Source organism: Rosa rugosa, chromosome 2, assembly GCF_958449725.1.
Source record: "Rosa rugosa chromosome 2, drRosRugo1.1, whole genome shotgun sequence".
Lineage (NCBI taxonomy): Eukaryota > Viridiplantae > Streptophyta > Magnoliopsida > Rosales > Rosaceae > Rosa > Rosa rugosa.
This window is the reverse complement of record NC_084821.1, coordinates 27,355,288-27,486,101: the sequence shown is the minus strand read 5'-3', so window position 1 is coordinate 27,486,101 and position 130,814 is coordinate 27,355,288. Positions and strand designations below refer to the sequence as shown.

Below are 130,814 nucleotides of genomic sequence, written 5' to 3'. Positions count from 1 at the left end.
AATTGTGAAAAGTCAAATCTGCCCCTCCTTTTGGGCCAATGGGCTTGGGCTGCTACTATTTCATTTTCCTTTTAATTTTCTCAAGCCCACTCCGAAAATTACCTCTTCAAACACCCTTATTTCTCCTATACTTCATCGAATCCTTTCGGGAAAAATTTTCCGAGCTTATCCTAAGCCTTGATACTTTAAAAATACTTTTCTAGACCCAAATTGGATTTTCTCTAAATTTCTTAATCCTTTTTAATGGCCTCAAAGTCTTAACCTAAGCGCGAATACTTGTGTACCATACGAATACGTAGTTTCAAACATTATACGACAAATTAAAATAAACAAGAAAAAGTACGGGGGTCTACAATTCCTCCAACTGAAAACCTTTCAATTGGTTTTTCTACTATGCTTTCTCGCACAGCTGTTCTCCATGGTTTAGGGAGTTTCCTGTGCAACAGGTTGACTAGATCAGTGCTTTCTAGTTCCCCAATTGTACAGTAATATTCTTGAAATTCATTCAAGTATTCTTCAAAATATCTCATGTCGCAAATTTTGAGAGCATAGATATTTGATTTGGCCGTTTCTCTGGCCTTTTCACTCATATTTGCAGAATCTCCACAGAACTGATCGTACAGGGGTACTGCAAAATCATACGGAGATTTTGAAGCTTTGATGTCTTCAAGCCATTCTTTTCCTCTGGCCGTTTCTTTGAAAGAGAAATAATATTTCTTTGCTACTCCTGTGAGAGTAGTTTCAAAGTACATTTGAAGATCAGGAGCTTCAAATTTTCCAAAGGTGAGAGCAGATGCCATCATCAGGCTGTCTACCCATTGGTCAAGAGTTTTTCTCTTGTCTAGAGTTTTATCCAGATCTAACCAGATACCAAAATTGGTAATTGGTACTCTGGGTATCTTGTCCTCTGGGACAAATCTTTGAGAATTTCTTTCTCCATTTCTGCCCGTAGGGGCTTTCTGTATAGGGAGTTTTACCTTTCCCTTTTCTCTGGTGATGGAAGTTTTGGAGCTTTCTCCTTCTTCCATTTCAACATCTTGGTAGGGAAGGAGTTTTCTTTCCTTTCCTGGATTGAAATTTTTCATTTCTTCGATTAGTTTTTCTAATCTTTCTGGATTTTCACAGAATTCTGCTTCTTCATATAGATCATAGAGCTTTTGTGCTCCAAGCATTTTGACTGGTCTGTTTAGATCAGCTTCAAGGTCTTCTTCAGTAATTGGATCTTCAATAGTGGATTTTGCGCCACTAGTACTAGCTTCTCTAGTGCTGTAGCTTCTTCTGAGAAGATTTTTGTTTATCCTGATATTCTCAGGACAGACATCACTTTTTCTGTGATTGTCAAAATTTAGACTGATTTCTCCAGTCTTTCTGCTTTCATAAATTTTAGCTTTTGCACTTTCTGCTGGTAGCTTCGGACCAGATAATTTCCATTCAATAGGAAACGTTACTTCATCCCAAGTAACCTTATGGATCTGTTGTGAATGGTTCTTCTGACTGGTGAGGAATCCAGTAGTAAGACCAGGGATGTTTGATATCCTTGTCTTTGGCTCTACTGTAGTACTCATCAGTTTATAGTATATCCTGTATACTATTGCCAATTCTTGCATATCTTTTTTCATAGATATGCCGTCTGTCTTGACTCTCAGTCTGAGACAGTGAGCTGCATCTTTCAAGCTGGTAGAGAAGTTGGGGAAGCAGTTGAAGTATGCTACTTGGTTGCACAGAGATGCTTCAAGGGTTCCCAAGAGACTAGCTTGAAAATCTTCCAGTCTATTGTCTTGTAAGACACATAGAACTGAACAGTTTATGCCTTCACGAGCTAGAAGCTTTATGCCTACTTGGACTGCTCCAATATGCATAAATTGATATTTTTTTGTTCTGGCTCTGGCGACTTCATCTGGAGTGATCATCAGTAGATCTGTTTCTCCTGTTGTAGAGGGGGTTGTAAATTCCAGCAATTTGAAATGATGGCTGTCCATCAGGTCAAATGTTCCCCTTTTGTATATTTGTTTGAAATCTAGCTTTGGAATTGAGGCGTTTTTTACCTCATGCTCGATTTCATTGTATTCAAATTCTTCAGAATTTAGGAGTTGTACTCCTTTCTTTTTCCCGAAGATGCTCATCATATTGACATTTCGAGTTTCTTTCGGGTTTTCATACCGAATACTAGTAGAACTAGTTGAGGGATCCAGAAAAATCAAGTTTGGAACAGGATTCTCTGGTCTTTCTAATGGTTTGAATCCATTAGCTTTCTTTTTTACTATAGGCACTTTCTTGTCCTTCAGTATAGTTTTCATAGAATCCAGCGTTTTTTGCTGTTCAGTGATTTTTTTACTAACACTTGTTAGCTTTTCTTCTTCCGTTTTTGGAAGATCTTTGATATAATCCAGTTTGTTTTCCAGTTTTTCTAACTGGTGGATTATAACAGGAATTTTTTCTAGATGTTCTTGATATCTAGATATTTCTTGCTGCAGGATCTGATATTTTTCATCAGAAGATTTTAATAGAGAATTCAGTCTCTCTATTATTAAATCAGACATTGTCCCCATTGGGGATTCCCCTGCTGAGCTATTTTACAAGCTCTGATACCAGTGAATTGCGGATCTAACCAATGCTCAGGTAGTCAAGAGGTTTTTGTTCCTCTTCAAGTACATATAAAAGATTATCAATATCTTCTTCTAATTTATAGATCCTGGTTTGGAGTCTATAAATAATATCCCAATAGTTGGGAGTTTCTCTGTTAAGACGTTCTCTATAGTCTTTCAATTTTTCCAACTTTTCTCTTTCTTTTTTCAATTCTTTGCTAGTGCTTTTACAAATAGCATTTAATTCAAGTCTGTCAATGATCGAAATTATGAATAGTAAAACTAACTGTTTACCTTCGAGATCGAGGATGAAATTTAGCTGCAATTATAATTTAGACAAATAAATTCAAGATGGGCCCACCACGTTTCATCAAAGGAAAATAATAGTAAAAGCAATATTTGGAATAAGAGAGAGTGATACTTATGGGATAAACATTTAAGTGAAAGGAATAGTTGAGAGAAAAAGAGAAAACTTTTGTGTGAATGGGGTTTAAAATAAGTTAGTGGAGTGTATGGGGTGGTATTTGGTATTTTGTGGGTAAGTGGTCATTATCCCTAAAAGTTAATGGGTTGGAAGAGACAGAAAGTAATGGGATGAAAGCCATATGGCGGAAAAAGGAGAACCAAATATAGCTGGGTTTCATTTTTGTTTCAATTCCAGATTCTAGCTGCTCGATTCAATCACAGATAGCTTCAATTTTATCAATTCCTAATGCAACAGTAACACCAAAAAGCATGTTCTTCAATGACAGCTTCAATTGTACAGTAAGTCTTCTTCACAATTGAAGCTATATATGGATTTGTCACAATTGATCCTCCGAAGACCAAATGAAGAAGCTGAAATATGCTTTTTGAATCCCAGAAAATACCAAAACTAACCGCAACCAACAATTCGGAAAAAGAAATAACCTGATTGCAAATCCATAATCTCAAAATTAAAGAAACAAAACTGTTGATGATGAGGATTGAGAGCATAGACTAGACTCATATGTCTATCATCTGGTTTTTTTTTTTTTTTTTTTGAATTCAACCCATTCATTATCTTATACTCTAGCGGCATCAGAATTACCCAGATCATATAACTGATTCGATTTTAGAGTTGCATTTGGAATTGGGGACATAAATGACGACGTAATAGCTGCAGATTGAATCTGCCCATGAACACAAACCGTGGATGCAAAGATCCTAAAGAAGTACAGAAGAATTGACGAAGGGGAAAAGGGGACAAATTGCTGTCCTCTTAAATGAGGTTTTAAAGTTATTTTGCTGAGGTGTCATTGTATGACCCTTTGGATTTATAATCTATGGTTCATAATTAAAGTCAAGGACAAGTCTCAGTCAATGAGAGGATCTGGATCCAACAAACAAATCACACCACACTCTCACTCACACTAATCTCACACTAATAAAAGAAGCAAGCCTAGCAAGGGTGGGTGTTGTTCCATTTTGGTTACAAAAACAGTGGATTTGCATCTGCAACACTCAAATGCAGCACTACTTCATTTACGTGCATAGTAGCAAGTGCAAACCTGCAAGCAAAATCCATGACAACCCAATATCAAAAACAGCATACTCAATCTATTTGCTAACTGTGTAAGCAAAAAATGATTCAAAGCGTAAAATAACTCCAAATGTCATTTTGAGTAAGCATAGCATGGTTACAGTCAGTGAATTTGCCACCTGGTTAAAAGGTTTTGGTGTTTTGTTGGGTAGGTCTATGATTTTGAATCCAGAACCTGTGTTTCCTTTTACTGTCAAATTCTTACACAAACAGTTGGCAAATCTACCCAACAAAATCTTCACATACAAAACAATTTAAAGAATCAGGAAAAAAAAAATTGAAAAAAAAAAAAACCAAAACAACCAAATACCACACACTCTGCAAAATGTGCTAGAGAACCAAAAAGCAGCCTCAAATAAACTTCTGTTATTATCCTCAGTTTTCGGTATCCTAACAAATAAAAAATTTATTAGTACCTGAGCTGCATCAATTTCTATGGTTTGCTTTGATACGGCCTTGAGAGTTGCTCAAAAACAGAACCATCTTCAGAGAAGAAGAACTTGGTATCATTTTCTCTCTTGAAACCACCATACTGAATCAGTATCTTCTCAGCTGTAATGTACCTGAAAATATACACAATTTTAGTTCACTTCGCAAATGTCAAGTATCTAATGGAGTCAAAATCAGATCTTTGATGGCTAATAATGGAGGGAAAAGACTTACTTGAGAAGAGTCTCAGGGACCTTAGCAGGGGGAGAGCCACAACAAACTTGCTCTTGGTTCGTTTAGTCAAGAGTGGAGACAATAGTACCAAAATGGAACATTGATGAAAATCTACAATGAAAATGATACAAAACCCATCACTTTAGAACCAACATACAAAACACAGGCCTTCTTGCACTCCATCACCATTAGGGAATTGGTAAAGTTAGTGATCTGTGAAGTAAGAGTATTTTTCCACAAAATTCATGAATGCTACAATTTCAAAATGCCAGATTACTATATGAAGAATGCATATCAGTAAGTACTGACTGTACTGTCATTGTTTCAGAAAGGGGGGGAAAAAAACTTGTTTTCACAGCCTCTTTTCTATTATATTAGTATAATGGAATTTGAAAAATTCATTTAGACATAATTCAGCCTCTTGTATTAGAATTAGACATAACTCAGCCTCTTGTATTAGAAATAGACATAATGGAATTCAAAAAAGTTTATCATCACATTCCACTTAAACCAATATAAGGGCCGAGGCTGACAGAAACAGCCATACGCATTTCGTCAATCATTTTGCATCTTGAAAACTCAAAAAATTAAAAAAAAACAAACACCAGCTTCACAAATTACCTAAACAATGGTAAAATTTTCCTCATGAAGAATAATAAAAGGTAAAAGCCTTTGAAACAAACATCATGGTAAGTCGTAGCCAACACATTAGTAATAAGTAAAAAGAGCACCCAAAAGATTCCTGATTGAGAAAGACAATGAGGAATTAAGCATATCCAGAATCAGAAATGCATAAAGGGAAGGGAAAACACAAACCCAGAAAAAGGGGTCGTATGATAGAGAAATAATAGCTATAAAGCTGAAGCTCCAGAACTAACCTGTTCTGCTTGGCTCTTTCAGTTTGAACTTGAAGGTAGATATGAATTCAATTCAGCCACCAAAACAGGGAGAACACAACCCAACCCAGTTCAACTCACTGTCGTTCTATTCTTCAATAAGCAAAAGTATCAAAATTTCACACAACCCACGTTGGCTTTATCTTTTCTCCTATAAACCTCGAATTTCACGAATTCGACAATAATCTCACAACCCCAATCAAACAAATTGAACTCCCCTAATCACAATTCTCACTGCCCAATTAAAAATGTGCAGAACAAATTTCACTGAAACTGTAAGTAGGAATCTATTCCTTATATTTATAAGCAAACCCACCCAGAGTAGACTGGTGAAACATCAAATTAAAAACTCTGTATACAATCAGTCAACCCCCCAACATCGTTGATCGTTGATAAAGAAAAGAGCGAGAGAGCCATTCACCTTCGTGGGCTACCTCAATTTCCAAAGCCTGACATGATATTTCAAGTTTCTTTCTTCGTCTCCTCTCTTTTTCTCTATGTTGGCAGAATCCAGATCAAAGCTCTCGTTGATATCTCCGTCTCCCATCAGATCAAAACCACGCGAAAACCATCCGCAGAAGCCAGATGTCGTCTCCTTCCTTTCTATTTGCATGCGAACCACCTGTCTCCCTGTTTCTCTGTAAATCATGGGCACAAACAGGGACAAAATCGGAAGTTCGAAAGTTTCCCAAGATGAACAGTAAACAGCTGCTCGCTTTATTAGAGCAAGTTCACCCGTTGGTCACCAAGCCACCTACTATTCACTGCTTTTTATGTGTATTTTCATTCTCTGGGTCACGGGTACAGTATATTTCGTGCCCTGTGTCACTCTGGGTCACTTTCTAGGTCACCCTGGTGACCTGCATGCTGACCTGGTGATCCAGATCTTATTGGAAACTGTGCCCGTGACCCAGAGTGAATAAATACTAAAAAACAGTAAATAGTAGGTGACCCAACATGTAAACTTTCTCTTAATAGAGATATATTCTTACGACACAGCTATCAGACAAGCACTTAATGCATGCTTTGTCTCTTGACCAATACAATCTGCATATGAGAAAGCAGTAAATTTGCAATATGAAAAATCAAATCAAGTTTGCAACATGGCTAGCTACATGCATAGCCCACAATAGGTGGTAAAAAATGAAAAACGTGGTGGTCATCTATAGAAACCCACCAAACCAATAGTTTGCTCATTTATTTGATTTGCTATTTCAACAATAGACTCTCTCAATTTCGCTATTAGCATTACTCACATAACCTGCAAAAGTACAAATCACCAGTATTAAGTCAAAACAATGAAACAATTAATAATCCTTATTCTCAGCACCAATAAGGAGGTGCACTGCCTAAGTAAAGATACCAAATGCACAACGAAAGCTTCAAAAGTTCACTAAGCAGGAAGAGAACCTTCAAGCATTGCTATCCCACGCGGCACGTCTTCTGAATGCCTCGAATGAACAAGAGATCGGACGACCATGACAGTCGCTTGAGACATTCTTTGAAAAATTCATCAGATGAACCTTTCTGAGCCTCAGAAACTTCTCTTTCGATCACATCCCTATTTCATAGCATACATTCAGAAACATGCAATCACATGAAAACATGCATCTTATTAGTGCAGTATTTAGCATGACCTTGTACTTCCTAATATGAGGTATTAATGTATTATGCTAATTAAGAACCAGTCCGTACTCAAGAACTCCAGCCTCTGACCAACTGGAAGACTTAATATTAATCAGCCACGCATCAGAAGCCAGATTTTCTCGTCAGCCACCGATTTATGTTAGCATGGTGGTAGCCATCTACGTACAACTAGTTTCATTCATCTCCAAGTATTCAATGATCTAGACTATGCAGGCAATAAACTAGAACGGTAACACACAAATTGGGGGGAGATCCAGATTTCTGCGTTTCTGATAAGGTACATATATATCCCATTGCTGTGTTTCTAGTACATAGCAACACAATGTTTTCATGCAAAATATGAAAATATAAAAGCAATTCGAGGAGCTCATCAAGATGCAGTCTACTGACTTGAATCTAAATTGCTCATCTAGAGCAGTAAAAGACAACCATGTAGAGTTGATTCTTATTTCTCAGAGCCTGTAACTAATTGCTAGCAATGACATTCTAGTTGTTTTCGTATAACTGTATAAGTCGTTAACGACCTATTCTTAGTTGTTTGGCAACTGAATTGCTGAAAGTTCCTTCGAGAGTGGCAATTAACAAATTTATTATTGTTACAAAATCCAACTAATGATGACAAATTTATTATTGTTACATTATCAAGCATTTTATCTGTGTGTTCCCGAGGGATATTGGTCGCTGTTTCAGTTTCTTTTTGTTTTTGGTTGAGCAACAAAAAAGTTGGCAAAAGAGAATAACCAATTGTGGCTTCAAATCTTCTTTCATCATATTACCTTTGCTTGTATTGATGTCTGAATCTTTTTGGTTCATTTTTGACTGCTTTAGTTCTCATCTTCATTTGTATTGTTGCAACTAACTTGGTATCCTGTTCCAAGTGCTACTATTTTTTCTTCTTCTTGTTGTTGCTTATACAACAAGGGTGGTTGTTGCAAGTCTCCTCTGTAATTGATGTAGCGGACTAGTCTGTGTGGTCTGTTCCTGTTTTCATCTTTTTTCCTATTTACTAGACTGATAAGGGCTTCCTTCCATTTCCACAATGAGGACTTCCCATGTTACTGTCATTTCTTTCTCTTAACTCTAGTTTTTTTATTGGTTTGCAGGTCAGCCGGTCACTGAGGAAAAGAGCTGAAGCATAACGATATTCTGAGGACTTTCTTAGGTTATTTATTATAATATAATGAATATGTAGCTTGTTATAACAGGAGTAAGGAATTCTTATATTTCTATATGCAATCTAGTTAAGAACATTCTGTTCTGTACCTTAATTAATGGGGGGAATGAACTTGTCTTGATAAATATTAGAGCTTGGTGCAAGAGAAATCTTATTATTTAGTCCTTCTAGTTATTTTTTATTTTTTTAAGGAAGCAAAATAAAGGCTAACTTCTCGGCTTTATTCTGTTTAAGAATATGGTATGCAGAGAAAATAGTTGTATCTTTCATTGATAATACAAGCCTCTATATATAGAGGATACAAGTACGTAACCATTTTTTTTTTTTTTTGAAAGAAGAGAATTCATTGAATTAGCTATAGAAATCGCTCAAGAGGGCATCCCGCATGAGATTGGGAGCATACAAAAGCCAAATTCGGCTTGACCATAGAGCTAAATGAGAACAAACCAGAAGGTGTACTACACCAACAATTTGTCATTTTACAATAAAACATTGCTCTGAAGCACCAATAGAGAACTTAGCAAAAACTGAAGATAAAATCCCAGCCTCCTCAAGATAATTACCAACAATAGCACCATTGTCATGACCTTGAGATTTGTAGAGCAAATCATCAGTATTTGCAATTCGGGTATGCAAGGAATTGGTAAACCAATCAAAACTAAATTCATCCCAGTCTAAAACACACTGCTCACCAAGGCACTCAATTGTGGTACTCACAGCGTGATTGTACTGAGACTCTTCATAGAATGTAGCAATGATCAATTTACCCAAGAGTAAACGCAGCACACCCAAAATATTACAAGTAGTAAAACTTAACCAGCAATCAGGTATAAGGTCTCTTGGTCCTAAATCCAGACCTATGGGAAATGCAGGCCCAACTGCTGGGCTCAGATTTTGGCCCAAACCCATATTGAACTGGACACCCAAGAATAGGGCACCCCGATACAGATCCCCACTGTCTCCGTCAGCCTCTTCAATTCAGTCACCTGCAGCACGCTTAGGCTGATGAACCACCGAACCTTCGACCAGTCCAACGACACCGCCGGTGTTTGCAGAATCAGAGCGCCTGAAAATCCTAAACCCAGCATCACCACCGACACAATCAATTGCAGAGCTATCTCAACACCATCATCAAAGGTCAGCCAAGCCCGACGAGATGAAAGGTGCCTACCTACCCTGATCCAAACTTTCCACCCAGAAAACAAGATTGGCCAAGAAGCCTTCGCCTTCGTGGTCAAGGCCGGAAGCTGTGCAAACCTACCACCGCAACCAAGGCTGCCAAGCAACGCACAATCCATCATCCCTCACAACGAGAATGGAAGAGATCTGAATGGCACGTTCATCGAGAAAAGCAATGATGTGGAGGGGATTAAGACCTCCTTTAAAGCAGCCTAGAGAAGGCGGCGCTAGGGTTTTGAGAGACACCGCTTTTGGCTTGCATTTTTACAGTTTGCTTATTTTTACAAGTACGTAACCATTGAGTATAAGGAATTCTATTCTAATTAAGACTAGGAATCTAGAACAATCTTCTCCTATTACAACAACGGAAAGTAATCATAGTTTGGTAAGGCACACATAAATTGAACATCCTTCAACATTCCCTGTTGTGCCGTCCAAACATGAAGTCACCTTGACATCTTGGTGCTTCTAGCATTACCTCGTTAAAAACCTTGCCCGAGTAATAAAAAACCTGTGCGACAAAAACAACCTTGGGAAGGAGAAAAAGAGTACATGTACAACACGCCCTTCATAATTCGACATCAAACATGTAGACATCACCCCCCCCCCTTGATGTCGAGATCTCCCCCTAACTACAACAATCAGGGGAGTTCGGATAATTTACGCATTCCGATACTCTTCACATGTTTCTCAAAAGTAGACTTAGGCAATGACTTAGTAAATAAGTTAGCCATATTATCCTCAGATTCGATTTGATTCACTTCAATCTTAAGAAGTGCTTGTTGTTGCTGATTGTAGAAGAACTTAGGCGATATATGCTTGTTGTTGTCGCCCTTGATGAAACCTTGCTTCATTTGTTCAATGTAAGCTTCATTATCCTATTAAATGCACATAGATTCATATGTGGTTGACTTCAAACCACAAGTTCTTCGACTATGTGAAATTATGGATCTTAACCATATATATTCATGAACTGCTTCATGAAAAGCAATAATCTCTGCATGATTCCTAGAAGTAGCGACAAGGGTCTGTTTCGTAGACCTCCAAGATATCGTGGTGCTTCCCATAGTAAAGACATAACCAGTTTGGGAACGATCTTTGTGTGGGTCAGAGAGATATACCCGGCATCCATTAATTTGATGTCGGGTATGATAATTACCACTGTTGTTCCAACAATTAAGGATATGAACTTCTATGAAGAAGTTGAGAGAGGTATAATTTTGTAATCATTTGAATATTTGATTTATGTGTTTAATGACTTTGCACTTTTGTGATAATATGAATTTGTTCTTTTGTAGACCATGTGCTTCAAGACACAGCAGATAGTGCGCAAGTCAAAGCTGCCAAAGGGAAAGGAATCAAAGGATCAGCTCTAGCAACAAAAAAGCAAGAAGTTGTTGCAGTAATGAACAAGCAAGGAGCTTCGGCAACACCAAACAAGGCAGTGAAGGGACTAAAGGCTGCTGGAAGTTCAAAGAGGCCAAGAAAATATAGAATATTGAACATTTGAACAATCGTTTGAATATAGTTGCTGATCTTACCCTATTGCTTCTGCATATTATTTATTTGAGTTGGAATGTCCCTTTTTTTGCAGGGTGGAGATGGACTTGATGGTGTCATGAATCATGAAGTGAAGTTCCTGCTTTCTGCCCTTGTTGAGTTGTCGTTGAGGGTTCAAGACTTCAAGTTCAAGACATGGCTTTAAGTTTTAAACTTTTAATAAATGTTTTTGTTGATTGAAATAATGAACTGCATTCTAGTGATTTCCGAAAAAAGGGAAGGGGAAGGTGAGAGGTCAAAAGCGGTGCAATAGAAGATTCAAACCGCGGATCAAACCAAGTAGACGAAATAATAAGCCTTAATGACGAGAGATTCCCCGGTCCAAGCTTGAATGAAATCTTCTTGTGATGATAACCTATTGCTTGAGTTTATTGAAATAATGAACTGCATAGTGCCATTGTCCCTAATAATGGGGATTTGCAGATTTGCATAAATTATGCGTTTATGGCTTTAGTTTATTGTCAACTGCATTGTAGATTTGTAGTGATTGTTTATGGCTTTAGTTTATGGCAGATTTGTAGTGATTGATAAGTTACTTGAGTTTATCTGTTTATGGCTTTAGTTTCAGTGCAGATTTGGATGACTTAAATACTTAAGTTTGCATAGTTGGATTGGATGGCTTTACTGCTTTAGTTTGCTAGTTTGCAGTTTGCACTTTGTAGTCTTTGAATCTGCAATTCTGCAGTTTGCATAGTTTTGCAGATTTTCACTTATTTTGTGCAGTTCCAACATCTTTTATTTGTTCTGGGATCTGAATTAGTCATTTCTGTTTATGTACTGAGGTTGAAAATGCCATCATTGTCATGTGGAATTCTGAAAATTGGAAGCAGGTTACCTAAAGACTGAAATCTGGAAAAACAGTTTTCTTGGCCCGAAAAACCGAAAGACTGGATCGATTGTGTTCAGGTCGGTTTCTCATCAGTTTTAACATGCTTAAAAGACAGATCTGGACCAAACTGACAGTGTTGGTTTCAGACTCGATTTTGCAAGTTTTCAGACCGGACCAATCCAAACCCAGTCTATGCCCGGCACCATTTGGTCTAGTGGCATAAATCTCTCCTTTATAAGTGGGAGGTCATGAGTTCGACTCACAATAGACTAGTTATTGCATATGAGTTGTTTATTTGATCAAAAATAAAAATAAAAAACTGATGAGCACTCATTTTAAAAGTGGCTAGTCAAAATAAGATTTCAACTACTTTGGCTAAATTTTGACTAAAAATGGCTAGTATTGCTAAAGATGCTTTAAGGAGCCAAGATAGAGAGTCTGCTAAAGATACTTTAATAGCTAGGTGAAGTCGACTACATCAAACCTCACTTAACAGCTAGGTAACAAAGCATGAGGCCACTATTTCCCTTCGCACTTAATCTCATAATTGTATAAAGACATTCTTAAGCCATAGATGCTGTTATTCCCACTTATATCAGGAGTGCATTTAGCCAACCCATGTATTGAAACAAAATCCACAATTATCGCTAAACCGGTAGCGAAATTAGGTCGTTTGGAAGTACTATTCCCTGCAGCCACATTAGCCAAAAGGTCCTCAACCAAGATAGGAAACTTGCTACGATAATGAACCAAGTTGAACGGCTTTCCTGTACCACTGCACACATCAATATCTGACCCAAGATAATATTCCAAGGTATGGTATGAAGGGAGCTCTTCTAATGAGGACCACTAAAATGAGATTTAGATGTTTAGATATTTATGTGTAGATCATTCATGCAATTTTTCAACCAAATTGAAAATTGTTAAGGCATTCATAATCGTGATTTATCAGTTATGAACATGAACGGTTCATGTTTGACAGATTTGGTTCATCCATTAATTTGATCTAGTTTTGTACCTTAACGATTAGCAATTCAAAAGAAATTTTCAGAAGTGATCTACTTATGCATACATAAACATCTAATAGTTAATTTACTGTAATGTAATCGAAAAGTGCGTCTCCCAAACCATTGATTAGAAAGTACTCAACTAGTCCTCATTTTAGTGGTTCTCATTACAAGGGCTCCCATGGTATGAATATCAATATCTTAGCATACAGCCATTGTTGAATATAATAACTTCCCTGAAGTTGGTACAGGCTTGTGTGAGTTTGAGTTAACACAATCATAAATAGCAGATTTGTCGGATGACATCCCACGGACAGAGGGACAAGGCATAGGCGGTTTCGGTGCCATCTATTTCTGCGGTGGATTTGTGATGCCGTGAACCCAAGCTCAAAAAGGAAGAGATCGACATTGATCTGAATCACATTGTTTTGAGCTTCATCTCCAAGCAGGTAGTAGTGATACATATAATCACTCGGGACTTTAAAGAAAAGGTTTTTGTCCATTTACCCCATTTTTAGATATTTTTTTCCCACTTACCCCATTAAGTTTTTTTAATTTCCTCTTCCCAAAACACTCTAAGAAGGTCTTCCGTAATACCCCATTAATTTTTTTTTTTTTGTTTTTAATTTTTTTTTGAATACCATTTTACCCTCACCCCTTTGAAACTTAGAGAGAGAGAGAAAATGGAAGAGAGACAAACCATAGTAGACTTCGCCGGAGCCCGGTCACCGGCCGCTGGAATCCAGCCAACTTTCGCCGGATTCCGGTCACCGATCGCCGGAATCTTGTCATCGGCCGCCGCCCACAGGAATTTGCTGAAAATCTCACCGGAAATGTTTTTTTGCCCCCAATAGACATCTATTACCCCCCAATAGACCTCTATTGCCCTCTATTGCCCCGATAGTCTATTGCCCCCCAATAGACGACTATTGCCCCCTAATAGAAGTCTATTGCCTCCCAATAGACATCTTTTGCCCCCAAATAGAATTTTCGGTCGCCGGAATGGGAACTAATCTTCCTAAAATTAGACAAATAAAACTTTGATTAAAGAAAAAAACGAAGAGATTATATAAATTCAAAATATCTATTGCCCTCCAATAGATGTCTATTGACTCCCAATAGACATTCAAATTTTTTTTTTCTTTTCTGTCCCATTACTTAAAAAAAAAAAAAATTTGATTTGGGCACCCACCTTTCTTCGCCGATTGCTCCTTTTTTTTTTTTCTCCTGGAATGGCTTTGCCGGTTGCAGTTTTGGGGCAAAAACAAAGAAGGGACCGGAGAGTTTCTATTTTGGGGCAAGAAAGACGTACGTCGTCGGCGTAAGAGAGAGAGAGAGAGAGAGAGTCGACGGTGATGACGACGACGACCCGGTCTGGAGAGTCGAGTCTCCTCGATTCAGATCTTTGCGTAGGTGGCCTGTCGGAGCTGCTCGGTGACGCTGCCGAACTTGCGACGGTGATGTGGCCGGGAGGAACAGTGAGCATAGGCTGCTACTGGCGCGGCCTGTTGGATCCATTTTCGAAGTTGGGCTCGGAAGAGGAGGAGGAGGACAGAATATAAAGGGACCTCGCCGGAAAACAAGGGTAAACCTCACCAGAGACTTGACAGTGATGAGAGAGAAAGAGAGAGAGAGTCTGTGCAGAATCTGCAGATTGTGCAGAGACAAACTAGATCGGAAGGAGGAGAGAGATAGGGAGTGGTAGTCATTGTAATTCTTTAATTGTGTTGAGGGTAAAATGGTCATTTGGTGTTAAATTGTGTAAGTGGAAACAAAAATCTGTTGCTGGGGTAAGTGAGATAATTTTTGCTCAATTCTGTGCTTTTGGTCAATGACCCTTAAAGAAATGAAGCAAACTGCTTGGGGGAGCATGAGCCAACTCTTCAAGTATCGTCAAAGAAAATAGGAAAGTGATAGGTAAAATGGTCATGTAGTGCTGCGGGTAATAATGCGATAGTAGTGTTCATTGACCTCAACAAAAATACTCACATTCACCTAGTTTTGTTCAACTGATTTAATTTGGTGGAAGAAACTTATAAGTCGAACTAATAAAGATACAGGACGGCTGAGGGCCTCAGTATATGGTCTGCAAAAAAATTTCTATATCAACTTCGTTTCAACAAATTAGAACATTTTGTACCTGATCCAATGGTATGATTAAGTCTTGACTTAGAATTGAATTCCAAAACGTACAAAAACAATAATCTTAAGATTTCTTGATGGAGTACAAATAATCTTGAGATGCCTCCTAGCTAGGTATCCTAGCTGGCATGCAGTGGTATACTTATATTCCAAAATTATACATATATCTAAAGCTGAGTTCACTATTCCTAACTGTTCACTCGGGAGGAGAAATGACGGTTTTGCCCCTGACTTCTGATTGAAATTACAGCTGCTGTTGAAGATATCAACTACGACATGTATTTTTTTGTTGCTGTTTTGTCGACAATTTAGAATCATCGAGAGAGAGAGAGAGAGAGAGAGAGAGAGAGAGAGAGCTTCAGATTGAGAGTGCCAGAACGATCTAGAAAGATTTGATCCATTATCGTTGCAGGCAGAAAGAGAGAGGTGGTTTTTTGACACTGAGACCTGAGTGAAACCCAAACTTAAACCCAAATTACTTTCAGTTTTGATCCCCAATTTGGTAGGGTTTGGGAGTAATGCATGTACTGTAATGGGTTTTTGTTGCCCCTCTACAAGAGATTGTCGCTGAAGTCATTACTGAATGGTTCTTCTTCCTCTTCTCTGAGATTTTGAAACACGTAGGATCTCCCATAAAGTTAACAAGTTTGTAAAAGCACATTCTCATCATTCAAGGATAGAAGACCAACTTAAGAGGCAAACTTTTTTTTAAATGATTTTAACTTCCTCTGCTTGCTTTTGCATTATTGGACTTTTAAAAGCTCTTGCAAGTATGATTAACTTTTTTTTTTTTTTTTGAAATCTCTAGATCACAGGTCCAACTAAATAAGTTGGGAGATCAGCTTGGTTTAGATGCTTATGGAATTCATGCCAATGAAGAGGATTCAAGCATTAATATTGTCAGCGACAGGGAAACTCATTTTCCAATCCCCTTAAATAAGGAGCAGCTAAATGATGTTTCTCCGAGCAAGAAAAGGCTCGATGTAAATAGGAATTCTGCCAAGGAACCAAAACGAGGTGGTAAGTAATCCATTTGTATTAGTTTAATGGATTTTATGGAATAAAATTATAAGTAGAATGAACTTAGGTTCTCTAAAATAATGTTTTTGTTCCAGGTGTGGGATAATATTGAAGCTACTGTAAAGAGAATCTACAGTAAGGATCTTGAACTCAAGATAGAGGCCATTCAGAGAAATATTACGGAATGAAGTTCATCTCATATTGTGTTGCTTAGTGTTTTTTTATTTGAGCTTTTGTCCTCACAACAGGTTTATGTACCTGTGCAGCAATGTGATACTTACAATTTCCTTCTTTTTACTATTCGTAGGATGCTTGGTTCAATGATATGTCATCTTGGCAGATTTGTGCAGATAATCGGAGTACTGTGTGCCCAAATGAGTATGCCTCTGATTGCTCTCTTCTTTTACTTCTAACACGTTCCAAGTCAAAAAAGAAAATTTTTTAATGCCTTTGAAGATTTGATTTTATGTTATTGTATACATTCATATATGTGTATTTGTATTGATAGCAACATGCTTATTCCGTTTTGATTGATCACATATATTCGTAAATATGTTGGCCTCTTTGCATATCATTGTATAGATTAGTGTGGAAATTAACATGTAAATTGTAGTGCAAGGTTTCTAATTGGGTGTCATGTTGCCTCCTTTGCAGAAGGGCAAGCTGTGGCTATTGTGGCAGCAGTAACCTTACATGGAAGGTGCCTGCCTTTGCTTCAAACTTTGGAAGAACTGATGGTTGCTGAGGTCTATATAGTGAATCATTGTGTAAGTGGGTTTCGAAGTTCAACTCATTATTCAAAAAATTATTTCTTCTCCAAATCTTCTTGATTGTAATGCATTATGGTTTTATGTGTAGTTTAGGATTTGGCTGGTTAAGGCTGCAGTCCATACAGATAATGGGCAAAGCTTCGGCTTTATTAGTAGCAGTACCACATGGGTAGGCGTGTGGGGCTAAATAGTACCACATGCTTAGAGTTCATATGGAACGAGGAATGCTAACATTGTTAGCAGTAAGCATTCCCTTGGCCTTCATTTGGTTTTACACAAGCCAAAGTTTAAGAATCTCAGAGCCAACGGTTGCCAACTTCTACGTATGGTTTTCCCAATTTCGCTGCCTTATATGAGTTTGTTGTGCCAAATTGGAAATCCAATGTTTCTGTTGTCTCTGTTCTGATGAATCAAAGAGGCTATTTAATGACACTTAAGCTGCATATGGATGGCCAAACTTGAAGTGAACTATTAAGTGAAAGCTCAATTGGGTAGTAATTAAACCATAAAGCATGGGAGCTTACTTTATCAGTTCCAATGTTAGTGGTATGGCTGCATTTGTGAATATCGAAATCTATCTGTGTTGTTTGTTAATTACAGGTATGATATTTTGGAGTTCATGGTTTTGCATTATAATTGATATCATTAAGCTTTCTTTTTTTTCCTTTCTTTTTTTGGTAAAAGTCTGATATGTGGTTTTGCATGTGTATAAATGATAAATTGGAATATCTATTATGGAGTGATGATGTTCTTAGTTTGGCCAAATTGCAGTTGGCATTTATGCTACGAATCTCATGAAAGCCATGAATTAGGATCATGTTGAATCTGGGTTTCCTTCTTCTTTTTTGCTACTTTATATTTTTATTTTTTGTTTAAAAAGATTCCTGAATCCATGTCTTTTGACTTTAGACCTTGCTGGATCATGTTGTGCATTTCAATTTATTAACTATGAACAGATGCATGACCTTCATAAGAAAACTATTGTCAATATTTTTCAACTTATAATACCGTACGATTCAGTTAGCATGACTCCTTTTTTGTGCAGGAGTTGATCTTTTTTGAGACTCAAGGTTGTTCATGAAATCTTTTTTCATCTTATTTATGGTTTACAATTGCTTAACTGTGCTCAATTGATGCCAAAAAAAGGTTAAAAAGCAGAACAGAGTTGTTTAGCACTGAGACAAAAAACCTCACAGGTAAACCTCTACAAAAAATTTCTTCATTCAGATTCATATTACAAAGTTTATCTTCATTCAGCTTCAATTTTCTTCACATCTCAAGTGTGTGAAAAAAACAGTGACTACATTTTCTTTTCTCACAATGATACGGAAGTTAGCGCCGAACCAGCAATGTCATCAACAGACGCTCCACAACTCAACAAGCAGAAAACTGACTGCAGCAGCTTATCATTGCAACTCTTGCACCACTTTTTGTATAGATAGAAATGGAGCAAGCAATTTTTTTCATAGGCTAACACCTTTTCTATATATATACCTGGACCAACTAGACCAACTATTTTTTTGGAAAATGTTCCAGCAACAACTAACTTCAAACTTAGATAGCCTATTTGTTGAACAGTCCACTATGATAAGGTCATCTTTTGTTTTAGATGATCTGCAGATGAAAACAGTTCTATCATTTATATCCTCTCCTTTTAAGTTTAGGGAAAAGAATTATGGTTACGATTCACATCCCGCAGCAAAGCGCGGGCACTGTTGCTAGTAAAAGCTAAGCAATAGTTTGCTTATCCGGATTATATTTCTTTTGTCCGACAAAAGGCTGAGTTGGAAAATTTGCGGAAAGTTAAGTGTTGAGATGTGGAGTTAAGACCTTCCTAATTAGGGTTTGGACTTCTCTATTAGATCTAATGTCCGATTAGGTTTAGGTTAGATGCAGAGCCGGCCTTCAGTCTAGGCGAACTAGGCCCCAATAGACCTGTCACTCGGTCAATTTGAATTGGTTATAAGTATTATCAACTTTAAAACCAAATCTTTCGGTTTCAAAATTGAGCTACCAATTACCAACCAAAATTTTCGGTTTTTGATTATATCTACCACATTCGGTATTTCGATTTTCGGTATTACCAACTTTAGAACAACTAATTGTTTGTAATATAAATTAGAATAAACAATACTAGATTTTTCAATGTTATAGTTGTAAACTTTGTATCATCTACTTATTATAGCTTTCTTTTGTACATATGACATCAAGTTTTAGTCGTTTTCAATAAAACTAGGTTATTTAACCATCTTGGACCAAGTTACTTAAAATACATGTATTATTAATGTAGTATACGTAGTAATGTTTATACTATTATCAAATTTTTTATGTTTATAGCTTAATATACATATATGTGTATTAAAAACTATAGTATATAAAGCTGATAATTAGATAATTGATAGATTCGGTATTTACCAAAATCAAACCGACTTTTTTGGTAATTTTAGATTTCGGTTTTATCGGTCTCGATTACCAAAAAATCAGTTTACCAATCCTAATACATCGATTGGTATTCAATCGGTTTTGTAATTACCAAACCAAGCAGCAGCTGTACGCCCAAGCCTACAGCCTCTAAGTAGGCAATGTTGCCCAGCTAACAAAAACAATAAAAATAAAACTGCAAATAAAAGAAACGGAAAGAAGTAGCACAGGCGCGTAAGCGGCGTAACCTATCCCAGGGGCTCAACTCAAAAAAGAAATTAAATATAAGCTAGAAAAGGAAAAAATTAAACATATGTGTTGTAGGGGGCAGCCCACATGACCAGCCCAAAAGAAAAAAATAAAATAAAAAGAAGAAGACGGCAGAAAAAAACTAAAAAAGATAATAAAAATGTGCTTTGTGGTAAAAACATTTATTCATTCAATTAGGTCCGAAGATAGTAAAAAATTTATTTAGAATCTGAAAAAGAAGACGATGAAAATATTGAATTAACTTGGGTACTTGGATTGACTCTTGAACAAGATGATTGGTCGCACAGTTTGTAAGTTGAAATTGATCAAATCTTACATTCGGTCTACTATGTCACAAGAGAGATTGAGTGGTACGCTATGATATCTATTGAAAAATATATTGTTGAAAATTTTGATTAATTATGTAAGTATGATTAGCACATTTGCATCTAAAAATGCAAGACGAGTCATATTTCAGTGATACTATATATGAAATCTTAATTTTAAATTTATTTAAATATTTTCTTTAAGACTCTAAAATCTAAATGTAGATTACATTATCAGTGCGCTTGCTTTATTTAGATCACTTTCCAATACTTTCATTACGTTCTTCTTGGTCATGTGCAATTAATCTTGAAAGCAAGACTATACAAAGTGCTTGGCATTGAGGGAATTTAGAGCTGTTAACTAATTTTTCACGTACTTCATATATATCAGACCAACTGGCATGAATGTTTGCTACCACATTTTTTGTTATGAAATCTCTATTGTGTAGAGTATTAGTATATAACTATATATAGATGAACAGAAGTTTATAACACCAAAATTAAGGAAGAAAAATGTTTCTCTGGACTCTGGAGAAGGATGCAGCAGGGGCCCTCATAGTATTATTTCTTTCTTTCGAAATACGTATGCCATAAAAATGGATTAATTTATTTCTTGTAGCTATAAATGAGTGCATGAACTTGGCCTTAGAGATCGATGCAGGAAGATTGAATATACATTTCAATGAAGCCTCTAAAAATGATTTAGACACATCCATATATCCATACTTTCTTTTGGATGTATACATCCATAACATGAGGTATTTCCGACCATTTTTCGTCGTCGGAAATTACGGTCTGTGTTGTAGTGAAAACATTCATTTTCTAAATTAATAAATTAAAGATTTTATTTTAACTAATTTAACAATTACGTCTATCATCTATTAATTTGAGTTTTTTTGAGATAATCGTTAAATGCGAACCTTAAAAATTAAAAATGAATAATGAGTGGCAATTCAGCTAGAATGTATGGCGAGCATTATTCGATGATCAAGCACCGTACGTGTTAATAATTAAAGAGTGAAAATACTGCCAAAATTAAGTAGAAATCAATTTCAAGTGGATTTGTCTACTATCGCGTCTCAAGATTTAAAACATATTTTTCACCAAGTTTGAAGAAAAGAAAGTTATAATTAAATGTGTATACATGTGCATCTCGACCTCCTGTATTTAAGTAATAATGGTAGTTTGGTGAGCACAGTTTCTGCATACTTATTAGTTATTACTCACTTACTTCCCATAGGAACTAATCACCGATACTGATCGATGACTACAAAGTGGGCATCAATTACCAAACTAGGACCAGTTTTACCTGTAATTTGCCTACATATTTAGTTACTGCCCCCATGGAAATAAATGACAGCAAGGACATTAATCATATTATGTTATGATCGAGGACTATGCCGGCCTATTTATATGCAAAGCTTAAAAGTTAAATACAAACCTCTTGTGTGCTATATAGAATAGCTTTTTGGACATATGGTAGCAAGCTATGGAGTTAGAGGAATATAGTGGAGCTGGTTCTGTAAAATCTTCAGATATAAGTGGTGATAGTGGTGGCGGAAGAAGAGATGGTGAAGGTGGCAATAATGGCTTGATGTATTTGGTGTGGGAAGATGTGAGTGTTATGCTTCCAAACTTTGGGATTGGAAATAGCACTAACGGAGGACACACCAGAAGATTGCTTGATGGCCTCACTGGTTTTGCTGAGCCTGGTAGGATCATGGCTATTATGGGTCCTTCTGGCTCTGGAAAATCAACCCTTCTTGATGCTTTAGCAGGCCAGTCTCTCTCTCTCTCTCTCTCTCTCTCTCTCTCTCTCTCTCTCTCGCGCGAAAGTGTCAAATTGATGAATATTAGAAATACAACACACTCGATGGATGTAGAAAACAGTAGATAGTCATTTGGAATGAAGCTGGTTAAATTTTGTTAGAGTTTCTGAATGTTTAAAGAATTAAAGATCAATACCGTCTATTTTTCGGGTTTTGATTGACAAAGCAAGTTGTTTTTACTCGGTACGTACAGAAATTTTGAAAAAATTAAACCAATTAGTTCTCAATTATGAGTTGAAAGAGATTAATTTTATTAATGCTCTCGGTTAGAAGTTGTTGTATGTTTGTAACCCTAGATAAACCATGCACGTGTGCACTAATTAATTTCGTCGATCTCTTTAATAAGTAGCTTATTTCCAACGTGATATTTTTGTACACTGTATTTGATTTAAGCTCAATCCCAGTTATATACATATATATGGAGTTGATAATACCATTTATATGGAGTTGATAATACTCATATAGAGTTGGTTCGTAAGAGGGGGCTTGATTCTTTGGGGTTGGGTTTGTTGGAAAGCAGTGAAGAGCGTTTAATTTTTAACATAGATGGAATGGCATTCAATAACCTGCCTGCCTACCTACCTTGCTTAGAAATCTCTTCGAGTTGGACCCCTTGACTTGATGAACTCTCTGCTGCGCGTGTCTATCTCTATCTCTATCTCTATCTAGCAGAGCTTCCATTAATAACCTGCATGTTACTCACTGTATGCACCAAGCACGAGAGAGAGACAGAGAGCGCTTAATTAGGGTTCTATATATGATCACATTCGAAAATATATACGTAATCAGAGGCTTTTGTTCTGAGAGTACTCGTTTCTTTGTTTGTTCCTAGTAAGGAGTAACATTATCAAGGAACACGTTGATCTGTTTTTTCAGAACTAAGAAATGAATCAATTGAGCATCTGTCTTTCATTAATTCCGTAGTGGTGTGGATGGTGAAAAGATGGTAGTTTTCTTCTTAATTATTTCATTCATTAGGTCTTTTGGGGTTGTTGCATCACTTGCTTTATATTTTCCATATTTTGCTCGCTCTAGCTGACTTTATCATCGGGACAGAAGTGACAAGTTTTGCCCTTTATGATATATCTTACATCATTTCATCTATAAATAATAGCGACGGTGTTTCTCGAAAATAGTACAAATAAAAACTGAAAATGAAACTGATACACATTTCATAAATTAACTGGAAATTTTGTAGGTAGACTGTCACGAAATGTTGTCATGACTGGAAATGTTCTTCTTAATGGGAAGAAGACGAGACTTGACTATGGTGTTGCTGTAAGTAAAGTTTATACCAACCCTACCCCCATACTTTTCGGTATTCCTTTCAGATATCAAATAATTTCGAGCCACAAAATGTTTGCTAATTTGAAATTTCAGGCTTATGTGACCCAAGAAAATGTGCTGTTGGGAACCCTAACAGTACGAGAAACCATAACTTACTCGGCTCATCTGAGGCTCCCAACTAGTCTGACCAAACAAGAGGTCAATGACATTGTTGATGCCACAATCACCGATATGGGTCTGCAAGACTGTGCTCACAGGCTTATCGGAAACTGGCATTTGAGGGGCATAAGTGGAGGAGAGAAGAAGAGGCTGAGCATTGCACTCGAAATACTCACAAAGCCAAGGTTGTTGTTTCTCGATGAGCCTACCAGTGGCCTCGACAGTGCTGCAGCTTTCTTCATAGTTCAAACCCTCAGATATATTGCTAAAGATGGCAGAACTGTCATTTCTTCGATTCATCAACCCAGTAGTGAAGTGTTTGCTTTGTTTGATGATCTTGTTCTGCTTTCTAGTGGCCAAACAGTTTATTCTGGTCAAGCAAAAATGGCAGTAGAGGTATGCATTCTACTAGTATGAACTATGAAGTATTAAACATGGTGTAGAACTAAATCTCACTAATAACTTTCAACTTAACAGTTCTTTGCTAAAGCTGGATTTCCATGCCCAAGTCGAAGAAACCCTTCTGATCACTTTCTTCGTTGTATTAATTCAGACTTCGACAAAGTCACAATGAACAGCTCTCACAAAATACGTGTATGTTTTTCTCAAACTCTTCCATCAAACTACTAGTGTTGCTTATTTGCCGCTTTACTGAACAGATTTGGCTGTCTGGCCATGTTCGATCTTCACCTTTTTCTGTCAAACAAATCCTAAACACCTCGTTAGTTGGTATCATTCATCACCTCGTGATAGAACACTCTTGCTGTTTGAAATACAGGAAATCCCAAAATCATCAGAACCTTTAATGAACTTTGCAACAGCAGAGATAAAAGCAATGCTTGTTGATAAGTACAGACGCTCGGAGTATGCAACATGCACAAGAATCAGGATTCGAGAAATATCGTCCATGGTAAAGCATAAGGTTTACTATTTTACAGCTTGCACTCTTAAGGTATGGCCACGATGATAATGAAAAACTTGTTTGGCAGGAAGGACTTGGGGTAGAAAAGAGGAGTGGAAGCCAAGCAAAATGGTGGAAGCAACTCTCAATATTGACACAGAGGTCTTTCCTCAACATGTCTAGGGATATGGGGTATTACTGGGTGAGAATCATCGTCTACATACTTTTATCTCTTTGCGTTGGTTCAATTTTCTATGACCTGGGAACAAATTACACTTCAATATTTGCAAGAGGAGCTTGTGCTGGATTTATTTCTGGCTTCATGACTTTCATGTCCATTGGAGGCTTCCCATCCTTCCTTGAAGAAATGAAGGTAAAAGTAATTTCTAAAGGTGATTTCTTAATAGAGAAGTAGATTCGAAATTACATTATTTGGTGACTCCATTTTCTGCTTTTGTTCTTCGAACAGGTTTTTCATAGAGAAAGGCTCAATGGGCATTATGGAGTTGCTGTCTTTACTCTGTCAAATTTCATCTCTTCCTTTCCATTCTTGGCTTTGATGTCAATTGCATCCGCAACTATAACTTACTACATGGTGGAAAAGCATTCTCATTTCTCCGACTATGTGTTCATGTGCCTTGATCTTCTCAGCGCCATTGCAGCGGTAGAAAGCTCCATGATGATCATAGCTTCTCTTGTTCCGAACTACTTAATGGGAGTAATAATTGGAGCAGGATACTTGGTCAGAACATATCAAACTTGTATAGCTTCCTGTTTTTAATCTTTATAAAGCACGATTGAGGCTCTAACTGTCATTGGTTACCATGTTCACTTAGGGAATCATGTTGATGACTGCCGGATTCTTCCGCTTCATGCCTGACCTTCCTAAACCCGTTTGGCGCTATCCAGTTTCATATCTGAACTATGGTGCATGGGCGCTGCAGGTACCAAGCAATAATATTACATAGCAAATAGCAATAGACATTATAAGAAATAAAAGCGCCAACAATTTCCACTTTGACCTGTATTATCTACTTGTCTTGACAATTTCTTGGTTTTAAATTTGAATCGTCTGTTAATCTTAAAATTAGATATCAAGCATTACCAAAACAAAGAAATGATCCAAATTATACTGGGTATACAGGGAGAATACAAGAACGGATTGATTGGCCGTGAGTTTGATTCTCTTACACCCAATGGCCCGAAGCTGAAAGGCGAGGACATACTCAAAACTCTGATGGGTATTCAACCAGATCAATCAAAGTGGTGGGATTTGGCTGCTGTCTGTGCCATTGTTGTATCTTTCAGATTTATTTTCTTCATCATCCTTAAGATCAAAGAGAGAGCTTCACCTCTTTTCCGAGCATGTTATGCTAAGCAAACTCTAAAGCATCTAAAGAAGCGACCCTCATTCAGGAAAGATGGAACTCTTTTCCCTTCCATGAGACATCAACCTCTCCATCCCTTGTCTTTTCAAGAAGGTCTCAACTCTCCACTGCACTAGAAGCGAAAACTGAAATCCAATCCTTGTGTCGGCTTTGCTTAATTTTTTTTTTTTTTTTTTCAGTGGTACCTGAAAATACATAAACGTACACCTTGATCATGTATTTTCCTTGCAATTAATATTCTGAACTGTTATGTGATGCATAATGTGAAGTGAGTAAGTGTAGCACGATAAGAAATCAAGAAAAGTAACACTCACCTGAAATGTTTGGCATACAGAGCTAGGCAGCATAATAAACGGTGTCATAACTGTAGGAGACCCTAGATTGATCAGAGTAAGTTGAGGCCAGTATAGCAATTCCTACATTGTGATTTTATCATTGTTAACTTTAAGAAAAAGAAAATGATTATTCTCTTAATAACTTCACGCAACCGATGAAACTATATAGCATTATGTAATGGATTATTATTAACTAGTCAACATTCTACAGAACTAGGATCTCAAAGTCAGCAAATCAACTTAGAAAAGGAACTGCAAAATTATAAGGTATTAAACCAATTAATGTATTAATGTGATGGAGCGTTCTTCAATAATCAGCTTCTACATTCAACATAACTTCACAAACTCATTTGTTACTCGACCAACTGAAAACCCAATGAGCTCTCTTTAAGCAATTAATGGTCTATTTTCTTTTTCCCCGCTGCAGCTCACAGCGGTTTCATTAAGAATCTAAGATAGGAGTAGGCTGGCCGGAATGAACCAATAACATTTGTAGACGAAAGGGGCCCCACTGCAACAAAGTCATACGCTTCCTTAATGGTTTCTCTCTCTTTCTCGTTTTGATTTTCTCAACATTTCTACTTGATTATCATCGGAATTTGAGTTTTGTATGCTCGATTAAGGACCTTTAAACCCTAAATTGTTCATTGTGTTTTGCACAAGGGAGTAATTTAGATTCTTTGAATCTCAAACAATGCAAAGAAGCCTATTTGCGAACGGACGGTCTTAGAATTTCAGGAACCAAATTGGTTTGTTTACAAAGAGCACCGGAGGTATTAAGCGTTCTAATAGGTCTTCATTTCTGGCTTTTTCGAGTCATTGTTTATCGTCCTGTCCTGATTGTAGTCACTCTCTTACTTGATTGATTTACTTCTTCTAATCTTATGTTAGTGTTTTCGATCTTTTGCTCTAAATTCATGTACACTTGTTCATTGTGACCTATACAAGTCGGGCCAAAAGCATTTACTGCTACTGTTTGTTTAATTGCTGATCTTACAGTAATTGTGATGCATCAGAAAAGGCGGCATCTGTCGTTAGTTTTACTGTCGTGTCAATGGAGAACTATCATGATGGGATTGATGTAGGATATTGAGGAAAGCCGAATTACAAACTATGTGGTCACTAGCTCCACTGTCAAGGATCCATGTGACATCTTTATTATCTTGTGAGAGGGCAAATGCTTTACCCGAGAGCTCCTCATAGTTAGGAATGTTACCAACAAGATTGGCTGAAGGCTGTTTGATCGAATTCAACTGCTCTAGTAGCAGGTGGCCATCATTGGAATTCTCCCATGGTTTTGAGGTCTTGGAAGAGCTCTGGTCTTTCTTGTGTTTAATGACCTGTTGTTCTTCGTCACCAGCCATGAGGTATTTTGTTTGTGTAGATTTCTAGGTTCTCAAGAGCGATTGCTCTGATACCATAAAGAGATTTGGTAGTGTGAATAATATGTAATAACTTCAATACATTCAGAATGGTTTACAACGTTTTATATAACAAAGATGCTAATCCTATCCATAATTATAGGACTAACTATAGTAATACAAATCTCTTAATTAATATCGCAATAACGAAGACTCCAGATCATATGAGATTCCTTTCCTCAATATAGGAAACGATCTAGGTTCAATAGATTTTGATATTCTGGTCCCAAATCTTGAGGGTTTGCATCCGTTTATTGTCTTTTGGCTTTGTTTCATATTACTTACTCTGATCATGCTTCATGCTTGAACAATTTGGCTGGATATAAACAACTACTTGGCATTCTAAGCATTATTTGTTGGTTGCTTGTTTGATTTTGGACAAGTTGCTTTATTATTTTCAGCGGTAATTGATTGTGTTTTATGCCAATGCTTGAATAGCCAATATGCACATGAAACAGAACAGCTGAAAAATTGTTGGTCTGGGTGCTTGTCTATGGTGGCCAGGATTTGGTTCAAGACAGTATAAGACTACTTCAGTTTTGTTGTTTGTTCTCTTTTTAAAGCTTGCTATTGTGCTCGAGTGGTATTTTCCAAAGATCTATATCATTCTTTGTAGTGTTATTTGTTCTTGATTCGATGACTAAGTTGAAAACTTTGTTATAGTTTTTGTTCACTTCAATTTCCTATTGTTGTCTCTGTCATGTGTGGGTTTCTAAAAGATTTAGAATTCATTATATGATGGTCAGTGTATAGAAATGCTAAGGCTTCTCTCATTGCATGACAACAGGTACTTGCACTATTTCAATGACCATGATCTGGTTTAAAATGATTGGCATGTTTTACTTAAATGGCTTGTGCTATTTAATGTACATGTCTGTGTAACTGATGAAATATCTTTTTATATTGTTTCTAGGGTTGTCTCACTTAGCTTGTGTTCTCACAAGGAAAGCTTTATCTCTGGTTCTCTTGATAGAACTGTCATGCTTTGGGATCAGTGGGCTGAGAAGTGCCAGGTATAGACGTGACCTATGGGTATTGTGGGTAGTGTTCCTTATCTTACCCTGCCTTTTCCCTATGATTTCTGATTCGCAATTCTTATGCTGGGGTCTGTACATGTACAAGGAAGGGTTACTATAGCTTATGATGATCAAGGGCTAGTTTTTGCAATTGCCTTTGCTGGATACAGACACACACACACACACACATTTATTTATTTAAAGTTCAGTTGTTTGTATATGAATGCATGTGGGGTTAGGAGCTTTATTTTTGCATATCTACATGACTAGCATGGTTGATTTGGTTATATAAATCTTCTTAGGGTCCTTTTATTATCTGTCAAGGGTACTCCCTAGTCTAAAGAGAATCTATACATACAGTAGGAATGGAAGCCATGTTGTCCGATTTGATGTTACTTACGTCTTGTCATGATGCATCAGGTTTAGGGGAGAAGGTGATGCTAGAATGTGACACTGTTGTTTCATATTGTATAACTGAAATAGGCTACTTTAATGAGATTGTAATTTGATATGAAATAGCTTCGATTGCTTTATTTGGATCCGAGATTGTATTAAAGCTTCAGTCTTTGCAGGTTTGATCCAATAGCTTCTTGATTTTGCTGTATTTGGTTATCTTTGGAGAAAGTAAAGGTTCTAACTTTGTTTTTATTTCACTTTTCCTCTCTGTTTGATATTCATATTTCTGTTGTATTGTGTTTTTAGAGTAGTTACTAGCCAGTAACTTAGCGATCAAGAGGCTTTTAGACTCCTTGTGCAACTTGTGTGATTCCTTGTAAAAGTCACATGTGAGCGATCGAATATACTTGAAAGACTAGTGGAAGGTGTGAACCAAAAACAAGAACTTACAAAATGAACCTAATTAACGAATAATCATGCCCAAAATTTAATGCTTCCCCAATAATCCCTTGCCTTGAAAACCACAAAGGTTCAGTCTTCATTTCAATTGCATTGACTTGTATTATTATGGGAAACTCACTAGGGAACTAACAACCCAGTTCAACTCGGAATTGGTAACTTTAAATAGGTTCTCTGGTCTATGTGTTTTCTCTAAGTTCATCTGCTAGGTGAATGTGATAGGTGATATAAGAGTTGTAATACCTTTTCAGTAAAGGCCAAGTAGAATCTTTGCAGGATTCAAATCGAAGTAAACAGACAACTGAAGGAAAGGAAAGTTTTCAGAAAGAAGGGTTGAACCTAGTGTCATTTTATCTTTCTCACTAGTATGATTTTCTATAGAAAACTCATGTGATGGTCATAATTTAGGTTTATAAAGTAGTGAACATGAAATTGAAACTGAGAAAACGAGTTTGAATAAAGAGAAGGTATGTAGATGCTCTTTAATTTAGAGTGGATTCATAGGTGTTTATCTCATCATGGATTTCTTCTACACATGCTAGACGAGCTTTGAATTACCATTGGAACAATATAGTCAGTACTCAGTCTCACTACCCATACACTTGATGCACGTATAGTTACTCAAAAGTCATACCTAAGGTGCTATTCCTGCTTTCCGAAAATCTCATGCCAAAACAATGGAAGTTCATGAAATCCCACAAGTTATGTCTTCCTATGAACTGCCAGTTTCTGCCTTTTTACTTAATTTTTGTAGACTCTGATCCGTTCGAAATTGTTTTCTGATACGGTCTATTTCACTTCCTTTCACATATTTCCAGAATCGTTTCCTTATTTCTCAAGTTGTTCTGTGTCCTTTCCTTTCTACTTTGATACACGTATGTGGTTGTAACTATTGAACATATAGACCTATAGCCGCATTGTCCTTTCCTTTATTACAGTAGAAAATATATCACATTGAAATTGAATGCATTCACTTAATTGTAGTGTTCACTTTTATTTTCCTGGATAAGTATCTACATACAAGTGTAACTTATAATGGCTGAGGAACTAAATTTATGTTATGCAGATTTGCTTATCTATTGTGAATAGTGAAAAATTTTAAACTAGAGATCTATACACTGTTTCTCATTGTTCTTGACATGACTTCTTATCAGTATTTGGCTTTCAATTTCAGTCATCTACACTTGATGAACAACCTGAGCTAGAAATATCGTTTTCAACTTCCAATATGATAAGTAGATGGTAAAAGTTCGGATCCATTTTCTTTGTCTTCTTTTTCAGCAGAATAATCCTCCCACATATCTGTGTTTGGCTGAAGTATATGTTGATCATCAAGGGTTGGCAACTCTCATCCAGGTACAATAGTCCTCTCTGTTATTCTTTTTGGATAGTTCAATATGTGTATTATGTGGGTCTTGCAGAAACTACCTACAAATAATTAGTAAATTTGTACTTTAATGATAATGAATATTCAATGTAGAGAGTTTCCACTTATTGTAAATTGTTAAATGAAGTCGAGAGTTCGTTGGTCATTAATATGTTTCTTATGTTCAAGTTGATGACATTGACTTAAGTAATACATTTTTATTGTATTGTGTGAAATATTGCAATGCAATGGCCATATAAAGTTGTTGAAATGCCGAATAAACACAATTTTACAAATTTGGAAACTCCCGAACAGAGCATTTTAATTTCTGAATGGTGACCGCAACTTCTATTTCAGACCCTTAATATTTTTGGAAAACTAGTTTTCAAATTCAGAACCTGTTGAACAGGCCATTTTCAATTTTGAATGGTGATTGCAACATCCATTTCAATATAATTAGTTGACTTTTTTATCGTCTACATCTTTGGTTTTGAAAAATATCACATTGGAGACTACAACTCCAATTACAAATATAAAATGAAGACAAGTTATTTCAAATTCGAATTCAGCATCTGAGATGATTTCTGTCATAGGTTTAGGAGATAATGTCCGCAAATTGTGACAATATATCCAGAAGAAGACATGTCGTACGTATAAGCATAATTGAAAGCAAGATAGAGGTTTCCCATAAAATATATTATAAGGTATTGCCACTTTATATTACAAAAGATACATCCTCGATTACATTCCAAGACACGTACATACAAAATATATTATATGGCCAATCGTAGTTAAATTTCTAAAACGGTATTGATATGTTAGATTCCTTAATGGAAACCTCATCGAGACATTTGAAATTGGATAAACTGATTGTTAGATGAGATGATGGCAATATTCTATGCTATATGTAAATAATTTAGTCAATTTCGTTGATGTTTCGACTTCGATCTACTTGGTCAAACCAAAGTTAGCATTATAACCACTATGTTGACTGATGCCATATCCAACAAGAACCATGCCAATAATTTCACACAACTTGTGTAACTACTAGGTGGAGGGTCAAAAATAAAATTTATCAATTTTGATTTGGTTAGTACCACGAAATACCATTATGTCATTTATATGTTGTACGACTTGTTCCTTACATATAGGAAGATGTGTATTGTTCAAAAGTGAGAGCGCGGTTGAAGCTTAATTTGGAGAAGCTGACCGTTGAATGAGTATGTTATATTGCTTTATGGATGTGGTTCAAAATTCATAAAATTCAATCATAGTTATGATGTCGATCTGCTCGGTTAACCGACTAATAACCCTATTATTGCTCACTACAAGCTGTAAGAGCAATAACGTCATTGTATCATACAGTAGAGACACCGACCATTAGATGTGTCAAGTACATTATTTTAAGCTTCCGGTTCAAAATTCAAAATTTTTTGTCATAGTTATGACTTCCATTTACTCGGTCAACCGATTAAGGGTTAATAACCCTATTTTTTTTAACTACAAGCTTCAAAGGGTAAGGGCGTCATCGAATCATGCACATAAGACACGGTCTGTTAGATGTGACAAGTTCATTATTTTAGAGTTCCTGCTCAAAATTTAGAAAATTCCGTCATAGTTATGACGTTGATCCGCTCGGTCAACCGATTAAGGCTTAATAACCATTTTTCTGTTTACTTCAAGGTTCAAAAAGCAAGGACGTGATCGGATCGTACCCTTGAGTCACCGACCATTAGATGTGACAAGTACATTATTTTAGGTTTCAGGTTCAAAATTCGGCCAATTTCGTCATAGTTATGACTTCGATACACTTGGTCAACTGAATAAGGCATGATAATCATATTTTTATTAACTACACACTTCAAAGGGCTAGAGCATCAACGGATACAAGACTTGGGACACCGACCGTTGGATGTGAGAATTACATTATTTTAGGCATCGGTTCAAAAATTTATCCAATTTCTTAAATGTTTAGACTTTAATCCCCTTCGTCAATGTATTTACCACATAGTAATAAAATTAGGTTATAAAGCTTTATTCAGTTGACCTAGGGGATCGAAGTCAAAACATAGATCAAATTGAATGCATTTCGGACCGCATGCTAAAAATAATGTAACTCGCATATCCAACGGTCGGTGTCCCATGTCTTGTATCCGTTGATGCTCTAGCCCTTTGAAGTGTGTAGTTAATAAAAATATGGTTATTATGCCTTATTTGGTTGACCAAGTACATCGAAGGCATAACTATGATGAAATTGGCCGCATTTTGAACATGAAACCTATCTAATGGTAGGTGACTCAAGGGTACGATCCGATCATGCCCTTGCCCTTTGAACCTTGGAGTAAACAGAAAAAGGGTTATTAAGCCTTAATCAGTTGACCGAGCGGATCGACGTTATAACGACGGAATTTTCTGAATTTTGAATCTGAAGTCTAAAATAATGTACTTGGCACATCTAATGATCGGTGTCTCAAGGGTACGATCCGATAATGCCCTTGCCCTTTGAACCTTGGAGTAAACAGGACATTGGAGTAAACAAAAAAAAGGTTATTAAGCCTTAATAGGTTGACTGAGCAGATCGACATACTAATTATGACGGAATTGTTCGAATTTTAAACTTGAAGCCTAAAATAATATACTTGTCACATCTAATGGTTTAGTGTCTCAAGGGTACACTCCGATGACACCCATGCCGTTTGAAGCTTGGAGTGAACAAAAAAAGGGTTACTAAGCATTAATCGGTTGACTGAGTGTATCAATATCATAACTATGACGAAATTTTCAGAATTTTGAAACCAAAGCCTAGAATAATGTACTTGGCACATCTAATGGTCGTTGTCTCAAGGGTACGATCCGATGATGCCCTTGCCCTTTGAAGCTTGGAGTGAACAAAAAAAGGGTTACTAAGCATTAATCGGTTGACTGAGTGTATCAATATCATAACTATGACGAAATTTTCAGAATTTTGAAACCAAAGCCTAGAATAATGTACTTGGCACATCTAATGGTCGTTGTCTCAAGGGTACGATCCGATGATGCCCTTGCCCTTTGAAGCTTGGAGTGAACAAAAAAAGGGTTATTAAGCCTTAATCGGTTGACTGAGCGGATCAACGTCATAACTATGACGGAATATTTTGAATTTTGAACCCGAAGTCTAAAATGATGTACTTGTCATATCTAATGGACGGTTTGTCAACTGTACAATCCGATACGCCATTGCCCTTTGAAGCTTGGAGTGAACAAAAAAAGAGTTATTAAGCCTTAATCGGTTGACCGAGCGGATCGACGTGATAACTATGACGAAATTTTTTGAATTTTGAATCTGAAGCCTAAAATAATGTACTTGGCACATCTAATGGTTACAATCCGATGATGCCCTTGCCCTTTGGAGCTTGGAGTGAACAAGAAAAGGGTTATTAAGCCTTAATCGGTTGACCGAACAGATCGACATCATAACTATGACTGACAAAATTTTTTGAATTTTGCATATGAAGCCTAAAATAATGTACTTGGCACATCTAATGATCGATGTCTCAAGGGTACAATCCGATGACGCCCTTGCCCTTTGAAGCTTGTAGTGAACAAAAAAAGGGTTATTAGGCTTTAATCGGTTGACCGAGTGGATCGACGTCATACCTATGACAGAACTGTCTGAATTTTGAACCTGAAGTCTAAAATGATGTACTTGTCAGATCTAACGGACGGTTTGTCAATTGTACGATCCGATGATGCTCTTGTCTTTTGAAGCTTGGAGTGAACAAAAATAGCTAAAGTTTTGACCATAATCGTATCTTCTTATCATGATAACATCCAACGGTCGATTTTCATAAATTCTATTTCCTCCACCTTGTTGCTCATGGAAGGTATACTTTTCGACATAACTAAAAAATATTTATATATTAAATTGCTTAAAGGGTTCGAGATTTATTATGTAATCTCAGTAATTATATTAGATGTTTGAATTTTATTTTTTTTCCAAATTAACCTTTCATCGCGTTGTTGCTTTTGAAAGTCCACATATTCCTACATGTAATGACCAAGTTATACCACACTAGTAGGCACATTGATCTTACTTTCTAAAAACCAAATCAAAATTCATAAATTTATTTTTCGACCTTATAGATGTATACACTGAGTAGCTACACACGTCATGTGAAATTATTGCCATGGTTGTTGGTGGATACGACATCGGTCAACCTAATAGTTATAAAACTAACTTCAGTTTGACTAAGTGGATCGAAATCAAAACATCGACGAAATTGGTTGATTTTCTTACAAAAAGCATAGTATATTGCACTCATCTCTTCCAGTGGTCAGTTTCTCCATATCCATATGTCTCGATAGGGTTCCCCTTTGAGGAACCTAATATATATAGATATTGTTTTATAAATTTAATTATGGTTGACCACGTGGATCGAAGTCGAAGCTATTATTAAATTGGCTGAATTTTTTACCACATCCATAAAACAATGTAATCCACTCATCCAACGGTCGACTTCTCCAAATTAAGCTTTCATCGTGTTGTCACTTTTGAGAGTCCACATATTCTTATATGTAATGAACACGTTATACAACACTAGTAGGCACATTGATATTACTTTCTAATAACCAAATTGATAAATTTCATTTTTGACCTTTTAGATGTATCGATCGAGTAGTTACACATGTCGTTTGAAATTATTAGCATGATTGTTGGCGAATACGGCATCGGTCAACCTAATAGTTACAAAACTAACTTCGGTGACAAACTTAATAATAAGTCTTGACGAGGTTATTCTTAGAGGAATCGAATGTGTAATTATAGTACTGTTATAAAATTATGGTAGACCAAATTGATCTCGAAGTCGAAGTCAATTTGAAAACAAAATTGACTGAATTTCTTATAATAAACATAAAGTATTACAATTATCTCATCCAATGATCGGTAATTAACTAATTACGAACAGAACCAATGTATAATCAAAATCACAATTTAGTGACAATCATATAACTCTTAACGAAAATGTTCACCGGGTCAGTTATTGACTAAGAAAATAATGCTCAACCACCTTTGGATGTAAATCCAATGGCAAAGAGAATTATTATTAAGTTGAGGTGTTTTGTTTTCCACCATTTTGATGTAAATCTAAAGGTTATTGAGCATAAATTCTTTAGTCAGTAACTGACCAGGTGAACACCATACTAAGGCTATGTTTGGGGGGGCTTTTTAGCTCCCCTGCTTATAAGCAGAAGACCTATAAGTGTTTGGTAAGCCAACTTCTCATCAGCTTTCTCCAGAAGCTGCTGTGGCTTCTGCCCAAAAGCAGAAGCAGCCGGACCCTTGCTTTTAAAAGCCAGAAGCCAAGAAATCTAGGGCTGGCATTTTCAGCCGAGTCAAACCAGCCAGCCGTGTTCGAGCCGAGCCAAAGCATTCAGTAGCCGACATTTTCGGTAGCCGAACTATTGGTACGGTATTACCGAACCGAGATACAGCTGACGGTACGGTATTGGTATTGATTTTTAGAAAAATACGGTATACCGTACCGAACCGTATATAATATATATTATTTATTTATTTATATATTTTTTATATCTATTGATGATCTGAACCGTTGATTATTAATAGTTTTATTGCATATTAAATTATAACCGTTGGATTAAACTAAAACTTTCCAAACCCTAAGGGTGGATTCAAAAAGATCATTCAGTCCCTCACAACCTCACTCTCGAGTCTCTCTCAGACTCAAACCCTCTCCACCTCTCGTTGACTCGATCTCTCCTTCGAAGCCCAAACTATCCAAGAATCAAACACAGAAAGTGTTAATCTGTTCATTCAAATCGTGTCTACGGTCGGTGAGTCTTCATTCAATTTTTGTTAATTTTTGTTTTAATTTTAGTTAGAAGCTCTTGGATTCATTCAATTCATGTTCTAAGTTGAGTGATTTCTAATGTTTTTGACTTTTTGCTGTTTTGCATCTTGCTTGCTGATGTTGAATCTCAAGTGGATTCGATCTCTGTTGCCACTAATCTCAAGTGAAATCGAATCGGTCTCTTTCAAGTGGATCGATCTCTATTGCTGTGAGTTCTGAACCCATTACTTTATTTTTTTTGTCTGAATTGATCTCTGCAGGGTCTCTCAATTATGTAATGTTCTAAGTTTTCACGTTTTGGTGATTAACTAATTCTGGGCTTTGTTTTTTGTTTGGGTCTTTGCTTTTGGATATCAGGTCCCGATTGGCATTGCTTTTAGAGATTTGGAAAGCTAATAATTATTATAGAGGTGAGGTTCAGTCTGTGACTTTGTAACTTTGTTTGATAATTGATTGTTTCTGTCATTATAGAGATTGAATGTTGATATACTGATATAGAGCTCTTATTTTTGTTTGAATGTTTGATTAGGTTGCATTTTTGTGGTCCAGTTTTAATGTAATGTTTGATTAGGTTGTAATGTAATGATTATGTGGTATAGTTATGTGGTCTAGTTTTAATTTGTAATGTTTCGTACTATTAATCAGGCATTTTCAAACTTAACAGTTCATGCTTCCATCATCATTGATTGAAGGTTAGTCAAACTAGGGATACTTCCTTAGTTTTGGTTCTTTTTATCTTTGCATCTTGTTGATGTGAATTGACTGAATTGAGGGAATTCTGACATTCTGTAATCAGAAATCAGTCAATGACAAGTCTTTTGTGTTATTTTTTGTTCCAATATGTTTTTTTTTTTTAATGTGTCTCTTACTCTATTTTTTTTCCAATCTCAAGCATTGAAGGCTTCAAGCTCGAGCAGAATAGGAGCATTGGAGCAAACGTTTGGAGCAAGAGGTCAGTTTATGTAACAAACTATGGAATGATCAACGATGTGATATGTTATATATGCTAGTGCTAAGAATTAGACAATTTGTGAACTGTTTTTCACCTTTTTGTTACATGTTATAATGTTATATATGCTAGTGAACTGTTTTTGACATTTTTGTTGAATTAGACCAATTAGTGAACAAATTTGTGAAGCTTTGATGCTATGTGAACTTGTGATGTGTGAACTGTTGTTGGGTTTTGTTAATTTATGGTTTTTGTTTTCTTTCTTTTTCTGTAGCTATGGGTACACAAACTGGAAATCTGAGTCAAACCAGTAGCTCAAGCCCTTCTATTAGTTCTGCCATGCATATAGAGTCTACTGCAGCTTTAGGGCAGTCCCCTTTAGGACCACCCACTCAAACACTCCCACCTTCAGCTTTAGGTTCAGGTTCTGGTGTTGAATCTGAACCTGGCAGTGACAACATACAACCCCCTGCTGTAATTGGGCAGAAAAGAAAAGAACCTGCTAACAAAAGTCCTCTTTGGGCACATTTTACTAGATGTAAACTCCCGAACTCAGACCAAATAGATACATGTTGATGCACTTGTAACTATTGTAATGAGAAAGTCTTGTGTGATACAAGCTATGAAACGATTAACTCAATACAAGGGGACTTGAAGAAAATATTGTTGAACATGTATGATGAATATAAGGGCAGCGAAGGCAGCAACCAAACTGAACAAAGCATGGTAGAATATTTTGGATTGGATGGGGATGACTTGGAGAACCTTGATGAAGTGAGCAGGCAAATAGCAAGGGAGAGGATGGCTGAGCAATCCCAATGCATAAGAAATGAAGTTGATCAATATTTATCGGATAGGTATGTGAGCCTCTTCGCAAAAAATTTTGAAATTCACAAGTGGTGGAAGGCCAATGAGCAAACCTATCTAGTCCTATCAAAGCTAGCAAATGATATTTTTGCTATTCCATGCTCAACAGTGGCTTCGGAGAATGCATTCAGTTTAGGATCAAGAGTGGTGGATCATTTTAGAGCTTAATTGACACCAAAAATGGTGGAAGCCCTTGTTTGCACTTCGGATTGGTTAAAATCTGATCCCCCAAACTTCTATAAAGATCCCACTGAAGATGATCTTGAGATGTACCACACTTTGGAGGAACTTGAGAGGGGTAAGCCACTGAAAATGTGGATTTTCTTCTTATTCATAACTGAGCAAGCATAATATTGTTATTAACCTCTTTTTTGTTCTTTTGCAGATAATGCTTTTAATCAGGGAATTGATGCATCATCAATTAACAGTACCACTTCTGTTCAAACTGATGTCTAGCACTCTAGCAGCCTACAGGTGCTTGTAAGGTATGTAGCTGTCTAATTCCATCTCTAACTAGCTTGTTTTAATTATTGTATGTTTGTGAAGTTAAAATAGTTGTTTGACACTTTGACTTGCTTCAAACCTAATCGAGATTATAACTTATAAGTGATGTAGTCTTCTCTTAAGTGTTATTAGATTTTTGGTTCATTGCTGAGCTTCATTGACACCAAATTTCATGTGTTTGGCAGATTGCAGATTGCAGATTTTTGGTTCAACTGCTACTGTCTATTTGATGTTTTGTTTAATTCCCTTGTTTCTTCACATGAACTTTCAATTTAGTTATTCAGATTATTGTACATTTTTATGAACTTTTTCAGTGAAGTGATTTTATGAACTATGAATTGGAATTTCTGAATTTGTATAAAGTATGAAGTATGAACAATTAAGTGATGAAATGATGCAATGAAGTTGATGTATCATGAATGAGAGTTATATACTTATTTTTCTGATTTTTTTCATTACTTATTGGTCTGGGTTTTTTAAAATTACAGATGGGTCACATTGGAATTTTGACCCAATCATAAACTCGGTTGGAGGCCCAACCAACCGATACCAACAAAGTCTCTCGGTATACCGATAAGTTGGTATACCGACTTAGGTGGCCGATAGTGGTTCTCCATTTTATGTACCAAACTAGGTCGGTACGGTACATGGTTTTGAGCCTGCGGCTCTGGTACCGAACCGAGCCCAGTCCTAAGGAAATCACTGTGGCGGGTGTTACTGTAGATTAATGAAATTTTGATAATACCGGTCTCTATCCTCCATTGGTTGAGGCAATTACTTGATTGCCATGAAACCCGTCTTGATAGATGATGCCGCAGCAATCTCTCTCCCTCTGATCACAGACGCCCCATAAATCTCTCTCCCTCTGACGCCGCCTCATCTAGCCTTTCATCACGATTTTGGGTTGGAAATCGAAGCCTCGCTCAAGCAAGGCTGCTTGGCGATTTGATTCAGGTTAGTTTTTTTATCTATTTCAGTTTCAAATTTCTATGATTTTGATGAAGGCCTATGATTTGAGTACTGCCATCATTTGATATCAGTGGGTTGAGTTCGATTTTGTTTAATTTGGTGAATTTTCTGGACCCTTTTCACTTGTGTTGATTGGTGTTGATCCCCATTTGTTTCTACTTCTAGCACAGACACAAAAGACTGTTGTGATGCTTTTAAATGTTTGAGATGTTGATATTCTGCAATTGGTATAGACCCATGTAAGTAGATATTTAAGTTGGAACTGTGATTTTGGAACAGAGGAGTGTTAATTTTGGGAACTGTTGCCTTCTGGTTTTGGATACTGATCTCAACATCATGGTTATGCAACAATTATAGATTGGGATTATACACTCTGTGATGCAATATTAGATTCAGCTGTATAAATTGGAATTTACTCTCTGTTCTCACTCTCTGTACTGGTTGCTTCTTGTTTTTATTTCACTTGATTAGATAGAGTTATAGATTGATGATAATTTACACTCTTGTGTGCTGCAAGATTAGGATTTGCTCCTGCTAGTTACTTTGTTTGTTACTGGTCTTGATGATAATTTACACACTGCTGCAAGATTAGGATTTGCTCCTGCCAGTTGCTTAGTTTGTTATTGGTCATGATTTGCTCAAACCTTAGTTTCTCTGCTACCTTTGCTCCATTTGCAGAACCTGATAGATCAGATGCTCCTAACTGCTTTCTTACGAGATCATGAAACCCATTCTGGTCCCATATCTTTTTTTTTTTTTTTTTTTGGATAGAGTTCTGGTCCCATATCTTGTCATGAGCTAGAAGCATATCTTTCCATTCTTTATCCAATTTTTTAGCATGGTCTGTTGGCTGCCAGTGGAATTTTACCTTTTAATATACTAGTCTAACATGTATGTATATGATAATATGAAGAAGCACCCAGAGTATTTTAATAATAATAGTACCCGTAAGGGGTAGACTCCATTTAATACTAATAGTTTTTGTAATATTTGATTCTACAAAAAAATGAATTTTATACTACATATATAAATTCCAGAATGTAAATAGCTATGTAACATGTATGGTTATGCTTGTTCCTTCATTCTGCAGTTCCGTTTTTGCCTGTTCCTTCATTCTGCATTCTTCATTCTCTTCTGTCTATTCCCCCTGTCCACCATCACAGATTCACAGGTCAGGATGTCGTCCATTTTGCTAAAAATATCTGGGACAATATGTTTAAAATACCATTGGGTACCCTTTCCTCAACTCTCTCAAGGAGAAATTTGTTTAAAATGCGTTTAATATTTTTCTGCTGGCGCTTATTAATATCAGTATGGAAGTTCTGGCAAGTATCTGTTAGGAAAGCCTGGTTAAATGAATGACACAGCCTGGTTAAATTACTTGCTTATAAGAACGAATTGGAAAAGGCGCTCAGCAGCCTGTGCAATTTCACTTTCCTCCAACTCCCCCATTTTAGCTATCAGATTCATTTCATTACTCTTCCCATCACCACAGTCCTCTCACTTCCCTTCCCGATCTCCATCAGCCATGGCATTTCGCTTTTATAATTTGGCCTGGGTTATGATCTCCATGCTGCACCAGCACATCTTCCAAAAGCAGTGCACAATCGCCACCCTCTTCAAAACCCAAATTGGGAAAGCAAATTCGCTCAGCACGAATGGGTAATCCTTCTCTCCATTTCAATTTGTAGGTAATGGGTAAAACCCAAATTGGGAATTGATTTCGGGGTTTCTTTTAGATATGAGGATGAACACGCACCAAGTTTTCAAGACGCGAGCCCAACACCTGCAGTCGTAGTAGTAGTCATTGTAATCGACGGTGGTGGAGGAGTCAGAGTCATCAGGACGCAGAGCAAGGTCCAGAGGCAAATTTTTATTCAATTTTGTTTGTTTGTTTTATTAACTTTCGTTTTGGTGATTAGTAGAATCAGAAGGATTATTCCTCGCAAATCTTGTTGATGCTGATTTGCCTTATGAGAGAATTGCTTAGCTTGGAATGTGGTTTGAGGTTATTGGTTCAGCTAGACCTTGGTGTATGATCTTGATGTGCTGTTGGCCTTTTTGCTAAATATAGTTTACATTATGGTTTGACCGAAAGTGTTGATTGTTAGTTTGTGTCTAGAATTATAGAGGTTGTTTGTATTCGGAATTTTGAGAATTGCATATCATTGACTGTCTTGAAATGTTCTCTTCTGCCTGCAGTGATTACGGGGTGAAAGGTTTGATCGATTTTGAGTCCTTGATCTTACTCTGAAGAAGAAGAAGAATCACCCAGACACTGAGAAAGTTTTGAGGTTAGTCACAGTCCAAGTTTGAGGCATATTTGTTTTTCCTTTGCTGCCTTTTGTGGATGCATATCATCTTCTTCGAAACCAAGCATCAATTCGTTGTGAATTGGATGGATCCTTCTGCTGTAAATTTTCAGCATCTTTAAATACCTGTTTGGGATTTGGAAATTGCTTGAGAATGCAAGACTGGACCTGTCTATGGTTTCTTACGAGTATAGTCTGGGTGGGTTGTTAGCTTCTAATATATGAAATTACGTGTGCTCACAGGTGACTGGTTGTGACTGCAGGTGCTAACTAAGATAAGTGCTACTTCACCAAATCTCCCTGCTGTTTCTTCACTGCTGCTTCTAAGGTTGCTTTGGAGTGTTAACCTTTCTTGTTTTCACCAAATTTGATTCTGTCTGTGAAAATGGCTTCATCTTAAATTGGGTTTTTGTGGCTTGCACTTTTGCAGTGATATTGATATTAAGGTTTGTAATTTCTTGCGGGAAGTTACAAACCCATGTTTAGTTTTTTACGTTGGAATCAGTTTGAATATCAAAACATATGTATTTTTACTCATCTAGAAAATTGAAGATCATGTATCTTACTTTTATCTCTGGGATATTGTTGTCAATACTTGAGTTAAATAAACTTTGTAAGGCTAGTCTGATATAGAGAATGAAATGTTGATGGGTTGGAACACTTCTTTTCAGGGGACCCGATTTTGTTTGAGCCTCTCTATTTGTTCATGCTGTTCTTGCATACAAATTGTTGATATGTTAATACATTACCAAAAGGTTTCTTTCCCCACCCTGTCTTTAGTTCCACCAGCTCTTCTAGAACAATTGAAGCAGGGGACTAATGTGGATCTCTGTGATGTCAAGATTTTGGAATCGATCAAATCAACCAGTTTACATGTAAGCCATTGACTTTTATTTTTATTTTTTTTCCCATTTTCCGTTTCTTGTTATAAGCTTCTTAGAGGTACCTTATTGTAGAAGTTCTTGCTTTTTTTTTTTTTTTTGTATAATTGTTCTTGTTCAATCCAGGTGGTGGTTTTAGATTTATAGTTCTTTTTACTAATTTATATTTTATTTCTTTTTTCTTTTTGTGATCTAAGGCCGTGGAAAACTGAAGTTATCTCAAAGAAAGACTTGGCAAGAGTGTAGCTGGAAGTATCAAAGAGTAAGGTTTGAGCTTCTTTTTCTTCTAATAACCTGAAATGGTGTATTTCAGTTGTGACTATGGATTTTGAGGGTCTGATTATGATAGAAGTTATTTGAAGAATACAATATATTATAGAGGGATTTTATAGTAGGTTGGGAGAAGCCCAATGTGTTTATGAATGTCCCTATTTGACATCCAACTATATTGCTGTTCTGTTGTCAAAGCTTGCTGTTCGTTTTTTTTTCTTTTTCATGTTGCATACATAAATATGCTAGAAGGTGATCTATTGATCTAGAATGTGATCTTTGGGTTGTCAAAGAATGCATCTAGGTCCTAGATATGGTCCAGTCTAATCATTAAGAGACGAGGACTTCAGGTGGGGATGCATACAAACACGATAGTTTATAGGCTGTATACTTATTATTTTGTACATTTGGAAATGAAGTTCAGAGTATGGCATAGGAATGGAGGTGTCAGCAAGTGGTGACATCTATAGCTATGAAATCCTGCTATTTGAGATGTTGATAGGCAAAAGATTGACAGATGACATGTTTAAAGACGGCCTGAACTTGCATAAATTAGTCAAATAAGGCTTTGGCCTCCTTATCCTATTGGATGGTGATCAGAGCTGAGTCTTCTAGCCATCCCGGTCAGGTAATCACTTCATCTTGATTTTCTCTCTCCAGTAAAATGCTATTCGTTCACCCAATTTTTATGAGTTGTGTGTTTAATTTGTTGTCTTTTCTCAGCCAGCTTTTGAGCAAGCACTTGGAGCCTATTATTGAAGAGGAGCTTTTGAACGAGCACATGGACACTATTGAAGAGGTTTGACATGTAAAACAAGAAACTTTCAACTATGTAATTTTTTTGTTTACTGATAATCTGTATCAGTGTGCTTTGTTTAGTGTAAGACTCGGCTTTGATTATCCAACAAGATGCTACCAGTCTACTTTGTTCTTGGAATTTTATGATCTGTACCTAAATTTGAATGCCTAACCGGGACGGCTAGAAGACTCGGCTCTGATCAAGATGCTACCAGTATACTTTGTTCTTGGGATTTTATGATTTGTACCTAATTTTGAATGCATGGAAACTTTCTAAGTATATCAAGTCTTTTTTCACTTGAAATTCAGCTTCACCCAACCATTCAATTACACTGCTCAATCTCACCACCTCCTTGAGCTCCATATTATTTCCCCATGAAAGACTGCATGGCATTGTGGTCTACCAATTCCACCATGCACGCACACAAGTTGATGAAACTTGGTTCTGCCCATACATTGAGTTTAAGCTTCAACATTTGGATGTAAGCATTAAATTTCAACTGCAGAACTAGAATAATGATTTCGAATTTCTTTTCAAACCAAGAAAAATCTACCAGTGCAAGCAGAACAAATGGCCAGTAGCAGAACAAGTTGATGAAACTAGAATTTGTTCTGTTCTGTTAAACATCAAAACTATCCAACAGAACAAATGGCCAGTAGCAGCACTCGTCAAAAATATGCAATGACCTAAGTAATTACAAACTCGTACAAGGGTGAAGCTTAATTAGACTCTGCTAATCCCATTCAGATATGCTAGTTTTGCTTCTACCAAATGAACACTTTAAGCAGAAATCTCTTCGGTAGGGCATGGTGAATTGAATTCATCTGATACAACAGCAAACAATTATGCTCCACAGATGATACTGGCAGTCAAAAATGTGAATTCCCATCAACATTCTGGGTCAGTAGGGCATCAACCAAAGATCTGAATACTTATGATTCTAACAGAAGGTTTCGAATAAAACAGTCTCGTGTTTTCATGTCATGCTAGGAATGTTTCAGTACTTGCTAGCTTTACAATTTTCCCCGTCTAGCAGTTGAGTTGGAGGCTCTTCCTCTTTTTGGACTTCATCAGCGTCTTTGGGGTTCAAGAAGCTCGGTTGGTTGGTTGAAGAAAGGAGTTGTGGCCCAGATCCCATCGGTAATCACAACCTGGTTCTGGCTCTCAGTAATATGCTGTATATCAAAACTAAAAAAAGATCAATATGTCAGTCTTAACTTCAAACTCTGAGAGCAACATTTTGAATGAGATACATACTAAGACGACGCAGTTAAAGTAGAAGCTTCCACAATTCAAGTGTGACAATAAACAAACTTGTAAGAGAGAGGATAACTACAAACCCAACTAAAAAGCCTGTGAACCCTGCCATTGCTCCATGAACGGCACTTTGAGCAAGCAGTGTGCAGTATACATTTATCCTAGAAAACAATTGCATGTATTGACTAGCTTCTTAGGTGGAATACCTTTTCTTAGTACTTTTCTTGCGTTATTTTACGAGTATTCTCATCCACCTAGCTAACAATTAACCTAGAATGAAATTCTGTAACGAAGAGAAAATATGCATCAATGTTTCTAGTTGCATATCTAAATGGAGATGATCATCACTTTTCTAAGTGGCTCGAACAAGAGGTGGTCTATTCTAGTGTATTTTTTCTGCACTAAACTGTTAAACTATTTAAAAGGTGGTCTTATCAAAACCAACATAGAAGTGCGCTGAACAGAAAGCAAAAAACTGAAAACAGACAAATGGTACCACAAATTTTAGGAAATATTGCAATCCTAAGAGAATCCCTTTCCATGACCTCATTAAGTAGATTAAGCAATAGAATGAGAGAGCAGTAGCTACAATATGTGTGTACTGTGTACGTGCTACATACTCTGATATTATCCAACGAGTCAAAATGTAAACTTTTAAGAGCTCTCGGTGCAAAAGTTTCGTTTTTCAATTTCATTTTATTAGCAGCAGCAGTATAGAGCTAACTCCAAATTGGTAAAACAGAAAGTAAAGAACCCACAAGGCTACATGCAGAGCTTGATGAGATGATGCTGAATGAAAAAATTGAATAAGAGATTTACTCACCCACTCAAGAGAAAGAGGGGAAAATTACAATTACAGTAATTGAAAAGAAAAATTAGAACAAATTGTAAGAAGGATTAAACAAAGAAGCACCCACAAGGAAGTATAGAAACAGTCAATAAAATGAAGCCAAATATAGAGTGTACCTGATACTTGTAGACATCTTGAATAGATGAAACCATTAGCATAACCTCTGTAGGACACATAAATCTTACCAAATTTTCTATCTCCTGTCAGTCTAATTTTGTTTGATATCACTGATATAAACAAGTTGGTTCCACTAAGAAAATATATGACTTTCTGACAGCTACCACAATCTGTGCCTATCTCTGTTCCTACCTATATGAAAAAAAAAAAAAAAAAAAAGATGGATCCAGGATTTCATACCTTGAGGGGATAACATTTCCAAAGCTTTCATGTATGAAATCCTCCCTTTCCAAGTCTCTTACCATTCCCTGTTCTTTCAACCAAAATTGCCACAAAATCCATAAGAATACAAATCATAATTAAATTGAATACAACCAAATCTTAAAAACAAAATGAAACCTAAGTTGAAAAAATTACCTCTGGAACAGTTTGAGCTGCTTCAGAAAAGCTTTATCAACCTGAAATCAAATGACACTATTAGTGACAACACAACCCTAACAAATTCTGAGAAACAAACCATATAGTAGTAATTAGTAAATATTAAACTATGAATAAAATGAAAGTAAAATTGAGTAACTAAAAAACAGGACTCATGATTTCAGGTTTTTCCATTCAAAACCAAAAAATAAATGGAAGTGTATGACCAAAATGGCATCTCCGTAGTAAATTGAAAAAAAAAAAAAAAAAAAAAAGAACAAGAAGAATAAGGTAATTTGATACCATCGCTGCATAAGTTACTCTATTTTTAATCTATAATAAGGAAAAAAAAGTGGGTGGGGATTGTTTGAGAAAAGAACCAGACAGTTATTTGATTATCGTCGTCGGAGAAACTCAGGCACCACGTATACGTAATTCTAATGTTGTCGGATTTTGTAACAACCCAGATTATAAAGAAGAGAAAGTTTTGATTGAGAGAGATGAGGAGCAGTATTGGAGATGCAGACGGAGGTCGTTTGAGAGAGAGGCAGACTTGACTGGGTTTTGGATTGAGATACTGATTAGCACCCAACAACGTACAACCCATTTGCATTTGCATTTGAATTGAATTATTGTTGGATAAGTAGAGGAAGAAGCGAAGCGCTCCCGCTCTCTTCCTCGATGCACACACATGTCTTTCTCCTTCTTCCTTAAAAGCCCCTCTGGTAACAACACGAATAACAATTTCATCTTCCCTGTCCTATGCGAGTTGACGCGGGCAACCTGACGGCAATACGGCATCTGTTGGTCTACAAAAGTCTTGGTCAACTTGCTAGTCTTGATTGCCGGCTCCAGGATTGTGAAATTAAACGCGTCAATAACATTAAGAACTTCCTCGCATTTGCGTCCAGAATTGACATTGACTACTCCTGCCCTTTTATAATTAATTTGATTCCTCTATAAAGTCTCTGAACTCCTTTACAGGCTGTTTATTGATCTAAATAATGGCTAATTCTGAAGCCTCTCCTCTTGTTCCTCGTTTTTCTTTTTTTTCTTTCACGCATCCATGGAAATACCATGTCTTTCTGAGTTTTCGAGGGGAGGATACACGTAACAATTTCACAGCCCATTTGTGCAGCGCGTTGCGTCTGAGGGGAATCAACACCTTCATGGATGATGAGCTCTCAAGAGGGGAAGATATATCAGGAGAGCTTCTCCAAGCAATTGAAAAGTCAAAAATTTCAATCATCGTGTTCTCTGAAACCTATGCATCCTCCAAGTGGTGTCTGGATGAACTCGTCAAGATTCTTGAGTGTAAAGAATCAAAAAAACGACTGGTTCGACCGGTCTTTTACAGAGTGGATCCCTCGCATGTACGAAACGTTCAAGGCACTTTTGGTGAGGCACTTGCTAATCATGAACGCAATTCATCCGTGAGCTCAGAGAAAGTACAAAAATGGAGAACAGCTCTAAACCAAGCAGCAAATTTGTCAGGGTGGACTCTACTGAACCAGTATCTTTCTAGCCTCTACACATAATTAATTAAGTGTTTACTGGCTTTATTTATTCTTAATTATCATAACTCCATCTCTTTTTTTTCATTTCTCTTTTGTTAACGAAAACCATTAGCCTTTATTGACCCATAAGGCCATAATAATCTCGGAGTATATATAATGCCTATTAATCTTATGACCGTGGTTTTGCACAGTGTAACAAAAACGTATAAACAAAATAGGAAAAAATTCAGTTTACCCCCTTGAACTTTGGGCTTAAAATCAGACTGGTCCTTAAACTTTTTTTTTAATCAGGCTGGTCCTTGTACTCTCAAACAACATCACCTGAGTCCAAATTTTGAATCCGGGTCCAACAATGACGTCACTATAGTCGTTGGAGCCGACAGCATGGCCAACAAGAAGGGCAAAATGGACATTTTAAAATAAAAAGATTTAAAAAAAAAAAAACTCCAACCTCCCCCCTCTCTCTAATGGAGCCGACAGCATAGTCCTCCTTCTCTCCCCCTCTCTCTCTCTCTCTCTCTCTCACACAAAAAAACGCAACCCCGAGGCCTCAAACACCGCCTCACCGACGGCCGTTCCATTACCTTCAACGCCCAATTCGCCGACAACCACCAATCCATTGTCTTCATCTCTCGAATCACCAATCCATTAACTTCAATGCCCACTTTGGCCTCACCCCTCACCGCCACCCTCACTACCGCCGATCATCGCGCCGCCACCGAAGTAATCTACTCCTGAACTCCCTCTAAAATCACCAAATTGAAGCAACTCCGGATCTGCAATTTCAAGATCCAAAATCGGAAATTTCCAGATCAAACATATATTCAAAGAAGGAAGGAAGGGCGAGTTGCCATGTTTTACGGTGATGTTTGGATTCGAACCAGGTATCAAACTTCGTCTAATTATCGACGTCTACATGTCTGTTACTTCGGATTTCACTTCAAGTTCATGTTTTGAGAATTGAGATTTTGATGTTACTGTTCATTTCGGGTTTCACTGTTCAAGATTGTCTGTTGATATTTGTTGTCCATTTCCGACTATATATATGAACATGAGATCGTGATTCTTATTGTTGGGTATAACTGAATTCAAGGTTTGGTTGAATTTGGAGAGTTGGAGTTTTGGGTTTTGTGGCTACTGCATATTCATGGATCCGGTTTGGTACCAGCTCTGGGAACCATTGTGGGTCTTGTGACCGAGGCCATGGTTGGGCAAGAAGGGGAAGAGGTCGCCGAACAAGGGGTAGCTGGAGTAGTTGGAGAGGAGATTAGGTTGAAAGTGGAGGGGAGCCGCCGGATGTGGATCCAACGGTCGGCGCAGTCCATTGGGTTAGAGTCGAATTGATCGATTAAAGACTCGGAAGCTACCAGCGCGAAGAAAAAGAAAGGGATTAGTAAGGGGGAATTGCAGGAGGCCATGATGGAGAAGAAGAGAGAAATAGGGAAGTGGGATTTCATGGGTTTGGGTGGGTTGAACTTTGAAGAAGAGTTGAAGGAGTCAGGTTCTTGGCCGAGAAGAGCATGCGAATGTTGATGCCCATGTACTGGACGCCTACCTGTTGTAGATCAAACTGGGGGTTCTTGGCTTTCACGCGCGAGGATGACGGCGAGGACCAGCAAGGGAAGGAAGGAGAAGAGCAGTAGCAGCCTCTGAAGGAAGCAGAGGTCGAGGAGGAGAACGATGGATACGACGTAGTTGGGTTTATTTTTTGGTGAATTTAGGCCCAAAGGTTAGTTTGGGAATTTAGCCTATTTAGGGATTGAAAAGCTGAAAAGTGGGGCCTCATGTCGGCTCGAACTTAGCTTGTGACGTCACATTTGGAGGATAATTTGAAATTTGGACTTGGCTGATGTGATTTGGAAGTACAGGGACCAGTTTGATTAAAAAAAAAGTTTAGGGATCAGTCTGACTTTAGTCCCAAAGTTCAGGGGGGTAAACTGAATTTAATCCAACAAAATACATTAAAATTTTGATAAATGAATATTTGATAGATTTATAATCTCGATTATATAATAAATTTATAATCTCAATTATATAATAGCACATAAAAATATAATTAATTAAATACATAAAAAAACATCACATAAAAATTTATAATACGTATTAAGGAACTTCTAGCAGTTTTTTTTTTTTCAATCTAGCTATTAAATAAACAACTCATATACAACAACTAGTCTTTTGTGAGTCGAACTCACGACCTCCCATTTATAAATGGGAGACTTATGCCACTAGACCAAACGGTACTGGGCTAATTTAGCTATTTCTCAAAATATACTTTTATATATAGTCCTTTAATTTTTTCTTGCATCTAAACCGAATTGAACTTCATCCTTAATTTTAGCAGATTTGGTATATTTTATTTTATTTTGATGTAGCAAGTAATTATTCAAGGTTATTACTACTTGAAATGCCTCTTTTGTGAACATGACGTATTCATTACACCTTCAATCTCTTCATATCAGTACGCGATTCAATGACTGTTTCATTTTCACTTGGATAATACAAAAGGCGCTCAATTTCCATTACATTTCAATACCGTAAGCGAGAAATGGTTTCAAGTAATCTATGGATGGTCAATATGTCTACTAGGATTAGGAACATAATCCAACTAGGAATGGAAAATTTAATCATACTAGACTAAGTTATGTAGTTCAACTAGGAAAAACATAGAACTCTTTCTAAATTAAAAAAAAAAAAAATTCATTTATCATTAAACTAATAAATTAATTAAATTAATAAATTATTATCGCAATTAACCAATGAACCAATGTATGTGGGATGATGGGATAACTGCAACAATATGTTTAGTTTTTCAACGCCTCTCTCTCTCTTCTGTATTATTTCTTTATTTTTTTTTTTTTGGTTTTTTTTTTTTGAATAAGAGAATTATCTTCATATAATAGAAAACTCAATAGAGTTGATTACAATCATAATGTAACACATCCAGATAACATTGTTGGAGTGTTAATAAACGATAAGAAATTTGTGCTAGCCTCAAACTAGAGTGGTCATTACATACCTTTCCGCTGCCATCTATAGACAGAACAAGAAGATGTGGTAGTACCCACGGTGGTACATAGAGATAAGTCCACTCATTGAACATCCAGTACTCCGCCATTACAGAATAGCTTGAACCCTCCTTTAGTACTACTCTAGAAGATTCGCAAGTACCACATATGTTAAAATAAACATATTATGTTGGATCTAAACCCCCGGGATCCCATATACGAAACTCTAGAGAATCAGAGTTCATCAGTTTGATCCATGAAAAAGCCCAAGTCCAACTTTGAGCCCACATCCAAGCCCTTAGCCAAGTAAGCTTCCACTCTGCTTTGGGCTCCCACTTAGAGTTTAGGTTGGGCACCGCGGCACCAGTGAGCCACCTCTTCTCTGCTACCAACCCGACCGCAGCCGTCACTCAAGCCACCATCGCCTTCTCTAAGTTAGTTGCCGAGACAACCACCATTAGTCCAACGACGACGCCTACAGATCGGAGCTCTGTCACCCAGCTTTGGCCCTTGGAGTCACATCTCTGGCAAGAACGGACACCCGCACTGACCACCATCTCCGCGAAATGGATTGCGCAATTAAGCACTACCCGGTTCCGGGCTCCGACATCCGACCATTTCCAGAAGCTATATCCTTGCTTCGTCGCTGGCAGTTTCCCGCCTGAGCCGCTTGCCATCTCCTTGACCTCCAACACACCAAAAGCTCTGTTGGTCAACCCCAATTTCAGACGAGCACGATTTGGTCGAGGACACCCAATTTGTTGTCCCCATAAGAACATATAGCAATGTGGCTCCACAGTTAGGTTAGGACTGAGAGACGGAGGTCGTCGTAGGCAAAAAACCTAGCCGTGGCCTATTGAAGGGGAGGGCAATAGCCGCACTCAATGAATCCGATGATAATGAGATGGGAATAGCTCTCCATCGATGATGGAGGAAGGTGCTAAGATGCCAAGGGCGGCATGAGCGCAACCCTAGCAGAGCCATTTCTTAATGTATTTTATTTTGATTTTTACTATACTAACTCTTCCATATAATCAACACGATTTATTGTGGTAGTACAAAATTAGATGAAGCTTTTAGAGACTTCATTTTATTGTAGTAGAGATTAAGCATGGGAAACGGTGTAATACATTTTACTAACTCTCCAGTTTTCTTGTGTTTCTTTTTTCTTTTATCAATGGTTTCCTTGTCTTCTGCTTTGGCTTGACTTGGTAACTTTGCTCGTTGGCTTTGCTTATGGCTTGGCCTACTATTTGTATTTCTAGCCTTGGGCTTTTTAATGAATTATCATTTGACCAAAAAAAGAGAGACTAAGCATGGGAACGTAAGACAAATGATAAAAACACTCCTTTTGTACTTTATTATACAAAAAAAAAAAAAAACTAAATTGTACAATGATTAGGATATCTGTAAGACTAACCTTATTACAACTTGGACAAGTCACTAGAGTTTGGGTCAGACACATAAATTAGATATCCTTAAACACTCGCCCAAACGTCGTGCTCCTCTCGTTGCCTCGTCAAAAACCTTATCGAGCAACAAAAACCCAGTGGGACAAAAATAATCTCAGTCTAAGGAGAAAAAGAGTACAACACACCATTCACATTTCAAGACCATACATGTAGACATCTCCTCCTCATATCTGCATCTCCCCCTGATGACTATGATCGTGGGAGTTCGGACAATTTCCGTAAACTGATGCTTGCAACATGTTTCTCAAAAGTGGATTTAGGCAGCGACTTAGTAAACAAGTTCGCTACAATATCCTCAATCGAACCTGGTTCACTTTGATCTTGAGAAGAGTATGTTGTTGTTCATTATGCTTGGTGTTGTCACCTTTGATGTAGCATTGCTTTATTTATTCAATGCAAGGGTATTAAGTAGCAGACGATTGTTGAAGTCTCAAATCCAACGTATTTGCCTATTTGTCTGTGAGGACCCATCTTAGTACACTGTGGCGGCACAATAGGCACATAAATGGCGCACTCAAATATGCGTAAGTACGAGATACTGGTACCCAGTCACTAGCTGTAACGCAGAGATAGATTGAGTGGCGATGGGTCGTAGACGAATTAGCATAGCTACATGTGATATTGCATCACCCCAAGAGGATATAGGGATTTTGGTGCACATTACCAATGTCCAGGCTACCATCGTAGTCGTTTCTGTGAGACAATTTGGTGTGTACATGGGAATATGATGTCCAACATCAGTCCTAATCTAATAATCATCAAAAGTCTTCGATGTTAACTCTCTAGCATTGTCAAGTCGAATTGACTGAATAAGATGATCCGGGGAGTGAGCCCGTCACGATATGATCTGTTCTAGGAGTGTAGTATGAGCAGCATTACAAATGGACAATGGCACAACACGTGACTAGCGTGTTTGCGCGTCAACCAACATCATGAAATATTTAAATGTCCGCAAGTTGATTGAATCAGTCCACAAAATCCCCTCGGATTCTATGTACGAACAGAATGAATATTTTCGTATCCTTTGCATAGGACGGTCTCGGTCCTAATTTCCATAAGGAACAGGCTTTGTAGAACGAGCGAGAGGCCTTAGAAGCAACCAATGAGGATTTTGGTTGGACCAGAGCATCTGAAACGCTATTGGAAGCAAAGATGGTGATTGCAGCATCACCTGGGGCCCCATCACCATGATGGACACCATCCATGGCGTCATGGATATGGACTATGTCAGCCCTAGGCTGATGGTGGACCGCGGCGGTGCCAGGGGCAGCGGCAGCTGTCACGCCCCGAATTTTGAATAAAGAAAATTCAAATCCGAAACGCGAGAACAAACACAAGAAAACACATATAGAAAATTTTTCATTTAAACTAAGTAACAAACAAACTGAACTCACAATGTCAATACCGACTCGTTCTTTAGAGTCACATATTACATTACAGATAGTTTACAAATCAAACTGAATGACAATTCAATAAGTAAACACACCCACCACAACTCACTACCCAGCGGAAGACTTAAAACTAAGAGCACCCTTCCACGTCCACGCCATCGAACGTACACCTCAGCTTTGATAATGATCACACGATAATCAAACCTGCACAAAAACCCCTACACCATAAAATAGTGCACCGGGAATGAACAAAACAAACCCGGTAAGCTTTTCAGCCCGTATGAGTAAACTCAATTAAAGTGACTCACGTCACTCATGCTTATAATTTCTCAGCTCGTGAGATAATTAAAACAACAACATTTAATTCCACAAAATACATGCTTTCACCATCTTAGCTTAACAAAAACAATATGCAATTATCACAACAAAACGTCAAGTTCAAATTAATCAATAACATGCTCAACAATTTCAACCCAACTAAAAACCCACATACTCTGTCTCTCAATTCATTTTACGTCCCCACAATCTATTAGATCACTATTCCTTTGCCTCAACGGCACAACCAGGAAATCATACTCATTTCCCTCAACATAACGCGGTTGCCAAAATCATGCCATCCCAACTCATTTATCAATCACTACAGATCACAACCCACAACTGTACCCACAATAAGAATTTAGCAAAATCAATAATCCCTGCATAGAAACTTAATTCAGGAGATTACATAAAATTCAACAATTAGAAGGAAAAGGAAAATAAATGAAGAAGTCAAACAACTCACACTAAAGTCAATAATCACCCATCAACTCCAAACTAAAGTCGATAGTCGATGTTCACCCATCGACTTTGACTAAAGTAGATGATCACCCATCAACTCCAAATAAACACCAGATCCTAAGATCAGAAAACTGTCACCCACAGTGACTCCAGATCCGAAGATCAGCAAATATTTACAAAGAATCCCACATGACTCAAAATGTTACCCCAACTCAATTACTCTTTCAACACGACAAATCAACAAGCCCCTGATATAACGAATTTTCCACAAAGAGTAAACGCACAAAACCACATTCTGAATAATTCACAGTTCATACGCACATCACAATGTCACACCATATATATATATATATATATATATATATATATATATATATATATATATATATATATATACGTAATCATTCACGCAGGAATGACCACTAATACCAACTATAGTTTTATAAATTATACTTCTGGAAAATCATTTTATATCAAAACATTGTTTTAACTTACCCATGAACCGTTGTCGATCAAGTTCATATATTTTAAAACAAATAATTTATTTCGAAAATGATTTAACAATTAAACAAGTAATTCCGAGAAATAAATAAATCCGTTCGTAAATGAACCACGTGAAATTTACTCACCTCTAAATCCAGCTGCGTCTTCAATACAGCCCAAAATCACAATCACAACCGTTCGCCCAACCAAAACCGTCAATCACCTAAACAAATACGACCTTAACTTAGCAACCGATTCATAAAACACACTTAAACGACGATCCCACGGTCAGATCCTCATCCGTGACTACACAAAGTCATCAGAACAGCTCTACGATCAACATATCACAATTTGAAGTAAATCTGACGGTCAGATCCTCTCGGATCGCAAACCGAAGATAACGCGTAAAACCATAAATCTAGAATGCATCAACCTTTTTCCAAATTAACCTTATAATATATCAAAACGACTGTATCGATGCGTAGATGCATAAACTGAAAACAAAACACATTTTGGATGACAGACGCGCCACCACAAGCGAAGGGTCAGCAGGCGGTCAACGCCGAGTCAACCACCTTCGATGCAAAAGTCGTCAACTTCAAACTTGTTCAAAATGAAGAGATGAGCCACTTTCATACCTGGAGCTAAGCAAGATTAGGTCTAGATCGTCCTAGATCCAGCTTGGAAATTGAATTAATCTCGGCCCTCTGATCAGATTTCCAGATTCAACACGGCCCATCAATCTTCAACGCTTGATCTAGCGCTATACACTCCAAATCGTGATGAAAGGCGAGTATGGGGATGATCAACAGGAGGAGACGATTCCAAAAATGTCAACCAATCGTCGAGGGGATGCCGGAAACCCCTTTTTCCGGCAGGGTCCGATCGACTCAACCGTGGTCTTCGATCTCGGTCTGGGGGCGACGACGGGGCGAGCTGACACTGCAGAGAGGATGATCAGGCCGAACCGAGTAGGTCTGGTCCGGGTCCGCGGCCAGAGGACTAGCGACGGTGCCGGAAAACTCGGGTCGGGTCGACAGAGACCCGTCGGATCTGAGGAGAGAGAACGGAGAGAATTTGGGGGAGAAAATGAGAAAATGGGAAATTTTGGGATTTAATGAAAAATCCCGGAATTTCTCATATTTATAGAAATTTCCCAAATTTTCAATCACTCATAACTTTCTCATACAAACTCTGATTTCCGCGTTCCACATGTCCACGAACTCGTATCAACGCGCTCTACGACTTTTGTGAAAGAAGTTCTCATAGAATCTAAATGTATAAAAAGTCAAACTCCGTAACCCCCTAAAACGTGCACTTCAAATAATTATTCGTCCGAAAATAATTCCACTCCACCCTCGAACCACGAAATCATACAAATGAACACTTTATAAATCCCAGGAAACATTTAGGAATTAATAACAAATTTCCGAGGTCTTACAGCAGCGGTCACACTTAGTCCAGGAATCAACCTTTGATTCTTGCTTCATTTCGCTAGAAAGAGTGGATGTCTGTGTGAAGTCTTTAGTAGACGGATCATCATATCATGACTAGGATAACATATCCTGTCGTGACAAAGCCAATATGTGTCTAAATCTAAGAGATCTTCTCTCATAACTTTATTGGATTTTATAGCTCAAATAGTGGTGACATAAAATCCACTAGAGAGACACATAAGTTTCTCTAAGATGCGCCTTTAATTATTAGCAATCATTGGAGGTAGTGCAAAGAAACTCCTTTTTCGTTCTCTATATGCGTTTCCGCAAGGAATCCGTTGGCTCGAATAACTCAATAGGGTTCGATTTGTCCTAGGAGTGTAGAGAGTTTCTGTGATTGTAATCAAGGTGTCATTTGGTAAGAGAAATTTGGGTCATTCCATGTCCTTAAACTAATCCTGATGGCCCAACCATCATAGTCACAAAGTAATATGCTCAGAATTTCAAATGGAGTCATAATGAAAAGAAGTCGAAATTTAATTCATAAGCCAACTCATTGTTTCTTAACCATAAAGAAAATCTAATATGAAACTAGCTAATGCGAAAAAAAGGTAGTCATTTGACTTCTTTTGGTAACTCAAAAATAAATATGACCAGGTAAGTAGAGAGATGTCGGTGGAGCAAAGCTTGCTTAAGTACCACTTATCTCAAAACTTTCCTAGACATCACACTCGCTTTGAATGAGCCTAGTCGAAGAAAAATTTAACCAATGGCATTTAGTACAAAAAATATGGCAATTGCCTATTATATATCTTGGAAAATAAAGACTTTATTCAAAATCGATAGTCCCTTGATCTTGGCCTGATTTGTTGAAGTCTTCCACCCTTAGTTCGAGATCACCTTCTTGATCTTCTTGCTCCACATAGTGAGCTTCTCTTGCTTCACAATACGCTTTGTAGGTGGTGGCAATACTCTCACGAGCTCTACAAATGTGTGCCCAATGATCGGATGCTCCACATCGAGAACATACATCTCTGTGCTCAGACTCCCTTGATTGAGGCGCTTTGAAAGTGTTATTAGGATGGCTCTTAGTATTAGTAGCGCCACCAACATGGCCAGAGGTGTTGCCTCCCTCTCTCTTTCCACGTTGACCTCTTTGGTTTCGTGTCTGCTTATTTTGGCGGTTACCTTCCACATTAGAGCGAGAATATGGACCAAAATTTCCATAATTGTTCCTAGATTTAGGGTTTCACTCTTAGCGCCCTCCCTTAGGGGCGTGACTATAATTGGACTTCGGAATAGCCCCTGTTCCTACGGGCTTAGAATTATAGTTCTTCACAAGGATATTATCATGCTTTTCAGCAACATTCATGGCTCCAATGAGCTCATGAAACTTTGTGATCTGTCCTGTAGTAATATCGATTCGATAGTTCTTAACAACCATCAAAGCAGTGATGGGGAAGGTATAGAGAGTCCTCTTAATCATCATCGCATCTGTGATATCTTTTGCACAGAATTCCATTAAGGATTTAATGTGAAGTGCTTCCAAGTTGTAATCAAGAACTGTCTTGAAATCACAGAAGCGGAGATTATGCCAGCTCACTTCTAGGTCAGGAAGCAGGGAGTCACGGACGTTGCCAAAGCGTTCTTCGAGTGAGACCCACAGGCTTCTGGATCTTCTTCATTCAGATACCCGTATTGGAGCGAATTATCTATATGACGAGTCATTAGGATGACGGCTTTCGCCTTATTTGCCTCCAAGGCTGCTCTATTTGCTTCCAAAGCTTGAGCATGCTCAATAGTTAGCACGTCCTGATTGGACTCAATAATTGTTTCCAGGATTCCTTAGGCCTTGAGATGCTGTCAGACATAACGAACCTACTTGTGGTATCCAATGCTACTTTTACCCAATGAAGCAAAGTCCAGTTTGTTCAGGTTACTCATCCTGAAAATAATAAAAAAAGGGTTAGTTTCGGAGCAAATAGGCTACGACGAAAAAAAAAAAAATCTGAGCGTAATCGCTCCCAAGAAATTTAGTTCCAAGAGATCTTGGATTAGATCGAAACAATGATGTAAGTGGTCGATCATAAATTCTCTACAAACTCTAAGTTTTGAGATCTCAACAAACTCTAAGTTTGGAAATAGCACGAACCCCCACAGTTCGGCTTAGTTTTCCCACAAAAAGAAGAAGTGGGAGGTAGAAGAAGGGATGTTGGAAGTCCCCGAGAAAAAGAAGAGAAATTGAAAAAACTCAAAAAACGGGAACTTTTAGTAAAATTTACCTCGAAATAGGGTCGCCGGAAAATTATCCGGAATCTGATCGGAAAAGGTTGTCGGTCAGGTCGCTGGTGGCCGACGGTGGAAGGCCACTGGACGGAACTTAGCTGGACAGATGCTGGAGCGAGGATAAGCAGGTGTTGCTGGTGTGTGCTAGGCTGCTGGCGAGGCTAACAAAGGTGCTGGTGAGGCAAGCTGAGAAGCATTGAGGGTGCGCCGGGGTGGCTGGCTTGCTGTCAACGCAAGTCTAACCTTCAGTCGGGGCGAGGCTAACAACTGCGAAGAGGAAGCGAGGCTATCAGTGTCTGGGCAGGCAGGGGCGCTACTATACTAGGCAAGGAGCGTCCTTGGAGCGAGGCTAGAAAGACAGGACGCGAGGGGCGCACTGCGGCCTCATTGGTGTTGTAGGAGAAGAGGGCTTGCGTTGGCAAGGTTAACCAACGAGACTAACCAGCGAGGCTAACTAGACCAGTTCGTAACTTTCGGTGGCTGATTCGGGGGTTTTCCGGCCGGTTCTGGATCTTGGGGTCGTGGGCTTCAAGGTGTGCAACGGAGGCAGAAAGGGTTTCAAGGTTTTGTATTTGGATTTAGGGTTTTGGCTTCTTGAATCAGGGGTAGGGCTTCGTGCTGATAACGTGTTTTAGGAAATCAGAAATTGGGAGAGAATGATTTGTACTTTCATTGATAATATGGGCCTCTTTATATAGATGATTACAAGCAGAGAATACAAGTCTTACAAGGAAACTGAATTGTACAATGATTAGGATATCTCCGAAGATATCTGTAAGACTAACCCTATTACAACTTGGACAACTCGCTAGAGTTTGGGCCAGACACATAAATTAGATATCCTTAAGCAACCCCATGTTTAATAAGAAAAGGAAAAAAAAAAAAACTAATTATGGTACAACTCTGGTGGTAATAAGACCACATAGAGATCAATGGGTATGTGCCCCACCTCATTTTTTTTTTTTTTTGATTGGGGGAGGTTAGTGTTAGATAGTTAGCAACACACACACCCTTCAGGGGGTATCCCAGCAGAGCCGGACTAATCCCTTCTGAATGCCACGGGACATTAAGCACTCATTAGCTGGCCACCAAGGCCTTATGGGGTTTCGAAAGCCAGACCTGGGGGTTCCAGACTGGGAACTTCTACCACCCCACCTCATTTTTTTAAAATTATTTTGTGATAATTATACTTTTAGTATATATTAATTCTTATCCAATTATTCTTTTTACGTTTTTTTCTTAAAATAAGCATATTGTTGTAGAGAAACTGAAATTGAGAGGAATTTGCTGTGTGTTCTCATTGATAATAGGGGCCTCTTTATATAGAGGATTACAATGCATAGAATCTCAATCATACAAGGAAAGTAATTCTACATTGATTAGAATTCTAGATCCTTCTAATTAAATCTTATTACCACTAGGTCAAGTAACCTAGAGTTTGGGCTAAACACAAATTAGGTTTTCCTTGAACACTCCCCCTTGTGTTGCCCAAACGCGGTGCTTCTCTCGTTGCCTCATTAAAAACCTTGCCGAGTAACAAAAACCCAGTGGGACAAAAATAACCTCGGTCGAAGGGGAAAAAGAGCACAACACACCCTTCACGTTTCGAGACCATACATGTAGACATCTCCCCCTGATGTCTGCATCTCCCCCTGATGACTACGGTCATGGGAGTTCGGATAACTTCCGTAAACGATGCTACCAACATGTTTCTCGAAAGTGGAATTTAGGCAATGACTTAGTGAGCAAGTCTGCCACACTGTCCTCAAATCGAACCTAGTTCATTTTGATCTTGAGGAGAGTCTGTTGTTGCTGATTAAGCTTGGTGTTGTCGCTTTGATGTAGCCTTGCTTCATTTGTTCAAAACAAGATGCATTATCCTAAATGCTCGTAGGCTCATCTATGGTAGACTTCAAACCACAATTGTTCGAACATGCGTAATTATGGATCCAATCCATATACATTCACGAATCTCTTCGTGAAGAGCAATAGTCTCTGCATTGTTCGAAGATATAGCGACTAGGGTCTATTATGTAGACCTCCAAGATATCGCAGTCTTTACCCATGGTGAACACTTAACCAATTTGGGAATGACCTTTGTGTGGGTCAGAGAGGTACCCAGCATCAGCAAAACCTTCCAAAACGCTAACTTCGTTTTGGGATGGGGAGAGGGGACGCAGGCCAGTGTTGGCGGCGTTCCTGGTGTGTGATGCTGTAGGGATAGAACAAGCCCATATCAATCGTACATCTCAAGTATCGAAAGATATCTTTTACACCAATCCAATGGCGTCGCGTTGGCGCAGAGGTATATCTAGCTAACAAGTTCACAATATATGAGATGTCCGGTCTTGTGCATGGAGCTAAGTACAATAATGCGCATATTGTACTTAACTAGGGCATTTCTGCCCCTAGCGCATCTTCGTCATCATCCTTTGAACGAAGAGGATCCTTTTCAAGATCAAGACTACGGACGATCATGGGGGTGCTTGAAGGTTTGACCTTGTCAAAATGCCTAAGCATCTATCAACACGATGCTCAAGTTCCAAACCGAGACATAATCGTGTTCTCCCATAATCCTTCATCTCAAAATCGGATTTCAAGTGTTCAGCGGTTTCCCTTAACTCTTTAAGGGCTTCTAATGAAGATCATGTCCAACATGAACCGCGATAGAATCTGAAACTTGTTATGGACACGCGTGGGCATATCCCTTCCCAATCAAGTAGTCACTTTAGTGAGCGTTTCAACCTCTTTGTAAACGCGCTCCGTGGTCTAGAGCCACTTGACTTGGGTAAATGAATTTCACCATGAACCTTCATGTATATTCCGTATCTAGATCCCCATAGAGATACGTAGTGACCACATTTGTAAGCTGCATGTTCAGTTATTCGGAAACTACCAAACTGACAAGGTAGTGGAGTGCAATGACATCCATTACGAGAGAATATGTCTCATCGTAGTCAATTCCAGGGCGTTTTGTGAGAAGCCTTGCGCCATAAGGCGAGATTGTCATCTCTTTTTCTCATCACGCTTTCTAACGAAGACCCATTAGTCAATAGGTTTTATGTCAGGAGGTGTTGGCATCACTAGCTCAGAAAACCTTCCTCTTCGTTAGAGAATCCATCTGAACCTGGATCGCATCTTTCCATTTAGGCCAAATCTCTCTACGTTGGCATTCATTCATCAACGGAGCGTGGTTCGATATCATCTAACTCAACAAACTCATGCGCAACTACATCATCAATTATGATGGAGTTTCTATCCCACGTCTCATGTACACTAGTGTAAGTTTCATAGAGCTCTATATTCTCAGGAATAGGGTTCTAACGTTGAGGCGTCCCCCAACGATAACCATAACCTGGAAGATACTCATGAGACGGATTTTGAGTCTTGATGATCAAAGGATTGGAATGTGCCAAAGTATCCTTCGAACCCACGGGCCTCCCACACATCCTAGCTGGGGCCATGGCCTATAACGCCAGAGTGCCACTCTCATTGGCGTTGGCGCCATGCCTACCTCCGTGTAGGGTGGCGCTACGTCCTCTGGTAGGGACGTACTTCCTTGCAGGCATGTTTGCAGCATATTTGTGTGATCTCGTCACTTTAACAGGGATCGAGATGAGACATAGAGGGGACAGACTACGACAATTCCTGTCGTTCCTGTTGAACATTCGTGTTCGTATCTCCCCCTAATGACGGGAAGACTGTCTCATCAAAGTGACATCCGCAAATCTAGCGGTAAGGAGATCGCCTAGCAAGGGAATTAAGTGGCGGACGATTGTTGGAGTCTCAAATCCAACTGAGTTACTCATTCGTCTGTAAGGACCCATTATAGAGCGCTGTGGCGGCGCAATTGGCACATAAATGGCACACTCAAATATGCGTAAGTACGATATTTGTACCTAGTCACTAGCTGTAACGCAGAGGTAGATTGAGTGGCGGTAGGTCGTATACGAATTAGCATAGCTGCATGCGATATTGCATCACCCCAAGCGGATATAAGGAGGTTGGTGCGCATTACCAATGTCCGGACTACCATCGTAGTCGTTTCCGCGAGACCATTTGGGTGTGTACAGGAGAATATGATGTCCAACATCAGTCTCATTGCAATATCCATCGAAAGTCTTCGATGTAAACTCACTAGCATAGTCAAATCCAATTGACTGAATAGGATGATTCGGGGAGTGAGCCCGTTGTCATAGGATGTGTGCTAGGAGTGTTTCATAAGCAGCATTACAAGTGGACAATGGCACAACACATGACCAGCGTGTTTGCATATCAACCAACATCATGAGATATTTAAACGTCCGCAAGTTGGTGGAATCAGTCCACAGAATCCCTACGGATTCTATGTAAGAACATAATGAGTATTTTCATATCCTTTGCATAGGACGGTCTCAGTCCTAATTTTCCTAAGGAAGTGGCTTTGTAAAATGAGCGAGAGGCCTTAGAAGCAACTAAGGAGAGTTTTGGTTGGGCCTGAGCGTTTGAGACGCATATTGAAGCAAAGTTGGTGACTACATCACCCATCATGGTGTCATGACCATGGGAAGTGGCATCCATGGCGTTATAACCATGGGGATTGACATCCATGGCGTCATGGCCATGGGTAGCGCCATATATGGCGTTGTCACAAGGGACTTGGGCGGCCATATGGCGCCCCAAGACAGCTGCAGCGCCAGATGCTGCAATTGTTGCGGTCTTGCTAAGTCCAGGAACCAATTTTTGATTCTTGCTTCATTTCGCTCGAGGGTGTCCATGTGAAGTCTTTAGTAGATGGATCATCATATCATGACCAGGGTGACTTATCCTGTCGAGACAAAGCCAATATGTGTCTAAATCCAAGAGATCTTCTCTCATAACTTTATTGGATTTAATAGCTCGAATAGTGACGTAGAGTCCACTAGAGAGACACATAAACTTCTCTAAGATGCGCCATCGTTCGCAATCATTAGAGGCATTGCAAAGGAACTCATTTCTGTTCTCTACATGCGTTTTCGCATGGAGTCCGTTGGCTATCCATAGGTGCGAGTTGCCCTAGGAGCGTAGAGAGTTTCTGTGACATTAATCAAGGTGCCATTTGGCAAAGAGAACTTGGGCTATTCCATGTCCTTGAATTAATACTGATGGCCCAGCCATCGTAGTCACAAAGTAACATGCTCATGAATCAAAATGGAGTCATAATGAAAAGAACTCAAAATTTTATTCATAAGCCAACGGAGTACATCATTGTCTCTTATCCATTAGGAGAATCTAATCCAAATGCTTAGCTAATGCAAAACAATGGTAGTTGTCTAACTTCTTTCGGTAATTCCAACGCAAATGTGACCAGGTGAGTAGGGAGATGTCAGTGGAGCAAAGCTCACTTAATTACCACTTATCTCAAAACCTTCCTAGACATCACATTTACATTGAGTACGCCTACTTTGAAAAAAGACTAAACCATAGGCATCTACTACAAAAATAATATGGCAATTGCCTACATCTCTTGGAAAATAAAGACTTAAACAGAATTGGCGATCTATTGATCCCAGCCAGATTTGTAGTCTTCAACCCTTCACTCTAGATCATCTTCTTGATCTTCTTGTTCTACATAGTGAGCTTCTATTGCTTCACAAATATGCTTTGTAGGCGGTGACCAGTTCTTCACAAGCTCTACAAATGTGTGCCCAATGATCAGACACTCCACATTGAGAACATATGTCTCTTTGCTCAAACTCCATTGATTGAGGCGTTTTGAAAGCGTCATTTAGATGGCTCTTAGTGTTGGTGGCGCCACCAACATGGCCAGAGGCGTTGCCTCCCTCTCTCTTTCCACGTTGACCTCTTCGGTTCCGTGTTCGCCTATATTGGCGGTTACCTTCCCAAGTAGAGCGATTATATGGACCAGAACGTCCAGAAGTATCCCTAAGGTTAGGGTTTCGCTCTTGGCGCCTTCTCTTAGGGGCGCAACTATAATTGGATTCCGGAATATGCTCTGTTCCCACGGATCTCGAATTATAGTTCTTCACAAGGATGTTGTCATACTTTTCAGTGACATTCATAGCTCCAATGAGCTCACGAAACCTTGTGATCCGTCCTACAGTAACATCAATTCGATAGTTCTTAGCAACCATCAATGCAGAAACGGGGAAGGTAGAGAGAGTCTTCTCAATCAACATCGCATTTGTGATCTCTTTACCACAGAATTCCATTAAGGATTTAATGCGAACTGCTTCCGAGTTGTAGTCAAGAACTGACTTGAAATCATAGGAGCGGAGGCTATGCCATCTCACTTCTAGGTCAGGAAGCAAGGAAGGAGTCATGGACGTTGCCAAATCTTTCTTCGAGTGAGACCCACAGCCTTCTGGGGTCTTCTTCATTCATACACTCGTACTGGAGCGAATCATCCATATGACGAGTCATTAGGATGATGGCTTTCGCCTTATTTGCCTCTAAGGCTGCTCTATTTGCTTCCAAAGCTTGAGCTTGCTCAACAGTTAGCACGTCCTGGCTAGGCTCGAGAATCGTATTCAAGATTCCATTGGCCTTGAGATGCTGGCGGATATCACGAACCTACCTGTGATATTCAGAGCCAGTTGTTCCCAATGGAGCAAAGTCCAATATGTTCAGGTTACTCATCCTGAAAGAGAACAAGAAAAGGGTTAGTTTCGGAGCGGGAAAAGCTACCACGAAAACATATAAAATTTCTAAGCGTAGTCGCTTCCAAGAAATTAGGGATTTTCTGAGCGTAGTCGCTTCCAAGAAAATCCGATTCCAAGAGGGGTTTTGGATTAGATCGAAACAATGATGTATGTGGTCGATCATAACTTCTCAACAAACTCTAAGTTTGGAGGACTCTACAAGCTCTAAGCTTGGAGTAAGCACGAACCCCCACAGTTCGGCTTTTGGTCTCCCCTATGAAGAAGAAAGGGGGGTAGAAGAAGGGATGTTGGAAGTCCCCGAGAAAAAGAAGAAGAAATTGAAAAACTTCAAAAACGAGAACTTTTAGAAAAGTTTACCTTGAAAAATAGCCGGAAATCTTGACCGGAAAAGATGACGGAGGTGGCCGGAAAAAGGTTGCCGGAGGTGGCCGGAAAAGTGGCCGGAAACTGGTGGCCGGAGGTGGTGGCCGGAGCTAGGCAGGGTTGCTGCAGGGGTTGTGCAGGAGGTGTGCGGAGGCTGTGCAGGGGCTGTGCAGGGCTGGCAGGCAGTTGCTCGGCAGGTGCTCGGCAGGTCTCGGCAGGTGCTCGGCAGGTGTCGGCGGGGGCTATGCGGAGCTTTCGGCAGATGTCGACAGGGGCAGGCACAGGTCTCGGCAGGTGTCTCGGCAGCTCTCGGCAGGTCTCGGCAGATGTCTCGGCAGCTCTCGGCAGATGCAGGCACAGGGCTCGGCAGGTCTCAGCAGATCTCGGCAGCTGCTCGGCAGGGCTCGCAGGGGCAGGCACAGGGTAGGCACAAGGCAGGGGCCGGTCCGATTTTTCCGACGGCCGGTTCAGGGGGTTTCCGGCCGGTTCCGGTGGTTCCGCCGCCGGTTCTGGGCTCCTTGGGAATAGGGCTTCGATATGTGGGGCGGTGGTTTCAGGATTTTGAAGGTTACGAAATTAGGGTTTTCAGGGTTAGGGCTTCGTGCTGATAACGTGTTGTAGAGAAACTGAAATTGAGAGGAATTTGATTTGTGTTCTCATTGATAATAGGGGCCTCTTTATATAGAGGATTACAATGCATAGAATCTCAATCATACAAGGAAAGTAATTCTACATTGATTAGGATTCTAGATCCTTCTAATTAAATCCTATTACCACTAGGTCAAGTAACCTAGAGTTTGGGCTAAACACAAATTAGGTTTTCCTTGAACACATATTAAATACTTTATTGAGTAGGCTTATGTAATTATTCTCTCCAAATTTTTTTTTATTAATTAATGCTAGAAATAAGTAATGATGAACTCATTTTCATTCATGTTCTTATTATTCAATTTCCTTTTTAGGCCGAAATTTTCTATTCTAAACTCTTTTCTTTATTTTTGATTCCTAATTATTTACTAATTACTAATTTAAATAGTTAATGCAAAGAAAAAAATATAATTAAGAGATACGATATGTTTTTCTTATCTCTATCGTTTATTATAAAATTCTTAGAAATATTTCAGCAACAAAACGATAAAAATTAGGTCCCACCTAATATGAAATTCTGATTTCGCCACTACTCATGTCATCGCTCTAGAAGCAAAATTAAGAAAGCTAAAACAAATTTATTTAGGGAAGATTAGCTAACATGTGCCTCAAATAGTTAACCAATTGCTAATTTTCAAACGATACAAAAGAATAACAAAATAAAAACTGAGGCTAGATTTTAAGCCAAAGGAAGAGGAAGAAAATGCTAGGGCTGGCAATTTGGGCCGAAGCAACCGAACCAACCGGATTTCGAACCGGCCCGAACCGTTTTGGGCCGAAAACTCGGCCTGCCGACTTTCGGCTCGGCTGAGCCGTACCGTTTGGCTCCCTTCGGCTCGGCTACGGTATGAGATATTGCATACCGTCGGTATACCGTACCGACCGTATACAATACCTCATACCGAATGAGTATACAAAATATGAAAAATCCTCGGAAGAGGTGAGGTTCGAACCCCCAACCTCATTCCAAACAGCTCAACTCCCCACCACTGGAGCAGAAGCTGTCCTCAATATAATATCTTCAAACTTTATATTTATACTCGTTTTAGCTGATACCGAATAATTATACAAAATATATAAAACCTTGTAAGAGGTGAGGTTCGAACCCCCAACCTCATTCCCAACAGCTCAACTCCCCACCACTGGAGCACGAGCTACCCCTGATACAATTCCTACAAACTTTATATTTATACTCTTTTTAAGTGCTAGATTAAACACAAAGTATAATCTTCTCTCTCTCTTCTGGTCAACCTTTCTTCTTCTTCGTCTGCGTTTGGTTCTGCAGTTCTGCAATTCTGCTTCATCTTCTTCTTCTCATCTTTTTTTCTTTTTTCTTCCTCCCCAATCCCCATCAAATCAACACAGATCATCATCAGATCTTCTAATTACAACATATTCCATCATCAAATCAACATCATCAGATCATCCCATCTCCAATCTCAGTGAAAACTCCGCCCGGCAAATCAAAACCGAACGACCAACCGAAAATTCGGCTTGCCGACAGTCGGTATACCGACTATGTCGGTTCGGCAGCGGTTTGAAAATCCTCATACCGATGGAGGTCGGTTCGGCAGCGGTTTGGGGAAAAATGGATCGGTTTAGTACCGAATCCAGCCCTAGAAAATGCTACCTCATAAGAAAATGGACATTTTTGAAATAATCATTAATGAAGGTAAGATAGGCTATTCAATGACATAAAAATTAGTCCTTTCATTGGGAGTATATACGTATATAATCATAATAAAATGGGTGGTTCTAGAATCTCCAAATTTGATATTCAAACATATTCTACTTTTTTTTTTTGAATGAAAATCAACATTTCTCATTAATAGTCTCAAGCTAGAGCAGTACATTACATACCTTTCAAACATATTCTACTTATTAAACCTTCAATTCACTTAATACTTAAAAAACTAAGTACACTTCCTTAATTTTACCAAAACACCCTTGAACAATTAAATATATATCTTCAACCATTTGTTGTTCTTCTTTTTTTCTCTTTTTAATTTTTTTTATATTATTTTTTATATTATTTTTTTTTAATTTTTTTTTTATCAATTCAACCATGAAGAATTCTGATTAGAGCAATTGCTCTTCATATTCTTTGTCATTGCAAAGGCTAGTGGTACCATAGATAAGAGAATATGGGTAATCTATTTTGTTGTGTCCAAGTTGATCAATCCAGTGTAGCTATGACAGAACATATTGGTAAGATTATAAAGGAAATGACTCAATAGAAAAAAAAACATACTTAATTTATAGAAGACAATAAAGGAAACCAATTCAAAAATTGAAGGCAGCCTGCGGATTTTGCTCTTAATTACCATACAAAATTATAAATGACAGTTGATTTAAGAAAATTCTATATTGGAAAGAACTCATTCTCATTCCCAAATTTACTCTTGCATTGGAGAAATTGATGATTTTGTTTAATTGATTGGGGGACAATTCTCAACTCATTATAAGAATAAGCTGACAAAATCTACTTACATTTAATCTCTCTCTCTCTATCCTTATTTGTCTTTTCATATAAGTTGACAAAGCCCAATAACAATAGGAAAAAATAGAGGTCCAAATATTAAATTTCCCAATTAGAACTATTGTAATAATTTTGTTTCGAAATACTTATCAATATCATATCCAACATCTATGGCAAAAAGTTGTTCATTATATGCTTTTTACGTATTTGAAATGTCAGGCAATCTTCTGAAGCCCAATTTATTAATGACATTGTGCAAGAGATTTCAAAGCATGCGAGCTTATCACTGAGAGAGCAGTTTGTTGCAAGCCCTGTAGCGACGACTCTTTGCTTACTTTTTGGCTTACTTTTTGGCCTATATTTTATAGGGTCTATGGTTTATTTCTTTCGTTATTGTTATTATTTTGTGCCCTGGCGCGAAATCTTTTGCGAATTGTTTTGCTTTTAGTTATTGTTTTTATTTCTTTGTCCCTTTTTTTTTTCATTACATGGCCACAACTCTACTTTGTACTCCTCACAATCATAGGTATGTATAAGTTATTTTATACAATTCACTTATGAGACATCAAATTTTCACTTTCTCACAGACACTGAAAAGTAATTCTTTGCATCATGTGGTTCACTTGTAGCTAAATGCATGTACTGAACTTTTTCTTCAAACCATACAGACCAATTTTTCATTTTAATAGCAACATGTAGCAATATTCATATTTATATACAGAGAGATGCATAGAATAAGAAATAGCCGGCTTAGACCAAGTTATATCAAGATGGTCAGGAAAAAACATGTGGATTGTGTCTTGTTTCTTAGTATAATAGTGGACGTAATTCGGTCATTATAGCAGAACTACACTCAGGTGCTATATATGAAAAGTTTATAGAATGGAATGTCTAAGATAACATTTTTTTTTTAATCAAACCCATAATATATCATTAATTTCAAGTCAGAATGAACATTACATACTCTTTTGCTGTCATCTGACAGACAAAAAAATGTGTTAATACCCTGTACCCATAGTGGTATGCAGTGACGTAGCTAAAAATCTCACTTAGAAGAGTCAAACTTTATTAACTAACAAATTAAACTCATTTTCAATCATCCTCTAGAAATAACATAATCTTTTGCTTAAAATAATAATAATAATAATATATTAGTACAAGAAAATTTAAGTGTAATATTTCTTGTACTAATGCGGAAATTGAAAGACCCTTAAATCATGTTGAATAAATTTTAGGATTTGAGATGAACGATAAATATAGAAAAAACTATGTGTTACTTCAATTTAGCATATTAACAAAGAATCGTAAATATGCACATATGGGCATACATCAATCAATAAAGTAAGAGAACCTTGAAAAGATTCGTATTAATTGGATATATGTAGTGTATTAATAGTGTAAAATATTATTTCAGTCCATTAAAGTTCAAGGATAATTAAGACTAATTAAAATAAAGGGTCCTTGACCCAAAGCACCAAAATGAGCAAAAAATATCCCACTTGCCCCAGCAACATATTTTTATTCCCACTTACACAATTTCACATCAAATGACCATTTTGCCCTAAGCCTAATTATTAAACTACAACATTGCCACTCTCTTTCCTCTCTCTCCTCTCTCCTCTCTCCTCTCTCTCTCTCTTCACTCCCGCACTATGCCGGCAGCTCTCTCTCTCTCCCTCTCCCAGCACGGCATCGACACTGCCGCGCCATGGAAGCTCCAGGCTTGGAGGAAGAGATCGGAGCTTTCTCCGGTTGCAGCGAAGACACTCGACTGTAAGGCCCAGTCGCGATTTTGATTCCGACTTCGTCCAGCCCCGATTCCGATTCCGATCTGAGTCTGATTCAGATCAACAAGGCCCAGCAACCCAACGCCTCCAATTCCGGTCAGCTTCACGATGGAGGCTCCGAGGTGGTGAGAAGATCGGCAGCGGCGTTGTTCACGTTCAAGGTCTTAAAATCCGATTGGGTGTTCAAGGTCTTAAAATCCGATTGGGTGCCCAGAGCTTTTCTCTGGGTGCCCATATCAATTTCTTTGTTTCATTTTTTTTTTTGGTGGTAAAATTGGGGCAGAAGGCCCAAAGGGAAAGAAAAATGGAAAAATAAAAAAGTTCTATTGGGGCAATAGTCATCTATTGAAATGATGTAATCTCTTCGTTTTTTTTTTTAATTAAAGTTTTATTTGTCTAAATTTTGAGAGATTAGTTCATATTCTGATAACCGAAAGTTCTATTAGGGGACAATAGACGTCTATTGGGGGGCAATAAATGTCTATTGGGGCAATAAACCTTTCCGGTGAGGTTTTCTGAAAAGTCCAGTGGGCAGCTGCCGGTGACCGGAATCTGGCGACCGGATTCCTGCCAACTCCGCCTGAATCAGGTGACCGGATTCCGACGAAATTGGCCGGAATCCGACGGTCGGTGACTGAACTCCGGCAAAGTCTTTATGGTTTCTCTCTCTTCCATTCTCTCTCTCTCTCTCTCTCTCTCTCTCAGTAACAAAGGGGTGAGGGTAAAATGGTAATAAAAAATGTGATGGAGCGTTCTTCAATAATCAGCTTCTACATTCAACATAACTTCACAAACTCATTTGTTACTGAACCAAGAGCTAGCGAAAACTGAAAACCCAATGAACTCTCTTTAAGCAATGGCCTATTTTCTTTTTTCCCACTGCAGCTCACAGCGGTTTGATTAAGAATCTAAGATAATCCTTCCTTGATTATATTGAGAGTTGACTCCCAAAGATATAATGGTTCAAGTTCAACTGAACATAAATAACCATTCCATTATGCCAAGTTTCAAGTTCAAGTTATTAATATTAAGTTTTGAAAAATCGAACTCCTATTTATGATAAAAACAGCAATAAAAAATTTCAATGCACAAAACAAATTTGGTGAACCTAAGGGTCTATAGTTGAATTTCTCTCACATAAATCCACTGAACTACAGGGTTTGCGGGTCAAAGAAGAACACTTTAAATCCTATATATGGCTAGTTTTTTCAAGTTCTCTGGCAACCCTGACAACCTAAAATACACTGTAGCCTTGAAACTTGTTGACTGCTTAAGCCAAGCTCCCTTGACCTCTAGTTTACCTCCAAGTAACTCCATATGCTCCTCTCAGCATTTGCCTAGCTGGTGAGAGTGTGAGACTAGCTAGCTACAGTGAGACTAGCTCCGTCCCAGGCCAAGTAGGTCAAAGTTTGTGCGCAGCAAAGTGTACAAAGCTAAAGCAAAAGGAACAAAAAAATGCAAATAAACATCAAAACAGGATTAATTAATCGTTGAGCTTTACCGCTACATACTAGAAACATAATAGACAAGGATTACTCAGAATGCATACACAAAAAATGGAGCTCCCCAGAGCAGAGCCCAAGTTGAGGAGGAAGACAGGAAATCTCCCCCTTCCATCACAACTTGGAGCATAAGCTTTAAATTCTCCTCATTAAAACAGCACCTCAAAAATAAGCTACTGTAACGGATAAATAGAAGTGAGATACTGCTGTTTCTTGGCATTTCTTTCTGAATTTGTACCTCAAGTTACTCGAGGGTCAGTTGACTCCCCAAAGGCTGATGTCATTTATGAGGGCAACAGTCTACTCATTCTTTCATGTCTTCTAAAGATTCAATCTGACTGTACCAATCAGTTCTGTAGACAGGGCACATAGCCCTGACTCGGTCAGAAGTACCCTCATGGCACTTGACTAGGGCTTCTCAGTCAAAACTGCTAGAGCCAAACAATCGTTTTAATGAAACTTGCCTAGATGTATCGACAGCTATCAAGATCCGATCCAGTACTATCCAAGGTCACTATTCAACCCTAATATAAGCCAAACTCAACAAAAGCTCAACTAAACTAATGATCTGATATATCCTCAGCCTAGACTACATGATGAACTCTGGGAAGCCAAGCGAACCTCAAAGATGTCTTGACTCTAGCCTTAAGTATTAAATGTCACCTATGGCCATAACCCCATCTAGAAAGAACCCCATGACATTCTCAACAGTCTCTGCCTATGGCCATAACCCCTATATTATCCTTTAGGAACTAGTTTTCCAACAAGGCTGCCATGGAAATAAAAGTGCAACCTGTTAATCTACCTAACATTGGGAGTCCAAAACAACATGACACACTGGAAAATTAAGGAAGAGTGTCATCCTGAATCCAATATGGTCAAACAGAGAATTTCTTATAGATGCTAATCAATCATGTCCTGTTATCTCTAGAATAGAGTTGAAGTTCACAAATTCTACAAAATGCTCAGTCTTCAACGAGGTAGGAACCTACTGTCACAGGAGGAATATCCAAATAGGTAACAAATTTCAGCAAAACAAACTTCTGTGAAGATTTATAGATCCAATGTACAAAGAATTATAGTTAAGGCATGAATTTGCTGTATTGATCTATGCCCTTTTCCATTTACGAGCAACTCACTACAATATGAACCCATAAGATGCAGCAGAGGTTATGATAAGTTGTAATTATCAAATTTCTTCAACATAGATGTGTGTGTGTGCGAGAGAGAGAGAGAGAGAGAGAGAGACCTTCCAGTCTAGGTCCCAGGAACAGAAAAATTAGCATTTCAGCATCCCATATCCTGCCAACCAACAACGATCACAATTATCCACATTAACCAGTTCCCAATTCCAGAACGAGGCAGAGGTGAGGCATGCTAGGGTACTGCAAAAGGACAAAAGTTGAAAGATCATAAAACTTCTAAACAGTAAGCAAAGAAATAGTGAAACAATGGCATAGTTTCTGAACCAGCTAGGTTTAGCCTGTAATAATCTGGAAAAAAGTGCATCCATTCAACCAGTGCAAAGAGATTGAGAATTAAAACATAATAACATTGCTTATAACAAACTCATATGCGATAGATGCAAAAGCAGTAAGCACCAGTAATGGAGATTAAAGTATCAACAACCATAATCAGAAAATCAGGCTTATGGAATCTCAATATATATTTTTCAAGCAGCATCTGTCAGATAGAAGTCAAGAATACAGTGATTTTTCATTTTCTGACTTTAGCAACAATTTAGATTACAAATGAATTGTGCACTCATTGCCGTCTCCTAAATCCATGAAAAAGGTTTTCTTCCTTAGTTCACAGTTGAAAGGCACACTGCTGTCTGGCTAATTGTTCTTCTCATTGGACACTCCATTTTCAGCACGGTTTTCAAACCCATGATAAGGAACTTCAACCATGGGCCTGGGCACTGGACGTTCATTGAAGTCTTCTGGAAAGAATTCAAAGTCAGGACCAAAGTTGAACTTGACCACACAATTTGGTTGATGGGGAAGAGTATACATTGAAGCAGCAGGATAGTAACGACCACCGTATAGATCTTTAAAAGCAACACCTTGGCATACCCCATTTTTGAAAAAAGATATCTCACTTCCTGCACAACAAATCAATAATCAATCCAATGGTTATTTTTCAATAAAACATACAATGTAACAGCAAGTCAACTTTACAAAAAGCAGATAGAAACATTTTTGCAGTTGAATTCCAAGAAAATGCTAGTCAAACTCTGAGAAAGCAATGAAATCGCAGGTTGGTGGAAGAAGTGATATTTTCAGCAAGTTATAGATAACCTCAGATCAAATGTACATGTTGTCTGCTTATATTCAAATCAATTATACTTTTGCACACAATACCAATACAGAGCTCGCTATGAGTTGATAAAACACAAAACAAGTAGGATGTGTATTGTAGTTGGTTGGGATCACAACAAAAAGAGTCTGTCTTTTTTTTATCTCAGGGAAAAGGAACACTTAAATAGTGTGTTGGTGAAGAAGGGAAGCATTGTTCAACTATTACAAAGCTATTTATCAACTTTGCACTCAGATCCAAAAGCAATCATATTTTGCTCGCTACATAGGACTAGCAATGAGTTGATACACAAAGGATAATAAGGAGAGTAGTTTTGAAACAAATTGATAAACTCAGGTCCAGGTGCTATACCAGCCCTGACACAACAATTTAACTTGTTGTCATACAATTTTAATTCTATGTTCCATTGAACTACAATGCATCGTTGACTGCTCTAATTAAAATTGTAATTAAATATGACATTCTACTGGCCAATGTCTGCATGACTTGTGAGTATCGTATGTGAATTTAATTACATGTAATGACCTCTCTCAGTACCTAGCCACTAGTCCAAAGATCCTTCTCTAAAGAGGGTAGACTCGTGCAGTGCAGATCAACCCGCTTCTGCATAGTCAATACTCAAATTCATGACTCCAAATTCCTCATTCACAAATTTGCCAATTGACCTAAATTCTTTATACCTGGTTTCAATTTCCTGTAGAGGAGTCTTGAAATAATGGGGGAGAAAGAGAGACAAGAACTTACGTCTCGGAAATGTTTTGGCTAACTGCTGATTTTTGGCCTATAAACTTCTTCCCCTTTGTGAGAAAGGTAATGCTAAAATGCACTAAGATCACTTTCTCTCTCTTCTTCACTGTTGCCTCACAGAGTAAAGTTAACCCAGAATCCTACTAAGTCTCCAGGCTAATGTGTTCCACAGAATTTAGACAAAGATGATTGTATAAGTAGCAAAGGTTTAGTTCAACTCTGTTATGGTGCCAGCAGTCAGAAGCATAGAAAGAGCACCGTATCTATTGGAATGTACTAGCATATTCATAACCGAAACAGAATGTCTATGCAAGAAAAGAAACACAATGCTCTACCATAAAATCAAAACCGAGATAATGAAAGGCTTGAACACTGGAAGAAAACATTAACACTGCACTCACCAGGCACTACTTTGACAGCATCCTCCTTGGCTTCAGGTGCTGTAGCATACCTCTGCCCCTTATACCAAACCAAATGCGGAGGTTTGGGGGCATAAGACCCCCCATCCGGCAAATTTATATAGAACCCTATAACATCACCTTCCTTATACCCTTCGTCGCCATACTTCTCCCTCAAAGCCTTATGCACCTTACTCCCATCAATGTCCCGATACCCGAAACTATTCCCATCATATCCAACCGGAGCCTGAAGGTCACCTTTGTCAGTGGACCAGCCGAGGCGGGTGTGGCCGGTCTCTCCCAAGCTGACTACCCTAATTTCAAAGTACCAAGCACCTTCCACAACTCCCCTGGTGGCCCTAACCATTCTATACCCTTTAGTACTCCCGGCACTCATTCGGTCCTCGCTGACCTCAACTTTCTCGGCCTTGTAGACCTTGGAGAGGCAGATAGTCATCTCCGGCGTGTCGTCCGTCTTGTCGGGGAATCTGGTGACCGGAGTGACGAGAACCTTGTCCTCTCCGGGGGCATTGTTGTTGGTGCTGGGCTTGGTCTTCTTCTTCCCTTTCCGCGTCGACTTGGTGACCCACACATTGTTGTTCTTCTTCTTGGTGGACTTCTTGGAGGGTTGCGCCGGGAGGAGGAGAGCGCCGTTGCCGTTGCCGTTGCCGTTGGCTTCGGGTGCGGGTTGGGGCAATTGGGCCTGGTCCGGGTCCGAAGAAGCGGGTGGGGTGGTCGCCGCGGCGGAGGCAATGGCGGTGAGAGAAGAGAGCTGCTTTTGCTTCTTGGGAGGCGGGTCTTCGTCTTCGATGTCGACGTCGACGTCGTTTTCGAGGGATTTGACGGACTCGGAGAGGTCTTCGGAGGCTTCGGTCTCGGTTTTGTTGCCGTTGAGCGGGTCGGTGGGCGGTGGGTTAATTATGGGCTCCGAACTGGGCTCGTCGTCGTTTGCGGGCTCCGTTGTCGTCGCCGGCTCAACGAGCTCGGTGATTGCGACGGCGGCGGCGGTGGTTTTGGATTGTTCGTCTTCTTCCTCGTCTTCGTCCATGTAATTGGATTGGAGATTGTCCATGGCTTCCGATGAGAGATTACTGGGAGTTCTGGGCTTGAGTTAGTTAAGAGAATCTCCGAGTGGGAATAGACAGAGCTTAGCTTCAACTGTTTGTTTCAGTTTGGGATTTTGATCTAGGGTTAAATTCAATATTATCCGACACGAACTCCTTTTTTCTCGTCGAATTTTTTTTTACATCGGTCAGTGTCACGTGCGTTGCACGTTGTTCTAAATTGAGGGTTTTTTTTTTTTTTTTTTTTTTTTGTAAAATTCTACGTTTCTAGCCTCCCTCCGATTCTTTCAAGTTTTCCCTCCAAATTTTATTTTACAAAATTGAGAGTTTTGTAAGGACAGTGAAATTTACGTTTTCTATTTTATAATTCACATAGTAAAAAATAAAATATGGAGTGTTTGAGCATTCTGAGAAGGATATACAATGTTGTCATTCATTTGTTTAATTATAGTAAATCTCAAAGTCGCTCAAAACAATAAGTAAAACGAGCTAATCTGCATTAACTTGTTAGATAGAAAAAATTAAAACAAGTACTAAAAATCCTAACCTATAGACCAAGGGTCATTACCATTAGGCAGTAAGAACTAAGAACCACATCCACAAACACAAGATCAAGAGAGATACGACCAAAAATCTCAACGCACAGTGTTTCCCAAATTCAAAAAAAAAAAAAAAAAAGCCCATTTTCACGCCGTAAAAGCAACCCTATAATATATGGTATGTTCTTGATACCAGATCTGCAAAGCAAAGCAACAAACCGAGGTCAAAGAATGAAAAACAACAGAAACAGATTTTCAGGAAGTGATGATTGTTGTATTGATCTGTATACCATATATACAAAGATACAGCTTGATTCTAGGATACAAAAGGGAAAACTATTCGTGGCCTATTAATGCCTAATTATATAGAATTAATTGTGATGATACAAAATGAATGTGTTGAATGTTGACAGCTAATTGTGCTAATTGTGCTCAACTTTCTAACACTCCCCCTCAAGTTGGAGAGTGGATATCTTGCACGCCCAACTTGCGAATCATAAACATGAAGTCTTCCTTGCCAAGAGCTTTAGTCAGAACATCAGCCAATTGATTTCCAGAACTCACAAACCGTGTCTCCACTGAACCATCTTGGATCTTATCCCTGATATAGTGACAATCCATCTCTATATGTCTTGTACGTTCATGAAACACTGGATTTGCTGCTATATGTAAAGCAGCCTTGTTGTCACAATAAAGCAATGTCGTTTCCTGGTGTAAAATCCCCAAGTCTTGAAGTAAATAACGTAGCCAAGTCAACTCACAACAAGCTCCTGTCATAGCACGATACTCTGCTTCAGCTGAAGAAAGAGAGACTGTTTTCTGACGTTTCGACCTCCATGAGATTAAAGAAGGTCCTATGAACACACAATACCCTGTAGTAGACCTTCTTGTAAGTGGACACCCGGCCCAATCTGAGTCACAAAAAGCTCGTAGCCGAAGATCACTATTTGAGGAAAAGAACAAGCCTTGACCAGGAGCTGACTTGAGGTAGCGTACCACTCGCAAAGCTGCCTCCCAATGGCCTTTTCGAGGCTGATGCATAAACCTGCTTAATATATGAACAGGATAAGTAATATCTGGCCTTGACACTGTGAGATAGATCAATCTTACAACCAAACGCCTATACTTCTCTGGATCTTTGAGTAACTCAGTCTTATCTGACAACTTTAAACCACGTTCCATGGGTGTATCAACAGGGGCAGCGCCCAATAATCCTGCATCTTTTATAATTTCTAACGCATACTTGCGCTGACAAATAAAAATTCCTCTCTTGGATGCAGAAACCTCAATGCCAATAAAATACTTTACGCAGCCAAGATCTTTCAAACGGAATGTTTTATGCAAAAAATTCTTGACATCAGCTATACTCACAGGATCATTGCCAGTAATTAATATGTCATCAACATATATCAATAAGACAGTAAAAGACTTGCCTTGCCTTCTGGTAAAAAGTGAGTAGTCCGCTCTAGATTGCACAAAACCAGCAAACCGAATAACTTCTGAAAATCTAGAAAACCACTGCCTTGAAGCTTGTTTTAGACCGTACAAGGATTTATGCAACCGACAAACCAAATGCTCCTCCCCCTGTCTCCGGAGCCCTGGCGGTGGAGACATATAAATCTCTTCATCCAGATTGCCATGGAGGAAGGCATTGTTGACATCGAGTTGAGAAAGGGACCAGCCACGGGACGCAGCCAATGCAAGTAGACAACGGACTGTAACAATTTTAGCAATAGGAGAAAAGGTGTCCTGATAGTCAATACCTGCCAACTGCGTGAAGCCCTTGGCTACCAACCGGGCCTTGTATCGTTCAATGGAACCATCAGACTTAAGCTTGACTTTGTAAACCCATCGATAACCAATCGGGGACTTCCCAGGGGGCAGCGTGGTGAGGGTCCATGTACCGTTGGCCTGCAAGGCCTCCAACTCGGCTCTCATGGCATCCTGCCATTCGGGGACAGCAGCCGCCTCAGAATAGGAATTCGGTTCACGGACTGCACTAATCTGAGCAACAAAAGAGGAGTATGCAGGAGTGTAGCGATGATAAGAGACAAAATTTTCCAACGGATAGCGAGTACCTCTGGTCGGACCTGGCGAGAAGGAGGACGATTGGGAAGTGCAAAGATTGGATTGAGGCTTGTAGAACTCGAAATCGGCGAACCGGGCCTGTGGCGCAGTGGAGCGAGTGGAGCGACGGGACAGTGGCGGGGCTGGAGGAGCAAGCGGGTTGGGAACAGCCACAGGTGGAGACGAGGGAGGAGGAGAAGGGGGAGATGGAGGGGATGGTGACCAGCCTGGCACCGGGGACGACGGAGGGGTAGGAAGAGGGAAGGACGACAGAGGAGGCACGAGCGGCGGTGGAGCATGCGGTTTGGGCCGACGGGAATACCGGCGAAGGGTGACAGGGGGCCGGACTGGTGGAGGCGGAGGTGGAGGCGGTAGCGAACAAGATCGTGGGTCTGGGAGCGGCTGAGAAGGTCGCGTCTCTGGGGATGGCTGAGAAGAAGAATCAGTCGTGGGAGGCATCTGGGAGTCAAAAGATGAGTCAAAAAAAGAGTTAGAGAGAAGTGGAATTGGGCCTGGGTCATGGGCCAACGGGGCAGAAGGAAGAGTGGGCTGAATGGAGGCATAAGGAAACACATCTTCATGAAATCTAACATCTCGACTGGTAAAAATTTTCTTAGTCGATAAGTTAAACAATTTGAAGGCTTTTTGACCGACCGGGTAACCAATGAAAATGGAAGGAATTGCTCGGGTGTCAAATTTATGAGTAGGGTGCACATTAGTTGCATAAGCTAAGCAACCAAAAACTCGAAGATGAGAAAAAGAAGGCGATTTTGAGTAAAGAAGCTCAAATGGAGTTTTGTAAGAAAGGATGGTCGAGGGCAAGCGATTGATTATATGGACGGCTGTGAGGACACACTCCCCCCAGAATTGTGAAGGGAGGTGAGCTTGAAATTTTAAAGCACGAGCCACTTGTAGAATATGACGATGCTTGCGCTCCACAACCCCATTTTGTTGAGGCGTGTAAACACAAGAATGTTGGAAGACAACGCCATGATCTTGAAAAAACGAGCGAAGTGAAATAAATTCACTACACTTCTAAAAGTTTGAATACGAGAGTCAAATTGAGTGAGAATGTGAGCAAAGAAATGTTTCAAAAGTGGTTGTGTTTCAGCTTTGTGCTGCATTAAGAAAACCCAAGTAAATCTGGTGAAGTCATCCACAATAGTAAGGAAATAAAAAGCACCAGAAAGAGATGGGTGTCGATAACGACCCCAAATATCACAATGAATTATTTCAAAAGGTCTTTTAGAAGAAATAGAACTATGACTGAAAGGTAATCGACTCTGCTTAGCCAAGGGACAAACATAACAAGCATTATTTGGCTGAATGGAAAAATGTAGGAAATTCTTTGCTATGTGACTTAAACATGGAGAGGAAACATGGCCCAAGCGATTATGCCAAAGATTGGTAGGGGAAATGGTGAGGTTGCAAGATGATCTGGAAGGACTGGTTGTCTCCGTCGCTAGTGCCACCAAATAGTATAGCCCATCACGTTCTTTACCCAAACCAATCGTCCTCTTCGTAGCCAGATCCTGCAAAACACACCAATAAGGATAGAACGTCACTGAACAATTCAGACCTCTTGTCAAACGGCTAACCGACATTAAATCAACCTTAAACTTTGGCACAAACAGCACATCATGTAAATAATATATGGTACTCAGAGGCAAAGAACCTGTGGCCTCAATATGCACTTTTTCTCCACTAGGTAGCAAAACAGGCGGTAATGCACAATTTTTATTTGTATTCAACAATTTAGAGGACGAAGTAATATGATCGGTCGCGCCGCTATCAATTATCCAATTGCGGGAAGCGACTGTAGACAAACCTGGCTGCGTTACTGCATTTGCTTTGGAACTCGAGCCAGTATTTGGATTGGGCTTTTGGGCTTGTTGGAGTGCAGCTAAAAAATTTTTAAATTGGGCCTCAGATAAAGTAATTGCTGACCCATTCTCCTCTTCTACTATGCCCGTTGCAGTAACCTGGTTTGCAGCAGTGTTCTGCTTGGGAAAATTTCCAGATCCTTGCTTTGCCTTGGGATGACCCGGAGGAAAACCAATCAAGTGAAAACAGGTTTGGACCCAATGTCCTGGATCACCACAATAGGTGCAATGCGGCCTTCCCCTTCCTCGACTGGAACCAAAACGCGTGGTGAAGCTGCGTTCCGCATTCCGACCGGTCTGAAAAGTTGGTCGGTCACCACGACCTCCTCTGTAGCCAGTATGGTTTGGCCGGCCACCGCTCCGAACAGCCATGGCGGCGGCGTTCGAACTGGGCTCTGCTGCAGCATGTGAAGACACAATGAAACGCTGCTTTTCTTCTTGTGCAACGACAGCATATGCTTGTCTGACACTTGGAATGGGATTCATCAAGAGGATTTGACCACGGGTTGCACTGTAAGTCTCATTGAGTCCCATCAAGAATTGCATGAGCTTTTGTTGATCTGCCTGTGTTCCTTGTGGTGCTTCTGAATAAGACGCCAATTCATCCCATAAACTTTTTAATTTCGTGTAATATGCTGAAACTGATTGTTGTTCTTGCCTGAGTGAAGCGATATCTCGCTGAATTTCAAATATGCGAGGTGCATTGCCTTGTGAAAAACGCTCACATAAATCTTCCCATACTTCATGGGCTGTAGGATAGTAGATGATACTGTCAGCAATTTCAGAACTTACTGTGTTAACAATCCATGAATGGACCATGTCGTTGCATCTTGACCAAGTAGCATATCCTTCTGGGTCAGCTTCGGCTGATGGAGCTTTGATTGAACCATTCACAAACCCGAGCTTGTTTTTAGAATTGAGAGCCAATGTCATAGCCCTCTTCCAACCTGTGTAGTTGTCTCCATTCAAAGGCTTGGAGACTAGGACCAATCCAGGGTGGTCTGAATGATGAGTGAAGAATGGATTTGAGACATCAGATTTTGAATTATCTGATTTGCTGGGATTGGATGGTGATGGTGGAACGTTATCACCAGCCATTGTGATTATGGCTTTGTGAATTTGATGTTGAAAAGACTAGAGAAGAGTCAGGATTATGCGTCCTGCTCTAATACCATGAAAAACAACAGAAACAGATTTTCAGGAAGTGATGATTGTTGTATTGATCTGTATACCATATATACAAAGATACAGCTTGATTCTAGGATACAAAAGGGAAAACTATTCGTGGCCTATTAATGCCTAATTATATAGAATTAATTGTGATGATACAGAATGAATGTGTTGAATGTTGACAGCTAATTGTGCTAATTGTGCTCTACTTTCTAACAAAGAAGGCCGAGTGATATCGACCTAAAACCTTCCAACACTCAACTCAATACGACTGAAGATTTTGACAGAGTTTTGGTGTCAAAGTAGACAATGTACTTGTTTTGGAAGGTGAAATTCTATATTTATCGTGTGAGGTGAGAGGAAATGGATTTTCTTCCTAGGATGAGGACACGTTAAAGTGCTCCTAAAATATCCTTTTTTGTGATACGGATGATGTAAGTATGCTCTGAAACCCAAAGAAAATATTCCTTACAGACTGTCGTTGAACTAGATGGGCACTCACAATGTCAAGCAAATTAGGAGAGTGAAATCCACACTTCATATTTCTTTTTTTAGTATCTTAAGTTTTGTTCTTTTGTAGTGTGAATTGTAAATATGTGATGCTAAGAGACTATAAAATGAAACATAGAGTGTGAATTCAACTTATTATTGTTACTTTTCTTTAATTTACAACGCTAAACTTATATTTTCGTGGATGGGGATTGAAAATTAGAATCATGATTTGCGGACAAGCAAAATTTGGTGCAAGTAGAAAGAGCAGGTGTTCTTGTCTGAAACTTGAAATAGAAATTTACTAGCTCAGGCCATCAGTGTGACTTAAACATACCAAAACTTGAGCAGTCTGGGACAACTTCAGCGAATGAGAGCTTTCCTCCTTGATAAGATCCCGAAGAAATTGCAAGCCAGTGAATAAATCAATGAGTTAAGCGACTCAAAAGTTCCACATCAGTGTCTTCACATGATAATAAATTTCTAGATCACTCAATGTTAAACCAGATATCCAAACCGAAGCATTTTCAGCTCAGATTATTATTCCAGTTATCGCAAAATCTCCCATGCCGCCCTGTTCAAGGATATTGTTTCCTTTAAGGATACTTATCCGATGAGAGGAATAAATGGATTTAACTTTCACATAATCAATCCCCTTGAGATACCTGGCTGTAAAAAGTTTCACACAAAGAAGACCAATATCTTAAGGACCTTCCAGCTAAGCTTCGCCAGGAGGCAAGAGTCATATATATAAAATTCATCCAATATTACCCACCCCCCCCCCCCCCCACGGCAAATACAGTTCCATCGACTTTTTACTCCGCAACAGATCTATTGGTAGAGTTGAAACAAGTCATTAAAATTGTAATGAGCAATCCAACTGCTCCACACAAGTAAATGTGACTCAGGCTATTGTTCTATCTAGTAAATGAAATGAACCCCCAGCACCTAAGAATATGACATGCACTGTTGCAAGTATATTTAAGAATCAAAACTTTTAGTCAACCACTATAGTGTCTTGCTAAAAACTGGAGGCTTGTTCTTCCTTTTTCATAAAGATTTGATCCGCAGTGTATACAAGGAGTATTTCAAAAGTTCTCATTTTTAAATGAATGAGATTTAAGAGCCTAACCTATGGTGGCCTGCCCGCTCTCAGATAGTATCTCCATGTTGCTGGCCAAAACTATAATGCATTTTAGCAGAGAAAGTCAGAAACTAAGCCTCCAGTTGCCCATCACAGCATGTCGTGGTTGAGGAAACACACTACTTTATTGAAGGCCTTTTTCTCTTCTTGATGTCCAAGGCAGGATCAGAAGACGACTTTTCTTGCTTTAACTTTTGAACCATAGTGTATACCTGCACCAGAATAACAACTAGAGGGTAAAACTCATGTCATATTTAATACATAATGTGTAATTGATGTTTCATAATAATGATTGGATAGGTTGCTAATAGTTTCTATGGACCGAAAGTTTATATAGCTCTGGGCTACTAGAAATTTGTGCTCAACTTCAGGGTAAGTTTTAGAGGAATATATTTGACAGTGTAAACTATCAAAAAGTAAAGCCAAGAATGTCTCTCACAGAAGCACTGTTTAAAGTATAAATCAGATTTCAAAAGATGGGAAAACCATCATCATCCGAAATAAATAAATGTATAAAAGAAGGAAAAGAATTGCAGTATTGAGGTTTATTATCATGACTCATGAAATTATGTTCTATTGGGACCAGTTGATTGAAAACACAAATTATGTTCTACTTTTTTACTCCACATGCATTGGGTTATCGAAGTCAAATATAGATTTTTCTTAAAAGGAAATACAAAAACCATTTTTCTCCATTCACTTCCCTTCAAAACAAAGAGCTATAGCATAACCAAAAGTATTTGAAACTGTTTCTTTGCAATTACTTTACTAGTCAACGTCAAGAACATTTAATCAGTAGGATTATCAGATCACCTTTCTTACACCAGATGTCAATCCCATGTTTGAAAGAATCTCGGCATCCACACATTTCCAAGGCACGATTTCGTTGTCCTGCTTGCTAACCAGGTCATTCATCCCACCTTCATGTTAATGAAAAGCAAACTATGATGTGAATACCAGATACACAAAGCAAGATGGGTACTTCTTGTTTCCTGTGATGGCTATTACATGTGTACGGCAAGTGGAATTAGTTTTTCTTTTTCTATCTTCTTTTTGTGCACAGAAAGTACACTAAATCAATATTCAAATACATGATTTCTTTTAGTCTTTTTGGGATCGGGCCTTATACTAGGAGGTATAGGGGTGGTATTATTTACCAACCCCATTTATTCTGCCTTTTCATTGGGACTGGTTCTTGTTTGTATATCCTTATTCTATATCCGAACAGGGAGTGAAATCCACACTCTCCATTTTACAATCTACACTCCTTGTTTCTTTTTTTAGTTGAAATTTCGATAAGGAGACAAAATTCAAGTCACTAAAGACGAAATTTAGGTTACTAAAAAAGAAAAACATGGAGTGTGGATTGTGAAATGAGGAGTGTGGATTTCACTCCCCCAAACTTATACATAAAATGCAAGTTTGTTTTCGAAACAGCTATTTGTAGTTCGTACAGTAAAAAATTTGGGGGGGGGGGGGGAGGAAGAGGGGGAGAGAGGGGGAGATCAAACCTTCAACACGTAAAATCAACGATTCCACATACATCTTGAGTCGAATATGAGAGAAAACATGGACATATTCTCCCACATGTTCCCTGGAAACTATGTCACACGTCTTTCTGGGGTTAAGTGTGAAATACTTATTCAAATATTGATCAATTGCCTTTCTCCTAGGAACCAATCCAACTTCTCCAGCCAATGAGACAGACGGGAACTCCCAGAGGCCAGCAAGCAACCCTTCATCAGGCCTTTTTACCAGAAGAAACTTATTGTTGATTTGGTGTCCGTTTGATGATTCCTCATCTCCCAATATTTCCACAACACATACAGCAGAGAAATCATGTCTTTGTTTGGTCTTTACCACCTTAACTGGATAATCTGTAACCACCACTGAACTATCATGCCTAGATATTGACAATGCACAACATTGGTCAGATACAGGACATGTGCCGCAGCTTGGACTTGTTGGCGTACATACAGTTGCACCAAGCTCCATTAGAGCCTGATTGAAGTCCCCAGGCTGGAAAGGGTCAACTAATTGGGCTGCTAGTTTCCTATTCACATAAACATGAAAATCAAAAAGTGACGATAACATAAGTTAGCATTTGACAAACTTTTAAGGCCAAGACTTACAAATGGTCCCTGTGGTTTGACCTGATAATCAATTTTACCCCTGTTCTTTTAACTGTTACTTGAGTCAATCTAGGTCCAAAATACAGTTCTTCATTTTTTACCAAAAAAACGGTGGTGCATGTAATGAAAACAGCGCAATTAACTTTATAGATCTCCTTGATTCCCTTTAAAGTAGTGATAGCTTCCTGAACTTTGTGGGAAAAAAGGAAGAATGTGTTTAATTTGGACCAAGATTGACCATATTGCAAACCAAAGGGTGTTATTAGACACCTTTAAACCACAGCAGCAACATTGATAATCACCCCAAACCACACAAGCCTTTCGTAACTTTCAGCCAATTTAAACACAATGCCACCAAAATGAATACATGGCACTGTTATCTAATATTTGGCCATACAAGGTTTCCTTACCCTTTATATCTATAACAAATGGAAGAAGTAAATAAGTTCGGTATTACAACTAGAACAAGCTGTAAAGATACAGAATGCCATTATGCAATCCACATCAATATATGTCTGAATCGATCAAACTGCAAAATATTTATGCTTGGCTAAGAAATTTCACAGATAAGGATAAACCATAATTTAAGCAGAGAAAAGGATTTCAATGAATAGAAAGAAAGTTTATTTATAAAAACAAAAAATGGGTATAATAACAGCAATAAAAAACAGATGAAGTTCCTTCCCCTTTGAAGATCAATTAAGTACAGGAGTAGTGTTCTCCGATCACCTGGTGACCAAGGAATTGGTAGTCAGTAACCATTACACCAAAATCCAAAGGTAGGTGATAAACCAAAGAACGCATGGGTTTCACTTATTTACTTTCAGTGTTATTCTCCACTGTCAAATTTAGATCCAACGATGACTGACCACAAATTCCTTGATCAGCAGGTCACCAGAAGAACACTCCTCTTACGTTCAAATCTTGTTATAAAAGAACTAGTCATCCATGAGAAACAAAAACTCACCAAAATTTCTTGACAGTCAAAGAGTCTTTTGGATTGGCAGAAATAGCCTTTAGTCTAGCAATCACCCTTATTACATTTCCATCCACCACTGGAACTGCCTGATATAATCATTCTTAGAAAATGCTCATTCTTGATCAAACAAACATCAGAGGCGTCACTTACCTCTTTTAATGCAATTGAGGCGATCGCTCCAGCCGTATAGTCTCCGATTCCTGGTATTTTTAGTAGCTGAGAAACTGTTTTAGGAAACTGATCTCCTTCTGCAACAATCTTCCTAGCTCCCTAACAACATGAACATAAGAGATTGAGCTAGGGAAACTTTTTGATAGGATTAGGAAACAAACAGCTGTTTCTGTTCAACTTTGTTTTTCCTTCATCTTCACCTTTATTTAACATAACAATATGACATGCATCAGATCATTATGAACAACAACCACTTGACCAAATGTCCAAAAGCCTTCACCCTAATACTATACATGATGAAGATGGAACATCCTGCGTAGAAGGTACTCAGATCACTTGCAGCTCAAAGTCTTAATACCCTTATAAAATAACTGGTAGACTACAAAGTGTAACAAAAGATTATTATAAACTTTGAATCAATTTATATCTATTGATTATGGAGCAGCACAATGAATATGAATACGAATCTGCTTTTACGTTAAAGTTTTTTACAACTTGAAACCATTTCCTGTATTGATACTGGTAGAGAGCACAATTTATAATGAATGTATGCGACATTAAGTATCTTTCTCTAAATCTTCAATAGAGGGGTTCCTTTCTAGAATAAAAGTTCGGCAAAAGTTCATCAAAGCATTGAATCAGTTCATAGATAATTAAACATCAAAATATTTTGATTTTCAAGATCATTGTTTATGAAGCAGCAATTCTTTTTCTCCTACGACCGTATTTCACATTCGTTGAGAGCGTGATTTTGGGAAAAAGAAATATTTGGTAACAAATTGAATACGGGAGGAGTACTGAAAAGTGGATATGATTTCTAACTATTATCTTCTCTGCAGACTGGGATTCTTTATAGAGTGACGTAATTACTGATCAATGATTCCACCCCAATTTCCAGATGTCACTAGACACTTCCACATGAGAAGAAGCCCAAAGTAACAATTTTCCAGAGTTACCCGGTGGCCATATACAGATTACAGATGGCATAATGCAGCTCTTACAATTACACCTAACTTCTTTTGTTTCAGGTTTAATATGATTGAGCTAGAAACAGAAAATATAAAACCTGAAGCAATGAGAAACCTTGTTAGAGAGTGTATTTGCTGCCTCTGTCTTCTTACTTGTTATGGCCGTAGACCCCTAGGGGTCAATCATTTAGTAATGCTTTGAGTCACTTTGATTCCTTTACCAGAAAATAAAAGCAAAGTTCAATCAAGGAATTTGACCAAAAGAAAAATCAATTCAATAGCATCATGAAATATTCATGTGATTCAGATTTAATTATAGACTCAAACTGTCTTCTAGCGTAGGTGACATACACCATAAACTTCTATGCATCAAACCCAACCCTATATTTCTAATGATAAACCAGAAATGTTGAAAACATTGCTTTCTTAGCTCTTCTTAGATTTCATAAAAGAAAGCAAAGTTTAGATATTATATTGATAAAAATATAAACATGAACTCACTTCTCCAACCGTACCCCTATGTGATTTCCGAAGATTTTCCTATTCCTCTCGATCCAACTGACCCAAAACACAGCCAAGATGCTGCACCATAAAGGACTCCTGCAACCATTTCTCCACTGAGAAGAAGCATGTTTTTCACTTAACAAAGAGTGGCACTTTCCACCTTCCTGCACATGGTTGCCTTATTTGTATCACTGCGAGTGTTAACTCTGTCATGCACAGCAACACAACCTAAAAGCTTAACCTTCTGAGGTGCCTCAGCCTTCCATATTGACCCAGCTATTGAAAATTCTGGATAAGGAATATTTTCACACAAAAACCTAATGAAAAAGTTCCAAGAATACCTGACAACTCCAACCTCCATCTTCTCCCATCTCTGCTCTACTATCGAAAAGTCCAACTCCTTCTAGCAAAACTAACAGGGAAGACAACTCCCCCACCTCCTAATCATTTAAATTCTTCAAAACCGAACCCCAAATGCCAGATAAGAGATGTTAATTGCAGTTCTGGCTACCATTGCACTATGATGATTTAGTAACAGAAACCAACGAAATAAGTTCTTGAAAGAAGAATCACCCACCCAAATGTCTTCCCAAAACGTCACTCTTCCCCCATTGCCTGTCACCAGTTAGCAGCACTCAGCTCATATGCCCTTCCCTGGGCTGCGACTTGATCCCCAAGAGCTGGTCTTCCGCCAAAACCATTCCCACCATAAACATGTTCTATCCTAATGACTGGATAGCCACTTCACCAAAAAAGCTTTAGTCCCACAAGGTAGGCTTCCAACCCCAATCCCTCTCTCTCTCCCTGGGTTGTGATCCCACATCCCTTTCCTACCTAACAAATTGCTCCATCTAACACTCCTATAATCCACGCAGTACAAAAAATAAAACTAAATCATCATCAGGTTCTCTATCCTTGCAGTTCCAGCTGGAATTCTAAATAATGACAGGTGATATGTCTGCAACTGCTGGTGCTTGATGATGTTAGTTCACCACCCATAGAGAACTGCCTTCTTCATCCCTTTGATCTCCTCTCCTAAAGGGATCCCAAACTATTTCATGGGCCATAAACCTACCCCACAACACAACCCTGCTGCCAACCTCTCACTTCTCCTCTCTTCCGTATTTATTCGACCGAAGAGCACTTGGTTTTGTAAAATTTTAAACTGGACAGCACTCAATAACACCACAGTAGTGAAATTACCATGCAGTCAGAAGTCACCTTATATCCTACAACATTTCGCCTCACATCTTTCTTGAGAAGATAGAAACTCTAAGGTTCTTAGGTTCTAAGTTCTTCACTTGTTGTAGGGTAAGTAAACTTCCATTAACACTTCAATTGCACTATCAACCTGATATTATTTGACAAAACTAATTGCATGTTACCATATTCCAAATGCAATCTTCTCCTCCTGTGTATTAATCTAACAAATCTAATAAATGGTCGGTTCAATAGTTCAAACTCTTTACCCGTAACCTCATATAATTAACAAACACTAGTGTAAACGAACATCGGAAACAACAAATAAGACATGTTTTTAGCATTTGAGCAGAGATAGCACCTCTAAGAGAAATCGTGCTCTTCGATAGTATCCCAAACCAGCCCACATTTCATTCACCTCCTGCAAATAACATCGAGAGAGTCATTTACTACTTCGTTTCGAAGTTCAAACCTAAGTTATCACGGTTACTCAATCAAAATGTGAATGTGACTGAAGCTAGAAAGAGAGAGAGAGACCTCAAGAGAAGCCTGAGCTAAGCTGTGAATGGTGGGCCATTTGCTCATCCAACGGTTGAAGTACTGAATCACAGTCTGAACCCTAGTCTGCTGAAGCATGACTTCCGAGACCCACACCCTGTACACTCTGACCTCCACGTCTTCCTCTTCTTCTCTCCAAGGCAGGTCTCTGCGGTTGAGGCCGTACCATTTCAGCAGAGCCTCCCTGATTTTCTCGGTCTCGTCTTCGCTGAACAAGTCTTCGATGTCTTGTAATTCTGGTTGCTTGGCCGATCGACACCGCCTTAGGGTTTGCCTTCTGTTGGCAACGGCTGCATTGGCGGTCTGCTTCTTCTTCTTCTTGACTACCATGGTTTGAGGACAGAGTGGGAGTGTAGGATAGGAAGAGGAGTGCGAGGAGGAGGAGTGGTGAAGGAGAAAAGAGGAGAGAGTGGAGTGAGAGAAGAGGAAGGGGGAGTCGTGCCGTCGTGTTGGAGGGTCCGGAGCCTTGATCAAAATTCAAATTGGGTGGATACGATGAGCTGCCTTATGCCTAGTTTCTTCTTTTCTTTTTCATTTTTTCTTGCTTCTCTTTTGAGACTTTGGCTGACAAGCTAAAAAAGCACACGTAATTAACTAACGATGGGTTATGGCAAATGAACAATTCTCACGGGTAAGCAGCATATTCACCATCTCTTATGATTAACGCATAATAACTTTTTAATTTTCTAATCCAACCATTCAAGTTGTATAATGTAATACAAAGATTAGTTCTGTAAAAAATCAATCAAATTGAAGACCTTTTAATTATTCATTTATATGAAATACATAGACGGTTCATCATAATAGCAGTAAGTGTTGTTAGAACCGTCAATTTATTTGATTCAATTAGATAATTAAACGATTTCCGATTCGATTGATTTTTTACAGAGATGATCTTTAAATGCTAATTTAAGATATGGACCGTTGGATTATAAATTTATTAAGTAAAAGTGAGTTAATCGATAATAGGGGTGAATATGCTTGTTCACCCAGGGGTGAACCTAAGAATTGTTCATGGCAAATTGAGAAAATTTATTGCTTCAAGGCACGTTGAAACAATGTTTTCTTTCCGGCTATATTTGTCCCCATTACTTGTGTGCAAAGAGGTTAGTGCAAATAAGTCTTGTGGATACAATAAAGCCTAGCAATCTTGTTATTGTTGATCGGCGTCTTGCACTTATGGAGATCAATCCAACACTCGATTAAAGATTTTCAAGAGACTCAAGGTTGTTAGAAACTATATCTACAGTTTTATAGTTTTTAGATTTTATCTGTGTAAGAGAGGGGAAGATTGATTGAATGGTTTCATTGGTTTGAAAGAAAGAAGTAGAGAAGAGAGAAAACAAGTTTCTTGATATGTTAATCTGCAGAGAATTGTCCCCTATATATAAGAGTAGTCATGCCTTTTGAAATGATATCATACATCTTCACCAAGAATTATGTATAATTGACAACAGTCATATTTTGAATTGGGTTCAAAACCAGCATATACAATAGCAATTAATCTGAAACACCTTTTCAATATAGATACACCTCTTGGATATATATATATATATATATATATATATATATATATATATATATATATATAGTCATTTAGAAGCTGACGTCCGCAAAACAGAAAAAGTGCAGACGTCCATCCTCACAGCTGCATCAAGCGCCGACGGGCGACGCTGCTCTTCTCGGACAAAACCAGGCCTCGAAGTCGAGCCTCTTCTTACTGTTGGACTCGTCGATGAAGAGTTCGAAGTCGACCTTGATGGTGTTTCCATGGTTTCAGACAATCTCGCCGCGCATGTTCTGGGATGTCCAGAGTCTTCGTCCGGCAACAGCAACGCCTCCATCGACGCCTGATCGAGGCCTGAGGATGGACGTCCGCACTTTTGCATCTGTGCGGATGTCCACTTCTGATCCGGCCTGTGTGTGTGTGTGTGTGTGTGTGATTCTACTTCTCTTTTCTTTTATAATTTGAAAATCCTTCTAAAAATCCTCCACCATTTTCAAAATATAAAAGTATGTGTATATATAAATAAGTTTAAAATATTTTGGAAAATCCTTGAGCAAAATCTCGGAAAAAATAGTGCATAAATTAAGGTGTCTTGTGGACTTGAACCTTAACTTATTAAAAGTACATCAAAGTTGATTCAAGATGACGAAGTAGCTTTGCTTCGAACTTGCAATCTTATGTGACCCAACGGGACATATTTCACACACTATTTTTCTATTTCTTTCAAGTGTTTTAAAGCCGACACGTGAATTGGCCTTGTGTCTATATCCATTTTCTTGAATGCTCTAGAGACTAGTCCAAGTCGCATAAAAGGTGGCACCACCTTTGACACTCATATAGGTAAGCATGGAGTACCCCTGTAACTATAGTACTTTCAATCATGCTTATTAAGAGTAATAACTCGACCTCCACCATTCATTACAGGTACCAAGCACTTTTACCTTTGGATGGAATTTATATACATATGTACATAAGAATTTTCAGTGCTTGCAATCACTACATATGATGTACTTTTCTCATCGAACTCAAGGACTTGATGTTTCAAGTGTTGAGTCGAGTTTCCATCATTGGTGAATAATTAGAAATGGACTTTAGTCCCATCCCATTTGATGTCTTCCATACCAAATCTCTTGCAAGTCCTTTAGTTAACGGGTCAGCCAAATTTTGACATGACCTCACATAATTAATGACTATAACCCCATCAGTAATTATTTGCCTCACAGTGCTATATCGCAAGCCAATGTGCCTAGATTTGCCATTGTATACTTGACAATAGGCCCTAGATAGTGTTGCTTGACTGTCACAATGAATAGAGAGAGGAGCCGTTGATTTTGAACACATAGGTATCTCCATTATTAAGTTTCTTAATCTTTCTGATTATTTACAACATGAAGCCAAGGCTAAAAATTTAGATGCCATGGTGAAGTCTGTTATGCACGTTTGTTTTTTAGAGCTCCAAGATATGGCTCCTCCACCAAGTGTGAAAATCCAATGAGTAGTGGGTTTATGATCTTCATGATCATTTATCCAATTAACATATGTCTATCCTTCCAATACTAAAGGATATCCACTATACCATATTCCAAAATCCATGGTATGTACCTTTTAAATATTTCAATATTCTAGAGATTGCTTGCCAAAGTAATTGACTAGGATTACTAGTAAATCGACTAAGCGTACTTACAGCAAAGGATATATCAGGCCTTGTGCAAGTCATGGCATACATTAAGGATCCAATGACTCTAGAATATTCCAATTGACCTACCGCTCTACCACTATTAGGATATAACCTTATGTTTGTGTCAAAAGGTGTAGAAACAGATTTTTAGTCAGAGTGATTGAACTTCTTTAGTATCTTTTCTATGTACTGTGATTTTGTTAACATCAAACAATTACTACATCTTTCAATTCTCATACCTAGAGATATATCAGCTTCTCCCATATCCTTCATGTCGAAGCTAGATGATAAAAACTTCTTACTTAAGTCTATACTCTTTATATCAGTTCCAAATAAAAGCATATCATTAACATACAAACAAATTATCACTCCTCTATTATTTTCAAACTTACTATAAACACATTTATCAGATTGATGAATTCTAAATCCATTTGATATTATAATTTTATCAACATTCTCATGTCATTGCTTAGGAGCTTGTTTTAAACCATATAATGATTTAGTTAATTTGTAGACCTTTTGTTCTTGCCCTGCAGGCATGAAAAATCCCTCCGGTTGCTGCATATAAATCTCCTCATTCACCATTTAAGAATGCGTTTTTGACATCCATTTGGTGACTTTCAAATTTATAGATGGAAGCTAAAGCTTTATAGCTGTTGTTCTAGCCACGGAAGCATAAGTATCAAAATAATCTATTCCTTCTCTTTGGGTGAATCCTTTAGCTACTAACCTAGCTTTGAATTTATCTATGGTTCCATCTACTTTTTTTTTTTTTTTTTAAATCCATTTACATCCTATTGGGTTTGATCCAGAAGGTAGATCAAGTACTAGTTTCCAAGTTTTATTTCTCACGATGGAATCCATTTCATTGTTAATTGCTTCTTTCCAAAAGATAGCATCGATCTTGTGATTTCATTACTTCCTCATAGGCTAAAGGATCAGCCTCTATACTAGGAGAAACCATAATTTTCTTTTTAGGTGAGTCTCTTGTATACCTTCTACAAGATACACTATGAAGTTTGGACCAAAAGATTTTTTCAATTCTTCTCCTTTTACTGCTTCTAGGCTCATCAAGTTCATTAGACCCACTAAAGATCATGCTCTTGAGGACACTGGCCTTGTGGAACGAGTAATTCCAAGATTGGTAACAGACTCAGAGAATATTGCTCTCACTTCTTTGCCTTCCTTTGATGAAATACGTAAAGCAGTTTTTTCTATGGATGAGTTCAGTGCACCAGGGCCAGATGGGTATAGTGGAAATTTTTTCAAAAAATGTTGGAGTGTTGTAGCTTCTGATGTAATTTCTGCAGTTCAGAGCTTCTTTACTACCGGGTTCATCCTCCCGCACTTTAACTCCAATGTGATAATCTTGATTCCAAAAAAGCCCGAAGCTGACGGTGTTGCTGATTTCAGACCCATAGCTCTTGCTAACTTTGTTTTTAAAATTATCACTAAAATTATTGCCATACGTCTCTCTCCTATTGCAGCTAGAATCTTATCCCCAAATCAGAGCGCCTTCACCACAGGGCGGTCCATTGCTGACCCTATTATCTTAACCTCTGAATGTATAAATTTGTTAGACAATCGATGCAAGAGAGGAAACATTGCTCTTAAATTGGATATCAGAAAAGCCTTTGACACCTTGGATTGGGATTTTCTGCTTAGGGTCCTCACTTCTTTCGGCTTCGACCCTATTTTTATTAATTGGATTCATGGTATTCTGAGGTCTGCTTACTTATCAGTGTTGGTGAATGGACAGCAGTGTGGTTTTTTCACTTGTTCTAGGGGTGTGCGGCAAGGCGATCCCTTGTCTCCGCTCTTATTTTGCATTGCGGAAGAGGTTCTTAGTCGGGGTTTGAGTAATCTGGTTGACAGAGGAAAAATTGATCGGATGGCCTGCCCAGGTAAATTAACTCCCCCCTCACATGTATTATTCGCGGATGATGTTATGATTTTCATGCAGGGGAGTTCCCGCGGTATCCGTGCCTTAATGGGTTTTTTAGATGAATATGCCATGAATTCTGGCCAAGTTATCAATAAAGCAAAGTCTTCTGTTTTTATTGGTAAGCATGCACGGCATAGAGCAATTATTATCCAGCGTCTACTTGGGTTCAGAGAAGGTACGGTACCCTTCAACTATCTTGGGGTGCCAGTATTTCAAGGTAGACCGAAAGCAGCTTATTTCAGAATTATTGCTGATAAGGTTAGGTGTAAGCTAACATCCTGGAAGGGCCTGCAACTTTCTCAAGCAGCAAGACTACAACTTATTTCTGCTACCATACAAAGTCTTTTGATTTATAGTTTCCAAGTGTATGAGTGGCCTCATTCTTTGCTTCTTAAGGTTCAAGGGTGGACTCGGAATTTTTTCTGGACAGGAGACCCATTAAAAAAGGGTTCCAACCTTATAGCTTGGTCTAAATGTTGCACGCCAATTGATCAGGGTGGTCTTGGGTTGAAAAATCTCTTTCATCTAAATAGTGCTTTATTGCTCAAGCGTTGTTGGGAGGTGGTTGAAGGTTTGTCCCCATCTGCATGTTTTCTGAGGAGTAGATTCTTGAGAGCAGGTTTGTCCCCTTGTTCCTACTACAAAAAATCATCAGTTTGGTTAGGTTTGAAGAAGTTATGGCCTTCTATTGTTTCTAATGCTCGGTGGCTAATTGGCGATGGTGAGAAGGTGTCTTTTTGGAAAGATAATTGGTTGGGTGTTCCTTTATGTGCAATGTATAATGTGGACCCAGAGCTCATGAAGTTTCTCAATGATCAAGTAAGTAAGTTTATTGTTGATAATGAATGGGTGTTGCCTCCTATATTCTCTTCTTTTTTCAAGGAGGCTTCTGCACTGATTCTAGACACTGCTATACCTTTGGATGCTCAGCCGGATACAGCAGTTTGGTCTGGCAGTTCATCTGGAAAGTTAACTGCTAAAGCGGCTTATAAATATTTGTCTCCTTCTGGAGCGATTGTTGATTGGGGAAAACTAATTTGGCATAAATCAATTCAGCCAAGGAAGAGTCTAGTTGCATGGCAAGTTTTTAATGGCAGGGCCAAGACTGATAATTATCTGCAAAAAATTGGTGTGCATCTTTGCTCGCAATGCTCCTTTTGCATGGTACACAACGAAACCCTTGTTCATTTATTTTTGGATTGTGCTGTTATGAAAGAGGTTTGGGCTTGGCTCTTCTCCCTTTTTCGGCTCCAACCTTGGCAAGAACCAAATATAAGCTTTTTGTTTTCTACTGAGTTGCTTAAGCGGCTTTCCCCTGCATCAAAGCTGCTGTGGCGGATGGCTGTGTGCAGCCTTCTCTGGTTCACATGGACTGAACGTAATAGAATCAGAAACAATGGCTGTAAGTTTAATTTGGGGCGCTTTACACAGTGTTTCATCCTAGTTCTGAAGGAAGCTGCTCAGCTAGTCTTTAAACCTTATTCCAATTCTACTTCTGCTCTTCCAATCTTTCTATTGCTGGAATTATCATCGTTGCGGTGCAGTGCACAGTCTTTCAAGCCTGTGACTTGGATGGCTCCTCCTGCATCTTGGTTGAAAGTGAACACAGATGGGTCCTTTAGAGATGTTACAAGCGCTGGATATGGTGGTATTTTTAGGGATGCAGATGGTAATTTTGTGGGTGCTTTTTCAGCCAGAGTTGACGTCCCTAGTGCCATGGATGCTGAGGTACTTGCTGTTATTGAGGCCATTCAGGTGGCTTGGGTTCGGCGTTGGACTCATATATGGCTTGAGACGGACTCAATGCTTGTGTTACATTATTTTCGAAACACAGGTCTTATTCCTTGGAGACTTAGAACCCGATGGCATAATTGTTTGTTTCAAGCTCGTCAACTTACTTTTCATGTCTCACATATATATCGAGAAGGCAATAGTGTTGCAGATAAGCTAGCAAATTATGGAGCCTTGAATGCGGGATCTGTCTGGTGGGCTTCCCTTCCTTCGTTCATCAGTACTCAATTCAGTCATGATTTTAATTCACGTACTAGTTATCGATTCCTTTAGAGTTGTTTCTTTTTGTTTAAGCAATGGTGTAGCAGATTGTCTTGTGCACTTTGCTCGTTCTTTGTCTTCTGTTCATTGTATTGGTTCTTATGTTGCTCGGGGTTCAGGTTTTATGTCCCCCCCGATGCAAATTTTTATTTTAATAAATGGAACCGGGCGTGGGGCTGAGCCTCCCAGCTTGGCTGGGTTAAAAAAAAAAAAAAATTCATTAGACCCACTAGAATCTTTTGAAATATTAAGTCTATTCTCATTGTTGTCTTCTGAAATTTCTTTTTCCACATTAGTATTTGTAGGCAAGCAATTTTCATTGAATTCTGCATCTCTAGATTCTATCACAGTATTGATAGAAATAAAATCATTCGGTTCTATGACAAGAAACCTATAACCCTTACTATGTTATGCATATCTTAAGAAAATGCATTCAATGGCCTTTTGTCCCAATTTCTTTATCTTGGGTTCAGGTAATCTAACTATGGCTCTACATGACGAAGTGGTGTTAGCTTAGTGGTTAGAGCGCTCACTACCTAAGATCGAGGTCATGAGTCCGAGTTACCATGAGAGTAGGAGTGAAATCATTTAATCCTTCTTTTAAAAAATAAAAGAAAAAAAAAACAAACTATGGCTCTACAGCCCCAAACTCTAAGGTAATTCAAATTAGACTTTCTTTAAAACCATAATTCATAAGGAGTGATTCTTAACTTCTTAGTAGGTATCCTATTAAGAATGTTACAAGCAGTGATAATGCTTCTCCTCAATATCCATTGCTTAGACTAGAATTTTGGAGCATCGCATTAACCATCTCTACAAGAGTTTGATTTTTCCTTGCGGCCACTCCGTTTTGTTGTGGGGTGTAAGCAATAGAGGTTTGATGTACTATACCTACATATTCACAATAAGAAGGAAAATGGTATTCTCCACCTCAATCGGATCTTATATATTTTTTCTTAGTTTCACAAAGATCTTCTACTCCGTTCTTCAAAAATTTAAATTTTTCCAGTACTTCTTCCTTACTATGCATAAGATAGACATAACAAAATCTGCTAAAATCATCTATGTAAGTTACAAAATATTTCTTTCCTCCTCTAGTAGGTTTACTATGTAAATCACATACATCACTATGAATAATTTGTAACAAAGTATATGTTCTTTCAATCTTAGAGAATGGTTTTCTGGTTATCTTAGTTTGCATACAAGTAACACATTTATAATGCATATCATTTTGATGCTTGGGAATTAATTCTAAGTTCGACATATCATTCAACTTCTTAATATTGACATCCTAGTCTATAATGTTGTGAAGATAATAATTCAAGCATATTGATAGGCTAAAAGTAGCACTTCAATTTAACCCTCGTTGTAGTCTTTAGATTGTAGCAAAGCAGTAAAGGGATCGTTCAACGCCAAGGATTTGAGGGACACTCAATGCTTTTCACGTTGTACCTAATGAAACAAAAACAAACTAAAACGTTAGTAACTTAAAACAAATAGTGAAAACACAAGCTATAAACTACCTACTTAAAAATGTAAAACAAAGGAAGACAAGTCATATATGGATATTGATCGGAGCATAATTATGCGATAATAATGTTGGTAATTCCCATATTTACTTTGTTAGTTTATCTTATTTTCTGGTTAATTTAGTTATTTTTATGTTTATTAGGTTTGCCAAAGCAAGGAGAGAAATATGAGCAAAAGGAAGGAGATTTGTGCAAATAATGGAGAAGTGTGGAATCTTGATGAGTCAAGGAAGCATACGGCAACATGAAGAAAAAGATATTCAGCAATTAATTATCTTGGCTGCTCTTATTGGATAGAAGGATGTCAATGAATCCAAAATCAATCAGAACATTAATAAAGGAGCTTTCCGTGGAAGCCAAGGAATTAGAGTCCCAAAAGGAAAGAAGAAAAGAGTTACAAACTGAATAAAATCTCTCCTTAGACGTTCAAGAACCATACCATCACACATACGGAAGAGGAGAGACGCACAAGAGCTGAAAAAGAAGAAGAATTACAACCATCACCGAAAACGATCGATCGCTGCCTGCCGACGATCGATCGCCGATCAGCCTTTTCCTATTTCTTGGTTTTTGTTGTCTTCTTTCTCCATGAACTCAATTGTGTTTTTGATTTCCATTATGTGTAACTAAATTTCCAGTAGCTAGGGGGTAGTTGAAGCCCTAGACATGATCCACAACATGCTTTGACATTCAATTTGTTTTCCAATTAATAAAGTTGAGGTTTAGTTTACCGATTTCTCATTGATGAATTCTATGTTTGTGTACTTTGGAGGCCTACTTAGTATGCATGCTAGGGTTCTAATACTTTGATTATTTGATGCCTGGATCAATAGTTGGATTCCTCAAATTGTCTAGAGAAGTAATTGGTGGTTTTCACTATCAAGTAGACAAAACCCTAGGTTTAGCAAGGCTCTAAGTTATTTGCGATGCCTAGTGATTGCTCAAACTCTTTTCAAACTTAATGATCTCTGCATGTTTAATCTAATAAACGTACCTTTAGGTTGCATTGCTTGGGAATAGTCTGGGTGTAGAGCACTTCCTGCCTAGCGTACAAAGTAAGAAAGGGTAATAGGTTGTGTTCAAGCGTACCGAGCCAATCTGAGCGTCTTCAACTAAGTTAATTGGAAGTAAATTAGACAAAGTGTGTTGTGTGTGATTGTTGGAGGTGGATACTTCCTTCCTAGCTAGTTTCATCATCTTGATATCAACCAATCTCAAATCTGTCTCAGTTTCGTTTCTCCTTCTGTTCTCTGTTTTAACGTATTTTATTCTCATAGTAAACTAACTCCAAAAATTCCCAAATTTTGTGTGCTGGACGCCTTGTGTGTCTAGTACGTCTCTGTAAATTTTCATATTTTTCTGGGTTGTTTTGGTTAGGATTTTAGTTTGTTTTCCGACTGCTGTTCAGTAGGAACTGCAGTCACGTTTTGTGACTTTTGTTGAAGCTTTTAGTTTAACTTAATCCTCTGCGGGAGACCCTTATTTCCCTATATTACAATCGACATATTTGCAGGAGAATAAGGAAAATCAATAGCTATAAATTAAGCTATCAGATATGGATTAATGGATGACGAAATATAGATGGATGAATGATGATGATGACGAATTTTAAAAGGAATAAAACAAAGGAAAACAATTGGGGGTTTTAGATTTGAAGCGAAAACAAGTAAAGTAAAAGCTTTAGAATAGTTTTGAAGATGAACGGATGAGATGAATAAGTTAAGGGAACTATCAATCCACCACCATTTATATGCAACACTTATGAAAAAGATATTAGAAACATTCAATTGACATGTGATTGACAACAAAAAAGAACAACCATGAACTGCGTAGAAATCATTTTTATTAATTTCCTTAAGCTAATTTAATTTTATGCATGAAAAGGATAGTAATAGCCAAACATTGAAATGATAATATTCATATTATTATCTAGTAACAGTATGGTCCTAGGTTTGAGCCATTACTAGTGGCTTTTTTTTTTTACTTCATATTTGTATACATATATAAATTTGGAAAAAATCCTCAAATGGTACCTGAACTATGGTCCAATGCACATTTTGGTACCTAAACTTTCAAAACTACCCTCGTAGTACCTGAACTATTGCTCCGTTTCTCCATATGGTACTTCCATCCAATCTGCCGTTAACTTTGCCTATTAATTTTTTTTTTTTTTTTGGGGAGATGAATGTCATCCTATAAGAATGAGCCACGTAGGCAAATTAGATGGAAATACCATATGGAGAAACGGAGCAATAGTTCAGGTACCATCAGGGTAGTTTTGAAAGTTTAGGTACCAAAATGTGCAGTAGACAATAGTCCAGGTACTATATGAGGATTCTTCCCTATAAATTTATAATACGTATTATTTTTTTGGATGTTAAGATATTAATAGTTGTATTTTTGAATTAATTTTAAAAAATTTAATATAATGAGCAAATTACCAAATTATAATAAGCAATAGTGCAAAATGTCTAAATTAGTAAATGATAATAAGCAATAGTGTAAAAGGAGAAATCATCAGAATTATGAGTGAGTCATCAAAAGCAGAAAGTCGTCAGAATCATTGCTCTTCGTTAACACGGTTAACAGCTCCGTCGCCGTCGCCGCCGACGCCTCTTCCGCATGTGCCAGTGCCCAGAATGTACTCACCAATATTCACGGCCACCATTCCAGCGAAGACCCCCACTACGATAGCTGTAGTAAGAGAGCTCACATCTACTTTGATGGGCTTGGTGTCAAGCTCGCCGGAGATCTTCACCCGTCCGGTGATCTCGACCGGAGCCTTGACCTCGGCGGTCTTGGTGCCGTTGAGGTGCGCACGAGTGTGCCCACGAAAGTCTGCCCCTTGTCATAGGCGTTCTCACCTTCTTGAGAAACAAGAATGTGTGTAGCTTAATAGAGTACATGTACAAAAAAGACAATAGCTGTAAAAAGTGGCGCATGCAGACCACATAGTAGATGAAAATTAATTATGTAAATAAGTCAACTATGTTGGTAATTCAAATGTCTGAATTTGGTTCACTTGGTAATATATGTGTGTGTGTGCGCGCGCGCGCGCATGTGTGTGTGTAGTGCTCTTGGTGTCTAAGAGTCTAGTAAAACTTGTTCACTCAGCTCATCAAACTCTAGAAGCTAAGATATGTGCTTACCGATTTCTCAAGCGAAGTAAAAAAAAAAAATACAAAATTGGTTGAATATTTTACAACAACCATAAGACATTCCAATCTTCCAATCCAACGTCGGTTTTTCCAAATTCACTTACCACCTATAGTTGATTTTAAAAGATCCGCATTACTTCATATGCAATGTACAAGTTATACAACATAAGTAGGCACATTGATATTTTTTATGGACCGCTAAATCAAAATTGAAAGTCTTGTTTTCGACCATTCACACGTATTCACAGCATAGTTATCTTGTGAAAAAAATTGGCACTGTTCATGTTCATTATGCAATCGATCAACCAAGAGGTTATATAGATTATTTTGGTTGGCCAAGTGGATCAAAATCAAAACTATGACGAAATTTGCTAAATTTTTACAACATGCATAAAATATTCCAATCCTCTCATTCAACTGTCAATTTCCCTGGTTTCTCATGTCTTGACAGAGTTGTTCTTTGAAGAATCTAATTAATAAATATATGGTAATAAAGGTAAATTTGGTTGACCAAATGGATTAAAGTCGAAATAAAATGAAATTGGCTGAATTTTTTACAATAAGTATAAAATATTTCAATGATCTCATCCAACGGTCGGTTTTCCCTTTGAGGAATTTGATATAGTAGTATAGGTATGGTTGACCTAGTGGATCGAAGTAAAAACAAATACGAAATTGGTTGAATTTTTTACAACAATCATGAAATATTCACCGTTCTTCCTATCCAACGTCGGTTTTTCCAAATTCGTTTTTCACATTCTTGTTGCTTTTAAAATGTCCGCATCACTTCATATGCAATGTACAAATTATAAAACATTAATAGGCACATTGGTATTTCTTATGAACCGCGAAATCAAAATTGAAAAGTCTTATTTTCGACCATTCACACGTATTCACAGCATAGTTATCGTGTGAAAAAATTGGCATTGTTCATGTTCGTTATGTCATCGATCAACTAAGAGGTTATATAGATTATTTCGGTTGACCAAGTGGATCGAAATCAAAACTATGATGAAATTTACTAAATTTTTATAACATGCATAAAATATTCCAATCCTCTCATCCAACGGTCAGTTTCCCCGGTTTCTCATGTTTTAATGGAGTTGCTCTTTGAAGAAACTAATTAATAAATATATGGTAATAAAGGTAAATTTGGTTGACCAAATTGATTGAAGTCGAAACAAGAACGAAATTGGCTAAATTTTTTACAACAAGTATAAAATATTTCAGTGATCTCATCCAACGATTGATTTCCCCTTTGAGGAACTTGATATATTAGAGCATCTCCCATGGTAGGCTAAAAGCCAAATGGTTTTAGCCTACCAAAAACAGAATATTCCCTCTAATATGCTTTTTTAGCCTACCAACAAAAAACAGTGCTGCCACGATAGGCCAAATTCTGTAGGCCAAAATCAAATATCATCACATCTAACGGCTATAATTTAATTTGATAATGACAAAAAAACGGCTATTTTTCTAATCAATGATATAATGATAGTTGTAAATAACGGTAATAAACGGCTATAATTTGAAAATGACAAAAAAAACGGCTATTTTTCCAATCAATGATATAATGACAGTTGTCAATAACGGCTATAAACGGCTCTATTTGATGCAAAAAAAAATTCTATAAATACTTGGACATTATTATTGTTTTCATCACAACAATTTTCACTCATCTTTCTTCAACCTCTCTCTCAAATTAGTCACTACAATGGATTCATCCCAAATATCATCATCCTCTCTTTCTTCAAATGGAACCGTTGAGTATTGCAATTCTGTCTTGGCCGCATTTGATCGGGAGCAAGATTTGTTACTTCGTATGTGTGCTAACAACAATCTCCTCTTAGCAGAAAATCTCGACGACGAAGAAGATGATGCTCAATCATGCCGGAGAGGTGCATCATTATGCACAATATGATCATTGAGGATGAGCGTGATTTGACAGCTCCGATTAGAGAATTTAATCAGGCGCCAGCTCCTACTGTTGAGATGGTCGTTGATGAAGATGCACGATTTAATCAGTTTCTTGCTCGAAATAGGCAAATCAAAGACAAGACTGCTCATTTTGAACTTCGGGATGCATTGATTGATCATCTATGGGATCGTCATGGCAGAGATGAAGCTTGAAGTAGTTGATTAATGTTTTCTTTTGCGTTAATTTTCTTTTAATGTTGTCTGTTTCTCTTAGTTCTCGTGTATTACATTTATTACTTAATTGTATTTTCTAATTGTAATGAAATAAATAATTGTATTGCCTTTCTAAACAAATTCTACATGATTCATTTTGCACACATTTCAAAATTTTGTATTGGACGACAATTATTGTACTTCATACAGAATCAAAATAATGAATTAGATAACATTATTTCACATTGTCCAATATGGTAAGATAAGATACGATTGCCTTCGATGACAACCATTGGATTAGATTATGTAAATGCATCAACACCGTTAGATTCATTTATTTAAAATGACTATTTATCTACATGAAGACCATAAATACACTACTTCTCCCACAATACACAACACACCAATTCTTCTACTACTTCAATGTCTTCTTCTAAGCGTGGGTTGAATTTTACCGTAGAAGAAGATCTACAATTGTGCCATGTTTATCTTGATATTTCTCAATGTCCAATTAATGGTATTAACCAGAAAAAGGATGCACTATGGGAGAGGATTGCTGTTATCTACAATGAAGGCAAGTCTGAGGAAAGGAGTCGATCTGGTGGGTCGCTTCAAAGTCGATTTTCTGATCTATGCTTACCGGTCAGTAAACTTCGTGGTCATATTCGACAAATTGAGTACAAAAATCCAAGTGGTGCATCAGAGTCCTATATTGTAAGTATCGCATAACCATAAGTTGTAGTATAATTGGTAGTCCTTTACAATTTTCAAGTGGATTTGGAGGAAGTGGTGGGAGTGGAGGAGTACCACATGCTGGAGGAAGTAGCGGTGGAGGAGTGCCTGAGTACAATGAAAGTGGTGGATTCGGAACAAGCGATGGTTATGGAGGAAGTGATGCTAATCTACCGGAATACTAGCTAATTTTAGTTTTTAATGTGTAATTCAATAATTGTTAGTTTCGTTGTTTTACTTTATGTTGTTGTTTATGTTTTAGTATTTCACATTCTTGTACTCTTTTTCCCAGCTCAGAATATATTTCCGAGTATGGTTTTGACGAGGCTATCAATAAAACTAGTCGATTTAGTTAAATGAAAATAAGTATATCATAAAAATTAATGGTTACACATTTATTTTAAAAATTCTAAACATATCAAATATTGGGCTCATATTGAAGATCTCAACAAGATATTTACAATGATGTAATTTTAATATTTAGTAACATTATAAATAACCCATGTATATAGGAAAAATGATTTTTCTTAAATGTAAAATTCATGTTATTAATGAAACAAAAAAAAAAGCAGTGGGGCCCACAATTTGGCTTACCAAATCTCAGCCCAAATTTGGCCTAGCATATTTGAGAAGGCCAAATATTTTTCTTGGCATTTGGGATATAGCTTACGGTGGGAGCATTGGGTAGGCCATAAATAGGATTATGGCTTACCGTGGGAGATGCCCTTAGTAAAGGTATAGTTGACTTAGTGGATTGAAGTAAAAACAAATACTAAATTGGTTGGATTTTTTAAAATAATCATGAGACATTCCATTCTTCCTATCTAATGCTGGTTTTTCTAAATTCATTTTCCACATTCTTGTCCATTTTAAGAGGTCCGCATCACTTCATATGCAATGTAGAAGTTATATATACAACATTAGTAGGCATATTGGTATTTCTTATGGACCTCGAAATCAAAATTGAAAAAGTTTTGTTTCAACCATTAACACGTATTTACAGCATAGTTGTATGAAAAAATTGGCACTATTCATGGTCATTATGTCATCGGTTAGACAAGAGGTTTTATACGTTACTTTGATTGACTGAGTGGATCAAAGTCAAAACTACGATAAAATTAGCTAAATTTTTATAAACACATATATAATATTTCAATCCTCTCATCGAACGGCAGGTTTCCCTAGTTCCTCATGTCTTGATGGGGTTGCTCTTTGAAAAATCTAATTGATAAATATATGGTTATAAATGTAACTTTGGTTGCCCATATGGATTAAAGTCAAAACGAGTGCAAAATTGGTTGAATTTTTGGCTAATGTCAAATTTATCCATTTTCTTTTCAATTTCATTTTTTAGAATGAAATTATGAATCGATAAATCGAATGAAAAAATTTATTACTACTCGAAAAAATTTAAGAAATTAAAGTGGAATACATGCCTAAGGTGATGTCAAATATTTTAACTAGAATAATGTCAAATACTTGGGTACATAATGCTACTTGGAAAATTTTAAGAAATTAAAGTATAATTATTAGAAATTGTGTCTGTGGTCTCGATGATTGTTCTCGGGATATATATATTTTTTTATCACATTCTCGGGATATTTTTGAATTGTTCTTGATGTGAAATCTCCAAAATATAATTTCCTGAAATTAAGTTCATTTATCAAAATATAATTTCACTAAAATGGCTCTTATGAATCCATCGGCCGACACAACTTCAATTCTCGAGCAATTTGTAACCACACTCTTGTGTGATCAAACTCTATCGACCCACAAAAAAATTTCAATCCGGGATATACTCTCGATTTACTTATCCAATGAGAAAATTTCAATAAAAATTTTGAGTTTAGAGAGGGAGATTTCAATTTTAAATTTTAATGTTCGGATATTTCAATTTTTCCAGTAAGCAAATTGTGTAGAAAGACTTAGAGTGCTTCAATTTTAACTTTCTTTCTGTCTTCTTTTTCCCGACGTAAACCTAGACGACCTCCCAATTGCAAACAATCTTAGTTTGAAAACCTCATTCCCTTAATCCCACTCTGTTACCACATCTAATTCATCCTCCCATTTCTCAATCACATTCTAGAGGCGAGACACTCCTCAGCCTAAACACCTGAAACCTCTTTCCAGCTTAATATCCGACTATCAATTTTTGTTGAATTCCAATGTAATTCCTTTTCTAAGGTTTTTCTTTCCCATCTCTTCTTGGATTTTTTTTTTGAGAGAAAAAGATAGATATTCATTCAATCAACCAGAAAGCATACATTGGGGGGGAATCTCTCTTTGTTCTCAGTGCTCTATTTGCCGAAGACAAGGTGAGTCCCTAAATCATCTTTTCTTTGAGTGCTATTTAATCCATGATTTCTAGAGTTGGCATGCTTCTTTCTTCAGCAAGAGGATTCTGCCAGGTACTTCCCTTATTGATCTTCTCTCTCTAGACTTTCTAAATGGGATGGCTAGCTCTTCAAAACTTCTATGGAGTTTTGCTTTCTGTAATGCTGTATGGTGCATATGGACAGAGAGAAACAAAATCAGGTTTCATGAGACTACTTTTAATTTAGCAAGGTTCCAGCATTGGTTTCTAATTTCTTTGAGAGAGTCTGCCTCCATTCACTTTCTGCCATGCTCTAATTCTTTGAGAATGCAAGGTTTATTTGCTGTTCTAGGGCTTTCTTCTTTGACTGTAAAGGCTCCAACATATATTCCAGTACAATGAACTCCCCCCCCCCAGCTCATTGGTTGAAGGTTAATACAGATGGTTCTTTTCGTGACAATAGCACTGTTGGATCTGGGGGGATATTTAGAGATCAAGAGGGTCAGTTTCAAGGTGCTTTTGCTAAAAATGTGGAGGCTCTTAGTGCAATTGATGCGGAAGTGTTAGCAGTTATTGAGGCTTTGAGGATAGCTTGGGTTAAGCGTTGGACCCACATCTGGCTTGAAACAGATTCTATGCTTGTGGTTCAGTATTTCAAGAATCCAAAGTTGGTTCCGTGGAGACTACGGATTGAGTGGTCTAACTGTTTGTTTTTCACCCATACGATTCATTTTAGAGTTTCTCACACTTTTCGGGGGGGGGGGGGGGGGGGGGAACACTGTAGCTGATGCTCTTGCTAATCATGGGGCGCTCAATGCTGGTTATAGATGGTGGGATGATCTTCCATCTTTTATTGCTGGTCATTATGGGCGAGATCAGTCTTCTATGTTTTATTATAGGTTTTGTTGATGGTTTCTTTTGTATTTGTACTTTTGTTTTTTCATTTGTTTTTTTCTTCCTTTGCTTGTTTATGGCAAGAGGGTTTGCCTCTTCCTTGTTTATTTCAGTTTTGGTTTGGTCCCCCCAACTGTTTTGTATTTGCTTCTTTGCATCTAATAAAAATAGGGGGATGGGGGGTGGGTTCCCAGAGTGTGGCAGACCCTTCTCCTTAGGGATTGAGGGTGGGACTTGTTCCCTACATTGTCTGCCTCCGAAGAACTAATATGGCCTAATCCCTTATTACTAAAAAAAAAAAACAAAAAAAAAATACATTGGGGGGACATGAATCAAAACTCCAAGAAATCGCGGTTACATATACCATCATGCTAATGGTCCCAAACTCTAACCCAAATACGCCCCTTTTCAAGGCTACATTGATCATGTGAACTCGAAAGTTCCAGTAATACCTCGTAGTCAACCACAATAAAGATTGCGTCATCTTCAACACCGTGTTCAAAAAGTACCAAACCATGTATAAGGATCGTTCGTCAATAAATCGACAACAAAAGTAAACCAGAATCAAACCAAGTCATCCTCTTTATTGGGAATGACACCATTTTCAACAAACACTGTAGCTGATGCTCTTGCTAATCATGGGGCGCTCAATGCTGGTTATAGATGGTGGGATGATCTTCCATCTTTTATTGCTGGTCATTATGGGCGAGATCAGTCTTCTATGTTTTATTATAGGTTTTGTTGATGGTTTCTTTTGTATTTGTACTTTTGTTTTTTCATTTTTTTTTTTCTTCCTTTGCTTGTTTATGGAAAGAGGGTTTGCCTCTTCCTTGTTTATTTCAGTTTGGGTTTTGGTTTGGTCCCCCCACTGTTTTGTATTTGCTTCTTTGCATCTAATAAAAATAGGGGGATGGGGGGTGGGTTCCCAGAGTGTGGCAGACCCTTCTCCTTAGGGATTGAGGGTGGGACTTGTTCCCTACATTGTCTGCCTCCGAAGAACTAATATGGCCTAATCCCTTATTACTAAAAAAAAAAAAACAAAAAAAAAATATATTGGGGGGACATGAATCAAAACTCCAAGAAATCGCGGTTACATATACCATCATGCTAATGGTCCCAAACTCTAACCCAAATACGCCCCTTTTCAAGGCTACATTGATCATGTGAACTCGAAAGTTCCAGTAATACCTCGTAGTCAACCACAATAAAGATTGCGTCATCTTCAACACCGTGTTCAAAAAGTACCAAACCATGTATAAGGATCGTTCGTCAATAAATCGACAACAAAAGTAAACCAGAATCAAACCAAGTCATCCTCTTTATTGGGAATGACACCATTTTCAACAATGAATGAGAGGTTTAAGAGTTATTAAATGAATAAGTGTGTTAATTCAGTGAGAATAAGTAGTCGAATCTTCCACCCAGCTTTTGCCGCACATTATTTGTTGCTGCCCAATCCATCCAGTTGGTTGAAATACCAGTGGACCCGACTCCAGATCAGTTTGTCTGGTCCATCATAGCGTCGGGCTCCTTGACATCTAAGGATACTTACAACAATCTGGTGCCGCATGAATCTGTCCCTCTATGGTGCAATCGCATCTGGCATAGTGCTATACAGCCCAAGAAGAGTATCACGATATAGAAAAGATTGCATATTCTGGTTTTTCCCCTGAATCTTTGTAGGTATTTTTCAGCCATGTGGTTCCAAATTTGACTCTGTTGTAGTTAGAAGATTGTTGGGCTTGTTGTTGTGAACAATTTGGCATAGGTTTCATGACCCAATTTAGGGTTGGAGGTGGCGGCCCGTAGGGGCGTGTTCGGCCACTTCAGACCTTCTATTTTGGTTCGTTAGGTAGAGCATAGCGTTACAAACATGTTGATATAAATTTTTTATCGATTGGTGTACATTTTGAAAATGATCGGAATTTTCGAAACTTCGGAAATGCGGGTTTCGATTCGTGAAGATCCGACCGTTGAATCGACCCCATTTTTCGATAGGATTGATATATACAAGCCTTTGTTCAAGATGCTTTTGTTGTGGGGTTAATTCAGAATCAACTCTGTATCTTTTTATTACCTGTGACGTAGTATTTACACTATGGAATTGGTTACAGCGAATGTTTAGGCTTCACTTTCCTCCAAGTGCATTAATTCATGATCTATTCCTTGATAATCTACTTTCTTCTCTAAATTATTCTTCAAAGTTGTTGTGGTACATAGCTGCTTGTAATCTGCTTTGGTGTATCTGGTAAGAAAGAAACAAAAGAAAGTTTGATGGTGGTGACTTCTGTTTTTTAAGATATAAGCAATTTTATATTTTATCCGTAAGAGAATCTGCAGGCTTGGTTTTTGCCCCCTCATCCCCTACCTCTGTAGCGCTGCCATCTTTGGGCACCTGGGTTTATCTCCCTTGCGACCTACGACACCGTGGTTTATCCCGGTAGTCTAGAATTCTCTTCTAGTGAATTAGTTTAAAGCAAAATCGGATGGTTCATTTCTTAATTTAGATCATGCAGGTTATGGAGGAATTTTTAGAAACAGTGATAGAGCATTCTTATGTGCCTTCTCTTGTAAAGCAACTGTGCTATTGATGCAGAGTTATCAACAATAATTGAGGTCATTAGAATCGCTCATGAACGAGAATGGTTTCCTCTTTGGATTGAGACTGATTCCACGTATGAGGTTTTAAATTGAGCATTAACTTTTGTGTAGGTCAGTGTACCCACTATCGTGTTCATCATCCATTTGTGCATCACATGCACTTTGTATACTATCACAACCACATACATTTCAGACTCATACATCGTATTAACACTCGACAAATATAAGCATCCACACAATGTGTAACATGCATCTCATATAACCATTCATGCACCTCGATGCATTTGACTCAAACATCACTTAATTGCCCCAGCGCAATCAATATGTTCTTTGTACACTCTTATCTTATTCAGATGTACTAGCTTGATGATGTGCCTCGTGGGGCCATCTAACATGAACACTTTATAAGGCCCGTAGAGTCTCTTCTTGCCTATGGAATTGGGGGACTAATATGGGTATAGCCTGTACGATCATCACTTAGAAAAGTGATGAAATTCTCCTATAAAACCAATACATAATCTCTACAACCATGGCTTCATGGCTTGCATATGGTCATAATACTTGCGGTAATTGAAATACTCGATGAGTCTTTGTTCACGCGGAACTTGTATTCAATCGACAAAGAACTGATATAATCTTTTATGTATTAACTTTTTCCCCTTAATAATAAGAGAGTTTCTATTAGGACCTCCAAATCTGCTCACTTGACCTCACTCTATTATGAATTATTAAATGACATATATAACTTACTATAAAATGACTATTAAGGACAATAATTATACCAAAAAAATATTATATTTATTTTATGTAGATTTTCCAATTCAATAATATTATATTGTATTCCTTATTATTTTCCTTATCTATTTTCATTTTCCAATTTCACTACATACTCATTAAAGCATTCATATATATTTAATAAGAATAAAAAATATGATTAAGATCATGTGACATAAAAATGTATGATATATATGTTGAACGCATATTGGTGAGGGAAAACAAAATAAATCCTCTTATGATTTATGACATAAATCTAAGTCAATCCATTATATTTGCAAAAAAAAAAAAAAAAACTTAAAATATTTAAATAATTAATCATGTGGTACAAAAAATACAGAAAAAAAAACATTAAAAAAACGAATGATTTCTTTATTTTTTTTTTTGCATAGCTAAAATAGAATTTTTTTTTATAAAAAAAACATAATAGTTCATGGCATTTTCTTATTGATTAGACATTAATTTTTGAAACTCAAGTTTGATTAAGAAATGTATATTTATTTAAGATTTATAGAGTGATTAAATCATTGAAATGACTAAATTTTTTATTTTAAAGATAATGAGTGAGGTTATTTGAGGAACTTTAGTGAGGTATAGTGAGTAAATTTAGTATTTGAAAATTTGATAAGAGGTGTAAAAAGCATAGAGGTCAAGTGAGTAAATTTGGAGGTTTAAATAGAAAAACTCTAATAATAACGAGAATGTATTCTCTATCATCGGTGACGAAGACAAAAGTCACCTCCAGAAGTTTGGCAGTCGTATATGCGCACGTCAAAAATATGAAGCGCAGACGAGACCACGCCGCACCTTCTCCTCGTGATGTAGTTGGTTGACTTGGTAGAGCCGCGTGTAGGTGAGGACTGAATACAGATAAAATAAATAATAGTTTACTGCGCACCTATACCAAACACGAAGCCTGACTCTGCCACGCGTCCATTGTGGGCCCCCCGTCCATATCCCACTCTATCTGTAGACACAGTAGGTGGGGGCGCTCCTCTCTCTCTCTCTCTCTGGGAGCCCAAAATATCAGACATATAAATCTCTGGAATCTCTCTGGGAAACTGGAGGAAGGAAACGAGGGATCTCTTCTCTCTTCAGCTCAGCCATCCATGGCTCCCAGCAAGTCCAATTCTTCAGTAATCACTTCTCTCTCTCTCTCTCTCTTTCTCAAGGTTTTGCTTTTGGTTTGAGTTTTTGATCATTCTGCTTCCGTTGCTATTTTCGATTTCGCAATTAGCCATTTTGTTTTGGAAATCTAGAGCTTTGAATTCTAGTGCTGTTCTGGTTGCATGTAGCATTTCCAAGGTGTGATCATTATTTGTTTCTAGAATTTGAAGCAAAATTGACTAATGTGCTGCGAATTCATATCTTGGCGACTTTTAGATCAGTCCAATATTTGAAGGAAATTGACCTCCATTCTACATGAGCCATTGCCCAGCCTTGCCTATCACCTTCTGAAGCTAGTTGAAATCTACAAGGACTAGGTTTGAGTCTATAAGAGTAATCGATGACGTACAGATAAGAAAACGAGTTAGAAAGTAACCAAAAAGAGTGATGCATATGAATCCTCAAGATAGATAGATATGACACCAAATAGTGAGATTCATTGCGTCTAAATAATCATTACTTAGAGGGAAATTCTATGAGGTTATAACATGATGATTATTCTACATTTATTTCCGACTTCATGGTCCAGAAAGTAGGACATGTCTGTCATGGAAAGTTTCATTGCATTTTTATTGATAAGGATTATCAATCGTGATGTGCTCTTAATTAAGCTTCATGTGTTTAGGGTGATGCAAGTGTTTCATGGCCACAACCAGAGAATGGTTGTCTCAATTCAGTTTCCCTCTTAAGTTCAGAGAAGGCAGTTGAGGAACTTCTCGAGCAATCTCCACTTCAGGAAACAGATGACAACCTCATAGAGTTCTCAGAGGCTATGAGAAGTATGGTCATTTTTAAAACTCTAATGCTTTATAGTACTCATCTGAAACTATCTTTCTGTGTGTGTGTGTGTGTGTGTGTAAATATAGATTATATGTAGGTATGTATGTATCATTAAATACAATGCTTATATTTCGTCCCCATTTCTCTAGCGGTTGCAAAGGCCCTGAGACGAGCTGCCGAAGGAAAGGCTTCTGCACAAGCTGAAGCAGCTGAATGGAAGCGCAAATATGAACTGGAGAGGGCGCGCAATCTGCATCTAGAACCTAAAGGTTTTTTGAATGATTGAACAACATGCATTAATTGTTATATGCTGGTTTTATTCATTCATTTATTTTATATTGGGCCTCTTTTTTCTTGATGTTGGATAGTGTCCACTTTGATGCATGACTCCTTGAGTGGGTGTGGTGTAAGTGTGCATCTCAATATGAGGAAAAACTTGATCTCCTTTTTGTAAATAATAACACTCTTGGAATTTTGAAACAGCAACTTATAGTAACTTTAGGAGATGACTATATCTTTTATTCAAGACTCATTCAAATAGATAAGATTTTATCCTACACTCCAAGACTTGTCCTAGATCAAAAACCTTAATGGATCAAAGAGAAATGTTATTACTTATTAGTAGTCTAATAGTTCCTTAAGATAAAGTCAGAGTCAACCTCTGATTTAGTACCAGGTGCTATTAAGAGTTCGTGTCCTAGAATAACTTGATGTCTTTTAAGTCTTTAAGAATGATATGACTTTTGATACAAAGGTTTTCTATAATTTTTTTTGAGTTATTTCAGATGTTTCGAAAAAAGGCCCACTCCTATAAGTCACAGGAAGAAGATTTGAATGGAAGACGTATGATTATTGATTGAAGGCTTGGAGCCTTGTATTTGTCTCTATTTAGTATTTACTCTCTCCCTAGTTTTGATTTCTTCTGTTTTCAGTCTTCGTTGCAAGTTGCAATTACAGCAGCCTCATATCTTCTTTTCTTTTCTCTAATAGTTCATGTGCCACACTATTTCCAGTAGAACCTTAGTCTTTGGAGAGGATTTCACCCTTCCAAATCATCCCTGCTGGATGGAAAGCTGAAACTGCAGCTTTATCTGTATCATAGATTCTCTGAGTTGAAACTGTATGTTTAGGGTTATATATACAGATCGGTTAGTTTTGGGTTAATTTTGATGCCTTGAAATTTCTTTCGATCCTGTATCTTGAAGAATGGGAAGTCTCACTTAGATAAGTGAAGTAATCTATATAACTTGGTGTTTTACTTCTAATAGCATTGAGGCCCATTGGACAGAAGTGGTTCACTTGAGGATGTTTTTTCGTGCAACTACATATCTTATCTTGCCAGAGTTACCCACCGGTTCTATCCTTACTGATCAGTTCCCTGTGAGAAATGGTTGCCTGTGTTGCCCTGTGGTGGGTTTGCATGTGAAGGGGGAAAGTCTCGCAATAAGAAGTGACAAAACATATATGACTATATAAGTTGGTGGTTTAGTTTTGGATGCTACCCCACACCGGGTGACAGGTGGTTAAGTTGGAGATAATATCAGTGCTGTGCCCATTAGCCAGGGCCCCCACTTGTCTGGTCACTCTGATATTTGACAGGATTAGCTAAAATTCTGTTTTGTTTTGAAAAGCATATATTCCCACTCTTTTGATGTCATAAGGTTCTCTTTTATATATATTTTTTTGAACAATATGTTGTAAGGTTTTTAAAGCGTTTGGAAAATGTCTTGTTTTAGAGGGTCCCTTATATCATACATTATTATGCAATTTTCTCAAACTTCTATTTTTTTTATTTCTCTTTCTTTTAGTATTAGTTCTCCATTCTCCCCCTCCCCCCCCCCCCCCCTGATTTAGTGTTTATTATGTCTGTTCTGAAAAGAAACATTTTGTTCTTGAAAAACTAAGAATAGTAACTTGCTTTGTGTGGGTGACAATCTTATTGGTCATATTTCTGAGTTACTTCTTGATACGTCTGCAAGTAGTCAAAACTTGGATCAATTGCTTAGTATTGCTCGTCTTTCTAATCAAATTGGACTCATTATCATCAGATTGTGGGAATTCCAATATCAGGCTACAACTTTTATGAAAAGCTTCAGAGTTGGTGGACTTGGAGTTCTCTTTGTAGTGCAATTGGAACTATAGGAATTATGCTTCCATGTCTCCTCTGTTTGGACATTTGCAAGGAACAAGAAAGGAAAATTTCTGAAGGTATTTGCTCCGTCTTAAAACAAATAGTCATACCGATACTTCCATAAAGAACATGCTGAAAATTTCTAACTGAAGACAATTCGCCTTTGAACCTCTTTGAGGAGTCAATATCAAGAAAAGAAAAATAAGATACGGCTTTACTTAATTGAGACCACAACAGGAGGCTGTTGCTTAAGGTCAGTTGGTCTTGTAGAAAACTGCAGATTACTGACTGCTAATTAAGGCGGTGTCGTTTAATGTTAGTTGAAGGTGCTACAAGGACCAGATGCAGGCCAACTATGCAGGAAAGAAATTTATATGAACTGTCATGTATTGGATAACATTAGTGTAGATTTATTACTGTATTGTTTCCCAACAGTGCATTCATGTGAATTAGTTTTCTTTATCACATTATAAGCAAGTAATTAAAGCAAGACATCCCTAATGCCAGAAGTGTCCACTCTGAACACCTCTCATGATAGAAAGAATCAAAATTGATTTTGGAAGGGGCTTAGAGTTTGTGATATTCTTGCTTGCTTATTGTGAATGCATGGACATTTTGTTGGTTTTAGGTTCATCATTTGTCTTGGGTAGAGATATGGTGTAAGATATGTTCATGGTAATGGTTGTATTTTCTCCTGCATGATTAATGTTAGATGCCTATATGGTGCTTGGTACAGAGGGGCTCCCCCAACCCCCGATTACTGTATGAATTGTTTAGCTTCAAGCAAATCTGTTGTGATTATTTTCGTGGACTTAATATATATCCTTCCTTGATTTGACAATACGAGTTGTGTCGTCATTCCCATAATTCAATGAATACTATGTTTCACTTTAGATTAATGTTTTTCCTCTTTTTCTGTGCTACTTGTAATTTTTTTCTATGTTACAGGGCCATCACATAGAGAGAATAACAGGGATGATGAGAGGATAGAGAACTTGGCCAGGAGATCAAATGACCAATCTGAACAATGTTGTGGGAGTAATGGGATATGCTCTCATGAAGTTCTTCGAGATGGTGAATGTGATACTGATTCAAAATCTCATGAAGTTCTTCGAGATGGTGAATGTGATACTGATTCAAAATCGCTTCTCTATAAGTTTGCAAGAAAGGTAAGGTGCCTCTAATTTTTGGGTCCATTTCTCTGGCTTGTTAAGGTTTACTCTCTCATTCATTGGATCTACTTTGATTTCTGTTAGTACTAGCTGTGGATGTGGGTAGTAATTCCAGTTACTCTATCGTTAATCACCCTTTCAATATGAATTCAGATACTTTTTTTTTCTTTTCTTCCATGAGACAATTTCATCATATGGTCAAAATTTGAGCTGCATATATTCCGTAAAATATAGATGTCTGTCGCCTAATAACAATTTTTTTGGTAAGAAATCTTGGTTATCATGATCAATAATACAATATCTCTGTTTACTTTTAATATTTCTATATTTGTCATAAGGACCTGTTGGTGTTTCACATGTTGCAACTTTGTTAGTGCAATGATTTTTGCACAATTAATCATGACATTCATATTTCCACAGGCATCATTCAAACTTTCATGGTGCTGCAAAGGTGACCAGAGTGACCAGCACAAGCATGACATTGTCTCTTTTGAAAGAGGAAACATAACAACTGCAGAGCGCAGCAGTAAACAGGTATGACCTATCATGTCTAGCATGCTGCTTTTAATTTGCCACTATGTCATGGAAGATGGAGATGCTATTATTCATGAGTCTTTTGACAAAAATTTGGCATATTTTCAGTAGGCTTACAGTTGAATTTACTCTATCTAAACATTCACTTTTATTTCAGATTTCTTTGAAGTGGGAAACTCACCCACGGACTGTGCTTATATTGACCAAACCAAATTCAACTTCTGTTCGAATTCTGTGTGCAGAAATGGTCAGGTATGGATCTTATCCTCTGTCACTTGTGGAATCAGATTTAATTATTTATTTGCATAAGTTGCTTTGATATGCGTTACCTCCATCCACCATAAGTTCCAGAAGAGGTTAATCTCTAAGTTGTGTCTTTTAAAGTGGTGCTTTTAGAGAAAATGAATAGATGCATGCTTCTTTGCTTGTATTTCATCTTTTGTTTTAATGAAACACTTTTTTTTTTGGAAATGTTATTTGTATTCCAAGTCATGCAACATACTGTTTGTGAATATATTATATGCGCCTACATTGTGAAAATGAGTAAATGACTCTCATTCTTTTCAAGTCTCATGCCAATATTCAGCTAACTAGGTTCTTATAGCTGCTTAACCTTTCAAATTTTGCAAGCTTACTCTATAATTGAATGTCGGAATATGTTATTACTTTCCTCAGTCCTCATTTTCTCTTTCCAGATGGTTGAGAGAGCAGAAAAAGTTAGATATTTATGTGGAGCCACGTGTGAGAGTTGAACTTGTGACAGAGTCATCATACTACAACTTCGTCCAGACATGGAAAGAAGGTGAGTACCACAAAAGGGTTGCTTCTTTCCTACTAGAAAATGGAAGAGCCTCTTTTATCCATGATGCTTTTCTTTCAAAATCCTTTGTATACTCTGTATACTCTTTTGATACATTAGTTTACATGCAAGATGCATCTACGAAGTTGCTTCTCCCATTTTCTTTTTTTCTTTTTAGATTTTTTTTTTCATTGAAGAAACAATATAACACATCAAGGAAAGAAGAAAATCAGTCTTAAACAACGCTCTTTGAATCCCTAAAAAGAGATCTTTCGGAGTTCCATATGAAATAGTTGAAAATGAAGCCCCTAATGGACTTGAAATACGTTATTCTTCTCCAAAGAACTACAAATTCATCATTTTCTTTAAATATTATTTCTGCTGTTTTTTTCAGCAATCATGATAGTACTGCTTTCTTTCACTTCAAAGATTTCTTTCACTACAGATTAGTTAGCCCATAATATGGTTTCTGCTCATGTCCCAAAAATGACTCCTCATCTCCTAAATCCTCCACAATCTACGCTGGAAACATTAGATTTTGGTAAGCCAAAAACCCAATCACATCTCCTAAGAATAACTATCTACACCATATTCCATAAATAAAGAAGATTAAAAAAACAATTGATGCCTGATGAGATAAAAGGACAAGCTTCTTTTGTAGCAAATCCTTATCTTTTTGTTTTTCCCAGAGTTGAAGTGTAAGCTAGCACTTTAACTTTTCTTGGAGCTGAGAAGCTTTGTGATGAGAAGACCACTAGAGAATGATCACATCACTAGAAAATCCTGAAGAGTGAAGGGGCAACTATTGGCTAGCCCTGTCCATCTGAGACAGAACAAGATTAAGGATTGCAATTTAAAAATAACCTCCACCTCTCTATTGTCAAGATTTTAGGGGGGGGGGGGGGGGGGGAAGAGATATATGAAATGAACAAATGTTCCATAGGAAGTCAATACAGAGTCATAGATTTGAAACAATCTTAGCGTTAGACAAACAATGAATTCAAGGAAGGGAGAGGATGAAATGCTACAATATTTCACCACTTGTCATGATCTAATCCTTTTACTATTACCAGAACCAAACTGGTATGAGAGGCAAGTCCTGACATGTTTGGGAAGTCTCTCTAGGGACTTTTTGAAGTCACTCTACAATCCTGTAAAGAATTCCAATTGCTTTTGTGCAATCCGTTTATGCTTCTCATCATATTATGCCACATAGATCTACTGTTGACCCCTATAAGTTTATCTCATCAATCTTGTCAAGTTTTTCAGTATAATGTAAAACTGCACATTTCTCTACTGTTATAACTGAACTCTTTTTTCTGTTTGCTTTTAATTGAGTGTTGACCTTTTACAAGATCTAGCCACAAAATCAAGTGGGTGTACATGTAATTTTGCTGATGATATTTTATGTAGATTCATTTGCATAATCAATGATCTCTGATTGCTGCGACATGTAAATTAAGAAACAAGTGCAATTTATGAAATCAGTTGTTCTGCTCATGATTTTGCTATTAACTGTGTAAAATTTCATGCTTTGCTTCACAGACACTGAGATTATGCTCCTGCATACAAAAGTTGACCTTGTGGTAACTCTTGGTGGGGATGGAACTGTCCTCTGGGTACGTGCAGATAATTTTTGTTTTAAGCTTTAATTTGACCTTACTTCAGAGGGTTTTAGAACATTTGAGTACTTTGGGTAGGGGAATTTCAAGTTATCATATTCAGAGATGCTACACTGTACAGAGAACATGGGTTCTGCTTCCTTTTGGTGCTTCTTAATATTGTTTCCCTGTCCATATATAACTATGCGGGGTACTGTGTAGGAATATTTCAAAATGGATATTATTTATTAGTGATACGAGCTTCACAGATAGATGCTAAATTGATAAAAGGTTCATCAGCAGGGTCTGATCTATAGTACATTATCTAAACTTTTTGCTTATCCAGTGGACCTGATGTTCTTCATTACTCCTATGCCTAGCTTAGGAGACCACAGTATAGTGGGTTATTGTGTTTAATAAGATAGTTTTTTTATTTTTTATTTTTTATTTTTTATCAGTTGTGCAAGTTACTTGAGGTACAATCTCAATCAAAATCAGCTTTCCTGGCTATGATTTATAAGCCTTTGGAACTGAATCCAGGCCCACCTTTCTTTGCAATGTCGGTTTTGATTAGTTATTTGTAGCTCTTAAATTTCAAGTGCTAACACTTCTTTCCTTACTTTACAGGCAGCATCCATGTTCAAAGGACCAGTTCCTCCTGTTGTGCCGTTTTCTTTAGGATCTCTGGGATTTATGACTCCTTTTCGTATCCTCTCATCATTTTCCTATGAAAGGAATTACTTACTAAAACAAAATACGTAAATTATTTCTTAAAATTACTCTACACCAGTTTATTCTTAAAAAGAAGAAAAAAAGCTCTGAATATTTCTTGCCTTTTTATAATATAACATTTTCTCAGTTCTCACTATTTCTATGTCTCATCGAGAAGTGATCCTTAATATGATTCAGACAGTGAACAGTACCGGGATTATCTTGATTCACTTTTAAAAGGTCCCATTAGTATCACGCTACGGCACCGGTTACAGTGCCATGTTATTAGAGAAGCAGCTAAAAATGAGTACGAAACTGAAGGGCCAATACTTGTTTTAAATGAGGTTACAATTGACCGTGGGATATCATCATATCTCACAAATTTGGAATGCTATTGTGACAACTCTTTTGTCACATGCGTCCAAGGAGATGGGCTGATATTATCGACAACATCTGGCAGTACTGCGTATTCATTAGCAGCTGGAGGATCAATGGTCCATCCCCAGGTATGTTACTATGTTTTCATGTATCGGTGCCTGTTATAGCTTGTTCCAGAATAATTATGAAGTAGATCCGTATTCTATACAGCCTCTTACTTGCTCAACTGGTATAAACTTACTGGCATCTTGTCCCAGTATTGTTCCAAATTAAAAAAAGAAAAAAAAAATTTGTAAAGTATTACACCAAAATTTTTAAATCAGATTTAATATTAGATTTTAAAATACAGTTACAACTATATGTACCTACTTCCAATTAACTCGGTCTCTCATCCAATATAACTCTTGTCTCCCTTCCCACCGTCCACAAACTTGTGATGTTTATATATAACTGTTATGGTTGAGGTGTACTGGTTTTTTGTAATAATTGTGGTACCACTATTATAGTTGCAATGTTGGATGGATTATAGTTAGTCGGATGATTACTATTATGTTTTGTAAAAATTGTGAGCAACTGCTGAAATTGTGCTGCTGAGGTTGGGCAAACTGGTCTGATTGCATGTTATCAAACCATTCTACAATTCCTTCAGCTTAGAGTGAAATCTCTAACTCCTTATTCCATCAATCTTGCTTTGCCACGTAACTCAATCTTGCCCTTGCTATTCTAGTTTTTGGGATACATTGTTCGTTTCATTATTTCCCCGACTTCCATTATATTATATATGAGCAAAAAGATTGTGTTTACATGCTGGCTGATATGCTTTGTTTAGGTAATCAGTTGCATACTGTGTAATTATTGCGAGAGAGATTTTCCATAGAAGATGGTATTTTCCCCATATCTAAAATTAAATTAGGGCTATAAAATGATTCCCAAGTTATGAAAACTTAGCCTAACAGTAATTTTCTCATTAAAGTTTAAGGAGATTCTAGACTGTAGAGCAATGTATCAGGGGAAAATGGGAATACTTGAAATCGCACATGTTGAAAACTATTTTGTCAAGTTTTCCAAATATATTTAAGGGCAATACTTACGACCTGCGGTGAAAGACTTTGCTGTATGCACGTTGTTGATGTATGATGTTTTGGAAGCTACTTGATTTTTCTTCATGATTGCAGGTTCCAGGCATCCTCTTTACCCCTATTTGTCCTCATTCCCTATCGTTCCGGCCTCTGATATTACCTGAGTATGTGACATTGCGAGTACAAGTACCTTTTAACAGCAGAAGCCATGCATGGGCATCATTTGATGGGAAGGACAGGAAACGACTGGCAGCTGGTGATGCACTCGTGTGCAGTATGGCTACTTGGCCCGTCCCCACTGCATGTCAAGTTGATTCAACTAGTGATTTCTTAACTAGCATTCATGATGGCCTGCACTGGAATCTGAGAAAGACTCAATCTCATGATGGCCCAAGGGATATATAATACATATTTTCGTTTTTGTATGTTAGTTTATGTAGTTCACAGGAGATCTTGTTAGAATATTAATCTTACTTGTGCCATATAGAAGGGAATACAAGGTGGGGGTTTGAGTGGGGTGGGAAGGTGAAAGCAAATTTAGAGATTCCTGTAATTATTCTTTTTTTCATTTTGATCATTTTCCCCGCTAAAGAGGAGCATATGTGCTTTCTCCTCCAATAAGTTAGCAGAACGAATGTTAAGATCGAATGTAACCACGAATGTCATAGGAATTTGTAAAATGGATAATGATTATTTACTGATTTGATATATACAAGAAATTTGGTAAATGTCTAATGGATTGACCCTTGTTGCTTGTGATGCAATGTCTGAATCACTTGATGCACCTTATATGATTCGTGATTAATTCCGTTGCATGTGAGAGATATAAGTAGACAATACAAGACTTGAACTTGACACGGGTGGAATTGTAGGAAATATGACTTGGCAAGCCTGATTTTGAAATGGTGAATTGTCTTTGCTTGTGGTCCGGCTGTTTCGGACATGGTGTGAAAGAGAGCATTATAGATTTCTAGATGTAACCACTGCAAGTGGCCTAGTGGTTATTGTCTAGTTGGGTGTGCTCTCTAACCTAGGTTCAAACCCCGAAGTTGTCAAAGTGGCCAGGCACTATGCTGCAATGCATAGTTGGAGTATTTCACATGCGCCGAAGGGGTTTATCTTGGGCCTAGGAAGCCTTTGGGTTCCCATTGACAAAAAAAAAAAAAAAGATTTCTAGATGTTGGGTGCGGTTTTCGTTTGCCTTATTGTAAATGCAAAATGGCGAGTTTATGGTTAGAGTTTGGTGTCTGTTACCGTTGGTTCTACATAAGAGATACAAGTAGTTCTTCTTTGGATTGAGCTGTGGTGAATTTACATAGCCATTTTGAGTTAATGATTTTTTTATTTATCTAAAAACTAGTATTAAACAATTTGTATCCTTTTTTTTTTTTCAAAGAGTATGGAATTCAGCCTAGCTGAAAGGCTCAGCCCCACGTCTATACATATTATTAATACATTCAACAGAGTACAATGGGGATTGGAGAGGACATTAAACCAAAACCCCGGACAGAAACATTACAATCTTCATAGAGGACAATTTTGTAAGCAACATTCAACATATCTACAACCAAATGCACGGGTATAATCCCTGAGATGATGAGAACAACGAAGGTAACAGTCAGTACTTTGAGTACCCAGATCGATACACCAGATGATCACGCATGAGGTTTTGTAAGGATGTTTTAGCTGATGAAAGGAGGAAGTATCAACAAACCTGAAATTTACACCAAGCAATCCTGGGTTAATAACTATGCTTTAGGCTATCGGCATGTATGAATTCTGCCCTATTTTTAATCATGCATGTATTGACTCTGAGCACTTGATTGGGATCTGATAACCCTTTTTTTGAACTATGTATATATTTGTACCCTAATTAATGGGTAGTCAGTTACCAAATATGGCACAGAATGTATAAAAGAAAAAGAAAAAGAAAAGTCAACCAGATTATGTTATATTTTGGTACCTCATATAGAAAATTCTATTTCAGGCACTTTTGATATTGCTGATGAGTATCAAAATAGTGTTTAGGACCATGTATTGAATTCTGCTATGTTAGTTTATTCAATCCTGATGACCTTGAACTAAATCTGTTTAGTCCCTGTACTATGCCTCTCTCATCGTTTCAGTCCCTGACATTCCAATTTAATCTGAATAGTCTCTGAGGTCTCAATTTCCATATTTTTTTGAGAAAAGGAGATAACTTCATTCAATTATCATTGGCCAGAAGGCTCGTACATCCAATACTGTCTTACACCAAAATCATAAATGGTCTAAGCTATCAGACAAAGGACAGGTGACATTCACTGCTAAACACATGCGTTCACTTAGTGAGCCTACATACAAGAGATCAAATCCTCACTACAAACCTCTCTTTGAAAAGTAAACCTAGTCGCCTAGAGACCTCAATTGGTGTACAACTAGAGAGAACTAAGAAGCAAGTAGTAAAAGACTCAAAGTCAAGTACTAGGCAAGGAGACCCAGGAACCAAAAGCTTCCCACGTCCTTATCTCGAGAATCCTCCGTCGTAACTACTCAAGAGGATTTGCTAGAGGCACGAAAGTGCGTAGTTCTCTAACAAAATTAGAGAGTAATACAAACCTAGGATTCCCAAAGCAAGGAAATATTAGAGTAACTAAAAATAAAATATAAAACTAGGGCAAAACCAGCCCAAAATAAGGCCCAAAAGAGCAGCCCAAGGAGATGAGTCCAGCCCAAGGCCCAACAAAAGATTGACCCGAGCCAGCCACCAAAACCATCCTCCGCCAGCGCCGACGATCACCGCCAGACCTGTAGTGGCCGCGACCTCCACGAGATCGAGCAGAACCGCCTAGCCACGCCGCCACAACGAGCGCTCCAGATCCACCATGGCCTCGCCCCTGCAGCGATCCTCCTAGACCACCAAAGCTGCGCTGCCACACCATCACCCAGAAAACCGCCATAGCCACGCCACCATCACATGTCCCGGAGAGCTCCCGACGAAACCCCGCCGCCAGAAGTCGTGGAAGCTCCGACGACCCACCAAAACCTGCACAAACCGATCAGCCAGGATTCCTTTGCCAAACCTCGAGCCACCCCCATTTAGAAGACTACACGGCCATTGCTTTCAAAACCCGCCCGGCAACAGCCCAGTCGGCATGGCGAACCACCACCGAAGAGCGCCGCCAGGCGAGAAGGCTAGGAGATCTTGAAGAAAACCTAGGCACGATCCGAGTTTTTTGGAGCCTTTTGTGGCCCTGAGACGTCTCAATTTCCATATAATAGGTCATTTCCAGGGGAAATTAGAAATTGGCCTTGGGTGAAATGTCTAATATACCCCTCAGTTATTTTTTTTTTTTCCTTTTTCCTTTTTATTTATTTATTTTTTTTTCTTTTTCCTTTTTAATTTTAATTTTAATTTTATTTTTTTCCTTTTTCCATTTTAATTTCTTTTTTTTTATTTTTTCTTTTTCCTTTTTAATTTCTTTTTTTTTATTTTTTCTTTTTCCTTTTTAATTTCTTTTTTCCTTTTTTTTCATTTTTCCTTTTTAATTTCTTTTTTTTTTTCATTTTTTTCCATTTTAATTTCTTTTTTTTTATTTTTTCTTTTTCCTTTTTAATTTCTTTTTTTTTATTTTTTCTTTTTCCTTTTTAATTTCTTTTTTCCTTTTTTTTCATTTTTCCTTTTTAATTTATTTTTTTTTTCATTTTTTTTCCTTTTTAATTTCTTATTTTCCTTTTTTTTCCTTTTAAATTTCTTTTTTCTTTTTCATTTCTTTTTAATTTCTTTTTTTCCTTTTTAATTTCTTTTTTGCTATTTCTTTTTTTTTTCTTGTTCCTTTTTAATTTTTTTTCCTTTTTAAGTTCTTTTTTCTTTTTCGTTTTGCCTACTTTCTACTTCCTCAATCCACCAATCCCATTCCGATCAAACTCCACAACCCATTTGTTTCCCAATCAGCTCTGAAATTCGCCGCTAAACCTTTTGTTTTCACAGCCTACTTCTCTCTCTCCCACTCAAATCCCACTTTCTGTCTCCACATCAAGCCTCAATTTGGAAACTTTTCACTGAAAATTACCATTTTTTAACTTTTCACTGAAAACTACCATTTTTTCAAACTCTGAGGTTTTTGGGTCTTGCTCAAAATGGTGATTTGGATTTTGGGTTTGGTTGAAATGGTGGTTTTTGATGGCCAAGTTGACAAAAACCATAAGTGAAGAAGAAGAATAGTGATGGAAAAGAAAAATGGCCGCTGGCGTGGAGAACAAGAATTGGGGTTTCGGGTCGATCTGGATTGGTTCGCCGACGTGGCGCTACTGATGCAGCAGAATACGATGGTCATTAAAAAGGAAAAAGAAAAAAAAAAGGAAAAAATAAATTAAAAAGGAAAAAAAAAATAATGTAGGAAAAAGAAAAAAAAGAAATTAAAAAGGAAAAAGAAAAAAGAAACAAGAAAAAAAAGAAATTAAAAAGGAAAAAGAAAAAAGAAATTAAAATAAATTAAAATGGAAAAAGGAAAAAAAAAAAAAGAAGGAAAAATGAAATTAAAAAGGAAAAAGAAAAAAGAAAAAAAAGAAATTAAAAAGGAAAAAGAAAAAAAGGAAAAAAATAAATTAAAAGGAAAAAAAAATAAAAAAGAAATAACTGAGGGGTATATTGGACATTTCACCCAAGGCCAATTCCTAATTTCCCGCGGAAAGGACCTATTAGACGGAAATTGAGACCTCAGGGACTTTTCAGATTAAATTGGAATGTTAGGGACTGAAACGATGAGAGAGGCATAGTACAGGGACTAAACAGACTTTACCCTTTTTTTTTTTTTTAATTACTACTGTTTTTCTTTTTTTCTTTTTCTTTTTCTTTTTTCTTTTCTTTTAATCTAAAGAGGATCAAATGGTTTCACTCCTGCCCCCATGGTGACTCGAACCCATGATTTCGTACATAGGTAGTGGGAATTACTACTGTTGATTTTTTTTTTTTTTTTGAATAAAGGGCTGGTGCGGCTGCCCTCAAGCCTTGATTAATGAAACTATCGAATACAAGGAGGGGACATTGAGCCTAAACCCCTGATTACAATAAGCATCTAGAGAACGTCCTGACATACTATCATACGTCTCTACAAAATAACTGTATTCAACTAGGCACCAACTAGCAAAGAGCGCACTACTGGCGACTCTATTTGCTTTGACATGGCGGTGACATAACGGAAAGATAACTCGATATGTAACCCGATTACAACGTAGCATAATTACCATACGCACAGCTTTCCTACTATGTTGCCGCCGGATGATAAATCCGACGACACGTAGTCTCACCCTGCCACTAGGAGGCAGCGACCATTTGACGAAGCAAGGAACTCGCCACCTACCTAGAGCAGACAAGGCACTTTGAGTGCACACACAAGCAGCTAGCCCGACTAGCCCTACACGAATACTGTAGGGACTTATTGCTCGCAAAAAGCGCAACCAAATTAAACATAAAACAATAACAACATTAAAATAAAATAACAACCAGGTCAAAGCGCAATGGATGAGCCCAAACCCACACACCAGCCCTGATTTGATGTTCAATGTGTAGACATGAGTTTATTACTATATTCATCATGTTTCTTTTAAAAGTAGAATATGTAGAAATGAGCTTATTTTGTCTAAAACTATTACTATTTTCATCATCAAGTTTTTTTAAGAAGTATAACTAATATAAGTGATTTCTTTATCAGGCCGTTTAATCTTAACAGTAGGAATGAATGCTATGAGGGACATTGGGAACTAATAACTTGAGGGATATGCAAATTTCATGCATGATTCAATTGAATAGTACATGGAGATGAATAAGGGACCTCGCACACTAGGTCACACTTGGCTAAGAAATGCTAGAACAACACACATTTGTCTTGGTGTAGCAGTGACCTAAAGCACGCCATCCCTTATTACATTGACGGTTTCAAGCATATCATGATCGACGACATGCATGAGCCAAAAAGGTCTAAACCCTAACCGACTATCACATCCGTTTTCTCGAACTGCAAACTTTGCAACAACATCCGCTATTAGCATCTCTTGGACTGTAAGAAATCCCAAGTACATGAAGGGAAGATAATTAGCCTGATCTCTTCCATCACGAACCCTTCATTTTTGCACCTCACGCCGTTAAACAAATGTTGATAAAACTCATGCCCTATACATAGTATTCCACATTATGCTGACAAATAAGCGTTGGTAAAGATCATGCCTCATATTATTATTATTTTTTTTTTTTTTTTATCTTTGGCTGATAACTTATTCGTCGGCAAAGGTCATGCCTCATATTTTTATGGGGCCGTGACCAATTACCTAATTTTTGGCCAAAAAGAGTAAGTGGGCAATTTTTGGCCAAAAAATAGGTAATTGGTCACCAAGAGTTTTTTAACCCCATTTACCCAATCTAACAGTGTTTGACAGTATTGCCTTCATTTTAATTAACAAATTACACTCATATCTCTCTCTCCTCCCCCTCATCGATTTCTCTCTCTCTCTTTCTCTAACCTCGTCTCAGGCTCTCTTTCTCTCTAAGCCACCACGCCCACCACTCCACCGTTGATGTCGGCCTCCACCGCCGCCGCTCTGTCCCACCGTCGGACCACCAGAGGATGACGCCATCCAACTCCACGATCCCAACCCCTCTGGGCTTTGCCGGTTTTGTTCGTCAGATGTCCGGGAAGCTCCGAAGCTCCAAGCCTGAATCGGGTCTAGGCTTCGCCGGTTTTGTTTGTCAGATGTCCAGGAAGCTTCGAAGCTCCACGCTGGAATCGGGTCTGGGTTTTGCTTGCAGGTCTCGGACGACGTCAAAACTGTGGTTTATTGGGGGGCAATAGACAGATTATTGCCCCCCAATAATTTCTTAACTGTGGTTAAATTAAGGGCTAAATACTATTTAGTACCCTGTGGTTTGAGCCCAACATCAATTCAGTCCCTCGACTTTCAATTTCATCAAAAACACCCCTGCATTATCAAATCTCATCTAATAGATCCTTCCGTCATTCTTCCGTTAACTGCAACCGTTAACTTGCTGACATGGCATGCCACATCAGCTCCTGTGGGCCCATCTCTGAGGCAAAATTCCCAAATTGCCCATGCCTCTCTCCCATCTCCAGAAGAACTCAACTCATCTCTGTTGAATTTCCACATCATCGGCTTCAACCCTAGAAAGCTCATCAAGCCCACCGCCCTCCCTCCCCACAACAACCCTTCCTCCCTTCGCCGCAGCAACCCCAACCCGCCGCCTCCCCCGAAAGCCCCAACCTTTCTCCCAAACCCGACCTGACCCAAGATCGACCTTGATTTCAGCTCCATGGATGAGAGCGGGAACCTGCTTTCGGTGATCCTGGCCATGATTATGGTTCAGTTTCGGGAGAGAGTGTTGTTTATGCTGGTGGAGTCGTCGAAGCTTCTGAAGCAGCTTGAGACCGACGCAAAGGCCTCGCCGAAGGAGTAGGCAGCGCTGCACGAGGTGGGCAGAGAGAACCGGGGGATTCTGGCCATGTCGATAGCGCTGACGTCGATGGCGGAGGAGAACAGTGGTGTTATCTTCCTCCACCACATCCTCTGCTCAACCTTTGTCAGTTCTTCCTCCACCACATCCTCTTCCCAGACTATATCTTCAAAGTGAGAGAAAGCGAGAAAATTTCAAATCAAACAGATTTGATTTGGAGAGCTAATTCTCAAAGAAGGGTTGTTGTAGTAGATCTGGAAAGGGAGAAGAAATCAATGTTCTTGAAGCTGTGGAGTGTGTCCCGAAAGCCCCAACCTTTCTCCCACTTTTGCTTTTTTTTTTTTTCCTGGGTTATTCTTTACAATTGATTCATAAAGTACCTTTTTCTTTCTCACGAAGTTGAAACTTCTTCGAGCTGGGCTAATGGATCTAACAAGAAAATTATGGTACTAGTAGGGATTGATATTTATGAACCCATGTAGGAATTGATTGTGGGGTGCCGGGGAAACAATTGAGGTTTTCAATTGTTTTTGCTATTAGTTTCAATCTCTGTTTGCAATTGGGGATGTTGGTAGGTTGCAATACTAGGAATGGCTCTGAAATCGTACTCGGAGATGTTGTAAATGACCCGAGATTGGGTGTCACACGAAATTGGATTTCTTGCTTTCTGGGGATGAAGATCAGTTCTTGCTTATGGGGACGAAGACCAGTTCTGATGGAGGCATGGACAATTTGGAAATTTTGCCTTAAAGATGGGGCCCACAGAAGCTGATGTGGCATGCCATGTCAGCGAGTTAATGGCTGCAGTTAACGGAGGAATGACGGAAGGATCTATTAGATGAGATTTGATAATGCAGGGGTGTTTTTGATGAAATTGAAAGTCGAGGGACTGAATTGATGTTGGGCACAAACCACAGGGTACTAAACAATATTTAACCCTTAAATTAATCACTGA

General features: G+C 38.1%; 5 protein-coding genes and 4 long non-coding RNA genes across 29 annotated transcripts; 5 read left to right on the top strand and 4 right to left on the bottom strand.

Moving 5' to 3' along the window:
- Positions 1-3,830: 3,830 nt before the first annotated feature.
- LOC133731991 (uncharacterized) lies at positions 3,831-6,330 on the bottom strand. Its single transcript, XR_009856882.1, has 4 exons — positions 5,688-6,330; positions 4,810-4,920; positions 4,563-4,709; positions 3,831-4,114 (listed from the first exon to the last, which is right to left on the bottom strand). It is a non-coding gene; the product is annotated as an uncharacterized LOC133731991 (long non-coding RNA).
- Positions 6,331-15,565: 9,235 nt separating this feature from the next.
- LOC133732428 (uncharacterized) lies at positions 15,566-18,750 on the top strand. Of its 4 annotated transcripts, none has more exons than XR_009857126.1 (8): positions 15,566-15,669; positions 16,052-16,263; positions 16,359-16,398; positions 16,571-16,641; positions 16,918-17,030; positions 17,127-17,356; positions 18,079-18,229; positions 18,370-18,750. It is a non-coding gene; the product is annotated as an uncharacterized LOC133732428 (long non-coding RNA). The 4 variants fall into 4 exon arrangements; XR_009857125.1 differs by having other exon boundaries at positions 18,366-18,750; XR_009857124.1 differs by lacking the exon at positions 18,370-18,750 and having other exon boundaries at positions 18,079-18,313.
- A 2,719-nt stretch (positions 18,751-21,469) lies between these two features.
- Positions 21,470-25,838, top strand: LOC133732261 (ABC transporter G family member 15-like). Its single transcript, XM_062159774.1, has 9 exons — positions 21,470-21,807; positions 23,057-23,136; positions 23,239-23,700; positions 23,782-23,898; positions 24,083-24,214; positions 24,294-24,578; positions 24,675-24,947; positions 25,042-25,149; positions 25,350-25,838. The coding sequence occupies exons 1-9, from the start codon at positions 21,519-21,521 to the stop codon at positions 25,707-25,709; spliced, it is 2,106 nt and encodes a 701-aa protein (XP_062015758.1). The 5' UTR covers positions 21,470-21,518; the 3' UTR covers positions 25,710-25,838.
- Positions 25,839-39,427: 13,589 nt separating this feature from the next.
- LOC133730131 (uncharacterized) lies at positions 39,428-44,265 on the top strand. 14 transcript variants are annotated; one of them, XR_009856624.1, is made up of 8 exons: positions 39,431-39,709; positions 40,815-41,386; positions 41,464-41,581; positions 41,927-42,018; positions 42,300-42,364; positions 42,708-42,911; positions 43,115-43,815; positions 43,911-44,265. It is a non-coding gene; the product is annotated as an uncharacterized LOC133730131 (long non-coding RNA). The 14 variants fall into 14 exon arrangements; XR_009856620.1 differs by having other exon boundaries at positions 42,280-42,364; XR_009856625.1 differs by having other exon boundaries at positions 39,432-39,709; positions 42,280-42,911; positions 43,115-43,179; positions 43,612-43,815.
- Positions 44,266-44,699: 434 nt separating this feature from the next.
- Positions 44,700-46,793, bottom strand: LOC133730132 (uncharacterized). Of its 2 annotated transcripts, none has more exons than XR_009856628.1 (3): positions 46,628-46,793; positions 46,451-46,518; positions 44,700-45,174 (listed from the first exon to the last, which is right to left on the bottom strand). It is a non-coding gene; the product is annotated as an uncharacterized LOC133730132 (long non-coding RNA). The 2 variants fall into 2 exon arrangements; XR_009856629.1 differs by having other exon boundaries at positions 44,700-45,161.
- Positions 46,794-47,482: 689 nt separating this feature from the next.
- Positions 47,483-69,704, top strand: LOC133730130 (disease resistance protein RPV1-like). Of its 2 annotated transcripts, none has more exons than XM_062157789.1 (2): positions 47,483-48,140; positions 69,348-69,704. In XM_062157789.1, the coding sequence occupies exons 1-2, from the start codon at positions 47,632-47,634 to the stop codon at positions 69,574-69,576; spliced, it is 738 nt and encodes a 245-aa protein (XP_062013773.1). In that variant the 5' UTR covers positions 47,483-47,631; the 3' UTR covers positions 69,577-69,704. The 2 variants fall into 2 exon arrangements, with proteins under 2 accessions (XP_062013773.1, XP_062013774.1); XM_062157790.1 differs by lacking the exon at positions 69,348-69,704 and adding an exon at positions 48,436-49,994.
- A 4,347-nt stretch (positions 69,705-74,051) lies between these two features.
- Positions 74,052-77,069, bottom strand: LOC133732719 (protein TRAUCO). Its single transcript, XM_062160303.1, has 2 exons — positions 75,885-77,069; positions 74,052-74,521 (listed from the first exon to the last, which is right to left on the bottom strand). The coding sequence occupies exons 1-2, from the start codon at positions 76,951-76,953 to the stop codon at positions 74,256-74,258; spliced, it is 1,335 nt and encodes a 444-aa protein (XP_062016287.1). The 5' UTR covers positions 76,954-77,069; the 3' UTR covers positions 74,052-74,255.
- Positions 77,070-83,950: 6,881 nt separating this feature from the next.
- LOC133734885 (adenine DNA glycosylase) lies at positions 83,951-91,252 on the bottom strand. Its single transcript, XM_062162515.1, has 7 exons — positions 90,729-91,252; positions 90,553-90,612; positions 87,499-87,618; positions 87,337-87,434; positions 85,749-86,290; positions 85,051-85,157; positions 83,951-84,449 (listed from the first exon to the last, which is right to left on the bottom strand). The coding sequence occupies exons 1-7, from the start codon at positions 91,077-91,079 to the stop codon at positions 84,357-84,359; spliced, it is 1,371 nt and encodes a 456-aa protein (XP_062018499.1). The 5' UTR covers positions 91,080-91,252; the 3' UTR covers positions 83,951-84,356.
- A 21,788-nt stretch (positions 91,253-113,040) lies between these two features.
- LOC133731541 (NAD(H) kinase 1) lies at positions 113,041-123,179 on the top strand. 3 transcript variants are annotated; one of them, XM_062158909.1, is made up of 12 exons: positions 113,041-113,199; positions 113,856-114,009; positions 114,160-114,279; positions 116,081-116,218; positions 117,090-117,310; positions 117,734-117,847; positions 118,005-118,099; positions 118,543-118,649; positions 120,192-120,265; positions 120,875-120,953; positions 121,157-121,464; positions 122,512-123,179. In XM_062158909.1, the coding sequence occupies exons 1-12, from the start codon at positions 113,173-113,175 to the stop codon at positions 122,818-122,820; spliced, it is 1,746 nt and encodes a 581-aa protein (XP_062014893.1). In that variant the 5' UTR covers positions 113,041-113,172; the 3' UTR covers positions 122,821-123,179. The 3 variants fall into 3 exon arrangements, with proteins under 3 accessions (XP_062014893.1, XP_062014891.1, XP_062014892.1); XM_062158907.1 differs by lacking the exon at positions 116,081-116,218; XM_062158908.1 differs by lacking the exons at positions 113,041-113,199; positions 113,856-114,009 and having other exon boundaries at positions 116,059-116,218.
- The last annotated feature ends 7,635 nt before the right edge of the window (positions 123,180-130,814 follow it).

What these genes read in the sequence shown, in the direction of transcription:
- LOC133732261 (XM_062159774.1), top strand. Translation starts at nt 21,519, where the DNA reads ATGGAGTTAGAGGAATATAGTGGAGCTGGTTCTGTAAAATCTTCAGAT. An exon ending in GACTTGACTATGGTGTTGCT is followed by an intron (nt 23,137 to 23,238) that starts GTAAGTAAAGTT and finishes TTGAAATTTCAG; the next exon opens with GCTTATGTGACCCAAGAAAA. An exon ending in ACAGCTCTCACAAAATACGT is followed by an intron (nt 23,899 to 24,082) that starts GTATGTTTTTCT and finishes TTTGAAATACAG; the next exon opens with GAAATCCCAAAATCATCAGA.
- LOC133730130 (XM_062157789.1), top strand. Translation starts at nt 47,632, where the DNA reads ATGGCTAATTCTGAAGCCTCTCCTCTTGTTCCTCGTTTTTCTTTTTTT. An exon ending in GGGTGGACTCTACTGAACCA is followed by an intron (nt 48,141 to 69,347) that starts GTATCTTTCTAG and finishes TTGAAATGTCAG; the next exon opens with GCAATCTTCTGAAGCCCAAT.
- LOC133732719 (XM_062160303.1), bottom strand. Translation starts at nt 76,953, where the DNA reads ATGGACAATCTCCAATCCAATTACATGGACGAAGACGAGGAAGAAGAC. An exon ending in TGCTGTCAAAGTAGTGCCTG is followed by an intron (nt 74,522 to 75,884) that starts GTGAGTGCAGTG and finishes TTTGTTGTGCAG; the next exon opens with GAAGTGAGATATCTTTTTTC.
- LOC133734885 (XM_062162515.1), bottom strand. Translation starts at nt 91,079, where the DNA reads ATGGTAGTCAAGAAGAAGAAGAAGCAGACCGCCAATGCAGCCGTTGCC. An exon ending in GAGCACGATTTCTCTTAGAG is followed by an intron (nt 87,619 to 90,552) that starts GTGCTATCTCTG and finishes TCATGTTGTTAG; the next exon opens with GGAGCTAGGAAGATTGTTGC. An exon ending in CCTCAATTGCATTAAAAGAG is followed by an intron (nt 87,435 to 87,498) that starts GTAAGTGACGCC and finishes TGATTATATCAG; the next exon opens with GCAGTTCCAGTGGTGGATGG.
- LOC133731541 (XM_062158909.1), top strand. Translation starts at nt 113,173, where the DNA reads ATGGCTCCCAGCAAGTCCAATTCTTCA. An exon ending in AGAAAGGAAAATTTCTGAAG is followed by an intron (nt 116,219 to 117,089) that starts GTATTTGCTCCG and finishes TCTATGTTACAG; the next exon opens with GGCCATCACATAGAGAGAAT. An exon ending in CGTCCAGACATGGAAAGAAG is followed by an intron (nt 118,650 to 120,191) that starts GTGAGTACCACA and finishes TTTGCTTCACAG; the next exon opens with ACACTGAGATTATGCTCCTG.